Source organism: Coregonus clupeaformis, unplaced genomic scaffold, assembly GCF_020615455.1.
Source record: "Coregonus clupeaformis isolate EN_2021a unplaced genomic scaffold, ASM2061545v1 scaf0027, whole genome shotgun sequence".
NCBI classification, from domain to species: domain Eukaryota; kingdom Metazoa; phylum Chordata; class Actinopteri; order Salmoniformes; family Salmonidae; genus Coregonus; species Coregonus clupeaformis.
This window is the reverse complement of record NW_025533482.1, coordinates 359,806-503,984: the sequence shown is the minus strand read 5'-3', so window position 1 is coordinate 503,984 and position 144,179 is coordinate 359,806. Positions and strand designations below refer to the sequence as shown.

The window sequence follows — 144,179 nt, the reverse complement described above, 5'->3', positions numbered from 1 at the left end:
TTCCCTGCATTAAAGTCCCCAGCCACTAGGAGTGCCGCCTCTGGATGAGCGTTTTCCTGTTTGCTTATGGCCTTATACAGCTCATTGAGTGTGGTGTTAGTGCCAGCATCAGTTTGTGGTGTAAATAGACAGCTACGAAAAATATAGATGAAAACTCTCTTGGTAAATAGTGTGGTCTACAGCTTATCGTGAGATACTCTACCTCAAGCGAGCAAAACCAGCTGTTGTTTACAAATATACACAGACCGTCACCCCTTGTCTTACCAGAGAAGCTGTTCTATCTTGCTGATGCAGCGTATATCCCGCCAGCTGTATGTTATCCATGTCGTCATTCAGCCACGACTTGGTGAAACATAATATATTACAGTTTTTAATGTCCCGTTGGTAGGATATCCGTGATCTTAGTTTGTCTATTTTGTTATCCAATGATTGTACGTTGGCTAATAGGACTGATGGTAGTGGCACATTACGCACTCGCCGTCGGATCCTTACAAGGCACCCGACCTATGTCCCCAATATCTGTGTCTCTTTCTCATGCGAATGACGGGGATTTGGGCCTTGTTGGGTGTCTGAAGAAAATCTTCATCCAGTACGAGGTGTGTAATCGCTGTCCTGATATCCAGAAGCTCTTTTCTGTCATAAGACAGTGGCAGAAACATTATGTACAAAATAAATTAAATACCGTGAAAAAACACACACAATAGCACAATTGGTTAGGAGCCCGTAAACGGCAGCCATATCCTCTGCCGCCATTCTGTCATCATCGTCTGTACTGCAGCCAGAATATTTTTTTAAATATTTTATTTATTTAACCTTTACTTTATTTTCTTTACTTTATTTAACCAGGTAAGCCAGTTGAGAACAAGTTCTCATTTACAACTGCGACCTGGCCAAGTTAAAGCAAAGCAGTGCGATAAAAACAACAACACAGAGTTACATATGGGGTAAAACAAAACATAAAGTCAAAAATACAACAGAATATATATATACAGTGTGTGCAAATGTAGCAAGTTATGGAGGTAAGGCAATAAATAGGCCATAGTGCAAAATAATTACAATTAGTGTTAACATTGGAATGATAGATGTGCAAGAGATGATGTGCAAATATAGATACTGGGGTGCAAATGAGCAAAATAAATAACAATGTAAATAACAATATGGGGATGAGGTAGTTGGGTGGGCTAATTACAGATGGGCTGTACAGGTGCAGTGATCGGTAAGGTGCTCTGACAACTGATGCTTAAAGGTAGTGAGGGAGATAAGAGTCTCCAGCTTCAGAGATTTTTGCAGTTTGTTCCAGTCATTGGCAGCAGAGAACTGGAAAGAATGGCGGCCAAAGGAGGTGTTGGCTTTGGGGATGACCAGTGAGATATACCTGCTGGAGCACATACTACGGGTGGGTGTTGCTATGGTGACCAATGAGCTAAGATAAGGCGGGGATTTGCCTAGCAGTGATTTATAGATGGCCTGGAGCCAGTGGGTTTGGCGATGAATATGTAGTGAGGACCAGCCAACAAGAGTGTACAGGTCACAGTGGTGGGTAGTATATGGGGCTTTGGTGACAAAACGGATGGCACTGTGATAGACTACATCCAATTTGCTGAGTAGAGTGTTGGAGGCTATTTTGTAAATGACATCGCCGAAGTCAAGGATCGGTAGGATAGTCCGTTTTATGAGGGCATGTTTAGCAGCATGAGTAAAGGAGGCTTTGTTTGCGAAATAGGAAGCCGATTTTAGAAGTAACTTTGGATTGGAGATGCTTAATGTGAGTCTGGAAGGAGAGTTTACAGTCTAACCAGACACCTAGGTATTTGTAGTTGTCCACATACTCTAGGTCAGACCCGTCGAGAGTAGTGATTCTAGTCGGGTGGGCGGGTGCCAGCAGCGTTCGATTGAAGAGCATGCATTTAGTTTTACTAGTGTTTAAGAGCAGTTGGAGGCTACGGAAGGAGTGTTGTATGGCATTGAAGCTTGTTTGGAGGTTTGTTAACACAGTGTCCAATGAAGGGCCAGATGTATACAAAATGGTGTCGTCTGCATAGAGGTGGATCTGAGAATCACCGGCAGCAAGAGCGACATCATTGATATACACAGAGTCGGCCCAAGAATTGAACCCTGTGGCACCCCCATAGAGACTGCCATAGGTTCAGACAACAGGCCCTCTGATTTAACACATTGAACTCAGGTCGATGAAGACGGCTGCACAGTACTGTCTATTATCGTTCGCGGTTATAATATCGTTTAGAACCTTGAGCGTGGCTAAGGTGCACCCATGACCAGGTCAGAAACCGGATTGCATAGCGGAGAAGGTACGGTGTGATTCGAAATGGTTGGTGATCTGTTTGTTAACTTGGCTTTCAAAAACGTTCGAAAGGCAGGGCAGGATGGATATAGGTCTGTAACAGTTTGGATCTAGAGTGTCATCCCCTTTGAAGAGGGGGATGACCGCGGAAGCTTTCCAATCTCTGGGGATCTCAGACGTTACGAAAGAGAGGTTGAACAGGCTAGTAATAGGGGTTGCGACAATTTCGCCGGCTAATTTTAGAAAGAAAGGGTCCAGATTGTCTAGCCCAGATGATTTGTAGGGGTCCAGATTTTGCAGCTCTTTCAGAACATCAACTGTCTGAATTTGTGTGAAGGAGAAGCGGGGGGGCATGGGCAAGTTGCAGCGGACGGTGCAGAGCTGGTGGCCGGGGTAGTGGTAGCCAGGTGGAAAGCATGGCCAGCCTTGGCAAAATGCTTGTTGAAATTCTCGATTATTGTAGATTTGTTGATTTATTGTAGTAGTGGCTACTACTCGGAACTGTGTGTGGTAAGCTTTCTGGCACCCAGAGCTGCTGAGGCATTACCCAAGTGGGTGCCATACATTGTGAAGTAGAAGTCCAGTGCCTACACTACTCAGGCTGGTTTCCAGAGTAACCCTCTACAAGATCGTCACCAGACTTAATCTTCATCAACGATCTCCCTGACTACCTTCCACTGATCAAGCCATGAACTGTCCCTCTCCATCTTTGAAAGTTGAAAGATGCATGCACTCAAAGACAGGTCAGTGGTCAAGTCTTTCACTTCACATTTTCAAATGGCTTCCTCTTCTTTTTAACAGTTTTTGGCCATAGCTCTTCATTTTTAATACCTGCATGACTTGTTGATATTTAAAGGGATAGATAAACTTGTGGATACCATTTTTATGTGTCTGTGTCCAGTATGAAGGAAGTTAGAGCTAGTTTCGTGGGCCAATGCTAACTAGTGTTGACTGGAAGTCTATGGGTATCTGCTAGCATGCTAGCATACATTGCCAAAATCCTGAAGTATACCTTTAACACAATCTCTCACTGTGTATCTCCCTGTAGGTGTGCGTATGATCAGCCTGTCGTAGTCACATATATCACTGGCAAGGATAGCAGGACCTGGAGTTCGCCAAGGAGATGGCCGAAGATGAAGACAACAGTTTCCCAAGATCCTCTGAGAGGGGAGAGTGCTGTCGTTTCCCATGATCCTCTGAGAGGAGAGAGTGCAAAGATTCCTTGTTGTTTTTTTACCTTTCCCTCCCTCCTCCCTCCCTCTTGTAATAGTTGTTGGTTTGTTTCTCTGCAGGCACAAGGCCATTATAACATTATATATGTATGTTACAATTCTAACCTACAGTCAGAACACCTAAATTCAATCCTACCACTGGTCCTCATTGTCCCTGTTTTTAGACTTGGTCATATGTGTCACTGTAAACTTGTCCCCAATTGAAATCTCTCTACTTTTTAAGTCCTTGCTGGGAGAAGCATTTGGTGTATCTGTACTGACTGAGGCCGGCACAGAAATAAAACATATTTGTCAATTTCATTCCTCACTTGGTGAACATTCATTTGTACATTGAATGTCTGGCAAGCTAAGAGCCATTTGGCACAGAGCACCTTGTATTTGTAGCTTTTCCGTCAGGAATGATGTTGGCTCTTCTTGTGCAATGCAATGAAACATCTTGACAGCTGCTTTCTAAAATGCAGTTATCTGGAAACTCACATTTCAAAATACCTTTAGGAAATCAATGAATGTGTTTGCCCTCTTCAGAACTGTGTGTCATTGAGCTCAGCTAGTTTAAGTTTGTTCTACCCCATTGTTCAAAGCTCCTGTTCCTTCATCTGATTTCTTAACTTAGCCCCCTCTCTTCCTCCCGCCTCTCATCACATTAGGTGCAGCCCAATTATATCTATTTTCTCACGAAGTGTGCACTTGTTGACTTCGCTTCATGTATTTGAAAGGAAATGACTGGTATAATATAAACTAGTCATATAATGCAGTCATTTTCCAGTCATATAATATAGCAGTGATTTCCTGTCACATTCATGAAGCAAAGTGAACAAGTGCCCATGCCGACACCAATCCAATGCTTTTCAATATGTGGAGACTTGTGAAGGAGTCACACTTCATAAGAAGGGAGAGATTATTGGGATGCAACCCCAGACATACAGTTCAATGCCTATTTTAAGGTAATGATGGTTGTGGAAAGTCCGTTTAATTTGAACAGTAGCAATGGTCCTTGCATAGATTAAAATAGGCCTACTGACTGGTTATGATTATTTGTCAAATGTTTTATTGATTTAATTTGTTAAATTAAGATATAGCTTTTGATAATACTTATAAGTCTTTCTTTTGATAATACTCATGTCTTTGATAATACTTCAGAAAATTGATAGGTTCAAAGTGGACAATAAGATTTCAAGAGAAATATAAGATATAAGAGCGTCATGCTTGATAACTCAATTACTAAGGTGCAAATTGAATATTACATTGTCAAGGTGCTCGGCAAAATGGATAGATCATACTGTCAGGGATCAGTCATAATGATACATTCGATATTCAAGAGCTTAGCATTACTGGTAGGCACAACAACAACTGGGAAAGGCCTAAGCTACATTAGAAAATCATTGATATCATAAAACTAGCCTACAGCACTGTCATGTCAATAGTGGAAGTGATATAGGCTATTAATAAACGGCATGATAAATGATACATTAAGAAGCTCTGAATGAGGCCAGTTATTCCCTAAGAAAATGATTTGTGGTCAAGAGCACACCTTGCAATCGAGATGTGTGTGGACTTGATGTCATTCCGCAATGCCCATAGCCTGAAGTAGGGCACTGGGCACATACTGGTTGAATCAACGTCGTTGTCATTTCAATGAAATTATGTTGAACCAACATGGAATAGACGTTACATTGACGTCTGTGCCCAGTGGGAGGACTACTGTTCTTGGTGTGTACTAGGCTACTTAGTGCGGAAATAAAGATTTCACAAATGGGGATATTAATCTTTAATTGCATTAGATAAACCAACCTTATTTCCTTTGTATAGGCCTACTCTCAGTGAAACGTCAAACAGCTACAACTGGAGTTGTGAAATTAAGTACATTTATTTTTCCTGAGTAATGTAGCGTACATGAACGTCACTAAAATGTATTGAGGTTGTTTTCAGTCATAGCTCGCCATGATGTCAACATAGCTACATGTGCGAATTTTTTATATATCGCAGATAGCTATTTTCAAGCATCGCCTATTGTCCGCAGCGCGACCGTCCACTTCAGGCTACTGAATTTATTCAAAAACGAATGTGAAATGTTTCTGAATGATAGGCTACAATGAATTTCCCATATACACATTTAAAATAAAGAGTAAAATAATGATACTATCAATTATAGCCTATAGGCATAATAATCAAGTCAAGTCACCAGCTAGGCCTATTTAAAGTGTATTGCATAAGTCTCAACACACTTCACATATAAAAAAAGTATTGAACATACAGTTAAACATTAGGGAGTCCAGTAGGGCAGGGGTGACAGTGGAGGGATCGCAAGTCAGGACAGAGTGGATGGAAAGTGCAGAATGGATGGCAATTAGATAATTAATTAATAGCTTTGTTTCATGTATTTGTCTCATAATATGCAGCTGAAAGTGCTTCATAATAAGCAATAGGAAATAAAATAATATTGGGCCTAGTAATATAACAATAGCATTATAATAAATGTAAACCAGCAGAATAGAACAATTAGGCTTAAATGTAGTTTCTGTATTGATAGCCTAATAGGCTATTTGCCTTTTTTTTTTATCATGAGCGCAGCTTTAATCCAATTAATTTATATTGTGAAATGTACGTATTTGCTCTTGTTTAGGAGGTAGCCTAATCATCTCTTAGTCACTCACTATTGCAGGTGTAAATAACCCCTCAGTGGAAATTCCCATGAAACGTAATTTCATTCATATAAATACTTCACGTCTCCTTCAAATGGGAGATAAGAAAGAATCTTTAGCAAAATAGACTAACCATACAGAGGAATGAACACTCTCAAAAGTAAGTGATATTTTATATGATATTTTTAATTAGTGTATTTACTCTGCTTGATTAAACTTTTTTTTAAACTTGGAAACAATATTCTGTTTTGAAAAATATTGTCTGAAGAAAATGAGAACAGTTTCGACATATTTTGAGTGGAAGGCTCCGAAACATTTTTATTGTGCGTGGCTACTGCGTACCTCCAATAAACTATGGCACGTGCGCCTTTCTTGAATACGGTTCTGAGCAGCACTGACTGTGCCTCACAGTTGAACTTGTTAAGGATCTTTAGCATCGTACAGTCGTTCTGCAACAGTTTTTTCTTTCTCAAAGTTGTAGGTCTGCTCTGCTGTTTAGCTTTTCTGGCCCGGTCCGCACCTATTCCAGAGAAGTCAGTGGTCGCAATGAGTTTGGTCGAAAAAATACTAGGCAACATCCCTGTGGTTCACGGGTCTAGTGTCAACATCACGGTAAGTCTAAATACGCAGCTTTGTATGGTCTTTAATGCTCGATTTGGGTTGAAATGACCGTTGGATTATGTTAAACCATTTGTGCATAAAACAGGTCCTAGCAGGCGGCAGGGCACATTTAAACTGAGTAATGCAAAGCAGGCTTTCTAACAAAGAACAATACCTATCACCTATAGCTGCAGGTAAATGTGTAACACTTGTAACCCGCGGGATATGAACTCGAGTGTCCCACGGGAGCAACCAATGTTCTTAGACCATTAGACAAAGAGGAAATTCCCTTTTAGGCGAGAATGGGTAGCTGCATCCCAATATGACGATCGGAGTATGGGCTAGTGGGTGTCGAAAGGAATGGGTGTGTCGAAAGCGCTCTGCTATAGGTTAGACGGTTTTGATTGAGCTGTGTTTTTCCCCCTTCCGTTTCTTATGACGCAACTACTATTGAGCTACGGTACTGGAGTTTCTTCTGTTTTTAAGCCAGAGGATGAGTCTGAGTTGTATTTAAAATAATTGTACATTTTAATTTACAAATTTGACTATTTTTTTATTTTATTTTTATGATGGTTGTAATGTTACTTCATGCGTTGTATGCATGTGCTTACTCTGCCTGTCACCCTGATATTGGCTACTAGGTAGCTACTTCCCATGCTGTTGCAGGCCGGCTACTAGGTAGCTACTTCCCATGCTGTTGCAGGACAGTAGGCCTAGTGCTTGTCAAGTAGGAACGAAGGGCACTGTGTCCCGGTGTTGCCATTCATGCCCTCCCTATTGAGTAGCAGACTGTATGTAGGATATGTATCAAGGTGACATCTAGATGGTTATCAATATTAGTTATTTCTTGTGTAGGCTGCTATCCTACTTCAAATAAAATTGTGTGAGAGAAACGAATGCCACGTTAGCTACCGCTGGCGACACGACCTTGATACTCAGTAGGAAGCACTTCAAATCGGCAGGCAGCAGTGTTGCCAGGTCTAGATATTTTTTTTTTAGCACAATGACCTCTGAAAACACGCCCACAAGGCCTGAAAACTAGCCCTTTAACAAAAAAGTGCAACAGAGTTGCCACATTTATCCACGAAACCCTTTTCCCATAACGTTATTGAGCGAATTAAGAAGGAATATCAACTTCATTTTTAACAAAGTAGGCTAAGAAGCAAAATTCGGTTTTCCATCAAAAAAATAATTATTGGAAGTTGAAGAATGTTGCAAGAGAAAAGATAAATCGCACTTATTAAATTCTCCAGATCATTTTCCATCAATGGATCTCGATTTAAATTGTTTTGACAGCTATGATTAAACAATAAGGCCCTAGGAGGTGTGGTATATTGGCCATATACCACAAACCCCTGAGGAGCCTTATTGCTATTATAAACTGGTTAACAATGTAATTAGAATAGTAAAAATAATTGTTGTGCATTCCCATGGTACACAGTCTGATATACCATGGCTTTCAACCAATCAGCATTCAGGGCTCAAACCACAGAGTTTATAATGGTAAATAAATCCTGTTTGAGTGTGTGCATAACTATAGATACATCTGGCAGGTTTGAGTTGGAGTGATGAAAGTTGGACAGAGGATCTCAATCTCTGTGCAAGAAACACTTGGAAGAACTTCAAAAAAACGAATGTTAAGCTATTTTCTGGCAATTGTGCCTTCATTATGTGCCAGATGTTAAGACTACAAACCGTTATAAATGGTCTATTTGCGAGATTGACTTGTTATTTCAATAGGCTACTGACTAAAATCTGGGTTTATAATTGCAATTCAACTTTGCCATGGTCTGCGGAGCTAGATGCAGGTAGCCTATAGCCCCTGAAAGGACAACATCTCATTTCAGGGAAAAGTCCACAATGAAACTGACATTAAATGTGGAGAATGATACATTCGCGATAGAGCTGTGACCTGATCACAATTAATAACTTCCAATTTAATTAACTAACATGGCCATTAACAATTGCATAATAACACAAGGCTACAACAAAACACTGAGTTATAGGCTATTTATTAAATCTGTTTGCCAGCTCCAGATAGGCTACACAAATGGCACAAATTGATTTGCATGACTCCAGTGATATCGTCATTTCAACATATTTATTGTACTGTATCAAATGCTAGGCTACAGTAGCCTACAATAGCAAATAAATTAATAGCATACTTGATGGCCAACAGATGCAAATGCAGCGTATCATTTCCCACATTTAATGTCATTTTCATTGTGGACTTTTTCCCATAACAGAAGCACGCGAGGGAGTTCCATAACTTCCATTTCAAATTTCCACTCACTCACTCACGCAGCACTCCAGACCCTAGACCTGAGCATGAGTAAAACCCTTCGCTTGATACCGTTATCCATAAGAAAAGTCAACATTAGAATGCAGTTGACTTTAAACCACCTCGGAGCGAATTTATCTAAAGCGCTCTAGTGCACCTAAAGTCCTTTTCCAATGCTTTGTCGCCGTTATATCAGTTCTAGCGCGTTAATATGTTTTATGGAAAAAGGGTGTCTCCATAATTACAGATCTAAATAGCCTACCTACAACTGGTCAAAAGTTGTCACGATGTGCGCGAGTGCTGCTCTGGCTTGTTGACTCAGCTGCTTCTGCTGCAGCACTCTCTCAACCAGTGCCCTCAATGCACACACCACTCTGGCCCTCCCCACCATTCACTCACTCAGTACCAACCTGCTCACTGCCTGATAGTCAGCAACAGCAGGATATATATATATATATATATATATATATATATATATATATATATATACAAACTACCAGGCAAAAGTTTGGACACACCTACTCATTCAAGGGTTTTTCTTTATTTTTACTATATTTTGTACATTGTAGAATATTAGTGAAGACATCAAAACTATGAAATCTTCTCTGAGTCTTCCATTCCTGTGGCGGTCCTCATGAGAGCCAGTTTCATCATAGCGCTTGATGGTTTTTGCGACTGCACTTGAAGAAACTATCAAAGTTCTTGAAATGTTCCGTATTGACTGACTTTCATGTCTTAAAGTAATGATGGACTGTCGTTTCTCTTTGCTTATTTGAGCTGTTGTTGCCATAATATGGACATTCTTCTGTATACCCCCCTACCTTGTCACAACACAACTGATTGACTCAAACGTGTTAAGAAGGAAACAAATTCCACAAATTAACTTTTAAGAAAGCACACCTGTTAATTGAAATGCATTCCAGGTGACTACCTCATGAAGCTGGTTGAGAGAATGCCAAGAGTGTGCAAAGGTGTCATCAAGGCAAAGGGTGGCTATTTGAAGAATCTCAAATATAAAATAGATTTTGATTTGTTTAACACTTTTTTGGTTACTACATGATTCCATATGTGTTATTTCATAGTTTTGATGTCTTCACTATTATTCTACAATGTAAAAAATAGTAAAAATAAAGAAAACCCCTTGAATAAGTAGGTGTGTCCAAACTTTTGACTGGTACTGTATATCATGCATTACATATTGGCTCCAGCTCTATAACCACACCACTCCTGTTCTCCTAGGGCCTGACCCTTGACCCGTCCAGCCAGTCTAGGAACATGCAGTACCAGACCATGGTGACCTCCCTGGGCATCCCTGCAGCACCAGAACTCTGGACTGTCTGCAGACCCCTAAACCAAATCGACTTCACCCTGGTGAGTGTGTGCGTGTGTGTTTGCATGTGTTTGTGAAGGTGCAACAATGCTATGGTTCTCCTGAATGTTGCAGATAGAATAATAAAGCTGACATGAATAGTTCTGACACGATTCCTTATTGCGTTGTGTCCTAGCCTACTGGACATGGTCCAGGTTAGTTGTCTGACCTGCTGTGTGCTTCCCCCTACAGGAGGTGTGTCTGAGCAGTATGTCTGCGGGACTGCAGCTGTATCAGGATGTGCTGGGTGTGCTGAAGGAGCGTGTGACCACTGACGAGGTGACAGGACTCCTGGCTGACATCAGAGATCTGCTGGCCCAGGTCAACAAGGTGAGACTCACACACACACACACACACACACACACACACACACACACACACACACACACACACACACACACACACACACACACACACACACACACACACAGACACACAGACACACAAACTCACTGAGTAATAGAAGTAGACACATCTGCACAGGCATGCACACTGGCACAAGATCACACACAGATACGCACATATCAAAGAGGTCCTACACTCATAACATCACACTGTATGTGTGTGCTTTTGTGTTGTTCAGATGCAGGAGCCGGGCCAGATGAGCAGTGTAGCCATGTACGAGGCCTCAGGGCTGGCCTCACGCCTCCCAGGGGAGTACGAGGTTCAGGTTGCCACTCACTTTACCCTGCTGCAGCTCCGTGACTTCACACAGAATCTAAAACGCAGCCTGCGCAACGTCGAACACCTGACTTCCAGGCCAGGACAGAGGGGCTGAACGGCACCCCTTCAGGCCAGGACAAAGGGGCTGGGCTACACTCTACAGCAGCAGCAAAACCTGTGCAGACATGGATGGAGGACCGGAGGTGGGTCGTCCGTGCCAGAAGCCTATTGGACTTCTGAGGCAACTGTGTAGTGATGTAGCCTGGCTGAAACATATTTCATTTCTGTTCGAGTCTGCTTCAGTCTTTCTATCTAATCTGTCAATCAAGGTCAAACGGGACATTGGAAAAGATGAAGCAAGCGGAGCACTTTATTTATCTGAGATTGGGGATGGCATCAAAACCAATTGTGTAGTGTCCCTCTATCTGCCAACGTCTGGACCTCATCCTGTAACTGCAGGGAGCTGGTTCAAGCCTTGCTCTATCTGTTCCCCATCAATTGGTACAATAGCAACTGGTCAAGGACTGAGTGCCTGCTTTTCTTTATCTCTTTCTCCCCATGAGGGTTTTGTTCTTAGCTTGTCCTGTCACTCGACGCCACCTCTGATGGCTGTCTCAGAGTTTCCTTGAGATAAAGCAACACTGATAGCTGCCAGATAGTGGCAAGTCCCCGCCTGCACTTCCACTAACTCTGATGTGAGATAAACAATGGCCGCTGTTTGATTTGATTTGTCTGTTGACAGTCTCTGAGATACTTATTTATACTTATTTTTATTTTGTATATATATATTTATGAAGTACCGGGATATCATTTATTTGTGTATTTGAATTTAATTTGTTTGCGTATGCATGTATTTATTTATTTATTTATAATGTATTTATGTATTTATACTGTATGTGTTTTTTTATTGATTGATACGGTCACCCCTAGAGTAATCTCCTTGTGGGTGTCAAGAGATTTGTACTGTATGTGGTTTGGCAGAGAGGTATTTTTCTTATAGACTAGGAGCTCCGATCTCCTTCCCTTTGTTTTATTTATTATTATATATTTTTACAGGACAGTAGGAAGTCGGGAGACATGTATAGAACAAACAGTGAGGAAGGGCTTTAGACGAACGGCCGAGTTGCGATTTGATCCCTTCGCCTTGGAGGCATGTGTGGTCTGGGAATTGAGAGTTTTACAGCTCGACCAGACTCTGGCACGGAGGGTTATTAGTCAATACAGTCAGCCCTATAGTCATTTCCTGGTAGGTATCAAGAGATGTGTCATCCCCTGTTTAGGACGTTCCTATTCTAGTGTTTAGTAACACAAGACAAACGTCACACAAAGTTACCAGTATTCTTCCCTTTAGAAATCAGTGCCGACTCACTCAAACAATGAATTCCTTGAGGGAATTTGGGGTTCTTGTGACAACGTACTGTAGTTAGATAGGTCTAGTGTGGATCAAGTGTGTCCTTGTTTAAAATGGTGATGTCATCTTATTAACAGAAAGGTTTTGGTAGGAAACCATATGGGGAAAATAACTTTCTACAATTGTTGTACAATACTTGATCTGGTATTTGCCTTAAATCTGTTGATTTAAGGCAAATACCCCCCCAGCAATACCCCCCAGCATGTCAATAATAATAAACATTTAATGTGTAACAAGAAAAGTGTTACTTTTCTAATCTCTGTTTCATCAGAATGGGAGCTACCTGTATCCATACAGTGTATTCAGGAAGGATTGGTTCTGTAATAGATAAGGAGGATTTCCTGCAAACACACTTGTGGGAAGTATTCAGACTGTTAGAATGTGATGTTGGCTGACTAAGCTTTCCTATGAACTCCAGCTCTCATAAATATACACACAGTGTAAGCATCCAGGCTGTTCACTGTTTACATGCCTTTTTCATTTCCTGGGAAGAAGCAGGGAGCGCTCCCAAACATTCCAACCCATCCCAACTTCCTCCTCCAAATCTTTCAGAGCACATTTTAGAGCCTTTATTTGAGTCTCATTTTACATCTTCAATATAAACCTAGCACCAGCCCTAATCCTAACCCTAGCTCCAGCCCCAAAAGGGGCTGCAATACAGGACTGTCCCATAACTTCCCATTAGTTCAGTTCGTTTTGAATATTTAAAGTTAACTTCATGTTATAATGACCTAATCAAATCTAACTGTTGTGGCTAATGGTCATTTAAAAAGGTTTCTCTTTCTCTAAAAAATACTATAGCATAGTGCATCTTGCTGTTGGAGAGACGGTATTGAAGAAATTCTACCATCTGCTGGTGAGACAACTACAGTTCAAGCTACATTCACATTGTCTGACTATAAGGCTCCACAGAGAGTTGTCAAGACTGACCAGTCCATTACTGGGGGCGAGCTCCCAGCCCTACACAACATTTACACCAGGTGGTGTCTGAGGAAGGCCCAGAAGATTTCCAGAGACTACAGCCACGGACTGTTTTCTCCCTTACCATCTTGGCAGGCAGTCTCAGAGCATCAGAGCCAGGAACAACAGGCTCAGAGACAGTTTCTACCTCCAGGCCATAAGACTGTTGAACAGCTAACCCCTGGCTGTCCTTAAGGCTATTTGCACTGACTCTCTGCATTCACACTTCAAACACACAAACACAAATTCACTCACGCATGCACGCACACAAACCCACCCACACAGACACCCCTGCTGCCTCTATTATTATTATATACCTCTCTACCTCGCTCCTAACTAGTCACTATTCACTTTACTACTTGTATACAGTATAACAGTACACTGACATAGCAGGTAGCTTAGTGGGTAAGAGCGTTGTGCCAGTAACCGAAAGGTCGCTGGTTCTAATCCCCGAGCCGACTAGGTGAAAAATCTGTCGATGTGCCCTTAAGCAAGGCACTTAACCCTAATTGCTCCTGTAAGTCGCTCTGGATAAGAGCGTCTGGTAAAATGTAAATATCCACAGTATATTCTTTACAATATATTATTCTTGTTTTTCTTTCTTTTTAAAATACTTTATTCTCAATTATTTTACTATTCACATAGTATTTGTATTGTGATTGTTCTAGTTTTACTGCTCATTTACTATTTAGTGAAATGTTGAGGAATCTCGTTAGCAAGCATTTCATTGCACCGTTTATGCTGTATCCTGCGCATATGTCAAATACATCTTGATTTGATTTGATGTGAAATCAGATAGATTCAGAAAAGAACCGAAATACAATTAAATGAATGCAATGAAATGATTTAATGAGAAGTATACTAAAGTGAGTCTTTAGTCCTTTACAAGGTCCTGTTGGGGGACTGTTCGAATGTGTTCCGATGGCTGACAATATCCTCACAAAGAGGGAGCGTTTGGATGGTTTCTCCTGTGGTTGAGAGATACGTGTAGATGGAAGATCCTCCTCTATTGGAAACATGGCAGCTTGAAGAACGATGCGGGGGGCTAGGTGACAGGAGAGAGAGTGGACACGAACACGACTGTGTTCATCAAACATTTTCACTCCAACAATTTTTTATTTACGGTAAGGACTATCCATGTGGAGGCATAAAACATTGTTGGTGGATTCAAATTCATAATTCTAAATGTATAATTCTATCTACACAGTTAATAATAATTTATAGCAGAGGTGTCTTAATGTATGGATTTACGTATGCAATAGTCATCCTCGTGTGGAAACTTAGCCTGGTCCAGTGCTTCCTTTGAGACCTGTCTTTTCTTCTTGTTGATCTTTTTGGAGCACTAATTGTTACCATACAAAAAAAGACTATGTTAATTAACAAAATGGTTAGTCAATTTCTTTAACTCCTTGTACACTTCACATTGCTAGTCATTAGCAACTGAGATATAATATTGTTGTTGTTGGATTATCATATTGTGTGGCAAGAGAACAGCATATCCATGATCAACACTTAAATAATAGTGTTGCAATAGTGTTGTAATAAAAGTGTTTTAAAATGTAATAGGAACATTTTAACCAGAACCTCTATCTCTTGTCTACCTTTGAGTTGAAGCTGAACAGCCTCAATCTGAGGAAGATTGGCATCACTCTGTTTCTCAACCTCAGAGGGGAGAACAGATTATTCAGATGTTGCTTGCTTTCTAATGTTGTCCATGACTTGATGGACCATTGTGAACAGATTCCCAACATTGTCATAGAGCTGTGAAGAGCTGTTGGAGACTGCAGAGTTTTCGCAAGAGGCAGGGATGAGAAGAGGGAACAGTAATTTATTCACTGACACTTCAGCAAAGGCATACACAGGCTCAGAGGAAAATAGCTTCCCTGATTGTTTTTCCCTCATTGCGAAAGTCGATAGAACAATGTCTAACACACTTTTCCCCGCTGCCACTGGTTCCATAACAAACAGGTTTCTGTGTTTCAAAATCAGGTTTTGGAGTTCATCAACTATATGATGGGACAGAGTGAGGATCTTACCCTTGGAGATTACTTCCTGTAGTCCTGCTGGATTTACAACATCCAGGATTGTGTTAACTACATCAGTGATGGTCTGGGACTGTACCATCATTCACATCAATAATTGTACTTCGTACAGTCAGACAACTATAGACAGGTAACTCACTAGGAATGGGAATTGTGAGCGGAACCTTGAACTTTGTGAGAATGTTGTGCAACCTCCGGCCCGCGTTTACAGTGAACACTGAGGCTGTACTCTTACCGTTTCAGACAGTAGCCAATAGGCTATTGTGGCTATTTTATTTTTTATTTTACCTTTATTTAACTAGGCAAGTCAGTTAAGAACAAATTCTTATTTACAATGACGGCCTACACCGGACAAACCCGGACGACGCTGGGCCAATTGTGAGCCGCCCTATGGGACTCCCAATCACGTCCGGTTGTGATACAGCCTGGAATCGACCCAGGGGGTCTGTAGTGAGGCCTCAAGCACTGAGATGCAGTGCCTTAGACAGCTGCGCCACTCGGGAGCCCATCTATTTGAGCATAATGTAGGCCTCCCAGCAAAACCAATAGAGCAAATCCCATAACATTATCACATGGAAATAGCTTTTGACTTCTATGATTTTCAATGCAGGCCTACATTGCATGAGACTTTTAAAAACGTTTTTTACATTGTGAAGGGCTTGACATTAATTATTAATGATTTTTTACTTGGTCTATAACACCATGGGCCAAATAGGCAGTGGTGGAAAAAGTACCCAATTGTCATACTTGAGTAAAAGTAAAGATACCTTAGTAGAAAATGACTCAAGTAAAAGTGAAAGTCATCCAGTAAAATACTACTTGAGTAAAAGTCTAAAAGTATTTGGTTTTAAATATACTTAAGTATCAAAAGTAAATGTAATTGCAAAAATATACTTAAGTATCAAAAGTAAAAGTATAAATCATTTCAAATTCCTTATATAAAGCAAACCAGATGGCACCATTTTCTTGTTTTTCTAATTTACTGATAACCAGAGGCACACTCCAACACTCAGACATAATTTACAAATGAAGCAGATCAGAGGCAGTAAGAGATGACCAGGGATGTTCTCTTGATAAGTGTGTGAATTGGACCATTTTAAACATTCAAAATGTAACGAGTACTTTGGGTGTCAGGGAAAATGTATGGAGTAAAAAGTACATTATTTTATTTAGGAATGTAGTGAAGTAGAAGGAAAAGTTGTCAAAAATATAAATAGTAAAGTAAAGTACAGATACCCCAAAAAACGACTTAAGTAGTACTTAAAATTATTTTTACTTAAGTACTTTACACCACTGCAAATAGGTGATTGTAAATTGCATTGTATTGCGTTGTATTATGCAAGAAATCACTTTACAAAATAAAATAAATTATTATTACCATACAGAGAATTAGACAATGTAGACTACACCTCTGCCTTTAGGCTTATTTGCAAATTCAAACATGCCTCAAAATACAACACTGCCCCTTTAATTAAGACATAAGCTTTTTACCTGACTGGCTTTTCAAAGACAAACGTAGGATACACGTTTTGTGCTCTCGTAGGAAGCATTAACTTCCCATTGCTGACCTATACTCATCTATAACTGGGCTAATAACTCGCTAACTAGCAAAGAATATCAACAAATGTGCAGTCGCGCGGCTCTGATCTGAAAAGAGCATTCACTCGCGGGTGATTGTAAGACTGCTTGTGGGCTACCCCGGTCAATATAATTCTACTCCGTTGCGCTCTGGCTCAGCCTACAACAAAATCACAGACTCAATCTTGCAAAGTTAGATTTATTTTGGTTTGTGGCATTGAAAAAGGGCTGATATAATGTTGATTCGATCATAGAAAAAACGTTGATCTATATAGTGCAAACTAATGGGGCGAACTCTATTGCGTCTCTGTGCAGCATGGCATTTCATCTGCGTGGCAGTCCTGGACGAAGTCATGTGCGCAGCTTAGAGGGAACATTGCCTTGGAGTGTCATCATTCCAAATGAGTCCTCTGACCTGCATGGTTTTGAGGAAGACTTTGATAAGTTGGAGGTGGTCCTTGGTGAATGATACTCCAGCTAGTCACTTCACAGTGAGCCATCGCTACACTTTCCATCATAGTTCCCAAAATGTTATGTAGTTTTTCTCTTCACTTCTTCAGACCTGGACATTTCTTCCTGAAGATGACCAACATCTGACTGAGACTTTTTTGGCATCAGCCATGGTAGCACTGCTTTTGACATGACGAGAGAGAAAATACCCACCAATCTCTGCAGACGCTGGTAAATCATTTGTGCTACAGACCACATCTTCATCTCGGATACAACAACACCTTTTTCGGAGTCTGTGGATGAGGTCTCTGAATCTTTTGAACCCTGAAGAAGGACAGAGTCTGTAGGCCTTATAGTACCAGAGGACCCTGTGGTCTGGAACAGGCTTTTCACACCATCTACTACTGATTTCAAAAGCATCACAGGCTGTTGCGGTGGGGGTACTCTGTAAAACGCTGACCTCACTGGTACATGACTCTGTGTTGTGAGAACTCACTGTGGTTGAAAAACATTAACTGGACTTCTTGAGGACTCTTCCCACTCGTCGAGTGGCCTTCCTCTGAAATTCCTAATTCGAAAGCTCACAAATAACTTCATTTGAGGAAACACAAATTCTGTGAAGATGAGGACCTAGAAGCAGGTACATTCTTTACCCAGTTCATAATGCTGTCTACAAATTCTGATGACCTTTTACCATTGGAAGATGACCATTCTTTTAACTTCTGATGTAAGATCAGAATCCAGCTGATGACCTCTTTGGTGCTATTTTCAATGAACTGACTCATCACAGGGCCTGTAGGAGCCACCATTGGTCTGGAACTCCTGATGAGCTGCCTGCCTGGAGCATGGGCTCACTCTTACTGGAGCCAGTAGAGCTTTGGATCAAAGCAGGAGCAGCCCTGGTTTCACCTTGCTCTGAAGGCTCTTCTCCTTGACATGTGACTTGATCTGTGTCTTTAAGGGCCAAAAGCCGACTGTAAAAATGAAGCAGCTTGTCCTGTAATTGTTGCTTGAGTCTGAGGGTAACTGGTAAAGACTCTGCCTTGGTTTGCAGAATGATACATTTCATGTCAGTTACAAATGTCTCCACTATATTAGTGGCTTCGGATTCCACATTCAGAGAAGTGGTGAAAGACGGTTGATCTGCGTTGAGAGAGGAAAGTGATGTGGCTAATCTGCTGGCAGATGTACTGTAAGTAGCACATCAGTCACATCTTCAGTGGCTTGGGACTTAAAGTCCTCACTGGAGATCCTTTCGATAGTTCCAATTTTATTGTAGCGGTCTCACTTAGTTTTGCACTGGTGGCACTCCGCTTTGCAGGGGAGAGTTGAGAAGAGGATTCAGAAGAATCTCCATAACTGGATAACATAAATTCTGAGGGTGAGGGGGAACTTGAGATGGAAAAAGCATCCAGGTTTGATATTACACCTCCATGAACAGACAAGCTGCAAGGGACTCGTCAGTAGAGCTTGTTCCAATAGAGGTCGAGGACTGAGCTTTTGCCACTTTGGTATTGAAATTGGTCAGGATCTTACCAAGGACCTCCTTGGTACTGCTGTCAAGGTTGCATTGGCTTACTTGAGAGTCACTCCGACTTCTATGGAGGACCTCAATGTCCCCAGAGCTGTCCTCCTGAAGGGCTTCCTTTCCAACTGTGGCTGGCCCCAAGCAGAAAAACTCTGCAAGGTTGCTTCACATGTTGTTCCATATACCAAGGGTCGCAGAAAATATTTTTTGTTTCCTGGTACGATGTCCGCTCTGCGGGTTCTGTGCTTTCTGGCCAATCTATATCAGCCTGCTCCATGTTGCCATCAGCTTCAAAGGCCTCTACAATGTTCTCTGCATCCGTCACAAATGTGTCTATGATTTTAGAAGCCTCTGAATCAACATTCATAGAGGACACAGAGACAATGTCGTCTACCATGGTGGGCATCTTGGTCTGGCTAGCGGCTTTGCTGCAGGGCTCTGAGGTCTGAGAGGATGTTCTAAGACTTACATTTTTGTCAGATCTCAGGAGTACCTCGCAAACTCCCTCTTGGGCTTTTCTCTGTAAACTCTGACTGGATAGTTTCCTGATGCTTGGGATTAGGAGACCAGATGAAGATTTAAGGGCTTTGGTGCTCGTTGCGCTCTCCCGTGGACTCACATCGGATAACGACTCACAAGCAGAAAGAAAAAAGCTTGAAGTAGTGAAGTCATCCAGTTGGGAGATGACACTGTCCAGATACTGGATGGCACTGGGGACTGATGATGCTTCTCTACTCATGACAGGAGAGCATTCTTCCTCTTGGTCCTCAGATTTATAGGAAGTCAGGATCATACTGAGAACTTCCTTGGTGCAGGCGTCAATCTCTACATCCCCCACTGGGCTGACCTCTGACAACTGGACCTCACTCTGGCTAGGTTCTGGTAGATCATGGATGGATGTTGCAACCATTTCAGCGGATTGCAAATTATTCTGTGGCTGTTCAGGGATGACAGATTTGCTCACACCTTTGCCATGAGATAAGAGAGGCTGACTGAAAAAAACTAGACTTCAGACCAGGTTGAGGGACATTGAGTGGATTTGCATTGACCTCTGAAGTGCATTGAAAGGATTCTGCGAAAGACTATATCATCTACAAAATCCTGTATAATAACAGTGTCTGTAGAATGAACACGCTGCAGAGAGGTGAGGGCTGATGGGGAAGCCACAGAGTCATACATATTTGTTAGGCTAGTAGCAGCACTTGACAACTTAAAGGAATGAAGAGAGCTAGAGGGTGACAAACTGTTGACTTACCTCTGGAGAATCCCATTGACAGCCCTCAAAGCTTCTGTCTTGAACTCTGGACTTGAAAGTATTCTAATGTTTTGGCGCACCATAGAGTCAGGGCCTACATTATTGCTGGTCTCTTCTGCTGTAAATGTGTCTTCCAGATCCTTTGGTGATGACAAAATCTGGACTTTTTGTGCATGTTCTTGAAGCATGTCCACTGCCCCCTGTCCATTTCTAGATGTGTTGCTGCATCCTCCCATTGTGTCAACAATGACTGTCAGGACCTTACCTGTCATTGGTCCAAGGAAGGACTAAATGTCCTGATCAGATTCACATTGAGTGATCTTGCATTTTGCCACTTCCTTTCCAATCTTCTGCATCGTATCAGAGATCAGAAACATAATCTTCTCAGCAGCCTGCATGGCATACTGCTTGTCACTTATCAGTGAGGAAGATTTTCCTGAAGGTGAATTGGAGACTACTACTGAGAGGGAAGAGTTAAGTTGATGCACAGCCTTCCTGACGAGAGCTCTGGTCAATTCAGGTGAGCTACAGGAAGAGTCACTCAGTGGCAGCAGAGTTGTGTCTTCTGTGATCCCAAATATGTATTTTAGGGGCTCAGCGATGGGAGCCTCTCCTTCATGCACCCTTTTCAACGAGGCCTAGGAACTTTAAAGCAAACACAAACTTTGATAACTTGTGTCTTTTGGGGCATTGATCTCTGATTAATTAATTTTACAATTAATTATAATTTCCAATGGTGTTAATTTTGTGGTTACTATCTCATTTTCTGGATGTAATAATCATCAAAATGAGGACAGTTTTCTTTCTTTTGGAATTTGTCTATAGTGTGTATTTGTCTATGATTTAGGATAATTAAGGAAATTATCAGTACATTAAATTAAAATCCTATGTTTAGACCTTCATAATAAGTGATAAGAATACAGTTGAAGTCGGAAGTTTACATACACTTAGGTTGGAGTCATTAAAACCCGTTTTTCAACCACTCCACAAATTTCTATTGCTTTTTGGAGAAATGTCCTCTGGTCTGATGAAACAAAAATAGAACTGTTTGGCCATAATGACCATCGTTATGTTTGGAGGAAAAAGGGGGTGCTTGCAAGCCGAAGAACACCATCCCAACCGTGAAGCATGGGGGTGGCAGCATCATGCTGTGGGGGTGCATTGCTGCAGGAGGGACTGGTGCACTTCACAAAATAGATGGCATCATGAGGAAGGAAAATTATGTGGATATATTGAAGCAACATCTCAAGACATCAGTCAGGAAGTTAAAGCTTGGTCGCAAATGGTTCTTCCAAATGGACAATGACCCCATGCATACTTCCAAAGTTGTGGCAAAATGGCTTGAGGACAACAAAGTCAAGGTATTGGAGTGGCCATCACAAGGCCCTGACCTCAATCCAATAAAAAATGTGTGGGCAAAACTGAAAAAGCGTGTGCGAGCAAGGAGGCCTACAAACCTGACTCAGTTACACCAGCTCTGTCAGGAGGAATGTGCCAAAATTCATCCAACTTATTGTGGGAAGTTTGTGGAAGGCTATCCGAAACGTTTGACCCAAGTTAAACAATTTAAAGGCAATGCTACCAAATACTAATTGAGTTTATGTAAACTTCTGACCCACTGGGAATGTGATGAAAGAAATAAAAGCTGAAATAAATCACTCTCTACTATTATTCTGACATTTCACATTCTTAAAATAAAATTGTGATCCTAACTGACCCAAGACAGGGATTTTTTACTAGGATTAAATGTTAGGAATTGTGAAAAACTGAGTTTAAATGTATTTGGCTAAGGTGTATGGAAACTTCCGACTTCAACTGTATGTGATAGGCATACTCAAATCATACAGTAATCAATAGATAAAAGTATGGTTGTGAACTAACCTCCTAGAAGAGGAGTGGGAAGTGGGCTTGTGGGACATGTAGTAGTGTGCTACCCTTTCGCATCTCCCTGTTCAGGTGGTTGAAGTCCTACATCAAATTCACCCTCTTCTGCTCAAAGGAAACCTCCTGTTTTTAAAAGTTTCCGTCAAGCTAAATAATGTGCACAAGGGCTGGCAGGAGAATGTGTAATCAAATAAAACAAAACCATTTCCACTATCTTCTGGCAGTCTGCCAAACTGCATTCTGGTCATCTGTGTTCAACAAAAATATTGCATAATATGTTTTTAGAAGTTTTGATAAGTATTTTACAGGTTGAACCGAATAACGTTGATCTACTACTCAACTCACACACAGTATATACAGTACCAGTCAAAAGTTTGGATACACCTACTCATTCAAGGTTTTTCTTTATTTTTACTATTTTCTACATTGTAGAATAATAGTGAAGATATCAAAACTATGAAATAACACATATGGAATCATGTAGTAACCAAAAAAGTGTTAAACAAATCAAAATATATGTTATATTTGAGATTCTTCAAATAGCCACCCTTTGCCTTGATGACAGCTTTTCACACTCTTGGCATTCTCTCAACCAGCTTCACCTGGAATGCTTTTCCAACAGTCTTGAAGGAGTTCCCACATATGCTGAGCACTTGTTGGCTGCTTTTCCTTCACTCTGCCGTCCGACTCATCCCAAACCATCTCAATTGGGTTGATGTCGGGGGATTGTGGAGGCCAGGTCATCTGATGCAGCACTCCATTACTCTCCTTCTTGGTAAAATAGCCCTTACACAGCCTGGAGGTGTGTTGGGTCATTGTCCTGTTGAAAAACAAATGATAGTCCCACTAAGCCCAAACCAGATGGGATGGCGTATCGCTGCACAATGCTGTGGTAGCCATGCTGGTTAAGTGTGCCTTGAATTCTAAATAAATCACAGACAGTGTCACCAGCAAAGCACCCCCACACCATTACACCTCCTCCTCCATGCTTTACGGTGGGAACTACACATGCGGAGATCATCCGTTCACCCACACCGCGTCTCACAAAAACACGGCGGTTGGAACCAAAAATCTCAAATTTGGACTCCAGACCAAAGGACACATTTCCACCGGTCTAATGTCCATTGCTCGTGTTCCTTGGCCCAAGCAGGTCTCTTCTTCTTATTGGTGTCCTTTAGTAGTGGTTTCTTTGCAGCAATTCAACCATGATGGCCTGATTCCCCTCTGAACAGTTGATGTTGAGATGTGTCTGTGACTTGAACTCTGTGAAGCATTTATTTAGGCTGACATTTCTTAGGCTGGTAACTCTAATGAACTTATCCTCTGTAGCACAGGTAACTCTGGATCTTCGATTCCTGTTGTGGTCCTCATGAGAGCCAGTTTCATCATAGCGCTTGATGGTTTTGCGACTGCACTTGAAGAAACTTTCAAAGTTCTTGAACTTTTCAGTATTGACTGACCTTCATGTCTTAAAGTAATGATGGACTGTCGTTTCTCTTTGCTTATTTGTGCTGTCCTTGCCATAAAATTGACTTGGTCTTTTACCAAATAGGGCTATCTTCTGTATACCTTGTCACAACACAACTGATTGTCTCAGAACAGGGCAGTATGGCTGGCCCTTGGATGTACACAGAGAGCTAACATTAATCATATGCATGTCAATCTCTCCTGACTCAAAGTGGAGGAGAGATTGACTTCATCACTACTTGTATTTGTGAGAGATATTGACATGTTGAATGAACCGAGCTGTCTGTTTGAACTACTGGCACACAGCTCAGACACCCATGCATACCCCACAAGACATGAATGTATTGTAATGTTTTTTAAATGTATAACTGCCTTAATTTTTCTGGACCCCAGGAAGAGTAGCTGCTGCCTTGGCAGCAGCTAATGGGGATCCAAAATAAATACAAATAATATGCCCAATGCCGATTATAGCATTATAGCCTACTGATTGAGGCTATAGAGGCCTAAAAATCTTTAAAACATTTGAAGTATGTTCATAAACTGTTTGCACCACCACAATGAGAATATATAGCTAAGTATCATGTATGATTGTTTTTATCAGCGGTCTCAGTCACAAGATGATGCCGCAAATTAATCCTGCTCAGCATTGGGCTGAGGGAGCTCGTTCCTACACCCGATTGCTTTTTAGCTACATAACAGGAAATCGAGCAGAGCACTTATCCAAATAAAAACAATCCATAGGCTACAAGCCATCACCAATAACCATACCGCTATTGGAATATTTTAGGGCATAACATCATAACAACAACTTATTTCCAATGCAGTCAATCAGATTAATTTTTCATATAGGCAACTTTTGAAATCCCATGTATTTCAAGGACAAACCCGACCTTATTGTCATCCATAATTGATCACTTTAAGTTCTCGTCCACGTCTGTCTCAGCTACATGGAACAGTAATGATGACTTATGAAAAGTGACAGACTTTATAACGGTATTGCGTCATGCACCTAATGTTGTGCATGACCTCATACAAGTAGTTTCGTTCCTGAGGAGTGCGGGGGCTGGGAACAACATGGGGGGGCAAGGAGATAGGCATGATGCTGTGATTATAAGAGCAATAATTCAAGGATGTGTTGGCTATGTTCCTTGTGATACCTTTAGGCCAACTATTAGCCTAAAGCTCCTATAAGACTCAGGACAGCTTCCATTTCTAAAAGGATCCACTATGAGGAAATCATTTAAAAGTGAAATAGCCTCTGTTTTAGAACCTCTTGACTTTTGTGAACAAATTGAGTGCATGAAATTGAAACAGACACCAACATTAATATACCTTTAATTTATGAAAATGATACCCCTTTCAGTGATGTATTGCAGGTGCAACAGGTTATAACACAAAACAAGCCAACATGACCCTTGAGCTCTTGTTCAACACATCTGCATTTATTAACAAAGACAGTAACTTATGTGAGACGAACATTATGAATTTCTGGACTTTTTCTCTTACTCATTGTGTTTGCAAACCACAACGCAGGGCAAAAAAAAATACAAAAGGAATGTAACCAGTTTCCTTCCCCTCAGAGGAGGGCAATGCTATTACGCTGTACTAATGGGCCATGGTCAATAATGCAAGTGTCTCTAGTATGAAGCAGAGATCCAGAATGAGTTTCCAACAGCATTTATCTGGCATATTGAATCTCATGCACTCAAAGTAATCACAAAGTGTACAATGGAATGTGAAAAGATGAGAGAAGCCGTACGATTGTTCTGGTCTGGATCATAATATAGAGCTCCTATTTCATGGCCTCATTGGCGTGGTTTATGTGTACATGTGGTTCCCCTTTCCTATTCTGAAGAACAGATATGAACATGCATTTCCCAGCATATTCTAATACTGCCTCGAGGGGTACTATCAGAACTGAAATCATAAAGATGCTAAATGTTATGTCAAATTCAAGGATCCACTTCAGTAAACCACATCCCTTTTTCACCCAGCCATTTCATTGGTCAACTATCCCATTTCTGACATGTTTCCCATGCTTGTAACTTTACTGACAGCATAGCTAGCCATGGAATGTTATTGTGTGAACATATTTGATTTAGTCCACTTTGTAGTTAAATTATACTTGTCCAGTGTCTGCCTGCCATCTGAGAGGTGAGAGAAGGAGTCAATTTTATGATGAAGACTGTACAGGCAAGTTCCTTGGTTAGGTTCGTTTGAGAGTCATACATTAACAGACACAGTATCTATCTGAATGTGTTCTATGCACAGTTCTCTTTCTTTTGGTTAGTAGAGGTCAACCGTTTTGATTCACAACTGTAGGCAAGGTATTCACTATGAAGATGGATTTAAAAGGTAAATATATACTGCATATAGCCAAGAGGAAAGCGCAAAGTAGCAATAATACAATTGGGGACAGTGGATATAAATGTCTTGAGATGAGCGAGGTACTGCTTATCTCTAAAGTGGACATTGTGTTCCACACTGGCACACTCACTATGTAACGATCAGCATCCTGTACAAGCATACTGTATGGAGTTAATAGGTCAATAATGGTTCAATGTCATACAAGACAAACACACAAAAGTTATTTTTTGGAATGTTTCCTTTTGCTTAAAGGTCCAATGCAGCAATTTTATCTCAATATGAAATTATTTCTGGGTAACAATTAAGTACCTTACTGTGATTGTTTTCAATTAAGATCGTCAAAAATAAACAAAAATACTTTCTTAGCAAAGAGCAATTTCTCAAGCAACATATTTCTAGGACTGCCTGGGAGTGGTCTGAGAGGGGAGAGGAAAACTGAAAACTAGCTGTTAGGAATTCTCTTATTGGTCTATTAACTAATTAGGGCAGGCCAAAACTCCATCCCACCAAAACAGGCAGAAATTCCCAAAGAGCTCTTACACTAAAACGGCATTATCATCATTTTCACAATTTTACAGTATTATTCCAACCTCATAGTGTGGAAATATAATTTAACACAAGAAAATCATGTTTTGACTGCACTGGGCCTTTAAGTCCCTTTTAAGTTCTCTGTTCAATGCCACAGGATCAGAAAACGTGTCAGTTTATTCCAGATGGTACACAGGAATTAGCCACTACCTGATGACATAGTATTCCTTCTCTGAATCAAACTCACTGAAAGAGTGACACCTCCTGGTTTAGAGCAGTACTGCCACATAAGATATATAATGTAACATTGGGCCCATGAAAACTCTGTCAAATACATCTGTTTTCACAGTTAAAATAATACAAATTTGACATTAAAACACAGTTAAAATGATACAAGATTAAATTAATAATAGGGCAATTTTTAAGATGACAAAATCAATACATAGTGGGGGCAAATGAGTCTGACCTGTTTGTGCTACTAGGGGACAGAGAAGTGACGACAGGAAGTTCCAAATGCCTAGTCTTGGATAAGACACGCACGACTGAAAACGTAAAGCCCTGAAACAGGAGACTGTTGACAAACACGAGCAGCACAGAGGGAGCAAGGCAGCTGACTGGTATCATTGGAGATTCAAGCGAGAGCATCGCGTCGACAGACAAAGACCTTTTACTGCACCTCAGATGTCCACAGTGGCCTCCTCCTCCTCCTGTCTCCTTCATCTGCACTGACCTGAGATACACTGGACAGGTGACAGGAGGTCCTCTGGTAGGAATCAGATCAGACACACTGCTTTGCTTTTACCTTCCCTGTGTTTTTCAGATCAGATGAAATGAAGGAAGGAGACAAGGAGATAGGAAGCCACTTGAGACTATTCAGGCATGCTGGAGCATTTCCCCCCTGCCTCCGTCGATCTCTTTCATAAAGCTGCTACGTAACATCAACATTATCCCATGGCTCTAGTTACCCCAACATCACACAATGATTGACATCCAGTCCCCAAATCTGAAGGGATACACCGTCTGGGGGCTAGATTTAACCCCCTTTGCTAAATTAGCAGTGATTCCAGACGCAAATGTGAGACCGTGAGTAAGACCTTACTGGTTGGGGCAGGAAATCCCGGATTGTGAAATTCATATATAGTGAAGCACAGCGGGAAAAACCCGGATTCTGAAATTCATATAGAGTGAAGCACAAAGTCAAATAATACTGACACTGAGTTATCAGAACCCAAGGTGAGACATACGCAAGTAAAACCACGAGTAACAGATTGAACTGTTAAGCTTGCACATATTCACACCCTGTTTGCCATTTTGCTAATAGAAAAGGAAAATGCGCCACTTTGCGTGGCCTATATCCACTTGGAATTAGACCATCTTCTGTATACCCAGTGTTCTCAATGCTTACGGCGATTCCAATCAACCCCCTCCCACTCCCAACCCAGCCACATTGCTTAAGCTTTTTAAGCAATTTTAAATATATGTAAAGAATATATACAAAACAAGCATATCATCACTGTACAAATGAACTTGAACCCCACCTGAGTCTTTCCATCACACAAGGGGAGCAGTCGAGCAAAAAGGGGAAGCGGCCATTTTCTTTTGTTCAGTTAGTAGAAATCAAGAGAGATCATGCCATACAGCAGAAGCACTGTCTGTCACCAGTAGGCTAAACAAGTATTTGAGGAGTCTCTGTCATCATATCAGTTTCTTCTGTCCAGTTCTCTTTCCCATATCCAGTTGATTACTGAACCAGTAAGTCTAGTTTAGAAGCGTTAAGTCAGTAGGGGCTGTATTTCCTGGTTAGTTATTTTACCAGTGATAAGACAGAAAGAAGCGCATAGAAGACAAGCAACCTTCTTCACAGATTTATCAGTTGGGTAGTAAACTAGTTGAATGTGGTTCGATGCAACAAGTACCCAAGGTATTGAATAAGGAGCATATTGCGATTGTTGACGCGGCTCGAAGCAAATGACAGACATCAGTTGAAAATACACATTTTTTTCTTCTATTTGCAGGTGTCTTTTGAACCCCACCGCCCCCCTTCAAACTGCTGCCCCTAAAGTCTTTCTTTCTCCATTATTTTTTTATAACTTTTGTCGTTCTTACAATCCGTCAGGGAAAACGTGGATTGGAAAAAGGATGGCCCCAGTGTGAAGGCATTGTTCCTCCTTTCCCTCTCTCTGCCAGAGGTTTAGGAGGGATCAGATGTCTTCAGAGCATCCACCTTGGTCTCCAGGTCTGTGATCTGAGGAGAGGACAGAGAGAGGGGGCTTATATTACACACAAAATGTCAAGGCAGAATGATCATAACTCAGTAGCATCCTCTTGCTATGCGTCTTGATTAACCACAGCAAAATGTCTTACATAATTATTGAGAATGTCCTAAAATATTTCCTCATACAGTAGAACCTAAATATACAACACCTTATCCTGGAGGTTGTCTGCCTCTTCCTTATGAGTGGCCTCTGTCTCCTCTTGGGCTCTGCGCTGAGCCGTCTCCTTCTTCAGATACTCAATCTCCCTGAGACACACAGCGTGGTTAGGCTGAATCCTGCCCATCCATCCTCCTACAAATCCCAGAATCCCCCATTCCTCTACATTCCACAAACCCCAGAATCCCGATTCATCTTCCTCCTACAAACCCCATAATACTCCATTCCTCTTCCTCCTACAAACCCCAGAATCCTCCATTCCTCTTCCTCCTACAATCGCCAGAACCTCGCATTCCTCTCTTCCTCCAACTCCTGAATCCTCCATTCCTCTCTTCCTTCTACAAACCCCAGAAACCCCCATTCCCTTCGTCCTCCGTGCTGAGCAATTAGTGCTTTTTTGAGGTCGGTTCGGTTTCGGTTCGATTATACAAAACATTATCACGGTATTCGATTTAAAAAAAACCCACAAAAAAACCAGAAATAGTGAACATTCAATTGCCAAAACATTGAAAACATTCCATTGTCTCTGTCAGGTCCACATTGGGTAGACATCAATAGAAAAATTGGAAATTACTATGAAATAATACAATATTTCAGTTGTGTATATTACTTAGTTTTTATTTGATGACTTTATTATTTTTCAGTCAGTCATCATCTCATCTCTGCTCAGGCAATAGCAGCCAGCCAGCCAGACAACCATCCAACGTTATCTCTGTGCTCCCCATACTGTACTGTCTGACAAACCTAGTAGCTGTAGCTGCCTAGTAGCTGGCTAAGTATGCTGCAGAGCTGTCTGACAAAATCATTTTACTAGTTCCCTTTCAGTCAGTCAACTTCGGTACAATATACTATGGGGAGTCGCACTCTCGTGACTTCAGTTGAAGGATCTACAATCCCGCTTGACAAGGACAATGAAATCAGTGCCTCGCTGGAAGCCCTGCCTTCCATAGGTGATAAGCGTGAGGGAAATGAGGTACAACATACTATGGGGTGTTGTAGATCTTTCGGTTGAAGGATCTACATTCATGCCTGACGAGGCCAATGAACTTGTGGGCCATCGTCGTCTCTGCCGTTTTCTTATCCATCTTACTCATTGCACCAGCAAATTGAAGAATAACTAATTGTTTGTGATTAGAAAACTTATGAGAACAAACACAACCTTCAGTACACAATGTCCAGAGGATGAGCATGCTCTACCACTATGGGACAGTTTAGTTGGTGCAACGTAACAGTCTCGTTTTCCAATTGTTTGTTTTAGTAGCGTGAATAATTCCAATTCATACCGAGCTGAATAATTGAAGGAATGAATCCGAGCCTCACGCTTATCACCTGTGGAAGGCGGTGCTTCCAGCGAGACACGGATTTCATTGGCCTCATCAGGAATGACTCCCCATAGTATGTTGTACCTAATTTCCCTCCTTCAGGGAATAGCAGTTATAGTCATAATGCTACGTTCGTCCAAAGTAGGCAAGTCATACTTTCAAGACTGCTTATTACCAAATACTACAACTATCAAATCAGGTAGCGCTACCTCACGAACTGTCTCTATCCATCTTGTCGTTGTGTTGCGTACATTCCTCTCTCGTGTGGTCTGTGTGTATCCGTCTCTGTCCGAGCCGGAAAGAACATGCGCAATTGATTACAGTCATTGTAGTTAATTACCACGTTTCTGCAGTGAACTAATTTGCTTAATGAAAACTACAACTCCCTTCAGCCCAGCATCTCACATAGTTCTTAACTTAATTTCTCTCATGAATTATTTGATTTCTCTCTAGAGAAACGGCACGTTGAGCTAAAAAAATAAATAAAAAAAATATGGAATTTAAGTAATTGAACCGACGTAGGTTGTTTAATAACAAAACCCCCGCAATTTCGGTTAATCGCTCAACACTACCTCCTACAAACCCCAGAATCCTTTATTCTTCTCTTCCTCCTACAAACCCCAGAACCCCCATTCCTCTCCCTCCTACAAACCCCAGAATCCCCCTTATTTATCAGCCTTACTTCTGCTGGTATTCCTTGATGAGGCGCTTGGCCTTGCTGTACTTGCGCTCCAGGGTCTGGTACTGGGCCTGTGTCTCCTTCAGGTGTTCGTCCACCGCCTGACACAGACTCTGGGCCTCCATCCAGTAGCCCTCCAGCTTCTCCATGCGTTCCTTGTTCTCCCGAACGCTCTGTTCCAGCTGGGCACGCTCCATGCGCCAGCGCAGCTTGTCCTGCTCTGCATGCGCCAGCTAGATGAGGGGAGAAAGTGTCTAGTTTACTCCTGTATACTTCTAGTTTACTCCTGGACTGTGTGCTTTAGTCCAGGGTTAAGGTGGGTCTGTGAAACCAGTCCTATGTTTGTTGGTTAATTGATTTTGGAGCAGGTGTACCTTTCTCTTCAGCTGTTGAATCTCAGCCTGGGTGACGGCATGCTTTATCTGAAGCTATAGAGGGAGAGAGAGAGAGAGGTAAAAAAGTGGACACCATGGCTCATCTCATACGCTCGCTCAACAAGAAGTTGAATTGAATATAACTTTTTATCCATTTAGAGATAAACATTTGCCTTTGGCATCAAGCCTCCCTGCTCACCTCTTTGAACTTGTGGGCCAGTTTCTCAGGGTCCATCTCCATGGGGGAGAGCATGTCCTCATTCTCCGCCAGGTCAAACACCTCTATGGCGTTGGGGAACATGGGGCTCATCTCCTCCTCCTCGTCCGTGGCATACTCACCTGTCTGGAGGACATTCAGAAGATTCAGAGTATATTCACAATATATTCAGAGAGTGTATATAGACAACTTCCTGTCATGTTCCTGTCTTGTTGTGAACCAACAATGTCACACAGTAACCATACCTGCCTATGTAACTACCATGTGAAGTAAATACATGGTTTCACCAAAGGGGAACCAACGTTTTTTGGGGGTCCTCGCAGGATAGGCCTACATTTCTATTTCTCAATGTTTTCCCTCTACCCTAAAATGACCACTAGATGGTGAAGTTGAGCTTAGTGGAAAAAGCCATTGTGGAAAAAGCCATTGAGGAGTAGAATGCTAGTGGGCCAGAATTGACACCCTAGAATTGGGCAACCACCATTTTGTGTTTACCAGGGAAGCCTGTCAAAAGGCAAAGCTTGTCAGGGGACTCCGTGGCTGCATTGATGTGAATCTTTGTTGACAAATAGTCTACATACAAATGTGTCTATAATCAATTGTTCTGTTGATTGGTGAAATACATCCCACTATACTGTACTGTCTATATGGACCTGGTGAGGTCAATAACAAAACAAACACACAAACCTCTGTTCAATAAAAGGAAATTCCCCCTTCCTTCACACACAACACCTAACACCTCCCACCTCATACACACACAACACACAACACACAGACAGACACACACACAGCCATTCCAAATCTTCCTTTAACAACAGCCACCTGGGACAAGCCCCAACAAATCTCCCCGAACCTTGTCACACCAATGAGTCACTCTCTGAGGGAATGCCTCTCTGAGGGAGTGTGATGGAATACCAGACCTGGGTCATGGCATCTGGCCCGCACTTGTCTGTCTTTCACACCCAAGCCCAGACATCTATTGAACGTGATTGAATTTAACAAGGAGACGGATTCAATTATTCAAGCATTTCCTCTCCATGGAAGAGACTGAGAAAATTGCTGGACAGGGTTTAATTCCACAACGCTTTCCCGTACCGTCTCTGTCCTTATTCAGCCCCTTTCAATGATCTGAGATGACTGGGCATCTGGTGCACCTAGGTTCCGTCATATTGCTTACACCTATCCAGTCCTGTTAGATCAGTGAAGGGGAGGTGAACAGGGAGTGTTCTTTCTAGAATTATATAGTTGTATTATTCCATTGTGAAGGGAGCCTGATGAAACATCTGTTAGCGGTGGGGAGGAAGTGTCAAACGCTTCATTAGCGCCATCTTGTTTTGTCATATTATTGACTGATGGAATGAGTGAAGATGTTTTGGATGGGCTGATCTAATATTTTTCATGGTGTGTGTGCGTGTGTGTGCGTTTGACCAGGGCCCTATGGTATCTGGCCAGAAGTAGTGCACTCTAAAGGGAACTGGGTGCCATTTGGGACGCAGACATAGTGAGCCCCTCACCTCCTCGTCCTCCTCCATGTACTGGCTGTAGCGCTGCTCCATCATCTCTTTCTGCCAGCGCTCCTGCTCCAGGGTCTGCTGGATCAGCTGGGCCACCTCACTCTGCTCACCTGGCTTCTCTCGGCCAATCATGAACCTGCATGGGCAACAACAACCAATGGGGTGAGTGGAAAGGCATGTCTGTCAAGGAGTAGCCAATGGGAAACCTAGGGTAGGATTTAGTGGGTAGTAAGGTAAACCTAGGGTAGGATAGTTTAGGTCTAGTGGTTGCAACTTCAGAAGATACATCGTAAATAGATAACTCATCAGTTAGATTTGCCAAGAAAATAGCCCCCACAGTTTACAATCAAGTGCAAGCCAGGGCAGCAACTTTTGACGGGAAAATTAAAATGACAGCTTGCGCCTGGAAAGAACATGACACTCACTGTACATGGATGGATGAGTTGACATCACTAATGAAAATCAAGGAAAATTTGTAACGAGTAGAAAATGCGATAAGATTGCTCTGAGGGAGACAGACAATTCAGGGAATAAGTGTGGCACGCCATCAGGATAGAAGGTTATGGCTGTGTCTGAAATAGCACCCTATTCCCTATATAGTGCACAACTTTTGCCCAGAGCGCTATATAGGGAATAGAGTGTCATTTCAGACACAGCCTTTTTCTATGTATCACAGAGAATAACAATAAAATAAACAAATGTCAGTCCTGGGGACCAGAAGGCATGAGAGGACATGCATGTTGTTCAGGGATGTAGCTCAGTTGGTAGAGCATGGTGTTTGCAACGCCAGGGTTGTGGGTTCGATTCCCACGGGGGGCCAGTATGAAAAAATAAAAGAATAATGTATGCACTAACTGTAAGTCGCTCTGGATAAGAGCGTCTGCTAAATGACTAAAATGTTAAATGTAATGTTGTTTTTTTAGAATGTGTGACTGAAGCATCTACGGAGCCATTTCAGTCGTAGCAGAATTGTCTGACAGAGTTATCCTGTTGCAGATGGGACCCTTAAGACCGCGACACCAGTTCTGGCTGTCACATGTTGTCCAATGGAATGATCGAGCGGAAACACCTCAACTGGACGGTTGCCTGGAGATAATTTTTCACACCCAAGCATGTGTGCAAAGCAGCCAGATGCACATTGACACGTAAGACAAAACATGTTGCTATAGCCAATACCACGTTTGACTAAAAACGATTCTCTCAACAGAATATCATATTCCTTGATGATAGTGCACTAGACAATATGATGAAAACAATCATTTCTAAATCTATTATAACGTCATATTGTTGTACACCTATTATGGTTTACAGCAGAAAAAATGGCATTGATCACTACCTCTACATCATAAAAATCCCCATAGTGAGATTTGAACTAACAACCCTCTGGTCGCCAATCTGTATCCCTGCCTGAGACTAGACTACCACACATGCTCAATGAGACCCCAGAGAGCGGTAGCTACATAATTCAACACGACTGCCGGCACCACTGTGGCATTCAGTGTGAGCGGGGGTTCCGTGATGATGTTGTGAGTGTGTGAGGGTTAAGAACCCACTAGAGTGCCACTTTGTTGCCTGAGGAGAAATAACTCAGTGCCGGTCAAAAGGGCAGAAGAAATGGTGACTAGGAATCTAACCACTATGTGGAAAAGCCAAGCTGTGCACGGAAAAAGATGTCAAGCAAATATGACACCTAACCTCTCCACCATTTTCAAAACAAACCATGCCATCTATTTTCTGTGACTATGCTGAAGCTAAGGCGGCAGGTAGCTTAGTGGGTAAGAGCGTTGTGCCAGTAACCGAAAGGTCGCTGGTTCTAATCCCCGAGCCGACTAGGTAAAAAATCTGTCGATGTGCCCTTAAGCAAGGCACTTAACCCTAATTGCTCCTGTAAGTCGCTCTGGATAAGAGCGTCTGCTAAATGACTAAAATGTAAATGTATATTCACCAAAGAGACGGCGCTTCTAATTTTGGACCAATCAAAATATCACCACCTGTCAGTGCACCCAGTCTGCAGCCTGTGAGGGTGATAGACGGATGTGCTAATCAGTGAATATTCACAAGCTCAGAGACACGCTCCATCCAGCCTTCAGGACATGAGGCAAAGTCGAAAACAACCAGGCCTTGTCTGGAACTGTCTGTACGTGTGAATCTGCAAGTATCCCCCTGCCACCATCTGTACAAACCCATCCGACCTTGGATGAGGTCAAACACCAGCATTCTCCACATACATTTCTTGGATTTTGATTAAACAGGGGGGGGGACGACGACTTAACAATAGGTGGCAAATTCACTTTGAACAAAGGTGCTTCCACAAGGGGAGACAAGAGTCCGAGATCTCCTTTGGTTACAGTCCGTAGTGTTAGACAGCAACCTGAGCTTGGTCCGAAAATCAGGCTGGACCAGGCTATTTTATAAATAGCGTTGCCGCTCCTTCACGGACACCGGGCTCTCCGCTATCTCACTGGGATCCAGGCTCATGTATTAATCAGCCTCTCCAATCTCTGGGTGGCTGTGATGTGAAAACAGGGAGATATCTCTGCTCGAAGGCAGTTAATAATGCAGGAGAGAGGGATGAGAGCGGAGGGATGAGGGGATGAAGGGATTAGAGGTGGTGAATGGGGAGAGAGGGATTCCAATTGTGATCCGGTCTGAAGAGAGGTAGAGTTAAGGTACTTGTGTTTGGTTCCCTATCACCAGTCTTCGTACAGTTCTGTATCTAGACCCCCTTCCCTCCAATCCCATGCTTAGTTTCTCATAACAGATTTTGTCAGGGTACTGTTGAACCATATTTGACCAGAGTGCAGTGAATACACAATAGATATTGTACCAATAGCTTGATGTTGAAACTAAGTGTTTATTGACAGCTATTGAGTAAGGGTTCTTACTTGACAGTGCCGGTGGTGTTCCTGAGGACGGAGGCAGCAAAGGCCTGGGTCACGCCCACCAGACTGGTCCCGTCCACCTCCACGATCAGGTCATTCACCTGGATCCTGCAGGGGAGGGAGGAAGAGAGTGATAGTGAACGAGGGGAAAGAGGACAAGGAGCAAGGGAAAAAACACCATTTTGGGATACACTGCTGAAACACAGTTTGTTCAGAACCTTTCATCTCGGTGTGCAGCTCCTCCATCAGTGACCGTCTTGACGAAGATGCCCAGTTTCTCCAGACCCATGTCTGCCCCGGCACCCATGCCGATGATGCTGATCCCCAGACCGTCCCCATCTGTGGAGAGGAGGGGATAGGAGATAGGATATGGGGAAATTGTATTTGATAACCTCATAAATATGAGCATGGCTTACAACAAAAAAACTTCCAAAAGGACTAATTTAAGGTAAAAAGGAGTTGGAGCACTCAACAAAAAAAAGGCAGAGATGTATTTTTGTCACTTTAACCCATTGTACAGTATCCATTGTTGTGTCTCAATGGGCCACTAGGCTGCAATGGTCAGGTCACTCTGAGGAAGACGTCAGCTTGACATCGAAACGTCAATCACCTGTTCGCATCCTGTACAATTAATTAAAGTGACAAAAATAAATCAAATCGCTGACTTTTTTTGTTGAGTCCTCCAACTCCTTTCTACCTCGAATTAGTCCTTTTGGAAGTTTTTCTTGTTAAGCCATTCTCATGATTCTTGTCATGGTTGTTGAGCACCCCTCCTTTCCTTTGTTTGCTGAAGCGAAGGCCCACCTGAACTCGTTTTTTCAACCACTCCACACATTTTTGTTTACAAACTATAGTTTTGGCAAATCGGTTAGGACATCTACTTTGTGCATGACACAAGTAATTTTTCCAACAATTGTTTACAGACAGATTATTTCACTTATAATTCACTGTATCACAATTTCACAATACACTAAATTGACTGTGCCTTTAAACAGCTTGGAAAATTCCAGAAAATGATGTCATGGCTTTAGAAGCTTCTGATAGGCTAATTGACATCATTTAAGTCAATTGGAGGTGTACCACCTGTGGATGTGTTTCAAGGCCTACCTTCAAACTCAGTGCCTCTTTGTTTGACATTATGGGAAAATCAAAAGAAATCAGCCAAGACCTCAGAAAAAAAATTGTAGACCTACACAAGTCTGGTTCATCCTTGGGAGCAATTTCCAAATGCCTGAAGGTACCACGTTCATCTGTACAAACAATAGTACGCAAGTATAAACACCATGGGACCACGCAGCCATCATACCGCTCAGGAAGGAGACGCGTTGTGTCTCCTAGAGATGAACGTACTTTGGTGCGAAAAGTGCAAATCAATCCCAGAACAACAGCAAAGGACCTTGTGAAGATGCTGGAGGAAACAGGTACAAAAGTATCTATATCCACAGTAAAACGAGTCCTATATCGACATAACCTGAAAGGCCGCTCAGCAAGGAAGAAGCCACTGCTCCAAAACCGCCATAAAAAAGCCAGACTACGGTTTGCAACTGCACATGGGGACAAAGATCGTACTTGTTGGAGAAATGTCCTCTGGTCTGATGAAACAAAAATAGAACTGTTTGGCCATAATGACCATCGTTATGTTTGGAGGAAAAAGGGGGTGCTTGCAAGCCGAAGAACACCATCCCTACCGTGAAGCACGGGGGTGGCAGCATAATTGCTGTGGGGGTGCTTTGCTGCAGGAGGGACTGGTGCACATCACAAAATAGATGGCATCATGAGGAAGGAAAATTATGTGGATATATCTCAAGACATCAGTCAGGAAGTTAAAGCTTGGTCGCAAATGGTTCTTCCAAATGGACAATGACCCCAAGCATACTTCCAAAGTTGTGGCAAAATGACTTGAGGACAACAAAGTCAAGGTATTGGAGTGGCCATCACAAGGCCCTGACCTCAATCCTATAGAACATTTGTGGGCAGAACTGAAAAAGCGTGTGCGAGCAAGGAGGCCTACAAACCTGACTCAGTTACACCAGCTCTGTCAGGAGGAATGGGCCACATTTCACCCAACTTATTGTGGGAAGCTTGTGGAAGGCTACCCGAAATTAACAATTTAAAGGCAATGCTACCAAATACTAATTGAGTGTATGTAAACTTCTGACCCACTGGGAATGTGATGAAAGAAATAAAAGCTGAAATAAATCATTCTCTCTACTATTATTCAGACATTTCACATTCTTAAAATAAAGTGGTGATCCTAACTGATCTAAGACAGGACATTTTTACTAGGCTTAAATGTCAGGAATTGTGAAAAACTGAGTTTAAATGTATTTGGCTAAGGTGTATGTAAACTTCCGACTTCAACTGTATGTTACCTTCCAAATATAAGGAAATAAATGGAATAAAATGGGGAATCTTGGCTTAAAGATACAGTAGCTAGCTAAAGCTACTACGCCACTTTGTATACGCAGGCATTATCCATATTAGAACCCAATTAGCCACTGCTAATCTAGTGTAATATAAATCCAATAAGGAGATAACAGGCGACTCTGGATTCATTAGTGACCACTAAGCACTTAGTGACCACTAAGGTGTTCGCTCATCATGTAAATATATGTGGCTAGCAGATTTGTGAGGAAAAGGGTAAAGGTTACTTAAAGACTTCAACTATCTAGTTGAAGCAATTTAATTAAAGATTTAATGGGAACTACAGGCTTCACTGAAAATGTTTAGCTACTAGTTGTAACTTTAATAGTTACAGTTAAATGTTTACAGTTAATTCTCTCTCTATTTATGTATTGGTTTATGCTATTGAACTCCAAAGCGACAGTCATGTTTGCATACATTTTACGTATGGTTGGCCCCAGCGGGAATCGAACCCACGGCCCTTGGTGTTGCAAGCGCCATGCTCTACCGACTGAGCCATGCAGGACTAACAATATACTGTGAGGTTCTGTAGGGTTCTGTAATGCTCTAGAAGATTCCACCAGGTTTTTACCTTTCTCCAATTCCACAGGGAAGAGGTCCAGTCTCTCCACCCTCTTCTCCAGCTCGTACTCAGCCGATGCCGCCATGGGGTCAACGTCATCATTACGCCGGTCGTAGTCCTCGTTGGAGTACGTGGTGAACACCTGCCAAGAGAAGACAAAAAAGGTCATAGGTCAGTTTGACACTCACCAACAAACAAGGTTTACACCACCACAGGTTTCCCATAGTGAAGACCTGTCCTCTAGAACAGTAGCTCCCAAACTGTGAGGCGCACCCCGAGGGGAACTCAGTCCGGCTTTAAACTTACTCTTGAAAGTTGTTATAGTAGAACGCACAAGGTGCAATTTTGGGTAGTGCATCATCAGTTAGTCATTGCATACCTTAGATAACTATTTATAACTTGTCAGAAATGTCCAGATCAACTAGCCCATGTCTGCTAATGTTTTTTTAGCCCATAGATATTGTTGTAATTTTTTTGTCACTCAAATATCACATGAATACACATTCGACATGGCAAAATGTATAGAATTGCAAGAAAATTACCTTTAAAACTGCAACATTTCCTTTGCATCCCATGACAAAACGTGTAGAATTGCAGAAAATAAGCTTAAACCTGCAAAATTCTCTCCACCAACAAGAGGGGTGTGAACAGCTTGTGTCATGAACAGTGCTTGTGCCCATAGAAATATGGGCACAGGGTAGGCGCAGGATGTTCCCCGCCCAGTGAAAAAGTTTGGGAACCCCTGCTCTAGAAAATGATCTAAGGTCAGTTTAGCATTTTCACCACTAATGGTTAAGGATAAGACTACGGGAAGAGTAAGCTGATCCTAGATCTGTGCCTACAGGCGTACAGACCTCTACCCGGAGCTAAAAGGAGAGCTAGGCAGGCAAGGCGCTAACAGGGCGGTAGGAGACGTCTCCAATAACCAGACAGACAGACAGGGGTGGTGTTATATACTGCCACTGATACAAACACACAAGCTCATGGCTTCTCGCTGAGCTTTTGGATTATCAACCGACCTATAAAGTCTATCTAGTTTAATGTGTGTGAGTGCGAGGGAGAGGAGAGCGAGAGCATGTGAGTGTGTGTATTTAAGGCCTCTTTCCTCCCTCTGCAGCCAGCCAAATTCACTCTGGCAGCGAGGACATACTTATGGGTGGTGTTGGTGTTGGAGTGCCCTGCTACACTGGCAGCTTGTGGGTGTAGAGAGCAGTGGAGAGGGTGCTCCAGTGAGCGGCTAGGCTAGGTGGGGTGTACTACTCAGGTTATTTTTTTTAGTGCTACTTAGGTGATTTATATTTAACAGGGGGATGTATTTTTCATAACCTCCCATCCTGCATTAGTGCATTAGAGAGGTGTCCGGGCAGGTCTGGAGAGTTAGGGGCATTTTTGGGGATGTGTTCCGTTTTCAGAGGGATGAGGTTTAATATTTGAAATGGGGTCGTGCACGTGCACACACACACACACACACACACACACACACACACACACACACACACACACACAACGGTCATGGAGTTTCACATGTATTATTCATATCATAAATTGGGAGGAATCCTTTATCCAGTTATTTGATCTGATCCAGGGTTGCCATGCCAACATTATTAATATGCATTTGTTATTTCCATAGTAAAAAAACAAAACACCAACGAATTAGATTACCAACAACAACAACAGCTCTAACAGAGTTATCCACAAGCGTGCCAAGAGGGTTAAGTATAAATAAGGTGGATATCCTCTTGCTGAGGTTAAAGGATAAACACAACCCTCAACCTTTAGGATTTTGTACTGCTAGAATTCTAAGCCATAGTGGCCTAGTCCAGTTCTATGTTATCTAGGCCCAGTGAGCAAAATGTGTTGTACTCATAGGAGGGGAGTAAAGAAGGTAGATGTGAGAAATAATTAAAAGTAGGCAACAAGGGAATTGAGTTCATCAGCTGGTCAGGGGAGAATTTAATGAGCCGTGTGTTATTTTACGGGAAATTGAGGTTTACTGTGTGAGAGGCAGAAGGAGAAGAGGCAAAAATAAGATGTGATAAACAAGGATTTGGTATTCAGCATTGTTTCAAGTCCTCAAATCTCCTCTTCAAGTGTCTGTCATCCATAAGCTCTTACTAAAAGAAGCCGAGACCTGACACTTCAATTTTCAAGTTTATTTGTCACATGCACAAGTACAGTGAAATGCTGAAATGCTTAACTTAATAACTTGCAAGCCCTACCCAATAAAGCAGGATTCAATATCAAAATAGTTCAACTATAAAAAAAAAACAAGATGACAGATACACCTAAATAAAGTGTAGGAGTGTGATGAGTCTTCTTGTCAAGTGAAAGACGTCACCTTAACAGCCGCTCTATCAGGGCTGCTAGAAGTTGTGCCACTTCCCTCTGCTCCAAAAAGGCAGAAGCTTCATATTTACTACTGAGAAAGCCAGATCACTACCCCTAGTAAATACCAATACTTGTTAGCTTTCTTTTAAACCAGAGACAGAGTACTTATCACAAAGCCACACTGAACCAAGACCAACCGTCATCAACATGATTTTAACTGATGAGGGCCTCATTTACATATAATTTGCATAACTCCTCCCGAATGGAATATAAGCCTACAAACTATGCCTCTGATTTTACAGATCATTTCAGCTGGTGAAAACCCAGCACCGCCATCCAGATGTTTAAAATACAGAAACATTTAGTCCTGAGACAGGTCTGGATAAGTTACTTTACACTACACCATAACTAGCATAAGAAAAGGAAAAGCCATTTCAAAGCACATAAACCAGAGGTGTGTTATCGCATAATATCATATGATTGGCCCTATGTAGCAGCCAGCAAAGAGGATTATTTTCTCCAGCTATTAGATCTCTGCATGTCTGGCAGACATATCAGTGTGGATGTCGGATCATCACCTCAAGCTGAACCTCGGCAAGACGGAGCTGCTCTTCCTCCCGGGGAAGGACTGCCCGCTCCATGATCTCGCCATCACGGTTGACAAATCCATTGTGTCCTCCTCCCAGACTGCAAAGAACCTTGGCGTGACCCTGGACAACACTCGTTCTCCGCTAACATCAAAGCGGTGACCCGCTTTCATGCTCTACAACATTCGCAGAGTACGACCCTACCTTACAGAGAAAGCTGCACAGGTCCTAATCCAGGCACTTGTCATCTCTCGTCTGGATTACTGCAACTCGCTGTTGGCTGGGCTCCCTGCCTGTGCCATTAAACCCCTACAACTTATCCAGAACGCTGTAGCCCGTCTGGTGTTCAACCTTCCCAAGTTCTCTCATGTCACCCCGCTCCTCCGCACACTCCACTGGCTTCCAGTTGAGGCTCGCATCTACTACAAGACCATGGTGCTTGCCTACGGAGCTGTGAGGGGAACGGCACCTCCTTACCTTCAGGCTCTGATCAGACCCTACACCCAAACGAGGGCACTACGTTCATCCACCTCTGGCCTGCTAGCCCCCCTACCTCTACGGAAGCACAGTTCCTGCTCAGCCCAGTCAAAGCTATTCGCTGCTCTGGCACCCCAATGGTGGAACAAGCTCCCCCACGAAGTCAGGACAGCGGAGTCACTGACCACCTTCCGGAGACACTTAAAACCCTACCTCTTTCAGGAATACCTGGAATAGTATAACAGTAATCCTTCTACCCCCCACTCCCCCACAAAAAAAAAGGGGGGGGGGTTGTCCCACTGGCTATCCTAAGTTGAATGCACCAATTTGTAAGTCGCTCTGGATAAGAGCGTCTGCTAAATGACTTAAATGTTAAATAACTACAACCAGACAGTCTATGGATGCGTCCCAAATAGCAACATTAAGGCAGCCCTCCGCACCTCTCTGATTCAGAGCGGTTGGGTTAAAATGCAGAAGACACATTTCAGTTGAATGCATTCAGTTGTGCAACTGACTAGGTATCCCCCTTTCTCTTTCAGAAAGTATTCATACCGCTTGACTTATTTCACATTTTGTTGTGTTACAGCCTGAATTCAAAATGGATTCATTTGATATTTTTTCTCACCCATCTACACACAATACCCCATAATGACAAAGTGAAAACAAGTATTTAGAAATGTTTGCTAATTTATTTAAAATGAAATACAGAAATATCTCATTTACATAAGTATTCACACCCGAGTCAATGTTAGAATCACCTTTGGCAGCGATTACAGCTGTGAGTATTTCTGGGTAAGTCTAAGAGATTTGCACACCTGGATTGTAAAATATTTGTACATTATTCTTTTTTAAATTGTTCAAGCTCTGTCAAGTTGGTTGTTGATCATTGCTAGACAGCCATTTTCAAGTCTTGCCATAGATTTAAGCCGATTTAAGTCAAAACTGGAACTAGGCCACCAAAAATTCTATGTCGTCTTGATAAGCAACTCCAGTGTATATTTGGCCTTGTGTTTTAGGTTATTGTCCTGCTGAAAGGTGAATGTCTCCCAGTGTCTGTTTGAAAGCAGACTGAACCAGGTTTTCCTCTAAGATTTCCTGCTTAGCTTTATGCGCTATTCCATTTATTTTTATCCGAAAAAAAGACCTAGTCCTTGCTGATTACAAGCATACCCATGATGCAGCCACCACCATGCTTGAAAATATGAAGAGTGGTACTCAGTGATGTATTGTGTTGGATTTTCCCCAAACATAACGCTTTGTATTCAGGACATAAAGTTCATTTCTTTGCCACATTTTTTGCAGTTTTACTTTAGTGCCTTGTTGCAAACAGGGTGCATGTTTTGGAATATTTGAATTCTGTACAGGCTTCCTTCTTTTCACTCTAACATTTAGGTTAGCATTGCGAAGTAACTACAATGTTGTCGATCAATCCTCCATTTTCTCCTATCACAGCCTTTAAACTAACTGTTTTAAAGTCACCATTGGCCTCATGGTAAAATCACTCAGCGGTTTCCTTCCTCTCCAGCAACTGAGTTAGGAAGGATGCCTGTAGTATATTTGTAGTGAATGGGTGTATCGTTACACCATCCAAAGTGTAATTAATAACTTCATCATGCTCAAAAGGATATTCAATGTCTGTTTATTTTATTTTTTTACCAATCTACCTAGAAGGTGCCCTTCTTTGCAAGGCATTGGAAAACCTCCCTGGTCTTTGTGGTTGAATCTGTGTTTGAAATGCACTGCTCGACTGAGGGACCTTACAGACAATTGCATGTGTGAGGTATAGAGATGAGGCAGTCATTCTAAAATCATGTTTAACACTATTATTGCACACAGAGTCCATGCAACGTATGTGACATGTTAAGCACATTTTTACTCCTGAACTTACAGTATTTAGGCTTGCCATATCAAAAGGGTTGAATACTTAAAGCGAGATGGAGATAGAATGATTGGTTCTGTGAGAGAAAATATAAATAAAACCATAAAAATCCTTAAATATCCAATAGGCCCTTTCTTTCACAACCTTGTTTTTGACCCCTCCCCCCTCCACACACATCCCATAATTCTCTGTCTCTCCGCTTACGAGCGTCAATATTTTATCAAATGCATTGTAATCTCGACTCAATGCTTTTCAAGAATCTCTCGCTTGCGCTCTCTCGCAACAGCTTCCCTACTCTGTGTGAATACCATCACTATGGTCACGTGGTGCCGTCACCATAGCAACCGGCAGCTTGGCAAATGTTAGTTTGACACCAGTTTCTCTCTCTTATCTCTCTCTCCCCAGGCTGCAGTCAGAGGGCAGTTATTTTTTTCAGTCTCAGCATCTCTCTGTCTAGACTTCAGGGAATTCATTTTACACATGCACACACACACACACTTTTTAAAACGTGCACGGCACACACATTGAAAAAAACAGTTTTCAGTGTCTCCACTATCATGGCGTATTGCTCAAATAAATTGTGAAAATCTATAATTATTTGACATTTGAAAACATAATCTACAATAACTTTGACAATATGGTCTAATTAGCGGAAGCTTCCATATCAGGCAAAACAAAAAAGATACTGCCCTCCCTTCACTCGATATGAACAAGCTGACCAGCTCAATGATATCTCTATACTATCTCTCTATCTTCTTATAGAAAGTCAATTATAAATGTGCTGTCCTAAAACTATAATGGACAAAAGCTAAGTAATGGCTTTACTAAGCTGCCCTTCCGGAGCTGTAATGGACCTTATGATTGTAACATGAGAATGAGGACAGACAGAGAGTGGTCTGTACTGTAGCTCAGTTAATAGAGCATAACGCTTGCAACGCTAGTATAGTGGGTTCAATTCCCGGGACCACTCGTAGGTAAAATGTATGCACGCATGACTGTAAGTCGCTTTGGATAGAAGCGTCTGCTAAATGGCATATATTACAGATAAAAAATATAAACGCAACATGTAAAGTGTTGATCCCATGTTTCATGAGTTGAAATAAAAGATCCCAGACATTTTCCATATGCACAAAAAGCTTATTTCTCTCAAATGTTGTGCACAAATGTGTTTACTTCCCTGTTAGTGAGCATATCAAGAAGCTGATTAAACAGCATTATCATTACACAGGTGACAAATAAAGGCCACTAAAATGTGCAGTTCTGTCACACAACACAATGCCACAGATGTCTCAAGTTTTTACGGGGCGTGCAATTGGCATGCTGACTGCAGGAATGTCCACCAGAGCTGTTGCCAAATAATTTAATGTTAATTTCTCTACCATAAGACACCTCCAACTTCATTTTAGAGAATTTGGCAGTACGTCCAACCAGCCTCACAACCGCAGACCACATGTAACCACGCTAGCCCAGGACCTCCACTTCCAGCTTCTTCACCTGCGGGATCATCTGAGACCAGCCACCCGGACAGCTGATGAAACTGAGTAGTATTTCTGTCAGTAATAAAACCTTTTTATGGGGAAAAACTCATTCTGATTGGCTGGGCCTGGCTCCCCAGTGGGTGGGCCTGCCTTCCCAGTGGGTGGGCCTATGCCCTCTGAGGCCCACCCATGGCTGCACCCCTGCCCAGTCATGTGAAATCCATAGATTAGGGCCTAATGAATTTATTTAAATTGACTGATTTCCTTATATACAGATGAAGTCGGAAGTTTACATACACTTAGGTCGGAGTCAATAAAACTTGTTTTTCAACCACTCCACAAATTTCTTGTTAACAAACTATAGTTTTGGCAAGTCGGTTAGGACATCTACTTTGTGCATGACACAAGTCATTTTTCCAACAATTGTTTACAGACAGATTATTTCACTTATAATTCACTGTATCACAATTCCAGTTTGTCAGAAGTTTACATACACTAAGTTGACTGTGCCTTTAAACAGCTTGGAAAATTCCAGAAAATGATGTCATGGCTTTAGAAGCTTCTGATAGGCTAATTGACATCATTTAAGTCAATTGGAGGTGTACCACCTGTGGATGTATTTCGGCCTACCTTCAAACTCAGTGCCGCTTTGCTTGACATCATGGGAAAATCAAAAGAAATCAGCCAAGACCTCAGAAAAAAAATTGTAGACCTACACAAGTCTGGTTCATCCTTGGGAGCAATTTCCAAACGCCTGAAGGTACCACGTTCATCTGTACAAACAATAGTACGCAAGTATAAACACCATGGGACCACGCAGCCGTCAAACCACTCAGGAAGGAACCGCGTTGTGTCTCCTAGAGATGATCGTACTTTGGTGCGACAAGTGCAAATCAATCCCAGAACAACAGCAAAGGACCTTGTGAAGATGCTGGAGGAAACAGGTACAAAAGTATCTATATCCACAGTAAAACGAGTCCTATATCGACATAAAACTGAAAGGCCGCTCAGTAAAGAAGAAGCCACTGCTCCAAAACCGCCATAAAAAAGCCAGACTATGGTTTGGAACTGCACATGGGGACAAAGATTGTACTTTTTGGAGAAATGTCCTCTGGTCTGATGAAACAAAAATAGAACTGTTTGGCCATAATGACCATCGTTATGTTTGGAAGAAAAAGGGGGTGACTTGCAAGCCAAAGAACACCATCCCAACCGTGAAGCACGGGGGTGGCAGCATCATGCTGTGGGGGTGCTTTGGCATCATGAGGAAGGGAAATTATGTTGATATATTGAAGCAACATCTCAAGACATCAGTCAGGAAGTTAAAGCTTGGTCGCAAATGGGTCTTCCAAATGGACAATGACCCAAAGCATACTTCCAAAGTTGTGGCAAAATGGCTTAAGGACAACAAAGTCAAGGTATTGGAGTGGCCATCACAAAGCTCTGACCTCAATCCTATAGAAAATGTGTGGGCAGATCTGAAAAAGCGTGTGCGAGCAAGGAGGCCTACAAACCTGACTCAGTTACACCAGCTCTGTCAGGAGGAATGGAATAAATCATTCTCTCTACTATTATTTTGACATTCCACATTCTTAAAATAAAGTGGTGATCCTAACTGACCTAAGACAGGGAAGTTTTACTAGGATTAAATGTCAGGAATTGTGAAAAACTGAATTTAAATGTATTTGGCTAAGGTGTATGTAAACTTCCGACTTCAACTGTAGATGTGCAGTTAGCCTGTGTGCCTGACTAGCTCTGCATTCACCAATGCTATATTGTAGCCTTGCCAAAGACACACAATAACACGTAGCAAAACCAGGCTAGCACGCAGGCTATGTTATAGCACACAAATGTGAATAAATAATTTTGATAGCACGGTCCAGTATGAGACAAGTCTGAATTTTGGGCCCTGCTCTGGCCTGATGTGACCAGCTTGGAAAGTTCTCAGACACATGGGCCGTGTCCGAATACCCGTACTTGTGTTCTAAATAGTAGGCATTTTGGGTATGCAAAAATAAAACGTTTTATAGTGTGACATTTCGAAAATGTTGTATGCTTTAAATGACAATCAACGTAATTGTGCATTAGATTACACATTCTCAGTAGGAGGAGCCTATTATGTTGATATGTTTTGCTTACTGCATTCGTTCTTACTAAACAGTGTGTTCTAAATAGTATGTAGTAGGAGTAGCACAACGTATGTAGCTTTAGTAAGTAGTAGGGAAGACAGATTTCTTACACTGCCATGGATTAACCCAATTCACAGAGAGAGAGAGAGAGAGAGAGAGAGAGAGAGAGAGAGAGAGAGAGAGAGAGAGAGAGAGAGAGAGAGAGAGACAGAGAGAGAGAAAATGAGGGAGGAAGGAAGGAGAGGAGTAGGATAGAGGATAAAACAGATGTTCTGGTTGTGTTCAGCTTGTGGGAGCTGTTCTTAACCACTTATACAGGATCAGCTATCATTCCATCAATCTCCCTAATGGTTGAGATGAAGAATGAGGGTAAATCTGAACCTAGAACTGTGGTTAAGGGCAACCCCTACCTTCAGTGGGTCACTTAGGGGAGAGTGAGGTGGGTAGAAAGTGTTTGCGTCCCAAATGGTCATTTGGACCCAGATCAAAAGTATAGGGTATAGGGAATAGGGTGCAATTTGGGACGCAAACAGAGACAGTATGGAATGTGGCTGGGCTGACCACTGTGTTTACCCATCTCCCTGTTCCTGCCTTTCAGCCATTCCACAGGATTTAGCTGGCATGTGGCTGGCACTACGCTAGCAGGAGCATAGCATGTTGCTAATGCTAATGCTAACAGAATAGCAATTACAACCATAGCATAGCCTGTACCTTCTCTCTCTGCTCTGCCCAGCTGTGTGTGTACTGCAGTGGGGTGGAGGGGGTGTGGTGGCTGTCTGGCGTGGGAGTGGTGGAGGGAGGCAGAGACATGAGGCAACATTTAAAGGCGAACACAACAGACGAAGGTACGTAAAAGCTCTGGCACAGTCAGCAGTTTAGACTTCAGTGAGGCGGGGCAGACTGTGTGCCTAGGTCGTATTTCACTAGCTGTTTTTCCCCTTTAAAAAAAAAAGAAGCATATGGTTTCATTCGCCTTAAGAGCGGGCCGATGTATGACACTGCTGGCCTGGTTACCATGGAGACTACACACACACACACATCTCAGCCAGGCCCGTGGACACAGGGAATGTGTATTTTCAGCATCCCTCACGGAGGAACGCCTTATAAATGCAATCAGCTTGGGCATTTACATTTACGTCATTTAGCAGACGCTCTTATCCAGAGCGACTTACAAATTGGTGCATTCACCTTATAGCCAGTGGGATAACCACTTTACAATATGTTATTATTATTTTTTCTTTCTTTCTTTCTTTGGGGTGGGGTAAGGGGGGGTAGAAGGATTACTTTATCCTATCCCAGGTGTTCCTTAAAGAGGTGGGGTTTCAAATGTCTCCGGAAGGTGGTGAGTGAGCTTGTTCCACCATTGGGGTGCCAGAGCAGCGAACAGTTTTGACTGGGCTGAGCGGGAACTGTGCTTCAGCAGAGGTAGGGGAGCCAGCAGGCCAGAGGTGGATGAACGCAATGCCCTCGTTGGGCAATAGGGCTCATGCATGTGATTAAAGAACGAGGCAACCCGCAGCGATTGTGATACTCACCAGAATGACTGAGAGAAAGAGAAACACAGCAGAGGGGGAAAGATGGTATAGAGAGAGGGGAATGTGGAGAGAAAAGAGAAGTCAACCACTACTCCACAAGAACTGCCACAGAGCTCCACACCCCCTTTTTCCAAGACTAGGTCAATTTCCCATCTCCTACAGAAGTCTGTTTATTTGGAACAGTCTCCCGGAACACCTCAAGCACTGCAACAGGTTCAACTCCTTCAAATTCTAAATGAAAAAATATCTGGACATTCCAATAACTTCTCTGCCTTTCATTTTTCATTATGCACTGTACTTTAATTATTATTTGTTCTTTACCCCCTAATTCATCATGTTTTCATCTTCTATGTGTAAATCTCCAATCCTTTGTTCATCCCTCTTAAAAATCAGATTTTTTTTTGTTGTATGGTTTTGTTTTATAAAATTTGAAAGGGGAGGTGCCTACAAGCGTCTCTGAGTGTGTGTGTGTGTGTGTGTGTGTGCGGAGCAGAATGAAGCAGAGGGTATCATCACACACACAGCAGGCCTTAACAGTAGGGGACGTACTCCACCTCTGCTCTGTACTGTCCCCTCAGTGAGAGGCAGGTCACTGTGACAATACTGTACACACACACAGAATGCAGCAGGGAGGGAAGGGGATGTCACAAGTCACAGACACCATTATCCTATCAGGAACATGAATATGTCCACATGTATAGTGTCTTAATTACACTACAGCAGGGGTGTCAAACTAATTCCATGGAGGATGTAGTGTCTGCTGGTTTTAGGTTTTTCCTTTCAACTATGACCTAGACAACCAGGTGAGATTAATTAGTGACCTTAATTCATCAATCAAGTAGAAGGGAGGAGCGAAAACCCGCAGACACTCGGCCCTCCGTAGAATGAGTTTGACACATGTGCACTACAGTATAGGGCTTAAAGGTGACATCATCATACATAACGGGGAGACTTCCTGCATACAGACAACACCATTCAAATCTGCCAAAATCTTCCGATTTGCAGCCTCCCTTACTGAGTGTACATTTATTTAGAGTATCTAACTGGTTGCTAAACTAAATCAAATAGTTCCTTTTGGAAACAGTTGAAAACAATTAATTATTCAGATTTTACAAAATACGTTGCTCAAGGGAAAACAGCAGGTGTACGCCTTTAATTCAATGCCCGAATCACACATTATAACACCAACTTTGTCCCAGCCACTATTTTACATTGCTGCCTTAGGCCTAAAAGTATGTTAGCATAGTGTGCAAACGGCTACCACAGCAGGGGCAGGAGGATGCAGAGGAGGAGGAGGGTGTTTGCCTAGCTAAATAATCCACTTGGTGACCTGATAATGAACCTGAGGAGACATGCTGGTTTTAACAGTGGAGGGGAGGGGGTCCACGCTGCTGGGGTTTAGAGAGGGAGGGAGGCGGGGGGAGAGAGACTATTTTGATGAAGATGTTTTCCTGTCTAGATGTGCAGATTTAGAGAAAGAGGGGATATAAAGAGAGAGAGAGAGCTAGGTGATTTTGAGGGTTGGTTGATTTCCACGTAGACTTGATGTGATGATGATTTGGGGATGCTGACATCTCCATCTCCTCAGTCTAACAGTGGGCAGGCGCGCACACACACACACACACACACCCCCCATTAGCCTCAATCTGTCTGTATGTCTCTAGGGGGTTCATGTGTCACTACCCCAGCAGGTAAGGGTAAAAAATCCTTGTCGCTAAGGAGTTGCTATGGCGTCACTATGGCGTCTGCCACAACGTGGCGCAAGTGCTGTATCATAGGGCTATATTCAGCAGAATACGCTCAAGACTGACTCTGGAACAGTTTCAGACACTACTTGGGAGAGACAGGAAGCACAACATGATGACAGGAAGTGGTAGATACAGATCGGGCTTGTGTTCCACCTCCCTTGTGATAGGTCTGTGTGTGTCTGCGTGTCGGTGTGTGTGTTTCCACTGTCAGACTTGGGGGATTATGGTGTCTTCTCTTCCTGTGTGTGTGTGTGTGTGTGTGTGTCTGTGTGTGTGTGTGTGTGTGTGTGTGTGAGAGAGAGACTGTGTCTTTGCATTCCAAACGTTTTAAAGCTGTATCTTCAATAGAGCTTTTGGGTGTTTTCCTGAACTATAAGCCACAAATAAATATGACTCAACCCAAAGAAATCAGCCGCAACCCACCATTTAGGAAACACTGATCTAAAGCATTGTACATTCTAGCCTATATAGTAGGCCTAGGCCTAGAGATAGATAAACACAGTGCACTAGTCAATTAAACCATTCATAAGATGCATATGCACCAGTTGGCATTTGAAACGACCATTCACAGTTGAAATACAATAATGCTCCATATGCCTTTATGTGAAATACTCGGGTTGTACAGCATATATATTATGGCATCTTACCATAGCCAGAGGGAGGGACTGGGCAGTCTATTGTGTAAGGATGATGTGCCAGTATTGGCATGGAGACTAAATCAAACCATTCATTAGATGCATTCTCAAAGATGGCTTCAAAAACTATTAGATTAGATAAACATACTGTATACAGAGATCTCCTGAAACTAGAAACACAATTCTAAACACTGTAGGATACTTTATAGCCTACAGTATGTCACTGCATATCAGTCTGATCTATGTACATTATCTACAGTAAACATAGCAACTAGCTATATAGCTAGCCATCAATGAGGTAGCCGTGCTAGCTACAGTTATGTGCCATCCTTGGCTATCAATATCATTGACACTAGCACAGACAATTCATTAGCTCCATTACCATCAGATGGCATTGTAAAGTATTAGATTAGCAGTAGGAAATCTAGTCTTAGTAGAACACTGCAGGCACTACAGCAGTTTCCTATGTGAGAGTGGGGATATATGTCAGACGATATGTATGTCATAGTATGTTAAAGCCTGGCAGGATAGCAGCTAGGAGCTATTAAATCATGTGTTATTAATAGTACACCAAACCCTCAGCTAGGTAAATCATTCATTAGATCAATTTCCATCATACAGCATCTCAAACTGTTAGATTAACAGGAAGAGTATGAAATACTATATTAAATCAGATCTATTATATTACGTTATAAATATATAATAGCAGTAGGTTTTGTTTAATGACAGACCGAGCTCTGGTGTCCTGATATCCCACATTCCCTTTCTCCACGCTCAGCACCGCTCTGTCCACTTCCCCAGCCCCAGGCTAACATATGAAGGGAAGAAGGGAGGGATAGACGTTCCTCTTTCTGTGAATGGAGGAGGGAGGAGAGGAGGGGAGCAGACTAGCTGCAGGGCTTCTGGCTGTCATTGTCATCAACACAAGGAGCTAGCCAGGGCAGGGTACCAGGGTTGAGACTAGATCAGGTTTGAGACGAAATCAGACAAGGGGCAAGATTCAAACCAAACAAACAACGTAGCTCGGGTACGGCACAAACATTATTTGCATTCATATAAATAACGTGTTTAGTTATTTACTGTATTTGATATTGGCTGACTTGAATATCGATTCATACCAGACAAATGCATGACACATAGTAGCTAAACCGCAGCAGCTAAGGACTGCGTCTGAGCCCATCGGGCCGAAGCGATTTCAATTTCCTGTTCAATTAACCTTCCTTGGTTTTACATTACACACAGGTAATTTGTCACAGAGTGCTTAGCCCCCAAAAAATGTGTCGCCCCAAGCCTGGAGGCCACAAACGACAACAGATCTACCAATGTCCAGAACCCCATTTGGGGTTAAAAGATCAAAGCTTAAATACATTTTATTGATCCCATGAAGTATGTCTTCTTTTAGTGGTCACCAATCAATAAACCAATCACATTTGATTAGGGTGTACACCCCAGCTGTAGCCAACTCAGTGGCCTTGTGTTCTGAGTGTACGCCCTGAGATTGGAAGGTTGGGAGTTCGATCCCCGGCCGAGTCATACCAAAGACTGTAAAAATGGGACCCAATGAGTCTCTGCTTTGCATTCAGCATTAAGGAGATGTGAGGGAAGACAGGGGTGGGGGGTGCGGAGGGAGAGAGAGGAGGAGAACAATAGAGGGAGTGAAGTTCTCCTCCCTGCTAATCAACAATGGAGTGAGAGAGACAGAGAGAGAGAGAGATGGCAAGAGGAATGCAGCATTCCCTCGGTTCTAATAACCCACTACCTCTCCCAAGAAGGAGTGGGAGGGAGAAAATGAAGAAGTATAGAGTACTCTCCATCTCTGCTAAAAGCCCTGTACATAATGAGAAACACAGAGCAAGCAGTAGGAGAGAGAGGGAGAGAACTAGGTAGTGGATAGTGGGAAAGAGAGAAATACAGTGAGAGCGCGTATCTGGCTGTAAACGGTGAGGTACTTGAGGTGTTTATTCCTGGTCCGTCCACCATGATGAAAGGGGACGGTAGTGCAGGTCAGAGCGACCCACCATCGATTTTACAAATAATTACCAAGTCAACGTGCAGAGTTGAACATTCTCCATTTAGAGTTTAAAAAACAAAAGGAATTAAGTGTTTTACTGGCAGGCCGGTTATCAATCTTTCTAATGGTGTGAGCCTTGCTAACCCCTTTAAGTTAACCACATTCTATCTTGATGGCATCTTTTGAAAGCCTTGCCCACCAAGAACCCAACATAGCAGAAGCCACAATAGTCAAACGCCTCCCCCAAAATTGCCCCCACTCCTTCTGCACAAGACTGTATATGAATGTCTCCTCTCTTCTCTCCATCTTCCCTCCTTTCTGTGAGAAAAACAACCTGGGAAGAAAAAAAACATCAGTCTTTGCGTTGGATAGGTTCTGAATGCTGCAGTGTCCCCTCCCTGCTCCCTCCTCCTCCATCATCCCCCCTCTTTCTCTCCTCCCTTCTTCGTTCTCGCCATGCTGACCCAGTGAGCAGTACTGACGTCAAACTCCACCCCCCGTTGGGACAGCCTCCGCCACTGGAGCAGCTGGACCAATCACAGAACAGCACCGCTACTGCTGCCACAGAGCACCCTGGCTGTCAGAGACCGTCCAATCAGCTTAGAGAGAAGGGAGGAGGGCTTACACACACATATACACACACACACATACATACATACACATATATATATACTGTGATGTCACGAGAGGCTGTGTCCTGGAGGGACGTTACATCCCCCTGAGATGGCTGCAAACCCAGACAGCTATGGCTCCATCTGCTGGTATGGTCGGGAACTCCAACCCTCTATGGCCAATCTTCCCACGCAGCTGAAACCAATCAGGAGGTGATGAGCTGAAGGTTTGTTGAAGGGAAGAGACACGGTCTCCAAGCTGGGCTCTCTGGAGGACAAGAGTGCTGCACGTCCACTTCCATGAGGAATATAAGGATTTGGAGATACTTACCTTTGGGAAATACTCACCTTTGGATATATGCACCTGTGGAAATACGTGTGGGACATTTGGAAGGACGTTTTGCTGGGTTGGCCACTAGCTGCAACGTGGAATACAGTAAGACTGGGGAAACGTTATTTGAGCGAGGGAGAGTTATGATTTTGGATGTGGAAGAGACATCCCTGAACTGTTAACCCTTAAAGAGCCACCAGAGAACAGAATTTTGTTATACTTTCGTTAGTTTCCCAAGACCTTTAATAAAATCCTTGTTTTGGTTGAACCTGGTCTCCTTGCACTACTTGAGCAATCCCGCTGAAAGCTGTGTAGCCTCTCGTGACATCACAGATGGTGGAGAATACAGGCACGCTCAAGCGTTAATAGTGCATGTCAGAGGAGGATACCGAAGGTTTGATCACCCAGTTTTCCAAGTTGGCCGTAGGCTCCCGCCGACTGAAATGGAGGACATATTGAAAGCCCTTGTTGCTGGCCAGCAAGCCCAGATGCAAGCAAACGTGGCTCTCTTGGAGGAGCAAAAGAAAGCCAACCTTCTGAAGGCAGAGGAATTGCAGTTGCAGAGACAGAGGGTTGTCCAAAATACCCGCCCAATAAAGGCAAGTGACTTTATATCTAAGATGGGAGCTACCGATGACATTGAGGCATACCTGCATGCATTTGAGGCCACGGCCACTAGGGAAGCCTGGCCCAAGCAACAGTGGGTTGGTCTGTTAGCCCCCTTTCTAACCGGGAATCGCTGAATGCTGTCCGGGACCTGGGCCCTGACCAGGTTACTGACTATGATGCCCTGAAGTCTGAGATCCTCAGCAGATATGGACTCACAAAGTTTGGTATGGCCCAGCGCTTTCACAGCTGGACCTTCCAACCAGACCAACCTCCTCGGGCGCAGATGCATGAACTTGTCCGAATCGCAAGGAAATGGCTGGATCCGCAGAGGAATACAGCAGCGGCGGTGATGGAGGCCGTTGTGGTGGATCGTTACCTACGCGCCCCTGCCTTATGAGGCAAAACGGTTCATCAGTCAACAGGCCTTGACCACGGCTGATCTGACCGTGGAAGCTGTGGAAAAGTACCAGGCCACAGCGGAGATGCTGAATGCTTCCCGAAAAGACCCCAGGAGTGCGGCCCCACCACAAATGGGAAGAACCCGTCCAAAGGACCCCAAGGTCTCGAACCCAGCCACGTCAGGACTTATCCCGGCTCCAGGGGGAGCCAGAAACCAGGCGGGTCCAAGAAGAGTACACCAGGAGGGGGAAACTCGACAGTGTTACCGGTGTGGGGGAGATGGGACATATCTCCTGGCAGTGTGGGAAACCAGCCGATGAACCTATGCCCACTGCGGAGTCCTCCAGCTCAGCACCCACACACCGTTTTGCCTCGCTCTTGGGAGTCGTAGATGGCGGCCCAGATCGACCCCCCCACCTGCCCGGTAACTGTGAATCACCATGATGTGGAGGCCTTACTGGATTCTGGTAGCCGGGCCACCCTGGTGCGTAAGGATTTGGTGGGCCCAACGTGTCTGACCCCGGGGAAAGTCCTCCCAGTTTCCTGTGTCCATGGGGACACCAGAGAATACCCCATTACTGAACTTACAATGACCAGCACACGGGGAACCATACACACGACGGCGGGGGTGGTTGATTCCCTCCCGTCCCTGTCCTAATTGGACGAGACTGCCCAGCCTTTTACCCACTCTGGAGAGAGTCTCAGGAGAGGATAACCCGAGTACCTCGGAAACGGAGAGGCAAGACTCATCCTGGGAAGGCTCCCGGTGCAATCCTCCGAGTTACTCACTCCCGCCCCGGGCTCTGATAGGGATGGCAGGTGCCCAGACCGACACAGAGACGGAGCTACAGAATCTGGACAAAGAACTGTCTGGTCTGAAGGGGACCGCTGAGAGGTATCGTTTGTTAAAGCAACAGTTAGACATGAAGACAGAAGAGTTAGATATCCTCCAGGCTAAACTCCAACAGAGCTCCTTCCATAAGCAACAGGAGGAGCTGGAGAGGCTGCGCAGGACCATCGAGGAGTGTGAGGAGACCCTGCGCAGTAGTAAGGAGGTCCAGAAGAAGGCAGAGGAGAAGTACAAGGTGTTGGAGAACAAGATGAAGAATGCGGAGGCAGAGAGAGAGAAGGAACTGAAAGCTGCTCAACAGAAGCTAAACTCTGCTAAAACCAAGGCTGATGCGTTCAGTAAGAAACTCAAGGAGAGACAACAGGAGGCTGAGTCCCTGGTCCTAGAGGTGGAGGAGTTGAAGAGAGAGCAGGCTGGCAAGCACCACGGCAATGCGGACGCCCTCTCCCGGCGTGATGCCTTCTTCGCTGCCTTTACCCCGACGAGGACGTCGGTCCCGAGGGAGGGGGGATGTGTGATGTCACGAGAGGCTGTGTCCTGGAGGGACGTTACATCCCCTGAGATGGCTGCAAACCCAGACAGCTATGGCTCCATCTGCTGGTATGGTCGGGAACTCCAACCCTCTATGGCCAATCTTCCCACGCAGCTGAAACCAATCAGGAGGTGATGAGCTGAAGGTTTGTTGAAGGGAAGAGACACGGTCTCCAAGCTGGGCTCTCTGGAGGACAAGAGTGCTGCACGTCCACTTCCATGAGGAATATAAGGATTTGGAGATACTTACCTTTGGGAAATACTCACCTTTGGATATATGCACCTGTGGAAATACGTGTGGGACATTTGGAAGGGACGTTTTGCTGGGTTGGCCACTAGCTGCAACGTGGAATACAGTAAGACTGGGGAAAACGTTATTTGAGCGAGGGAGAGTTATGATTTTGGATGTGGAAGAGACATCCCTGAACTGTTAACCTTAAAGAGCCACCAGAGAACAGAATTTTGTTATACTTTCGTTAGTTTCCCAAGACCTTTAATAAAATCCTTGTTTTGGTTGAACCTGGTCTCCTTGCACTACTTGAGCAATCCCGCTGAAAGCTGTGTAGCCTCTCGTGACATCACAATACATATACATACAGTGGGGAGAACAAGTATTTGATACACTGCCGATTTTGCAGGTTTTCCTACTTACAAAGCATGTAGAGGTCTGTCATTTTTATCATAGGTACACTTCAACTGTGAGAGACGGAATCTAAAACAAAAATCCAGAAAATTACATTGTATGAGGTTTCGGGGCTGTCGCTGGGCAATACGGTCTTTCAGCTCCCTCCAAAGATTTTCTATTGGGTTCATGTCTGGAGACTGGCTAGGCCACTCCAGGACCTTGAGATGCTTCTTACGGAGCCACTCCTTAGTTGCCCTGGCTGTGTGTTTCGGGTCGTTGTCATGCTGGAAGACCCAGCCACGACCCATCTTCAATGCTCTTACTGAGGGAAGGAGGTTGTTGGCCAAGATCTCGCGATACATGGCCCCATCCATCCTCCCCTCAATACGGTGCAGTCGTCCTGTCCCCTTTGCAGAAAAGCATCCCCAAAGAATGATGTTTCCACCTCCATGCTACACGGTTGGGATGGTGTTCTTGGGGTTGTACTCATCCTTCTTCTTCCTCCAAACACGGCGAGTGGAGTTTAGACCAAAAAGCTCTATTTTTGTCTCATCAGACCACATGACCTTCTCCCATTCCTCCTCTGGATCATCCAGATGGTCATTGGCAAACTTCAGACGGGCCTGGACATGCGCTGGCTTGAGCAGGGGGACCTTGCATGCGCTGCAGGATTTTAATCCATGACGGCGTAGTGTGTTACTAATGGTTTTCTTTGAGACTGTGGTCCCAGCTCTCTTCAGGTCATTGACCAGGTCCTGCCGTGTAGTTCTGGGCTGATCCCTCAACTTCCTCATGATCATTGATGCCCCACGAGGTGAGATCTTGCATGGAGCCCCAGACCGAGGGTGATTGACCGTCATCTTGAACTTCTTCCATTTTCTAATAATTGCGCCAACAGTTGTTGCCTTCTCACCAAGCTGCTTGCCTATTGTCCTGTAGCCCATCCCAACCTTGTGCAGGTCTACAATTTTATCCCTGATGTCCTTACACAGCTCTCTGGTCTTGGCCATTGTGGAGAGGTTGGAGTCTGTTTGATTGAGTGTGTGGACAGGTGTCTTTTATACAGGTAACGAGTTCAAACAGGTGCAGTTAATACAGGTAATGAGTGGAGAACAGGAGGGCTTCTTAAAGAAAAACTAACAGGTCTGTGAGAGCCGGAATTCTTACTGGTTGGTAGGTGATCAAATACTTATGTCATGCAATAAAACGCAAATTAATTACTTAAAAATCATACAATGTGATTTTCTGGATTTTTGTTTTAGATTCCGTCTCTCACAGTTGAAGTGTACCTATGATAAAAATTACAGACCTCTACATGCTTTGTAAGTAGGAAAACCTGCAAAATCGGCAGTGTATCAAATACTTGTTCTCCCCACTGTATATCTATATCTATATCTATATCTATATCTATATATATATATATATATATATATATATCTATATCTATATCTATATATATATACACACACACACACACTAATCTACACACACACACACACACACACACCCATATATATAACTACACGCACACACTTGCATAAAGATACGAACACTCTCTCATTCATACTGGCCAGTCGGCCACTGATACACATTAAGAATGCACAAATGGTCTCCCCCCTTTTCTCTCTCATAAATACACACAGCACACACACACACACTTATGCTGACAGGGCTGCGTGTGTGAATCCCTCGCTAACAGGGCAGCCATTGAGCTATGTCTGTCTGATGAAGAAGCAGGGGCACGTCTCTCTCTCTCTCGCTCTTTTAGAGGTCATGTCCTTCTCAGCCAGCAGCCATTTAGAGATGAACACCCATAAATACCCCTGCTGCTGGTGTACTGTACTGTACATCTACAGTGAAGGAAAAAAGTATTTGATCCCCTGCTGATTTTGTACGTTTGCCCACTGACAAAGAAATTATCAGTCTATAATTTTTATGGTAGGTTTATTTGAACAGTGAGAGACAGAATAACTACAAAAAAAATCCAGAAAAACGCATGTCAAAAATTTTATAAATTGATTTGCATTTTAATGAGGGAAATAAGTATTTGACCCCCTCTCAATCAGAAAGATTTCTGGCTCCCAGGTGTCTTTTATACAGGTAACGAGCTGAGATTAGGAGCACACTCTTAAAGGGAGTGCTCCTAATCTCAGTTTGTTACCTGTATAAAAAACACCTGTCCACAGAAGCAATCAATCAATCAGATTCCAAACTCTCCACCATGGCCAAGGCCAAAGAGCTCTCCAAGGATGTCAGGGACAAGATTGTAGACCTACACAAGGCTGGAATGGGCTACAAGACCATCGCCAAGCAGCTTGGTGAGAAGGTGACAACAGTTGGTGCGATTATTTGCAAATGGAAGAAACACAAAAGAACTGTCAATCTCCCTCAGCCTGGGGCTCCATGCAAGATCTCACCTTGTGGAGTTGCAATGATCATGAGAACGGTGAGGAATCAGCCCAGAAGTACACGGGAGGATCTTGTCAATGATCTCAAGGCAGCTGGGACCATAGTCACCAAGAAAACAATTGGTAACACACTACGCCGTGAAGGACTGAAATCATGCAGCGCCCGCAAGGTCCCCCTGCTCAAGAAAGCACATATACAGGCCTGTCTGAAGTTTGCCAATGAACATCTGAATGATTCAGAGGAGAACTGGGTGAAAGTGTTGTGGTCAGATGAGACCAAAATCGAGCTCTTTGGCATCAACTCAACTCGTCGTGTTTGGAGGAGGAGGAATGCTGCCTATGACCCCAAGAACACCATCCCCACCGTCAAACATGGAGGTGGAAACATTATGCTTTGGGGGTGTTTTTCTGCTAAGGGGACAGGACAACTTCACCGCATCAAAGGGACGATGGACGGGGCCATGTACCGTCAAATCTTGGGTGAGATCCTCCTTCCCTCAGCCAGGGCATTGAAAATGGGTCATGGATGGGTATTCCAGCATGACAATGACCCAAAACACACGGCCAAGGCAACAAAGGAGTGGCTCAAGAATAAGCACATTAAGGTCCTGGAGTGGCCTAGTCAGTCTCCAGACCTTAATCCCATAGAAAATCTGTGGAGGGAGCTGAAGATTTGAGTTGCCAAACGTCAGCCTCGAAACCTTAATGACTTGGAGAAGATCTGCAAAGAGAAGTGGGACAAAATCCCTCCTGAGATGTGTGCAAACCTGGTGGCCAACTACAAGAAACGTCTGACCTCTGTGATTGCCAACAAGGGTTTTGCCACCAAGTACTAAATCATGTTTTGCAGAGGGGTCAAATACTTATTTCCCTCATTAAAATGCAAATCAATTTATAAAAAATTTGACATGCGTTTTTCTGGATTTTTTGTTGTTGTTATTCTGTCTCTCACTGTTCAAATAAACCTACCATTAAAATTATAGACTGATCATGTCTTTGTCAGTGGGCAAACGTACAAAATCAGCAGGGGATCAAATACTTTTTTCCCCTCACTGTATCTATCAGCAGTATGATCCACTGTGGCCCGCTGGTAGGGGACTATTACTGCACATTATGTCACAGGGAAATACTAGCTGTAGAACTGTCCACACATTGGGTTACTACAATGTACAGTACCAGTCAAAAGTTTGGACACACCTACTCATTCAAGGGTTTTTCTTTATTTTGACTATTTTCTACATTGTAGGATAATAGTGAAGACATCAAAACTATGAAATAACACATATGGAATCATGTAGTAACCAAAAAAGTGCTAAACAAATGCCAAGAGTGTGCAAAGCTGTCATCAAGGCAAAGGGTGGCTATTTGAAGAATCTCAAATATAAAATATATTTTGATTTGTTTAGCACTTTTTTGGTTACCACATTATTCCATATGTGTTATTTCATAGTTTTGATGTCTTCACTATTATTCTACAATGTAAAACATAGTAAAAAATTAAGAAAAACCCTTGAATGAGTAGGTGTGTCCAAACTTTTGACTGGTAGTGTATGTGTGTGTTTCCATACAGTATACATTTCCATCTCAGCCTTAGCAGCTGTAAAATCCTGATTATGCCCGCTGCCCTTTTGATCCTCACAGGTCCTTTATTTCTCTCTGGCCGCTGGACCGAGGCGGATCATGGGCGTGTTACACTGACCATAATGGCTGCCGTTTGGCCACACAAAACAGTCTCAGTGGCGTGGAGGGAATAGGGTCACGGTCAAAGGCATGCCGCACACCCTGCCACGCCCTCAGGGCACTGTCTCAGCCTCTCTGTCCCAATGACAGACTGGCTACTACTTCCGAGGTCACGGCTGCTAGTAGCTACTACTGTTGTGTTAACTGTAAACTCTGCATAGTTTCAATTATGTTAGTGAGATAATTGCCATTCCGCTACTAGCAAAAATACAGCTACATTAACTGAACTAAACTACTAAATACCAGAGAGAGAGAGAGACCCACCTCAAAGCTTCTACCAGTTACAACAAATAAACCCATCATGATATCTCTCCCAAAACCACTGCACCCCTCCCTCCTTCCCAATCCTTCCTTCCTCTCGCCCTCCTTCCCCTCCACAACCTCCCAGCTGGTGGCTAAATGTGTAGCTCCAGGAATCCCATTCATAAAACAGTTAACCTAGCGCACGTAGACACGCTTAGTGGCAAAATGGTCCCTCCTGTAGCATGTGGATCGGGAACAAAATTACCAACACCACCAGGCACACACAGCGGAGGGACAATAACTAAAAAATACACATACATAATGCAGGAGCAGTGAGCGGGCTTTCTGGGCATGATGAGTTTGACACCCAGAGGCAGTGTGGCAGCGATTACAATGAGACTATTTCTTTCAATGGCTGCATTGAATGGAAACGCAGTGAGATGGATGCAGGGGGGGTGGAGAAAAGAAAGAGAGAGATCAAGTGAAGACAAGTGAGAGGAGGACAGAGTAAAAAAGAGGGAGAGAGGGGGAGAGAGGGGTGACAGAAAGCGAGAGGGGAGACAGTGGCACTAACTGACTGAGCGAGCTAGGGAGGTTGACATAGAGACAGCAGACAGAGAAAGAAAGAGAGAGATGGAATGAGGGGAAGAAAAGAGTGGCACAGTGGGAGAGTGGCAGAGAGGGCAGGGAGAGAGTGGCAGAGAGGGCAGGGAGAGAGTGGCAGAGAGGGCAGGGAGAGAGTGGCAGAGAGGGCAGGGAGAGAGTGGCAGAGAGAGAGTGGCAGAGAGGGCAGGGAGAGGCACAGATCTCATGAGTAAACGAGGGAAGGAGAGAGAGAGTGAAAGAGAACAGAGATGGCAGTGTGCTTTCTCTCTCTCTCTCTCTCTCTCTCTCTCTAACCATTCCACAGGCTTCTAGCCAGTGGATGACTATCAAAGGGATAGAAAGCGAGAGGAGCGAAAGACAGAAAAGCTCTCTCTCGTTTTCTATCTTCCCTCCTCGGACTCTTTCCACTTCAGCCCGACCCCTTGTGCCCCTCTTCACAACCAACCCCCTGTGTTTCCAGCCAAAGACAGACGCCATTTTCTCCCACGCGGAGGAGGAGTAGGAGAGGAAAATAGCCTTTGTGTCAGCAGCATTAGCACTTCTTCTCCGAGACCAAACAACCCTCTGGGACCATCCTGCAACAAAACAAGAACAATAACAAGACAACCAGAAGAACCGCAGAAGTCTATTCAAAGTCTGCCTGTTATGTGAAGAGATGCTCCTCATCTAAATAATGAGCATAATAGAGGTAAAAACAAAAACAACAGCGGCAAAGCTCGGCTGTCATCAGAGAAGAGGTACTTAGTGGAAATGATGAATGTGAAAGGTAGAAAAACAGGACACACCCACACACACATGATTAAAGCTCGTCTTAAAAAGGGCCTCTTCGTTGTCTCCCCTCCTCTCCTCCTTTTCTTTCACCTCCTCTGGGTCTTTTAGCCACGACGTGTGAGAGCAAAAACAGCCCTGGAGGCGACTGAGCCAGAGTGACATTCCTCGCTGACGACAGCCATTTTGGGGCCAAACAGTCACAATGTCGTCCAGAAAAGCCATTCTCCAGGTCTTAAAGTGTTGCATAGAAACTAAATGCCGGAGAAATAGGTCTCAGTCTACCAATGCTACTGGGGATCATTGCTATGGAACAGACTTTACATGTCACAATGGAGTGTGCGTGGCGCGCGCGCACACACACACACACACACACACACACACACACACACACACACACACACACTACTTATCTGCTACTGGATAAAAAAAAGACAGACAGTGATGTCAAAAGAATGACATGAAAGTCAGCTATGCCCACTAACACAATTAACTTTTAGGGTAACACATTTGTAGTATTTGGCATTTGTAGAACAGGCTAGGCATTAAAACCGCCACACAAATCAGGAAGTAAGAACAAAGCACCAAACATGATCTCAGATCAGATCTACATTGTCTGAAGAAGAGACAGTGTCGAGTGACAACAGGGCACTGAGGACGACAGTATCACTTTCCATACAAACCTCCTCTATAGAATTTTAAAATAGACCAGACAGACAAATAGATCTAGAATTACCAGAAAATACCATAATTCTCTCTCTAAGGTGAGTCAATGAGCTATTTCTACATGGAAACAATTACCATACTTTGGTTGCGGTAATACCTAAGCTATTACTTATACATCTATGTTTTGCGCTGCCTGTTGCAAAAGCCGAAACACCTTGGTTTCAGTGCACTTCCTCCTCCTCCCGGGGCCTCTTGTACCACAGTAAAACTTAGCTGTGTGTCAAAGGCACAATATGAACACAGCTCTCTCTCTTCAGCTCTAACTGCTGTTTCCTGCCTGCCCTCGGCTCTTGTAAACAAGTTCATATTGCTAAGTCTTTAGTGACCTCGGCCCTCACAAGTCATGTGATTAGACCTTGAAGTCAACAGGTTCCTGTTGGATTGGCTTTTGAAATGGCAGTTGTGTTGTCACAATCTGTAACATGGTGATAATGGTAACAAATTGTTAAAGTAAATGCCCAGTGAAAATCTCACTTTTAAAAGTTCATAACAAACACAGCACTTTACTGTTTATTGACAGTTTCTACACTATTTTCCACACTGGCCCATAGGGCTCTGGCCAAAAGTATTGCACTATATAGGGAATAGGGTGCCATTTAGGACATCGACATTGTCACAATTTGTGCTATGATTCCAATGGATGTCATGTCTAGCTAGCTGACTTCCAGAGAACATTTTTGTTTTAATAGTGTTCCTTGTTTCTGAGAAACTGGAAGGAAACTGCAGAACCATAAAAGCAACAGAGCTGCCAGACCAGTGGGATGCAGGATGGATGGGAGGACGCAATATGTTTTTATAGACATGATTACTTATGCAGGAGCATTTTCATCATGTCTTAGCTACATTTAGTGTACATAGGCCTTTTAGAGATTATGGCCTATGAAACTAGACATGCAGAAATACACTCACAATATAGGCCTAGCATTGTGACTGTATTTATCCAAGTGTGACACAACCCTCTTAATTCAGCCTCCCAACACTTAGATTTCCACATTTTGGGGGCATACAGTATGTAACGCGTGTGTGATGGTTGAAGCGATTCATTCTAGTTGATGACCCTTACAATGAAGGATGGCTGTCAAGTCAGGATTATACCAGGCAGTCCGTGCTCACTGCTTAGTGATCACCTTGTAGATGAACACTGAATATGATGACTGTTGATATCACCAAATGTCAAACCTATTGTTGAACGTCGGATTTCTGAATGTCTAAAATTGGAGATTTTACAATGGCTCATAGACCAAACAAACAACTCTCCTTAAGTCTTGTTTTCATACCACCAGGTGTTGGGAACACTTAAGTAAAGTTGAAATAAAAAAAATTAAAACAAATATTACTGTTCACTTTAAACTTCAAACACACCAAATGTTTGAGGCTTCAATAGAAGCCCCAGCAGCGACAAATACAATCATGGTTTGACTGTAATATACTAAGCCTCTTTTCACTAAGGGCATGCCGAATAGGCAAAAATACTACAAAAAGTGGGGTGCAACAGGGACGGAATATATTCTAGGTTAGAAATGAAAGACCTTGCCTCAAAAAAGACCAGGTTGAGACAGACATCTAAAAGTAAAGAAAAGTCAACGTTTTCTCCTATTAAAGGGATGCAATATAGGCCTAGCATTGCCGGGTTGCATAAGTAATAAAGCAAGCATGTACTGATCAACAGCAGTACCAGCTAACGCGAGGCTACAGTGTAACAGAAAGAGCAGAGAAGTTGTAGTGACCGGCGAGGAGACAGCTTGAGGACAAGCGGAGAAAATAATAACCGCTTTATAAAAATGTAGGCTGTGGGAGTTCCAGGCCGCCACACCACAACAACAAAGCCTCCCCATCAGAGTCGGTCTATGGAAGGGAGCTGAAGTGGTCTGAGAGACGCTGGAAAGGGGAACGGGGGGGGGTGTGTGTCGGGTGGGAGGTGCATGGGCAGGTGTGTCTGTGTGTGTATTTCAAAGGGGGGCTCAGTGTGAAAAGGAGGATTTTTTTTTATTTTTTTTATTTCACTTTTATTTAACCAGGTAAGCCAGTTGAGAACGAGTTCTCATTTACAACTGCGACCTGGCCAAGATAAAGCAAAGCAGTGCGATAAAAACAACAACACAGAATTACATATGGGGTAAACAAAACAAAGTAAAAAATACAACAGAAATATATATACAGTGTGTGCAAATGTAGCAAGTTATGGAGGTAAGGCAAAAAATAGGCCATAGTGCAAAATAATTACAATTTAGTATTAACACTGGAATGATAGATATGCAAGAGATGATGTGCAAATAGAGATACTGGGGTGCAAATGAGCAAAATAAATAACAATATGGGGATGAGGTAGTTGGGTGGGCTAATTTCAGATGGGCTGTGTATAGGTGCAGTGATCGGTAGGGGCGGCAGGTAGCTTAGTGGGTAAGAGCATTGTGCCAGTAACCGAAAGGTCGCTGGTTCTAATCCCCGAGCCGACTAGGTGAAAAATCTGTTGATGTGCCCTTGAGCAAGGCACTTAACCCTAATTGCTCCTGTAAGTCGCTCTGGATAAGAGCGTCTGCTAAATGACTAAAAAATAAAAATTATTATTATTTTTTTTTTTTTAATAAAATAAAGTAAGGTGCTCTAACAACTGATGCTTAAAGTTAGTGATGGAGATAAGAGTCTCCAGCTTCAGAGATTTTTGCAGTTCGTTCCAGTCATTGGCAGCAGAGAACTGGAAGGAATGGCGGCCAAAGGAGGTGTTGGCTTTGGGGATGACCAGTGAGATATACCTGCTGGAGCGCATACTACAGGTGGGTGTTGCTATGGTGACCAATAAGCTAAGATAAGGCGGGGATTTGCCTAGCAGTGATTTATAGATGACCTGAAGCCAGTGGGTTTGGCGACAAATATGTAGTGAGGACCAGCCAACAAGAGCGTACAGGTCACAGTGGTGGGTAGTATATGGGGCTTTGGTGACAAAACAGATGGCACTGTGATAGACTACATCCAATTTGCTGAGTAGAGTGTTTGAGGCTATTTTGTAAATGACATCGCCAAAGTCAAGGATCGGTAGGATAGTCAGTTTTACGAGGGCATGTTTGGCAGCATGAGTGAAGGAGACTTTGTTGTGAAATAGGAAGTCGATTATAGATTTAACTTTGGATTGGAGATGCTTAATGTGAGTCTGGAAGGAGAGTTTACAGTCTAACCAGACACCTAGGTATTTGTAGTTGTCCACATACTCTAGGTCAGACCCACCGAGAGTAGTGATTCTAGTTGGGTGGGCAGGTGCCAGCAGCGTTCGATTGAAGAGCATGCATTTAGTTTTACTAGTGTTTAAGAGCAGTTGGAGGCTACGGAAGGAGTGCTGTATGGCATTGAAACTCGTTTGGAGGTTTGTTGCGACAATTTCGGTGGCTAATTTTAGAAAGAAAGGGTCCAGATTGTCTAGCCCAGATGATTTGTAGGGGTGCAGATTTTGCAGCTCTTTCAGAACATCAGCTGTCTGAATTTGTGTGAAGGAGAAGCGGGGCGGGGGGGGTTATGGGGTGCGTTGGGTACAGATAATTAAAGGGGCAGATTTCCGGGCGTTGTAGAATAGATTCATGGCATTATGTACAGACATGGATATGGAAGGATATGAGTACAGTGGAGGTAAACCTAAGCGTTGGGTAACAATGAAAGAGATAGCATCACTGGAGGCACCGATTGAGCCGGTCTCCGCGTGTATGGAGGGTTGGAACAAAGGAGCTATTTGAGGCAGTTTGAGTGGGACTTGGGGCTCTACAGTGAAATTGTATAATAAGAACTAACTGGAACAGCAATAGGCAAGGCATATTGACATGGGAGAGAGGCATAAAGCAATCACAGGTGTTATTCGAGAGAGCTAAGACAACAACTGGTAATGGCGATTTAAGTTTGGGCTGAGGCTAAACAGATAAACAGGACAGGGTATCGTGTAAAAGGATTAGTCCAGCAGGCATCAGCTGTGCAGCTGAGTGATCATAAGGTCCAGTGAACAGCAATATGTGAGTCCGAGAGCAGTTCGAATTGGTGCTACAGCACAGGTGAGCAGGAAGCACGGCTGTTGAATTGCGTGTGCTAGCGGGCTGGGGCTAGCAGATGGATCTTCGTGGTCATCGCAACGGGAAGCCTGTTGAAACCACAGACGATTACGTCAGCAGACCAGTCGTGATGGATCGGCGGGGCTCCGTGTCGACACTAGGAGGTCCCGTCCGGTTGACAGAGAGGTAGATAGCTGGGAGATGGGCCTGACTCGAGGCTAGCTCAAGGCTGATTAGCCAACAACCACATCCATTCGGTTGCAGCTAGCTAGTTGCGATGATCCGGTGTTAAAGGTCCAGTGATTCAGTGATTCTGGCAGAAAATCCGGTATGTTCCGGGTCGATAACGCGCTGTGCAGACAGTGCAGACTGGCCAATAATAGTCCAGGCTAGAGCTGGCTGGTAGGTAGGTAGTGCAGGCCACGGACAATGGTGAAAAACCGCTAATTTGGCTAGTAGCAAGTAGCTAGTTAGCTGGCTACTCCTGCCCGGTAGACAGAGAGGTAGATAGCCGGGATATGGGCCTGGCTAGAGGCTAGCTCAAGGCTAACTTGTGCTTGCTTCGGGGACAGTGGTGATTAGCCAACAGCAACATCCATTTGGTTGCGGCTAGCTAGTTGCGATCCGGTGTTAAGGTCCAGTGATTCAGTTATTCCGGCAGAAAATCCGATGTTCTGGGTGAAAACCGCTAACGGTGGCTAATAGCAAGTAGCTAGTTAGCTAGTTTCAACTGGAGATTCTAGATAAAAGGTAAGTAAATAATAGAATCCGTTCCATATTGTAAGTAAGCATTTCACTGTAATGTCTGCACCTGTTGTATTCGGCGCATGTGACCAATAAAATTTGATTTGATTTGATTTGATTTGATATTGAGTGAGGCGGGTTGCAGTAGAAGGATGAAGATTGTCTGATAGGGAAATATATACGAAAAAGACAAAAAACTGGCTATTTACACGGACACACTACAGAGTACATGACCGCACTGCTACGCCATCTTGGACACACAATGATACTTCTATAGTTTAAACGGACAGGGCCAGCCAAAGCTGGAGACTGGAGAGCCAGCATGATAACAGAGAGAGAGATAGACACTGAAAGAGGGACATGTGTCAGGGGTTCAGATAAAGTGTTCAAATGTCAGAGAGAAGGATGGGTGTAAAAGAGAGAGGGAAAAATTGATTGGCTATGTGCATGAGAGAGTGAGAATGCACTGTGCACTTCATTAGACTCTGCAGTCTGGGAGAGACCTTCTGAATCAACCCCCCTCTCTTTCTCTCCTTCTCCCTCGTTCCATCCATCCCACCAAACTCATCCTGGCACATGTCACCACCATTAATTGCACTCTATGCTCTCTGATCTCTCCACTGCCCACCCTCCCTCTCCCCCTTCTCCACTCCTCCCCGGCACCGACTTTTTCTCCTCGCCTTTTTACCCTTTTCCTGGCGGGCGCGGTTCACACTTCCACGTGCCCTCGTAGGCGTCTCTCCCAAACACCAGGAAAACATGTCGGAGAGAAAACACAATAACACTAACAGCATACTCTAGCCTAGCTTCTTTGTGTGTCTGAGAAAGTCATTAGCTAAGCGTGTATCCAAAGGCCTAAAAGCCTCCCTGTGCTGTCCACAAAAAAAGCCCTCACAATGCAATACGGCAGGTGCAGCGATTATACTGGGTTCTTATGATCCCATTTCAATTCAGTCAATTCATGGTGTGGATAGAAATTCCAAATTCCCCTAGAAAATAAAAGGCACATTTCTTTTTGTGACTTTGAATTGACTCAATTGACACAGACACACACACAGACAGAGAGAGAGACAAAGCGTTAAAGAAAGTGAGAAAGCAGTCTGTCAGAGCAAGGTAAGGAGCTAGAAAGAGAGGACAAAAAAGAGAGCAATATAAAGAGAGCATTAGAGGAAGGAAGAATGAATGAAAGCAGCAGGATTGAGGCATGGCTCAGAAGTTTCTGGAGCATGTTGAGACAGAGACCAGGGAGTGAGTCATAACTAGAGAGGTGGTTGCCGGTTGTTCCCCTGCTGTGACCTTCCTTGGACAGCCTCTATAAGAACTAGGCTAAAGCAAATCCAACCGCTTTAGAAATGGTGGATTGAAAGGTTCAGTACTGGCAACCCTGCTTGTTGCTTTGAGAAGAAAAGGTGAGCCATAAGCAAGTCATGCTTTAGATGGCGTTGGTGTTGATATCTTGGTAAAGAGGCAGATGAAACATGGGGGTATTGTGCAGGAATGCATTGAATGTGTTGTGTCAAGAAAGCCTAGCAGACAGACAGGTAAATATGGTGTCAGAGAGAAGGTGTGTGTGTGTGTGTGTGTGTATGTGCGTGTGTACAGGGGAGAGGAAGAAAAAGCCATGGATGCGCCACAGACAGGAAATTCCTAATATAAATGTGTGAGTAGGAAAGAGAGATAGAGAAGCATAAAGGAGGGAAATAGAGAAAAGGAGGGAAAGAGAAAAGCAAAGTTTAAGGTTGCCACTGTTTAGAGACTGACATGGGAAAGCCATTCTCCAGGAGAGACAGAGAGAGAGATATGACATTTTAAATGTCTTTATTCTTTTGGAACTTCTGAGTGTAATGTTTACTGTTAATTTTTATTGTTTATTTCACTTTTGTTTACTATCTACTTCACTTGGTATGGCAATGTTAACGTGTTTCCCTTAAATTGAATTGAGAGAGAGAGAGAGAGAGAACAAGAAAATTATTAACATTCAGTATAAAATGTCCTTTAAGTAGATTCATTTGCTTTTAGCTCATAATGGTCATGGCCTTTGGTAGAGATCTGATCCTGAAACAGAAAGTAAGAACGGCAGCTGCCATTGGAGTTGCCTGGGCAACAATCACATCAACAACCGTTAGAAGGTCAAAGCCTGCCCTGAGGCTGATTGCTTGATTTACTGTGTTCACATTATCATCAAACTACAATGGAAACCCATGCTGGTGTAATGCTATGAACCCAGACTTTATGGGTCAAAATTAGGTTACTTAAACAGTTGCATTGAAGCAGAGGGGAGACAGAAGAGACACATGCAAACCATGGTTTTACTGTAACCAACATGCAAATACAGTATGAAAACAATGACTAGTGTTGATCAGGTCACCACATGGCTAGGTTGTTTATTTAAAGACAGCCATAACACAAAGTTTAGTTACTGATCATCTACATTTGCATCAAAGTGCACTATCTTGTTGATCTTGGTTCATAGTGCATTTCTGAATCTCAGATTCCAACATGGCCACCCTTCCCTGTATACACTAGTGAGTATTGCTGTTATCGGATAGAGTCATAGCAGTAATCCTTTTATGACGGTTACTATGTGGCTAGCTTCACGTCGTACCATGGCGTGGTAAGGGTGGGGTTAAAGTTGAATGGGTTACACAAGGGATAGTCATTAGCCAACATACATAGCCTTATAGAAAATCTCTGCAGTGAGCTACGGTGCATTCGGAAAGTATTCAGACCACTTGACTTATTTCCACATTTTGCCATGAGGTCGAAGGAATTGTCCATAGAGCTCTGAGACAGGATTGTGTAGAGGCACAGATCAGGGGAAGGGTACCAAAACATGTCTGCAGCATTGAAGGTCCCCAAGAACACAGTGGCCTCCATCATTCTTAAATGGAAGAAGTTTGGAACCACAAAGACTCTTCCTAGAGATGGCCGCCTGGCCAAACTGAGCAATCGGGGGAGAAGGGCCTTGGTCAGGGAGGGGACCAAGAACCCGATGGTCACTCTAGAGTTCCTCTGTGGAGATCGGAGAACCTTCCAGAAGGACAACCATCTCTGCAGCACTCCACCAATCAGGATTTATGGTGGCCAGACGGAAGCCACTCCTCAGTAAAAGGTACATGAAATCCCGCTTGGAGTTTGCCAAAAGGCACCTAAAGACTCTCAGACCATGAGAAACAAGATTCTCTGGTCAGATGAAACCAAGATTGAACTCTTTGGCCTGAATGCCAAGCGTCACATCTGGAGGAAACCTGGCACCATCCCTATGGTGAAGCATGGTGGTGGCAGCATCATACTGTGGGGATGTTTTTCAGCGGCAGGGACTGGGAGACTAGTCAGGATCGAGGGAAAGATGAATGGAGCAAAGTACAGAGAGATCCTTGATGAAAACCTGCTCCAGAGCACTCAGGACCTCAGACTGGGGTGAAGGTTCACCTTCCAACAGGACAACGACCCTAAGCACACAGCCAAGACAACGCAGGAGTGGCTTCGGGACAAGTCTCTAAATGTCCTTAAGTGGCCCAGCCAGAGCCCGGACTTGAACCCGATCGAACATCTCTGGAGAGACCTGAACATAGCTGTGCAGCGACGCTCCCCATCCAACCTGACAGAGCTTGAGAGGATCTGCAGAGAACAATGGGAGAAACTCCCCAAATACAGGTGTGCCAAGCTTGTAGCGGCATACCCAAGAAGACTTAAGACTGTAATCGCTGCCAAAGGTGCTTCAACAAAGTACTGAGTAAAGGGTCTGAATACTTCTGTAAATGTGATATTTCTGTTTTGTATATTTAATAAATGTCAAAAAATCTGTTTTTGCTTTGTCATTATGGGGTATTGTGTGTAGATTGATGTGGGGGGGGGGGGGAACAATTTAATCCATTTTAGAATAAGGCTGTAACGTAACAAAATGTGGAAAAAGTCAAGGGGTCTGAATTCTTTCCGAATGCACTGTATGTGCTTTTATGGGTCACTTGGAGTGAATGTAGGCCAATCACATTGTCATACTTTCTCGACCAATTACATTTAACTCAAATGCGAGAAAGTTGCTAGATATTGAGGTTTGATGAAGGCTATTTTAAGGAGAAAATATAGGGAAAAACTTTACAGGGAAGAACTATTTTCGCTACAATGACAGCCAAGAGGCGCTGGGTAGTCTATTAATCATTACTACACACTCGTTTCATTGTAACCTTATGATGACAGGGATGTAAAGGGTTACCAGCACAATTCAGAGCCTGCAATGCACAACATGGCACTCCAGCCTCTTAATCGATGTGGCACGAACAATCCATTCTCACCATCCTCCATCTCTAAATGTCAGACTCCACTAACTGGGAGAAAAGTTATCACTATGGAAGTTACTCACATGAAGATAAAACAAGTAATGGGTTATGGCAGACACTGCTTAAGACACTGACTATACCTGGGGCTGTAAAATAAACACAGCCTCGGATTGAATGTCCACAGTCATATGGTTAAATGCTGTTCCCATCTCACCCTGAGGGCAAGGCACTCAGACACACACACATTAGGGCTAGGCGATACATCGAATTAATTGGAATGTATGTTTTTGTGCGATATTCCTAATGCCTGTATCACAAGAATCAAAGTTTTGTTATTGTTCGTTTTTATGAGCGTTTATGTCCACTTGTTCTCATGTTGTATTTTTGGTCTCGTCTCTGTCGCTCCTCTGTGCTGTGTTCATTTTCCCATTCACACCAGAGCTCTGTATATAATGACGAGATGCACGTCTCCGCCCTAACAATGGGAGTCGTTGTCCCAAAGGAGGGAAGACAGGCAACAAGTTTAGGTCCAAAACAAGCCCATAGAAAAAGCATTGGGCTTATTTTGGACAGATTTTAACGAGAGTGAAACCCCTTGCTGCGCCTCTTCCTCTATGGTTTAAACACACACCAAGCCCCTCCCCCTGCCTCTCATGCCAACAAAGTTGAGGGATCACATCTTCCTCCCTGACAAGCGGTTTCAACTCGCTTTCTGCATTTGGTTTGGTCCAACAGAATCGGTCATATGGACACCAAAACACATTGAGACATTATTTGAATGTAATAGTGGAGAAGTTAACTTCTCTAACGATACCCTTTTTATATCTCAACTCCTCAAATTGTGCGCAGAGCAGACACTACTAAAATGGTAGTATCAATGACCATTGATTCTGGAAAATGAACGCTCAGTTGGTCACACACGGCACCGCTAGCAGCATTTTAGACTGTTATACTAGCTGTCTATTCTGTGTTTCATAAAATGTTCAATAAGCATAAAACACAATTATATACCGAATTGGCAACTCGTTCTCATTCTGAGAAATAAGGTAGGCCACTTGATTTCAACATCTGAACAAAGTGGACAGGCTAACATGCTTTTGAAACTGTTGGAGACAGACAGAACGGTGTGCTCATAACAACTGTTCAACCTTGTTAGCTAGCAAATAGATCCAAGTTAGCTTAACTTAAAATATAAAGATTATTTGGCTAATCACTAGCGCGTGGGTTTTAGAGATTGATGAGACCTGTGTTAATTTTCTATAGCCTAATGCCTGCTATGAGAAGTTAGTCATTATTTGTGAATGTGCATTATGCATGGTTCTAGTTAAATTTGTAACTAAAAATAGCATTTTCATAGACGGACCTGAAAGCCAAAAAAATTTAAATATATATACATATCTGGTTAAACTATTTAGATAAAATAATTACATTATTAGTGGGTCCTATGGTTGTGGAAGGCTTATATTTAGCCTAGGTATAACTTCACGAGCCCTGAATTCATTAAATTATTGCTGACTGTTTGAAATGCAGTGTATTTTACCTTAATTGTACAACAACACTTATTTAGAGAAAACATTTGTTTAAAAATCTCTCTCTCTCTAGATATATATACACGTACACACACACACACACACACACACACACACAGTACCAGTGAAAAGTTTGGACACACCAACTCATTCAAGGGTTTTTCTTTATTTTAACTATTTTCTACATTGTACACTTTTTTGGTTACTACATGATTCCATATGTGTTCTTTCATAGTTTTGATGTCTTCACTATTATTGTACAATGTAGAAAATAGTAAAAATAAAGAAAAACCCTTGAATTAGTAGGTGTGTCCAAACTTTGACTGGTACTGTATGTATGTATGTAGAGTTGAAGTCGAAAGTTTAAATACACTTAGGTTGGAGTCATTAAAACTTGTTTTTCAACCACTCCACAAATTTCTTGTTAACAAACTATAGTTTTGGCAAGTCGGTTAGGACATCTACTTTGTGCATGACACAAGTCATTTTTCCAACAATTGTTTACAGACAGATTATTTCAGTTATAATTCACTGTATCACAATTCCAGTGGGTCAGAAGTTTACATACACTAAGTTGACTGTGCCTTTAAACAGCTTGGAAAATCCCATAAAATGATGTAATGGCTTTAGAAGCTTCTGATAGGCTAATTGACATCATTTGAGTCAATTGGAGGTGTACCTGTGGATGTATTTCAAGGCCTACCTTAATTTACATTTTAGTCATTTAGCAGACGCTCTTATCCATACTGGCCCCCCGTGGGAAACGAACCCACAACCCTGGCGTTGCAAGCGCCATGCTCTACTAAGTGAGCTACAGGGGATAGGCTAATTGACATCATTTAAGTCATTTGGAGGTGTACCTGTGGATGTATTTCAAGGCCTACCTTCAAACTCAGTGCCTCTTTGCTTGACATCATGGGAAAATCAAAAGAAATCAGCCAAGACCTCAGAATAAAAATTGTAGACCTCCACAAGTCTGGTTCATCCTTGGGAGCAATTTCCAAACGCCTGAAGGTACCACGTTCATCTGTACAAACAATAGTACGCAAGTATAAACACCATGGGACCACGCAGCCGTCATACCGCTCAGGAGGGAGACGCATTCTGTCTCCTAGAGATGATCGTACTTTGGTGCAAAAAGTGCAAATCAATCCCAGAACAACAGCAAAGGACCTTGTGAAGATGCTGGAGGAAACAGGTACAAAAATATCTATATCCACAGTAAAACGAGTCCTATATCGACATAACCTGAAAGGCCACTCAGCAAGGAAGAAGCCACTGCTCCAAAACCGCCATAAAAAAGCCAGACTACGGTTTGCAACTGCACATGGGGACAAAGATCGTACTTTTTGGAGAAATTGAGAAATGTCCTCTGGTCTGATGAAACAAAAATAGAACTGTTTGGCCATAATGACCATCGTTATGTTTGGAGGAAAAAAGGGGGCGCTTGCAAGCCGAAGAACACCATCCCAACCGTGAAGCATGGGGGTGGCAGCATCATGCTGTGGGGGTGCATTGCTGCAGGAGGGACTGGTGCACTTCACAAAATAGATGGCATTATGAGGAAGGAAAATTATGTGGATATATTGAAGCAACATCTCAAGACATCAGTCAGGAAGTGAAAGCTTGGTCGCAAATGGGTCTTCCAAATGGACAATGACCCCAAGCATACTTCCAAAGTTGTGGCAAAATGGCTTAAGGACAACAAAGTCAAGGTATTGGAGTGGCCATCACAAAGCCCTGACCTCAATCCTATAGAAAATGTGTGGGCAGAACTGAAAAAGTTTGTGCGAGCAAGGAGGCCTACAAACCTGACTCAGTTACACCAGCTCTGTCAGGAAGAATGGGCCAAAATTCACCCAAATTATTGTGGGAAGATTGTGGAAGGCTACCCGAAACATTTGACCTAAGTTAAACAATTTAAAGGCAATGCTACCAAATACTAATTGAGTGTATGTAAACTTCTGACCCACTGGGAATGTGATGAAAGAAATAAAAGCTGGTTTTCCAGTAGGCAGAAACAGTAGACTAACACCGGTGTCTAATTACATTGGCTTTTACGGGTAATGTTGATGTCATGCTATATCCTCATTTGTTCCAAAGCTTCCACTGACTTTCCCCCCCCCTGACTCTGTAATGGGGGATTGCAACAGCAGGCAATTCCAAAGGCATCGGAGTGATGGCATGAGGTTCGGAGATAATTTGGATCATTAGGAGCTATCGTTCACACAGGCAGAACACTGTTAGCAGACTGGAGAGAGACTCCCAAGGTTAGGTTAATGAACCAGAACAAATACAATAGCATCGGTTTAAATTGAGTAATATTGTCTAGAAGTGGCGTAGCAAGAGGAAAAGACAAACCAGCCTGGATAGTGGAGAATAATGTTGTGGTGTTTGTGAGCAAACCAACTGGAAGAAATGGAACATGCTCTCTGTCTGATTCCTGTTCTTGGAGGTCCTACAAAGAACTCGGAAGCAGTCTTCAAGGATTCTGCTAACGAGTCCTGCCCTTTGGATGCAAACCGCCGTCAGCAATAGAGCAAACATGTCAGACGGCGGCACAAAATGTCTGTTGTGGCAAAATCTGGGGAAACGATAATAGGTAATGTGAGGTTGTTTTCAAAACCGAAAACACCACACACTGTGGGAACAAAGACTTAAAGTTATGCTGTAATTCTGAGGTGTATTGGGTGTGAACTGGCACAATGAGGCTCCCAGCATAGCCTATTTCCGGTTGAGAATTTGGGCGAAAGAAAGAAATGGAGAGACAGGTTTTTAAATAATCCTTCTCTCCAGGGAGAGGGGAATGGCAGACTGAGGCGAGGGAGGGAAAGAGAGGGAGGTCTGCTGTGCTGCTCAGGCATGCCATTGGTATTGTTCTCCTTTCTCTCTAATATTATGCACCCAGTTTCTCCAAACTCACGGACACAAAATGCACACAGCTCACCATTCTACCTCCATCACACAGTCCACCCATAGACATAGATTTAGACCACCTGTGCCAAACACAAGGCCTGTGACACGTTTCTAACTGGCCCGCCTAATGATTTAGGTTGTCAATTCATTTTGGCCCGTTTCCATTAGGCCTGTGTTGCACTGCACTTCAAGTCACAGCAAGCACTGCCAACGTGCTGCACGCAAAACGACAGTGTATTACCACACACACCCTTCCTCCCAGACCCACACACATAACAGCCAGACTGTATCATATCATCACTAACGGCACTGACCGAATCTTCTACCAGACCGAAATGTTTAAAGGTGTTGTAGGCTAAATGTCCATGGCAAGTTTCGGTTCCAACAAGTCATTGCTGTAGCCTACAGAAAATGTAATCTTGGTTTTCAAAAAGTTATAAGATAAAAGGATTCACACGTGGGTATAAATTACTACTAAAGGACAATCGTTCTAAAATGTTGCAGTCTGGCTTCAGTTTTTAAAGCTTGACAATGAATAACCCCCCCAAAACAACATGCAAAGGAGAAACATGTTGGACTATTACTGCAACATTTGAGCAGTAGATTAGGCTGGCTACTCAGCTACAAGACATTTTGAGTGCAACATACAGCAGTGCTGCATTCAACTGCACCGGTAATCCATGCAGTCCCAAAAAAATTAAAAACATGTTTTAAGTTTAAATATTACAACAACCTAGCTGAGTTTTTGTTATTTGGAGTTATTAAATACTTTGATTAGGGTCGCAGCATATTATGCACATCTGCAAGCATAGCAGCAAATGATGGACAAATATTATTTATCTCTAAATTTGTTTTAATATGTAAAATTCTACAGTGAGGGAAAAAAGTATTTGATCCCCTGCTGATTTTGTACGTTTGCCCACTGACAAAGAAATGATCAGTCTATAATTTTAATGGTAGGTTTATTTGAATAGTGAGAGACAGAATAACAACAACAAAATCCAGAAAAACGCATGTCAAAAATGTTATACATTCATTTGCATTTTAATGAGGGAAATAAGTATTTGACCCCCTCTCAATCAGAAAGATTTCTGGCTCCCAGGTGTCTTTTATACAGGTAACGAGCTGAGATTAGGAGCACACTCTTAAAGGGAGTGCTCCTAATCTCAGTTTGTTACCTGTATAAAAGACACCTGTCCACAGAAGCAATCAATCAATCACATTCCAAACTCTCCACCATGGCCAAGACCAAAGAGCACTCCAAGGATGTCAGGGACACCGTTTAAGTTTGAAAGTTGAAAAGTTTGTGTGTCTGAAACGCTATGTGATACAGTACAGTTTACACAGCACAGTATATGTTCTGTAGCTACTATTGCACTAAATGGTAACACTTGAATACGTTATGCAAATATGCAACTTGTTTGTTGAAATGTTAATAAATGGGAGCTTCCTCAAGCAGCCATCTCTTTCCCGACAATCCCCTCTGTGCACGAACCCTTACATATGGTAATTAAACATTAAAACACCTGCGGCTTATAGTCCAGTGCGGCTTATATATGTACACATCATTCAATTTAGCTGCTGCGGCTTATACTCCGGTGCGCCTTATAGTGCGGAAAATACGGTAGACATTATAAAGGTCCATATGTTTTAAAATAAAACAATGGCCAGTTTTGGTCAGAGTTGTATCCACGTTTTTTTGTCAAAACAAACATAATAGGTTATGTCTGGCCCGCAAATGTGTTGTGTTTTTTCAATATGGCCTTTGCGCTGATTGAGTTTGACACCCCTGATGTAGCCTAGGCTATGCTGTGGATTTGGAATTCTGAATAGCCTTCTATATGTCACGAACACAGAACTTCAGTACATTGGTCCTGTCTGGTGACTGGTCTTATAGGATACTAAACTAGCTCAACCCAAACAACGAGTCATGAGAGTGTCACCCCTTTTGACATTCTTATACATTATCAAATCAAATGTTATTGGTCACATACACATATTTAGCAGACGTTATTGCGGGTGTAGCGAAATGCTTGTGTTTCTAGCTCTAACAGTGCAGTAGTATCTAACAATTCACCACAATACACACAAATCTAAAAGTAAAAGAATGCAATTAAGAAACATAAATATTAGATCGAGCAATGTTGGAGTGGCATTGACTAAAATACAGTAGAATAGAATACAGTATATACATATGAGATGAGTAAAGCAGTATGTAAACATTATTAAAGTGACTAGTGTTACATTATTAAAGTGGCCAATGATTCCAAGTCTATGGATATAGGGCAGTAGCCTCTAAGGTGCAGGGTTGCGTAACCGGGTGGAAGCCGGCTAGTGATGGCAAAACAGTGTCATTATCAGGTGGTGACGGAGGGGACAGGAGCTGGAGACGTTAAGACTTCCTGTCTATTGACATTATAGACCCCCTCCCCCCTCCTAAGCCTTAGGCAACATTGTAACCAAGGCTGCCTCTTTAAGACTATAAAAAGCACTGTCATGGAATGCAGAAAATGACTGATAACGATCGAAACGTGAACAGAAAGGCTGCTGTCTGCAGAGCACAGCCTCTGTATTGGAAAGATAAGGGCCTCTGCATAAGGGGGAGAGAAAGAGAAGAAAATATCCAAGGTACAGCGGTGTTACGCTGCCGTCTATGGTACAGTACGTCTACCTAATCTAAGTGGCCTCTAGACCTGCCCCCCTGCAGCGCCATGCTAGCATCCTGACACAGGGAGAAGTCTTTAAATAACCCCGCCCGGCAGTACAGGAGGCTCTAAGAATCAAGCAGTGGATTATGGGAACGTTCAGAGCAGTAGACCTCTATTTATAACCACTAGGGCGTTCCGCTAATCTGTTTCACTACTTAGAATGTGGCACTCTACAAGGCCTGGGTAAGACAATGGACTATATAGCGCTTATAGCCCGATGCTATGGATAGATGTTGATGAGAAGGTCTTTCGTTCAAATAAGTAATTTCCTTTGGAATGCCTAAGCTAGATCTACCAACCAAGGTGACTTAAATGATGCATAAAAAACAGTATTGTTTACTGAAACAATCATGGTAGCTGGTGGTTAGTTGGACACATACAATGCATTCGGAAAGTATTCAGACCCCTTGACTTTTTCCACATTTTGTTGCGTTACAGCCTTATTCTAAAATGGATTAAATTCCTCATCAATCTACACACAATACCCCATAATGACAAAGCAATAAAAACATTTGTTGTTGACATTTTTGCAAATTTAAAATTTAAAACTGAAATATCACATTTACAGAAGTATTCAGACCCTTTACTCAGTACTTTGTTGAAGCACCTTTGGCAGTGATTACAGCCTCAAGTCCTTTTGGGTATGACGCTGCAAGCTTGGCACACCTGTATTTGGGGAGTTTCTCCCATTGTTCTCTGCAGATCCTCTCAAGCTCTGTCAGGTTGGATGGGGAGCTTCGCTGCACAGCTATTTTCAGGTCTCTCCAGAGATGTTCCATCGGGTTCAAGTCCGGGCTCTGGCTGGCCCACTTAAGGACATTCAGAGACTTTTCCCGAAGCCACTCCTGCTTTGTCTTGGCTGTGTGCTTAGGGTCGTTGTCCTGTTGGAAGGTGAACCTTCGCCCCAGTCTGAGGTCCTGAGTGCTCTGGAGCAGGATTTCATTAAGGATCTCTGTATTTTGCGCCGTTCATCTTTCCCTCGATCCTGACTAGTCTCCCAGTCACTGCCGCTGAAAAACATCCCCACAGCACGATGCTGCCATGACCATGCTTCACCGTAGGGATGGTGCCAGGTTTCCTCCACTCGTGACGCTTGGCATTCAGGCCAAATAGTTCAGTCTTGGTTTCATCAGACCAGTCTTATTTCTCATGGTCTGAGAGTCCTTTAGGTGCCTTTGGCAAACTCCAAGTGGACTGTCATGTGCCTTTTACTGAGGAATGGCTTCCATCTGGCCACTCTACCATAAAGGCCTGATTGGTGGAGTGCTGCAGAGATGGTTGTCCTTCTGGAAGGTTCTCCCATCTCCACCTCCCTGACCAAGGCCCTTCTCCCCCGATTGCTCAGTTTGGCCCGGGCGGCCAGCTCTAGGAAGAGTCTTGGTGGTTCCAAAATTATTCCATTTAAGAATGGAGGCCACTGTGTTCTTGGGGACCGTCAATGCTCCAGAATTCTTTGCGTACCCTTCCCCAGATCTGTGCCTTGACACAATCCTGTCTCGGAGCTCTACGGACAATTCCTTCGACCTCATGACTTGGTTTTTGCTCTGTGGGACCTTATATAGACAGGTGTGTGCTTTCCAAATCATGTCCAATCAATTGAATTTACCACAGGTGGACTCCAATCAAGTTGTAGAAACATCTTAAGGATGATCAATGGAAACAGGGTGCACCTGAACTCAATTTCGAGTCTCATAGCAAAGGGTCTGAATACTTATGTAAATAAGGTATGTTTTTTTATTTTCAATACATTTGCAAAACATTCTAAAAACCTGTTTTCGCTTTGTCATTATGGGATATTTGTCACGGTTTCGGCCGAGGCTGCTCCTCCTCCTGGTTCGGGCAGGCTTCGGCGGTCGTCGTCCCCGGAGTACTAGCTGCCACCGATCTATGTTTCATGTTCGTTTGGTTTGGTCTTAATGTTGTACACCTGTGTCTAGTTAGTCCTCGTTAGTGTTCTATTTAGTTCTCGTTGTGTGTGTCTGTGTTTGTGTGTGATTGCGCCTCTGTTACGTGTTGGAGCTACATTTTTCCCTCCAGTGTTTGGAGTGGTTTCTTTGCACATGTTTTGTGCGCAGTTTATTTTGTCGCCTGTGTGCGCCTGGTATTCGCCTTCAGGCTTATTGTGCTTTTGTTTGTGTGAATTTTGCACTAAAGCCTTTGAACTGAGCCTCTGCGTCCTGCGCCTGATTCCTACACCACACCCTCCTTCAGCACCTTATGACAGAATCACACACCACAATGGAATCAGCAGGATCGGCAGAGACGCCTGTGTCGCTCGAGGAGCATATCCGTGGACAAGATGGCCAGATTCGACAACTGGAGACCGCTCTACAGGAGGTAATCTACACCTTGCACCGATGGGAGGCCAGCCGGGTACCCACACCTCCACCTATCCTGCCCACCCCATCGGTCGGTCCACCAGTCCTAGGTTCGGGACCCAGGGGGATTCGGCTCTCGCTCCCGAGGGCGTATGACGGAACAGCTGCCGGGTGTCAGGGGTTCCTCCTGCAGGTGGAGCTCTACCTGGCCACTGTACACCCGGTGCCCTCGGGATACGAGAGCGTTTCCGCCCTCATCTCCTGTCTCACGGGCAAGGCGTTGGAGTGGGCTAACGCCGAGTGGAGGAGAATGGACGCCAACACCGTGACCTACGCAGAGTTCTCCCGCCGCTTCAAGGCCGTGTTCGACCATCCACCTGAGGGCAAAGCGGCGGGGAGCGTCTAGTCCAGTTGAGACAGGGGAGGAGGAGCGCGCAGGCGTTCGCTCTAGAGTACCGGACTCTAGCGGCTGATGCAGGGTGGAATGAGCGGGCTCTCATCGACCATTTTCGATGTAACCTACGAGAGGACGTTCAACGTGAGTTGGCCTGCAGGGATACCCATCTTACATTCGACCAGTTGGTCGATATGTCCATCCGTCTGGACACCCTGCTGGCCACCCGTGGACGTCCCGAGGGAGTCCGTCCATTCCGCCCTCCGGCGCCTCCGAGCCGAGCCCTATGGAGCTCGGGGTGCCGGCGCTAGAGAACGGAGTAGGAGGAGCCCGAGGGGGCCTGTCTCCTGCACCAAGTGCGGTCGTGGAGGGCACACTGCGGCCAGGTGCTGGGGAGGGTTCTCCGGGGGAGAAGACAACAGGCCACGCACTGGGGGGGCCTCCCAGGTGAGTAGACGTCCCACTTACCCAGAGCTTTCTGTTGCGCACTTTTGTATACCTGTGTGTTTTCCACAGGTTGCACCTCATTCCCAGCATAAGGCGCTCGTAGATTCAGGCGCAGCTGGGAATTTTGTTGATCGGAAGTTTTGTTTTGAGTTAGGGATCCCTCTCCTACCTGTTCACAAACCTTTTCCCGTTCATGCCTTAGATAGCCGTCCGTTGGGGTCGGGGGTTGATCAGGGAGATCACAGCGCCACTTCGGATGTGTGCGCAGGGGGTCATGAGGAGACTATACAGCTGTATCTGATCGACTCTCCTGCGTACCCAGTGGTGCTGGGGATTCCCTGGTTAAGCACCCACAACCCTGCTATTTCGTGGCAACAGAGGGCTCTCGATGGGTGGTCTGCTCAGTGCGAGGGGCGATGTCTGGGTGTTTCCGTGGGGGCGACTTCGGTGGAGAGTCCAAACCAAGTGCCCGCACTGCACATTCCGCCTGAATATGGGGATTTAGCTCTCGTGTTTAGCAAAACTAGGGCGACGCAGTTGCCTCCTCATAGACAGGGGGATTGTGCGATTGATCTCCAGGCAGGAGCAGCGCTCCCACGGAGCCATGTGTATCCTTTGTCTCAAGAGGAGAGAAAAGCTATGGAGACTTACATAGCCGAATCTTTGAGACAGGGATACATTCGGCCCTCCACTTCTCCCGCCTCCTCAAGTTTCTTTTTTGTGAAAAAGAAGGATGGAGGGTTGCGCCCGTGCATTGATTACCGTGGTCTCAATCAGATTACTGTGAAATACAGTTATCCACTCCCTCTGATTGCGACCATGACGGAGTCATTGCATGGAGCGCGGTTTTTCACAAAACTGGATCTCAGGAGCGCGTATAACTTGGTGCGCATTAGGGAGGGTGACGAATGGAAGACAGCGTTTAGTACCACGTCAGGTCATTTCGAATATCTCGTCATGCCATATGGGTTGATGAATGCTCCATCAGTCTTCCAATCCTTCGTAGATGAGATTTTCCGGGATATGCAGGGACAAGGGGTGGTCGTGTACATTGATGACATTCTGGTGTACTCGTCTACCCGAGCCGAGCATATAACCCTGGTGCGTCGTGTATTGAGGAGGCTGTTGGAGCACGACCTATATGTCAAGACAGAGAAATGTCTGTTTTTCCAGGAGTCGGTCTCCTTTTTGGGTTATCGGTTGTCCGCGTCAGGGGTGAGAATGGAGGTGGATCGTGTGTCCGCTGTGCGTAATTGGCAAACCCCAACTACTGTAAAAGAGGTGCAGCAGTTTTTGGGCTTTGCGAATTACTACCGGAGGTTTATCCGGGGTTTTGGACAGGTGGCAGCTCCCATCACATCCCTTCTGAAGGGGGGTCCGGTGCGACTGCAGTGGTCAGCCGATGCGGACAGGGCCTTTAGGAGACTGAAGGACCTGTTTACGTCGGCTCCGGTGCTGGCGCATCCGGATCCCGCATTACCCTTTCAGGTTGAGGTAGACGCGTCTGAGGCTGGTATAGGGGCCGTTCTCTCTCAACGGTCCGGCACGCCACCTAAACTCCGCCCCTGTGCTTTTTACTCTAAGAAGCTCAGCCCGGCGGAGCGTAACTATGACGTTGGGGACAGGGAGCTGTTAGCTGTAGTTCAAGCCCTTAAGGTGTGGAGGCATTGGCTTGAGGGGGCTCAACACCCTTTCCTCATTTTGACTGACCATCGGAACCTGGAGTACATCCGGGCAGCGAGGAGACTGAACCCTCGCCAGGCTCGATGGAGTATGTTTCTCACCAGGTTCGTATTTAAAATCACGTACATCCCTGGGTCCCAGAATGGTAAGGCAGATGCGCTGTCCCGGCGGTATGACACGGAGGAGAGGTCCGTTGAGCCCACTCCCATACTACCGGAGTCGTTCCTTGTGGCACCGGTGGTGTGGGAGGTCGATTCCGAAATCGAGCGAGCGTTGCGTACCGACCCCAGCCCTCCACAGTGTCCTGAGGGTCGGAAGTACGTCCCGCTCGAGATTCGGGATCGACTCATTTACTGGGCTCACACGTCACCCTCCTCTGGACATCCGGGTATCGGCCGGACAGTGCATTGCCTTAGCACTAAATACTGGTGGCCCACTTTGGCTAGGGATGTGAGGGTTTATGTCTCCTCCTGCTCGGTGTGCTTCCAGTGTAAGGCGCCCCGACATCTGCCCAGGGGTAAGTTACAGCCCCTACCCGTTCCACAACGACCATGGTCCCACCTCTCGGTGGATTTTGTAACAGACCTTCCCCTCTCTCAGGGGAATACCACCATCCTGGTCGTTGTGGACCGTTTCTCTAAGGCCTGTCGTCGTCTCCCTATGTCGGGTCTTCCTACTGCCCTACAGACTGCTGAGGCCCTATTTACCCACGTCTTCCGGCATTACGGGGTCCCCGAGGATATAGTGTCTGATCGAGGCCCCCAGTTTACCTCCCGGGTGTGGAGAGCGTTTATGGAGCGTTTGGGGGTCTCGGTTAGCCTTACCTCGGGGTACCAACCGGAGAGTAACGGGCAGGTAGAACGTGTCAACCAGGATGTGGGTAGGTTTCTGAGGTCTTATTGCCAGGACCGGCCTGAGGAGTGGGCGCGTTACATTCCCTGGGCTGAGATGGCCCATAATTCTCTCCGCCACTCCTCTACCAACCTAACCCCTTTCCAATGTGTATTAGGTTACCAGCCGGTTCTGGCACCGTGGCAGCAGAGCCAGATCGAGGCCCCTGCGGTGGATGATTGGATGAGGCGCTCGGAAGAGACGTGGAACGCTGCCCACGTCCACCTGCAGCGGGCCGTCCGTCGTCACAAGGCGAGCGCCGATCTCCACTGCAGTGAGGGGCCGGTGTACGCACCCGGAGATCGAGTCTGGCTCTCTACCAGAAACCTACCCCTCCGCCTGCCCTGCCGGAAGCTGGGTCGGCGGTTTGTGGGGCCCTTTAAAGTCCTGAGAAGATTGAACGAGGTGTGTTATAAGTTACATCTACCTGTTGAATATAAGAATATTAACCCCTCGTTCCATGTGTCTCTTCTCAGGCCGGTGGTAGCTGGTCCACTCCAGGACAATGAGATAGGAGAGACTCCTCCGGCCCCATTGGACATCGAGGGGGCTCCGGCGTACACCGTTCGGTCCATCTTGGACTCCAGACGCCGGATGGGGGGTCTCCAGTATCTCGTGGAGTGGGAGGGGTACGGCCCGGAGGAGCGGTGCTGGGTGCCGCGGAGGGACATCCTAGACCCATCTCTCCTGTCGGAGTTCCACCGGGACCATCCCGCGCGCCCTGTTCCGCGTCCTCCTGGTCGTCCCCAAGGCCGGGGTCGGCGCACGGCTGGAGCCGCGCGTCAAGGGGGGGGTACTGTCACGGTTTCGGCCGAGGCTGCTCCTCCTCCTGGTTCGGGCAGGCTTCGGCGGTCGTCGTCCCCGGAGTACTAGCTGCCACCGATCTATGTTTCATGTTCGTTTGGTTTGGTCTTAATGTTGTACACCTGTGTCTAGTTAGTCCTCGTTAGTGTTCTATTTAGTTCTCGTTGTGTGTGTGTCTGTGTTTGTGTGTGATTGCGCCTCTGTTACGTGTTGGAGCTACATTTTTCCCTCCAGTATTTGGAGTGGTTTCTTTGCACATGTTTTGTGCGCAGTTTATTTTGTCGCCTGTGTGCGCCTGGTATTCGCCTTCAGGCTTATTGTGCTTTTGTTTGTGTGAATTTTGCACTAAAGCCTTTGAACTGAGCCTCTGCGTCCTGCGCCTGATTCCTACACCACACCCTCCTTCAGCACCTTATGACAATATTTTGTGTAGATTGATGAGGAAAAAAACATATTTAATCAATTTTAGAATAAGGCTGTAACGTGACAAAATGTGGAAATAGTCAAGGGATCTGAATACTTTCCGAATGCAGTGTATAATCTACCAGATGCATTGAAGGATGCCAGCTTCTAATACTACGGATGGCAGCCAGTTGTTATTCAATGTGAGGAAGGTGAGACATTGACCTCTTACAAGACATTGTCTGCAGGTTCAGATCCCAGGTTAGAGACACAAGCACACCTGGCTCTGGTGATATGGGACTCATCAAGGGGCGCTACCCCAGCAGTGAGCCAGGTGTCCACACACTGAAACTTGATCTCCCTCTCGAAATTGAGCTATATCCTGCTCTGAGACATGCCCTCACCCAGCCCTCCTTCCCTCTCTACTGCTTCCTCCCTTTGAGAGGATAAGAGGGGCCGCCCAAGTCTGTCTGGGATCAGGAAACACCTAATAACAGGGTCACTCTCGCTCACAATCACACACAAGGATGGACAGATACAAACTCTCGCCTCACAAACAAATACTCAACCACACTTCAGTGACATAAAGTAATGAGTTCATACATTTTCATACTGGTCCCCCGTGGTAATAGAACCCACAACCCTGGTGTTGCAAGTGCCATGCTCTACCAACTGAGCCACACGGGACCAACACACAGTTGGGACCAACTCATAGAGCAGCCAGTTTATCAGTTTACCAGACTACTCACTGATCTGAGATAAGACTGGCAGATTGGGGAAATGAGGCTGAGACATTTTTTTTATTTTACGCTTATTTTACCAGGTAAGTTGACTCAGAACCCATTCTCATTTACAGCAATGACCTGGGGAATAGTTACAGGGGAGAGGAGGGGGGATGAATGAGCCAATTGGAAGCTGGGGATGACACCTCCCGAGTGGCGCAGTGGTCTAAGGCGCCGCATCGCAGCGCTAACTGTGCCACTAGAGATCCTGGTTCGAATCCAGGCTCTGTCGCAGCCGGCCGCGACCGGGAGACCCATGAGGCGTCGCACAATTGGCCCAGCGTCGTCCAGGTTAGGGGAGGGAATGGCCGGCAGGGGATGTAGCTCAGTTGATAGAGCATGGCGTTTGCAACGCCAGGGTTGTGGGTTCGATTCCCACGGGGGGGCCAGTATAAAAAATTAAATAAAATAAAAATTATTCACTAACTGTAAGTCGCTCTGGATAAGAGCGTCTGCTAAATGACTAAAAATGTAAAAATGTTTTACAAATATGGTGGCCATGATGGTATGAGGGCCAGATTGGGAATTTAGCCAAGACACCAGGGTTAACACCCCTACTCTTACGATAAGTGCCATGGGATCTTTAGGTGACCACAGAGAGTCAGGACACCCGTTTAACGTCCCATCCGAAAGACGGCACCCTACACAGGGCAATATCCCCTATCACTGCCCTGGGGCATTTGTGATATTTCTTTAGACCAAAGGAAAGAGTGCCTCCTACTGGCCGTCCAACACCACTTCCAGCAGCATCTGGTCTCCCATCCAGGGACTGACCAGGACCAACCTTGTTTAGCTTCAGAGGCAAGCCAGCAGTGGGATGCAAGGTGGTATGACAGAAGGAATGTACTGGCAGCCAGACAGACAGACGGGACAGACAGACAGACAGACAGACAGACAGACAGACAGACAGAGAGACACAAAGAGAGCGAGTGCAGGGGCTAGCTTGCTCTAAATGCAGAGGGACTTGGTGTTTATTCTCAGCTAAAAATGTGTCTGATAAGAGTGACAGCATGCCTGCTCAGAGGAAGAGATGGAGCAATATATTACGTTTTCATGTCATATTACGGTGCTTTCAGTGTCATTGAGGTATGAATGCCATTTCAGTCTAAAAAAATCGAACGAATCAACCACTGAGAAGAAAAAGCGAAGGCAGGCTTGAACAGTTTAATGGCTTTGAGAGGAACAAAGGAAACACTACTGTTTCCCTTGGAGATTTCAGGGACAGAAAATCCCATTTCAGTCATTGGAGCACAACAGCAGAGCTGAACTGGTTTTACATGTCCTTCTCTGGAAACCCTAAAGCACTTAGCCTTTGGTCTGCTAGATCACCAGCTGACAGTAGCTACCCCTTTTACACAAGGCTCCTGTCCTTAAACCGTCAACTCTTATCCATGTGTCTTCATATGACGAGTGAAAAGTACCTTTCACAGAGGCCCTAAGGTAGCAATCCTTGTATTACCTGAACTGAACAAAATATGATTCAGAAAAGCAGGTCACAGACATGGAACATGTAAGTTAGTGTAAAAAGTGAAGGCAGACTCAAGACACAAGTGTCATAACTTATAATCCTTTCAAATACCCCCCAAAAATACTTTATGACCCTCACCTCAACTTCTTAACACTGTATAGCACAAACATGGATTCTTCCAATACAGACTACTACCCTATGGATTGCACAATGCTGCACATAGAATTAGAAGCCTATCAGGGCTCGCTCTCTCTTTAGACTAGAGGTCCTCCTACACCAGGCATTCATCCACCAGATTAAAATCATCTTGACCTTACTTGAAGTAATTGCAGCACATCCCTTTCCCTGTTGTACAGTTATTATTATGAAAAGCTGGTGAATTACAGCAGGCCTCCATGTCCCAGTCCAAGACCAAATGCGCCCTGTATAATACAATATAAATATACATTATAACTAATATACATTATAACTAATATACATTATAACTAATATATATATATATATATATATATATATATATATATATATATATACACACACACACACACAACACACCTACTCATTCAAGGGTTTTTCTTTATTTTTAATATTTTCTACATTGTAGAATAATAGTGAAGACATCAAAACTATGAAATAATGCATATGGAATCATGTAGTAACCAAAAAAGTGTTAAACAAATCAAAATATATGTTATATTTGAGATTCTTCAAATAGCCACCCTTTGCCTTGATGACAGCTATGCACAGTCTTGGCATTCTCTCAACCAGCTTCACCTGGAATGCTTTTCCAACAGTCTTGAAGGAGTTCCCACATATGCTGAGCACTTGGTGGCTGCTTTTCCTTTACTCTGTGGTCCAACTCATCACAAACCATCTCAATTTGGTTGAGGTCGGGGGATTGTGGAGGCCAGGTCATGTGATGCAGCACTCCATCACTCTCCTTCTTGGTAAAATAGCCATTACACAGCCTGGAGGTGTGTTGGGTCATTGTCCTGTTGAAAAACAAATGATAGTCCCACTTAGCCCAAACCAGATGGGATGGTGTATCGCTGCAGAATGCTGTGGTAGCCATGCTGGTTAAATAAATCACAGACAGTGTCAACAGCAAAGCCTCCCCACACCATAACACCTTCTCCTCCATGATTTACGGTGGGAAATACACATGCGGAGATCATCCATTCACCCACACCGCGTCTCACAAAGACACGGCGGTTGGAACCTAAAATCTCAAATTTGGACTCCAGACCAAAAGGACACATTTCCACGGGTCTAATGTCCATTGCTCGTGTTTCTTGGCCCAAGCAGGTCTCTTGTTATTATTGGTGTCCTTTAGTAGTGGTTTCTTTGCAGCAATTCAACCATGAAGGCCTGATTCACACAGTCCCCTCTGAACAGTTGATGTTGAGATATGCCTGTTACTTGAACTCTGTGAAGCATTTATTTGGGCTGCAATTTCTGAGGCTGGTAACTCTAATGAACTTATCCTCTGCAGCAGAGGTAACTCTGGGTCTTCCATTCCTGTTGCGGTACTCATGAGAGCCAGTTTCATTATAGCGCTCAATGGTTTTTGCGACTGCACTTGAAGAAACTTTCAAAGTTATTGAAATGTTCCGTATTGACTGACCTTCATGTCTTAAAGTAATGATGGACTGTTGTTTCTCTTTGCTTATTTGAGCTGTTCTTGCCATAATATGGACTTGGTCTTTTACCAAATAGGGATATATTCTGTATACCCCTCCTTCCTTGTCACAACACAACTGATTGGCTCAAACGCATTAAGAAGGAAAGAAATTCCACAAATTAACTTTTAAGAAGGCACACCCGTTAATAGAAATGCATTCCAGGTGACTACCTCATGAAGCTGGTTGAGAGAATGCCAAGAGTGTGCAAAGCTGTCATCAAGGCAAAGGGTGGTTACTTTGAAGAATCTCAAATATATTTTGATTTGTTTAACACTTTTTTTGGTTACTACATGATTCCTTATGTGTTATTTCATAGTTTTGATGTCTTGTCTTCACTATTATTCTACAATGTAGAAAATTGTAAAAATAAAGAAAAACCCTTGAATGAGTAGGTGTGTTCAAACTTTTGACTGGTAATGTATATGTGTGTGTGTGTGTAATATATATATATTATTACATATTAAAATACAAAAACACAGTCATGGTAAGCACAAATAAAACATCACAAATCACCCAGAAAAACAGTTACATTCCTCCACAAATAAGTTCCCAATCAATACTTTAAATTGCCCGAACGGCACCAGAACATCAAGATGAAATGTATTTTTATGTATTTTATACTTCAACAGAAAAGTTAGATAAGAAGGAAGTTCAGGAATTAGGGCCTTGTAAACAAAAAGGGAGTAATGTAGAGATCTACAGGTCTTTAGTGAAGTCCAGCCAACCTTTTGATACAGTGATAAATAGCTAAACTGTTGCCTGTAACAAAATGAAGGGCACTATGGTAGATGGCATCCAACGGTTTCAGAATAGTAGCAGCTGCACTTTGATAAATAATATCACCATAATCAAGAACAGATAAAAAGGTTGACTGAATAATCTGCTTCCTACTGCATAGAGAATGGCACAATCTGTTTCTGTAGAAAAATACAACTTCAAATCTTAGCTTCTTAACCAGCTCATCTACAGTGAGGGAAAAAAGTATTTGATCCCCTGCTGATTTTGTACGTTTGCCCACTGACAAAGAAATGATCAGTCTATAATTTTAATGGTAGGTTTATTTGAACAGTGAGAGACAGAATAACAACAAAAAAATCCAGAAAAACGCATGTCAAAAATGTTATAAATTGATTTGCATTTTAATGAGGGAAATAAGTATTTGACCCCTCAAGGAAGCCTTGAAATTGGGAGATAATTATTAAGATCACTACTATCCCTGCCCTTATGGAGTGGCAGCACAAGAGCTGATTTCCATAGTTTTGGAATATTTCCTCTACATAACATATAGTTACAGTGATACGGTGGCTGCCCGGTTGGTTAGCATGCTGTGCATGGTGGGGAGATGAAATCCACACTACTTGCTGGTGGCATTTAATGGCAAGTCACCAAGGTACAGGAGAGAAAGGCCACTGGCATATTCATCTGACATTTCATAACGATAATATACAGTAGCATAGAGCTAATATCTACCTACCTACATCATTTCACATTTTATGTAAACTATGTATTTGTGGTTCAGACTGAAGCCCCTGAGAACACCTGGCCTATACCTGGCTGGAAATGGCATATCATTAGAGCAGCAGTCAGCATTAGGATTTTAAAAAACAGTTTTCTACGCCCAGCTTTTTTGGAGGTCCCTTGTTACATCATACAGATCTTAGAGGAATTAAGCTATGGAAGGGGGGTACCTATATTGGATTTCACCACAATAATTATTGCTGATGCAAGCTGAAACGATCAGCCTGTCTTGTGTCAAGGCAGGAGGAACAAGTCTATCTTGCTGTCAGGACTACTGAGTAGGTCCTTAGTGTCAAGCAAATGAATGAATGCTGACCAAGCCAAAAAGAGATTTCACAAGTTGTCAGTCACTTAGTCATACATAGAGCAGCTCACACAGTATGCTGAATGTGTTCTGCAGTAAACGCGCTGTATTGGACACCGCTGCTGTGCTGAAACAGCTCGACCAATAAGTTGGCCTGATATCCGGAAGTCAAAACCCAAACTACAACGTCTAGCTATTAGCTTCTATCTCTGAAGCACTCCGTAGAAGGGTTGGGAAGTATCCAGATTTTCATACCATTTCTGTACCATACCGGGGTATACGGTTATACCTGCAGTGCGCACATCTTTCCAGATGTAAATAAATAAATAAATAAATAAAAGACAGTATGCTAACAAATGCTAACAAAACTGCCGAATTCACATAGCGGACGCTAGCTAAATGCTAACAAGCACAAGCGAACATTAAACTAAACCAGCCGCACCAATGTGTCGGAGGAAACACCATACACCTCGCGACCGCGTCAGCGTGCACGGTGCCCGGCCCGCCACAGGAGTCGCTAGTGCGCGATGGGACAAACCTTTCCCTAACCTGGACGACGCTGGGCCAAATTGTGCGTCTCCCCATGGGTCTCCCGGTCGCGGCCGGCTGCGACAGAGCCTGGACTCGAACCAGGATCTCTAGTCCACTCGAGAGGCCCAGACAGCAGGGATCTTGATCCAGGAGGGGATTGATTGTCTCTGCTGTAACCAAGAAGCTTGATCTTGCAAGCTAGCTACTTAGCTAGAAAGTTAGCATACCAAATGCATAGCTGGAGCCCTGAGCTAGAGAGAATGTATTTGGCACATCTTAGATAGTTAAACTTATAAGATATTTACCTGGCAAACATTAGTAGAGAATTTGAAGTGTAACTTGATCACCTCTCTTGCGCCTCTCTTAAATAGTTAATTAAATAGTTCAATCAATCAATCAATCAATTTTATTTTATATAGCCCTTCTTACATCAGCTAATATCTCGAAGTGCTGTACAGAAACCCAGCCTAAAACCCCAAACAGCTAGTAATGCAGGTGTAGAAGCACGGTGGCTAGGAAAAACTCCCTAGAAAGGCGAAAACCTAGGAAGAAACCTAGAGAGGAACCAGGCTATGAGGGGTGGCCAGTCCTCTTCTGGCTGTGCCGGGTGAAGATTATAACAGAACCATGCCAAGATGTTCAAAAATGTTCATAAGTGACAAGCATGGTCAAATAATAATCAGGAATAAATCTCAGTTGGCTTTTCATAGCTGATCATTAAGAGTTGAAAACAGCAGGTCTGGGACAGGTAGGGGTTCCATAACCGCAGGCAGAACAGTTGAAACTGGAATAGCAGCAAGGCCAGGCGGACTGGGGACAGCAAGGAGTCACCACGGCCGGTAGTCCCGACGTATGGTCCTAGGGCTCAGGTCTCTCAGTTGGCTTTTCATAGTTAACCAAATAGCTACCTGAACTATCTGCATTAACCCTTTTTGCACTAACTTTTTTTGACTCATCACATACGCTGCTGCTACTGTTTACTATCTGTCAATTTATTCCTAGTTATATGTACATATCTACCTCAATTACCCAGTACCCCTGCACATTGACTCGGTACTGGTACCCCTTGTATATAGCCACGTTATTATTACTCAATGTTACATGTTTAACTTTTCTATTATTTCTCTATTTTCTTTCTCTCTGCTTTGTTGGAAAGGGCCCCTAAGTAAGCATTTCACTGTTAGTCCACACCTGTTGTTTACGAAGCATGTGACTAATACAATTTGATTTGAAGGAAGTATGTGGATGCTGATCTTTGCACAGGCTTTCACAAGATGTTTTCACCAATACAGGAAATGCAAAGTCATTCAAATGTGTCAGTGTAGAGACGTAGGCCAATGTAAACTGTGGGGAAATATGTGGCTGCGTCAACCAACTACTATTAAAACACTTATGACTTCTACACAGATGAATCAGAGAGCTTTGTCTTCTGATTACTACTGTAAAACTATTAATAAAACTACCCCTAAGTACTATGCCTACAGGTAGAAATAATGGTCTACCACTATAGACAGCTTCGGATCTCCACTTCAGACCAGTATTGATGTCTCTTCCCTTATCATCTCTTGATAAACTGTTCCTCATTTCTGCCCACCTGAACCAGAGACTCACCTTTATTGGTCCAGTGCTAAAGCAGATCTTCCTGTTCTCTGGCAGTGTTTCCTCCTCGGCAGGCAGTCCCGGGATCTCAGAGCAGCTCGACTCTGGCTCGTAGGGCTCATCTTCCTCCTCCTCATCCTCATCCAGCTGGCTGCCGCCGGAGTCCTCTCCGATTCCGCTGTACGCGCTGATGTCCACCAGGTCGCCCTCAGAGTAATCCTCCTTTCGAGACTCCTCCTCCAGGCCATCCTCAAACTGTCCCTCACACTGGGGCCCCTCGCCTGGCTCCTCCCTGTGGCCCCTCTCTCCCTCCTGCCTCCCTGCCATGTCGCTGGGGCACCCAGGGTCCTCTCCATTTTCCAGTGAGGCGTGGATCTCGGCCTGCACCAGCCGGCTCCCTGCCTCGGGTGCGGGGGAGTCCTCCTGGTCCCCGGGTATGGGTTCCCTGCCAGGCTCGCCTCCGGTACTTAAGCCCCTGTCTACCTTCCCTCTCTCCCTCTCAGGCTTGGTTTCGGTAGAAGCAGAAGAGGTCCTGTCCCCTGTTCGTGGACTTCCTGAGGAGCCGTCGTCGTTTTGGGGAGCTGCTCTGTTCCTGGGGCTTCTGGGGGAACCCTCCTGGTCCAAGTGTTGGCTGCTCCCATCCTCCTGACTGCCTGGTGGCAAGACTTGCACCTTCCTGTCGATGATTTTGGAGTTGAGGCATTCTGCTGTTTTCGCCGGAGTGGGGCTTTCTTCTCGGGAGGGCTGCGGGGACGTGGAGGAGGGCCGGTGCAGGTTGTTCCTCAGGTCGGCCTTCTCGAAGACGGCGCTAAGCTGGCTTACGGTGGGCGACACTGCCTCACCGGCTCCCCCTACCGTATCCAGGCAGTCCAGAGACTCAGTGCTGCCGTTGAAGCGCACTACCACGTCCAGCCGGCTGTCCTGGACCGCGGACGAAACCGGACGCTCCTTCTTGAGCAGGATGCGGTTGGTGGCGGACTGCTTCTCCTGCAGCTGACGCTGCTCGAAGATCTTCCTCGTCTCCTGCAGCTTGGAGTATCCTGCTGAGGCCCCTCGGGACCCGCCGACTTCGCCGCCCTTGGGGTCGAAGCGGTTGACGCGCTCAGAGACTGTGGCGCCCAGCTTGAGCAGGGCGCTGTGGTTCACGTCCTCGTTGAGGCTGCTGGCCCTGGGCAGGGACAGCCGCACCGCCTGGTCATTGGTCTTGGATGGGTCATCCTCGTCGCCCGGCGACTGCATCTGCATGAACATGTTCTTGATGCGGTGGACATTGGAGCCGTACTGGCGGCGGCCCCTGCCGGTAGGCCGTGGCGGCTTGCCGTCCTTGGCAGCATCGTCCCCATTGGCAGCGTTGTTCAGGGCGTCATGGGCCTGCTTCAGAGCCTGGATGCCCGCCTCATAGGCGTTTCTGTGGGGGGATGGGCTCCGGAGGGTGGAGCTGGCACTGCCCGCCGATGGGGGTTCAGTCTTCATCATGGTTAATCAAACGGAGCCACTGAGACTTGGCAGTAACAGCATAGCTCCTCCGTCTTGTCTTCCTCCCCCTGGATGAGAAAAACAAACAAAACCACTCAATTTCACCTGAGGGAGTCTGCCTGCACATGGGGTAGACAGACACAAATGCAAGAACAGCATTGAGCGATAGTGGGGAAGAGAGAGTGGGTTTGTGAAAACGAAAGGGAGAGATAGAGAGAGGAAGAGAAGGATGGATAGAGAAGCCTTGAAAATGAGCATGTTAGATGCATGATAAAGAAATCCAAGAGAAAGAAAAAATAGAAAGCTACACACGTGGGTGTGAGTGGAAGTTTACTCTGACGTAAATACGGAACAGCCTGGGGCGCTGCAAATCCCGTATCTATTCACCTACACTTAGGAAGGAGAACTGTAGTGAAGGATATGAGATAAATATATGACATGACTAGTCTAGGGTTTACAACAATAACACCCTGATTGCAAATTGGAGAGGCCTGGCAGAAATCCTACTTGTGCTGTATCCGTTAGTCATTATATCATTTTGATCGTTAGGATTTTTCTCAGCTGACTTAAGATTTCTGGTCTCACCACCGACAGCAAAAGCTGCTGCTAAGTAGAAAGACACCACAGGGTCTTAAAGCTAAATTAATAACAATAATCCTCATTCATGCAATCAGAGCCACGAGTCTGGGTGAAAGAGGAATAGAAATCCAACGTCTTTATGCTCACTCAAATACACCATATGACCAACAGTATGTGGACACCTGCTCGTCGAACATCTCATTCCAAAATCATGGGCATTATTGTGGAGTTGGTCCCCCCTTTGCTGCTATAACAGCCTCCACTCTTCTGGGAAGGCTTTCCACTAGATGTTAGAACATTGCTACGGGCATTTGCTTCCATTCAGCCACAAGAGCATTAGTGTGGTTGGGCACTGATGTTGGGCGATTAGGCTTGTCTCGCAGTCTGCGTTCCAATTCATCCCAAAGCTGTTCAATGGGGTTGAGGTCAGGGCTGTGTGCAGGCCAGTCAAGTTCTTCCACAGCGATCTCGACAAACCATTTCTGTACGGACCTCGCTTTGTGCATGGAGGCATTGTCATGCTGAAACCGGAAAGGGCCTTCCCCAAACTGTTGCCATAAAGTTGGAAGCACAGAATCGCTTAGAATGTCATTGCATGCTGTAGAGCTAAGATTTCCCAGCCCAAACCATTATTCCTCCTCCACCAAACTTTAAAGTTGGCACTATGCATTGGGCAGGTAGCGTTCTCCTGGCATCCGCCAAACCCAGATTCGTTCCAGATGGTGAAGCGTGATTCATTTCTCCAGAGAACGCATTTTGACGACCTTTACACCACTCCAGCCGACGCTTGGTATTGCGCATGGTGATCTTAGGCTTGTGTGCAGCTGCTCGGCCATGGAAACCCATTTCATGAAGCTCCCGACGAACAGTTATTGTGCTGACGTTGCTTTCCAGAGGCAGTTAGGAACTCGGTATTGAGTGTTGCAACCAAGAACATTTTTACACGCTATGTGGTTTAACACTCGGCGGTCCTGTTCTGTGAGCTTGTATGGCCTACCACTTCATGGCTGAGCTGTTGTTGCTCCTAGATGTTTCCACTTCACAATAACAGCACCTACAGTTGACCGGGGCAGATCTAGCAGGGCAGACTGACTTGTTGTAAAGGTGGCATCCTATGACGGTGCCATGTTGAAAGTCACTGAGCTCTTCAGTAAGGCCATTTTACTGCCACTGTTTGTCTATGGAGATTGCATGGTTGTGCGCTCGATTTTATACACCTGTCAGCAACGGGTGTGGCTTAAATAGCCAAATCCACTAATTTGAAAGGGTGTCCACATTCTTTTGTATATATAGTGTAACTCAGACCATGTCATAGACTAAATATGCCTAATTGTTGTTGCAAATCATGTAAAACATATCAGGCTGGACCATGATTATGCAAATAACAGCCACAATGCCTTTATTCTTCAATCAGCAGCAATGCATTTATCCAGTTTCCTGTTATTGTATATTACCAGAGTGACCCCTTATCCCATTAATTTTCTAATTGTATTTACAAAGAGAGCACAGTATCCTGCTACCACTACACATAGGCCTATGTTATGTAGACTGCTGTAGCCTACATGTCATGTATGATGTCAGTTTGATTTAAATATGCCTATGATGAGAATCTATCCAACATTAGGCCTAATTGAAATCGGACAGAGAATCCGGATATCCTTATTTGATCAGTGCCATTTCCATGAATTGAATAACCTATTGCAACAGCCTATGCATTCAGCCTATATGCATTGCTGGCACAAAGGACATCCTCTACAAAACACGAACAAAATCTACCCGTAGGTCTTAAAGCAAAGAGCATGCTATTTTGTCAGTGATTCAATTCATCTTCTCGGCGTATAGACCATTCCGTCATTGACACAACATTTTCATTTTCTTAGCTACAGTCTCAGGAAACGACACGTTCTATATAGGTAGTCTGTAAAATGTAGCCAACTTTGACTGATGTGCAACCGAGCATATAAAATAAACACATCATGGACTGTCATGTTATGATAGGTTTTTGTTGTGACGAATAGCCTACCTGGCAGACAGACAGACAGTTAGGATTACGGAGCGCTGTAACGTTAGTTCCCTATAAACGCTAGCGCTGCTCAACAAACTATGTCTATACAGGACATTTATTGTGGAATACACTTTCATTAAACATCCCCGAAAATAGCCTGTGTGCGTCTTTCAAAAATCCGAGTTGTCAAAAACATTAGGACCCTGCGGAAATTGAGGGCCTCAAACACCTCGCTTGCCTGATCGCTGTACATCGCTTCCTGCATCTTCTGCAGTCAGAATAACAGTTATCTTTCTCTATAAGACGAGCAAGATAAAAGCAAAAAAAAAGGAAATGTCGTTGCATCTTTACTAGGTTTGGTTACCGTACCTTGTTCAGTGTTTTACAGAGGTTGGTTCAAGTTACGATCCGTCTATTATAGAATCCATTGTGTCCACGTTCTGTTTTCGCTTCTGATTCCCTTGCGAGTGTAGTGAACTGATGCTCTCTCGCTCGCTCGCTCCCCTCCAACCTCCCCCTCCCCTCTATTCCCCCTCCCCTCTCCTCCCCCCTCCCCTCTCCTCCCCCCCTCTCCTCCCCCCCCTCTCCTCCCCCTCCCCTCTCCTCTCCGCTCCTCCCCCTCCCCCTCCCCTCTCCTCTCCCTTCAACCAACAGCATATGGCGTCACAGGCAACGTTAACCCTTGATGTCTAGCAAAATAAAATAGACTTGAAGATCCCCCCTAATTTAAATGGCAAGAGACATGCCACTCGTAGGTCTATAGGCTACAATAAATTCGGGACAATAATCGAACAGTTAGGCCTATGGATTATTTATTAGCCCACTGAACCGGCTGCTTAATCGGTTTATAGCCGATTAAACTCAACTCCACGATTTACGATGGCGCGGCGACTAGTGTGCGCGGACTGGAGCTCCCACGTCACATAAAATGAAGTTTTTATAAAAAATTTAAAAAATACTGATTTCAGCATCCAAATAATAGCCCGCAATTACAAATGACATTGTTATGTGTAATTGGCAATTGGGTTTATAGCCCCTTATATCCCAAGACCATTAGGCCTACTGGTGACCGAAATGCCAAAAGCTACAGTTTCAATAAATTCAATCAAAGTATAGCCCAATGAAATGTTACACACATCATAAAAGGTATAATGATGAACAGTAAAACAATATATATATATCGAAGGGGGAGTGGTTGTTACATTGTTAGGCTGTTCCTTGGAATGAAACAAAAATGTGAGTGTCGGCAGCGACCTCGTGAGGTAAATCTGTGAACACACAAGAATAACAATGGTTAGTGCTCACTATTCAAAAGCAATCACCACATCTTCCAAAAACACCATAAACTGTTTTGACGAGATGGTATGCTAGACCTGTATGTATGTGTGTACAGTGCACAGCAGTGTAACGACAGCCAGTGGCACCTCCAAATGGCACCACTTTCCTTTTGGCACTTCATCATAGGATTATCCGCCCCCAATTAGTTTTTGTCAGAGCGTTTATGCGATGGTGATAAGTGTGACGAGTTTCTGTTAATTGGTTTGTAGTAAAATTGCAACAATCCTTTGAAGAATGTCCCACTTCCATGCAAGCACCATTTGCCACGGGCAGCTGCTTTTTAAATGCAGGGTTAAATTGGTTTTCTCTTGAGCCTAATACCGTTATTCCTAGATTACAACCAAAATCTCTTTATCTTTTATGGGTTTAGGGGGTTTATGAAGGCCTAATCTAGATGAGATCCTTGTCGAGGTTATTGGATAGGCTACAGGCGTTATAGTGCCTTTTCATTACATTAAACATATGTTGTCTAAAAGTCTTTCCATTTCCTTTATTGATGTATACAGAACAAAAATATAAACGCAACATGCAACAATTTTAATCAGTCAATTGAAATAATGTCATTATGCCCTAATCTATGGATTTCTCATGACTGGGAAGGGGCGCAGCCATGGGTGGGCCCACAGACAGAAATACTCCTCAGTTTCATCAGCTGTCTGGGTGGCTGGTCTCAGACGATCCCGCAGGTGAAGAAGCCGCATATGGAGGTCCTGGGCTGGCTTGGTTTCACGGGGTCTGCGGTTGTGAGGCCTATTGGACGTACTGCCAAATTATCTAAAACGACGTTGGAGGCGGCTTATGGTAGAGAAATGAACATTCAATTATCTGGCAACAGCTCTGGTGGACATTCCTACACTCAGCATGCCAATTGCATGCTCCCTCAAAACTTGAGACAACTGTGGCATTGTGTTGTGTGACAAAACTGCACATTTTAGAGTGGCCTTTTATTGTCACCAGCACAAGGTGCACCTGTGTAATGATCATGCTGTTTAATCAGCTTCTTGATATACCACACCTGTCAAGTGGATGGATTATCTTGGCAAATGAGAAATGCTCACTAACAGGGATGTAAACAAATTTACATGTGAGAAATAAGCTTTTTGTGCATATGGAACATTTCTGCTATCTTTTATTTCAGCTCATGAAACATGGGACCAACACTTTACATGTTGCGTTGATATTTTTGTTTAGTGTATTTTACAAACAAATTACCTCTTGACATAAATATGCCTTATAGTAGCCTATACCACTAACCACATCAGGGAGCATGACGTTGTTATTTACCAATGCACTGACCAGAGAATACACTTTATAGAACTATTGCAGTATACAGTATTGAATAATTCTACTCAGATTATGAGTGTGATATTATTCAACCCATTAGAAAAAAAGGGTTCCAAAAGGGTTCTCTGGCTGTCCCCATAGGAGAACCCTTTTTGGTTCCAGGTAGAACCGTTTTTGGTTCCAGGTAGAACTCTTTTGGGTTCCATGTAGAATCCTCTGGGGAAACCCTTTTAGGTTTTAGAAAGCGTATTTTCTTCTAAGAGTGTATGCTATTACTAGGCTAATTGCACATATGGACTTGATAGCTGAATATACATAGTAGAAATGTATATTAATTAAGGTCTCTCTTGAAAAATAGATAAATAAATGAAAAATAGGGAATAAACCAAGCCATCTCTTAAAATGCAGGCCTATCCCACTGAACATGACAATAACATGCAGGATTAGAGGGAAACTGGTATTCTATGAGGGATGTCATTGTTTTATGGTTCATAAATTGATAGAGTCATCATTTTGCAATTGGAGACACTTTGCCACCATTCTCTGGGCACCGGAGGATATATATTTTTTATGAGATTAAAATATAGGCATATTTTTATAGGCTCTTACCCATGTGATTTGCTCAATCACCCTCTATAGAAAGAATACCATAGGCTATATACTGTATTTTTCAGTTAAGACTTTAGTTATAAAGGCATTGCAATACTGTATTTTTTTGTAATCCTTTTGTGTTGTTATTTAAAGAATAAACACTGTCTTCATGTTCAGCCATTATAATTTTACTTTGAGAAGGCCTGCCCTCTTATACCTGTTGCCCATGCCTTTCTTTCTGTTCGGTTAAGGTTAGGTGATTCTTCCTGTCAGTGTCACCACAACGGTCCTTGGGCATGTAAAACACTCCAATAACAGACCTGATGGGCACAGAGACCTCAAGAGGAGAACATGGTGAGAATACCATGTTCTAAAATAACTCTGTGAAAAAAATTTATGTTCCAGTTTATAATGAGATTCCATCTGTTTAATCTACACAGAGAGAGATAATCTTCCTCCAGCACCAGGTTCTAATGTGCAGTGGCAGAATTATCATATTTTGGGTTTAACCATGGGTCAATACAGCAGAGTAAAGTCTCAAATGGCACCCTATTCCCTACATAGCACACTACTTTTGAACAGGGCCCATAGGGCTCTGGCAAAAGAAGTGCACTATTTAGGGAATAGTGTGCCATTTGGGATGCAACCCAGCTCTCTAAACCAATGACTCAACACTGCAGACTTACTGCAGTGAGAAGAGGCGGGATGGAAAGAGATGTTACCTTGACTGAACCCTATATATCCCTATATATAAAAAAATGCACTATATACCATGAACATATTTAAGATGACTTGTATCATTCCTACCTATTGATAATCGGACTAATGGCAACAGTAAAAATGGCAGTGGTAGTATTATTATCTTCAGCCTACTCAAATGTAATTATTTATTTTTACTAACCATATGCAGCCAGCAGATGGCAGAGCAACAAACCAGCCATCCCTACTCTTCTCTAGGCTTGGATAACAAAAGAGAGGTGGGTTCCTAAAATCACACAGTGTGAGTCTGTGAGAAGATGCACAGATGTATTACTAATATGAATAGGCTTAAATCATTTTTATGTATCATCATCGGAAGATCATCATCCACATTGTATAATACAATGAATATTACCTGCAAAGCAACTTGTATTATCAAACATATTCTGTGTATGTGGCCCCATGCAGGATTCAAACCCACAACTCTGGTGGTGTTGCAAGCAGCATGCTGCAACCAAGTGCCACCAGAACCACATTATGTAGGGTCCAGACCACTGTACCTGCCGCAGGTTGGCTCACAGCAGGCACCCGTTCTCAGGGAGATTCATTGCAGCTGAGGACTTGAATCTCTCTACTTGAGTGCGGCCCTCACACACACACACACACACAGCTGTGGAGGAGTCTCCATGGCAACACCTCCCCTGCCTGTGGTCATGTGACTGCACACACACACACACACACACACACACACACACACACACACACACACACACACTGCAGTAATGACCCAGATTTGTGCTGCCTGTTGTCTCTCTCTCTCTCTGTCTGGAGACTCACTGTTGTGAACGAATGGAGCCTCCCCAGGCAACATGTGATGCATGTGAAAGACAGCCAAAGTGACTCAATAGCGACTGCGGGTGGTGGTGGTGCACATGTTGTCAGGCATCAAGCCAAAATACTGTTTATTCTCATGGCTGTGATCCACAAGCAGCGATGCTTTGCCTAGGCTCCTCATGTGGTTGCTAGCAAGCCGACAGCATGCCCGGTAGTGCTACGTATCAACAGCCTATCCAGTAGAGGCTGGAAGTTATAGTGAGCTTTGATTGGTCAATTGCGCCATGATATTGCAGAGTCTTTTGCATGAAGTACAGCTTTCCCAACTCAAGTCCCGCCCTGTTCACGCTCCCACGCCATATTCGCATCGCCCAACGGTCCCTCATCCACTTTGCTTCTCATCGCTTTTCTGCCATTCAAAATGAATGGCCTCTGTTGTTTCATCATCCTACATCGTCCCCAGTGGACATGGGCCATCAGAAAAGCAACTGACCAAACAGTTACTGGCAATACTTTGCTCAGGTCAAAAGAGCTATAAGGACCTATAATGGTGCGATACAATCTAATATATTCTAATATCTAATAATAATAACATCTAAATACAGAGGCAAGACTAAAGGTCTCGATTCTATCTCATTATCTTTGTTTTCAATTGCATCAGGGGATACGTCTACTGTTAATAGAGCGCTACTAGGCCTAGCCTTTATGACCTTAACCACTGGTTCCACAAGGTGGCAGTATTTACTCTATTGACATAAAAAATACCTGCACTCTCCTGACAGCACAAAAACAATATGCTTACCATGAATCAAACAGTGGGTCACTAACAAAAATGGAAACAACAGAGCAAATGCAAATGAATGCAATGCTAATAGTTGGTCTACTTAATATTTATAGCCAATATATCTGGGCCTGGTGAATGACATGTAATGAGAGCAACACAACTTTCTAAAACAAGCATGTTTTGCAATAAAGCAAGACAGTAATAAACTCATTAGTTCAAATGACTGGAATTTTACATACAAATTGTGGCTTTAACTATCTGTTTGTGTGTGTGTGTGTGTGTGTGTGTGTTTGGTTTTATTATCCTTGTGGGGACCAGAAATCCTGACAATAATTTTAAAACAAGGAAAATTGGGACAAGTGAGGACATTTCGCCAGTCCCCCCATGGAAAAGGCTATTTTAGGCTTAGGGGTTAGGTTTACTGTTACAATTAGGGTTAGGGGTTAGGTTTAGGGTTAGGTGTTAGAGTTAGGGTTAGGGTTAGGTTTAGGGGTTTGGGGTTACAGTTTGGGGTTAAGAAAAATTGGATTTTGAATGGGAATTAATTGTTTTGTCCCCACAAGGATAGTAAAACAAACATGTGTGTCGGTGTTGCTATGGCGTGCACGTGCTTGGTACCTGCATGTTGTCACACTTTTCTTGACATTAAACAAAGTCCACATTGCGACAGAGTATAGACTATAGAGAATATCATCAATATAAGAGAAAAATAGCTTACTTGTTTTTCATTTAACAATGATTATAACATTGTTATGAATATGCTTTCAGAGCGAAATTACAAGTGCATTCATTTATGGAATGAATTATCAAATTTCACAATATTCCTTCATGATTCTTCATCCCCTCTCTTTCAAAATCCCAATTTACTCCTACCCCAGTCCACCACCCCATCTTCAAAACTGCACACAAGCAGGAAAACCAAAACAACAGACTAGTCTACCTGAACTAAAATAATTTTGTAGCCTAGATTATTTAGCCAAAAAGTCATTATTTGTGCTTAATATTGAGGTTGCATATCCGAGAAATGTGAGGCCAAAAGTAGGAATTTACAGACTAATTCAAACCCCCATTGCCCTCTCCGGAATTTGGGGGTAGCCGCCTACTATGCTGCTGCCTGCTGACACAACAAGGTGGACAATCGGGCCCTTTGTGAAGCCAACTCTGGGCTAACTGGTAGAGTAGAGCCCACCTGAATAGCGTGCCACTGAAAGGCAGAGATGGTTAAACTACGGTGCTGGGTCTCCACAACTGAATACCTATCAGAGAGAATGTCTTACGGATGGTTATCCTTTTGTATTTATTTTTCTATTTCGGATTAACTATGCTTGAAACAAATTGGATTTCAATTGTGTTGTGGTTTTTTCTTTTGCCGATGGATGCGTAAACATCAATACGTAAACTGTGGGCACGATAGATTTTGTTGCATATCGAGGTGTCGCGCACCGCTGCTGTCTCCAAGGGCGCGCCAATGTGGATAGTTATCACTGGGGGATATACTTGACAGAATTGAATGGAATATCTATTTCAATCAACCCTGTCGAAAGGAGATGAACAGCGTGGGAACTAAAGTCAAATGTCTTGGATATGCATCTTCAAACTGGATTTTGCCCTGAGCGGTTTTAAATCAGAAAAAGGCTTAAACCATTTAGCCTATGTTGTAAAGGTAGAGTATTGAAGTATCCAGCTTCTGTGCTGTGTTTGTACTATTGAACGGTCTTTAACACTAACAATGGCCACCATGTGTTTTTACTTTAGCCTACTAATTGTTGACTTGGACATGGCTCCAATTTAAATGTTACCTGATTCTGAGAAGCATATAATTTTCAGGCAAACATTTCGGAGATGTTCTTTAATCTTCCTTTCAGTCAAAACAACTGTAACAGGTGCAAGCTGTGCCTCATTCAAGTCCATTGGTCAGTCAGGGAATAGTCAAGATCATGTCTGACAAACATAAGGTAGACCACTTAACATGCTTTATTTCAGCATCCAAAATAATTAAAAACATCTCAAATTTTTATACATATACAAAATAGGTACAGATCCTCTTGTTTTAATCCCCCAACGGTGTGTCTGCTTCTCTCATAATTTGATGATATTTCCATTTTTTCTGTGTTCAATCTTTTCCAAAACCCTTTGCATAAAATAAGAAAACAAAACAAAACAAAAAAAAACAATGGGGGGAGAGAGAGGGGTACTGCTAGAAGCAATTGGACAACAAAAGGGGGGATTTCAAAACGAAACAAACAACAACCAAAAAGTGTCAAAAGATGTAAAAAACAGACAACAAATCCACCTGCTTATTCTACACTAGACAGGACCGTGTGCATCCTAACTACAGTATACCTCTTGCTAAGCATCTGTTGCAGAGGTCTTAGCCAACACTTGAAACACATCTGTTATGACTGACATCAAGATAATCTGCTAATTTAGCACCTAAGGTCCTGCAAGCAAGAATGACAACACAATAGCACAATTTCAAATCACCCTCCACTGACAGGACCTCATGAAGAATAGCACCTTTTGCAGCTGTTACTTTCAACTATACTTCTGCCGTGTAAAATCTATCCTGGGGTTCACTAACACTGGGTAACGTGGATTTCCTTTTTGAGGTAGCCATAAGATTAAAAAAGAAGTTGAACCCATGCCTCTAATGCTGCTTTCGTGTGACTTCAGAAGGAACAACTGCTTCTCTAGGTGGGTACAACAACAAGACACTTCACTGTCATTTTTAAGATTTATTTGACATCACCTGAAAGTGGGACAAAGCATTTGATTTTCTTTTTCATTGTCCTTCCTCAGTGGTAAAAAAAGTCACCTGTATCTGGGATGTTTTTTCTGTCAAACTCCAGGGGGGATTTTACACTTTACAAGTATATATTATTTTCTTTTTGCCAGTGAAACCATTGAGTCTTCTAAAGTATCCTCGGTGTTGATGGTGGTTGTAATAGTGGTCCCAAAAAAGCTTGATGACACACAACCACGGTCTTCAGAAGTGCAGTTTTAAGCAAGTGGACCATTTGAACGGCCAAATGAAACTCTAGTTTTTTTTTAAATGCATAGAAAAGGGTTGAGAGGGGGGATTGCTAGAAAAAAACATATACACACACAAACAATTTCAAGTCCAGATTTCTTTTTTACAAGAAGCAGACTGGGCCAACTTCAATGCCAAATTCCTGATTGGGTGCACCAACGTCCATAGGAGCGATGTCAATAATAGGCAGACGGGATGTTTTCGTTGTCTTGTAGTCGATGACTGTCTTGCCCCATGCACCAGTGTGCGACTGTGGTGAGAGAGAAGATGAAAAAGGCCCAATCAAAATCCATAGTTTCCATTTCCTAATCAATTGAAATCATTCTCTTCCTTCCCCCTTTACCCTTTCAAAAGATGGCTCCTGGAAAAAGCACTTTATACCAAGTTATGAGGAATAACATCACAGATACTATCATAAAGCCCCTCAAATGAAACCCTCATCTGCTTCCAACTAGTGACCCTTGTCCTATACCAACACCACAATCCCAAAAGCCCTTTCCAATTCCACCTTGACAAGACTACTGCTGCTCATACCCACAGTCTAACACCAACTACCTCTTCAAGAGGAGCGAATTCTCTCGAACCATTCCTGAGAGGAAGGATTCTTTCTAGAACAGTTCCTGAGCGGACACAGACTAAGATACAGCAGAGAGTAGGTAACAGGAGGAAGGAGGACTCACCGTGCAGCCATCCTCGGTGACGCTGTATGTGAAGCGGCTGTTGCCCTCGGCTCTGATCTCGATCTCGTTGGAGCCCTGGAGCAGCAGAGACTTCTTGAGGTTGCCGGACTGCTGGTCCATGTAGGCGATGCTGTTCTTGCAGTGGTATGTGATGTTCTGGCTGGCCTCTGTGGCCATAAGGCGCAGGAAGGTCAGCTGGATGTTAACATCCTGAGCGTTGGAGCCCTCACTGCCATACTCAAACTGTAGGGGAGAGGAGAAAGAAATGGAGTTAGCATGGTTTGGAGTTAGCATCAAGGACATCTAAGAGAATGGTGCGATTATGGTCCTCTTTTCCCAACAGTTTGACGCTCCGAGGTTCTCACCTGGAAGCCATCGGTCATTGCCTCGCCGAACCAGATGTGCTTCTTCTCCTTGATGTTCTTGCTGGTGTACCAGCTCTTCTTGGGGATATTGGACTCGGTGGGGTAGACGCAGGTCTCGCCGGTCTCCATGTTGCAGTAAACCTTGATGGCATCCTGGGTGCAGCCCTGGTCAGGGTCGATCCAGTACTCGCCTGCATGGAGAAGAGAGTGGATCGCGTTAAGAGCATCCAATGTGATTGTTGCTGTTTTGAGACTACACAGACAGCAAGACTCACAAGAAACTAAAATAGCTTGTGTATACTGAAGATGTCTTTACACACTATGCTAAAGCTTTTCAGAACCAATACAGCTCCATACTTTCCTCAAAGCCAAGCAATTTTTCTTGACTAATGATGAGCAAGCAACCGTAGTCTAGAATGGGGCTATGACTCTTAGACTCACCGCTCTTCCAGTCGGGGTGGCACATCTTCAGGTCTCTGCAGGTGCGGGCGGGGTTCTTCTTGGTGCCCTCGGGAGAGCGGATGTTCTCAATCTGCTGGCTCAGGCTCTTGAGGGTGGTGTCTACCTCCAGGTCGCGGTCGCGCATCACGTTGGCGTCGTCGGCGCGGAAGTGACGGTAGGGATCGGGGGCCTTCTCCTGAGCGGGCTGAGCAATGAAGCCCATGTCGAATCCACCACCGGGAGGTCCGGGGGGGCCAGGGGGGCCGGGAGGGCCAGGGGGTCCCTATATGTGGAGGAAGCAAAGGTCAACCAAGATAGGATGTGAAGAAGAATAAGAGGAGTACAAGGAGCAAAATATACAGATTTTGAAGTGGTTGAAGTGACTTACAGAGGGTCCCATCTCTCCAGAGCGACCACGGGGTCCGGGAGGTCCGATGGGGCCGGGCAGACCGCTCATACCATCCTTACCGGCGGCACCAGCAGATCCAGAAGGTCCCTAGTGTAGGGAGAGCCATAGCTTAATACGAAAGTGTAGACTATCCACATCATATTGTCATCAGAGAAGTGCTCCACAGTCATAATGTTGCTGTGCTGATAGTTGTGTAACAGTTGTCATAATGTGGGTCATACTCACTCTAGGTCCAGCGGGGCCAGAGGCTCCAGCAGGTCCTGACTCTCCAGATGGTCCCTATGGGCAGAAACAACAGATTAAGGTGCCTGTTATATCAAACACCAATATTACAGGGAGAAGGTTGAAATATATCTTCCTTGTGCCTTTGCAGGCATGTACGAATCTAGCTATTTATGGTGTACTGCATGTGGATAAAGGGTAGCAACCCATTTCCCTTGTTTATGCTGGTCACTTGTGTTATTATTGTTAATTTGTAATCAGTTGGGGTACTCACAGAGGGGCCAGGGGGTCCCTGCATGCCTGTGAATCCTCTGTGTCCCTTCATGCCTCTCTCTCCAGCCTCGCCAGCCTCTCCCTTGTCTCCACGAGCTCCAGCGGGTCCCTGGGTAGGAAAGCGACAGGCGTGTTCAGTATACCCTTTCCTCAGACTCAGAGTGGAAGAGCAGATATTGTATTCATAGTGATGGTTTTATGAATCTGTGATGGAGTATATACGTACAGATGGGCCACGGGGACCAGCAGGGCCAGCAATACCAGCGGGGCCAGCAGGACCCTGAAGAAGAGAGAAAGGGAAAGAAAGAGATATATATATATATTTTTAGTCGGCTCGGGGATTAGAACCAGCGACCTTTCGCTTACTGGCACAACGCTCTTAACCACTAAGCTACCTGGCTGAATTGATATGACAATCAATTCAATTGATAATCCCAACTCGAAGGCATGTCATAAAGGCTATGTAGCTCAACTATTAGGAGCTCCAGTATATGCTATATTCTAACAGGACTACAAACAAAGACCTCAACCCCTTCTATAGCCTTAACTAGTTACTGTGCGATGGGCGGCCATTTTGAGGCTACAACAGTTGTCAACATACAGTACGGTCTCTAAACATTATCATGTCTGAATTGCCCCCAGTTATGTATTCCTCGTCAGTCTAAGGGAGCAATGGCGGAGGATCTGGACACTTACAGACTCTCCACGGTCACCAGACTTTCCAGCGGGGCCGACGGGTCCAGGGGCGCCTGGGGGTCCGGGGGCACCGGGAGCACCAGCAACACCAGACTCACCACGTTCTCCCTACAGGCAGGACAGAGAGGAACAGAGACGGGTCAAGAGAAGATCAAACTCCTGGACATGATCCCAATACATTACACTATTGGATGCTCTTTCAGCCATGCAAGTAGTCGTGTAATGGTGCCCAGTGTAGTTTGTCTACAGTATACCAACAGGCTGGTTCCCAAAGTGAGGGGGTGAATCTGTCTTGAGGACAGTGTATGAGTATAGCTCTCACCTTGGGTCCAGCAGCACCATCGCGACCAGCAGATCCCTCGTTACCAGGAGTTCCCTCACGACCAGGCTCGCCAGGTGCTCCAGCCAGTCCAGGGGGTCCCATGGGTCCAGGGGGTCCACGCTCACCAGAGGGGCCAGCAGGTCCCTGCTTGCCAGGCTCTCCCTAAAGCAGGAAACAAAGATCAGGGTTAGACCTCAACCATAACACTAGAAGTAGAGCAATGGTGTATGAACTGTATGAATAAGCTACTGCAAGAGCGTTGCAGTTGGCTGCCATCTTGGCAGAGCTAGCACAGAGGGCCTTTAGCATCGTTGTGACAGGCCTGTAGACTATCTAATCACTGCCTTACTGAAAACTAGGGATATCCACCGTGAACTGTGTCTCCTCTGCAAAAGCCTAACGCATTTAACATGAAGTTCTAGAACTAGCACTCTGCAGTACTGACCAGTTGTCCGGCGAGGCCGGGGAAACCGCGCTCGCCTCTCTGTCCGGGCAGACCAACAATACCACGCTGTCCAGCAATACCCTGAGGTCCGGGAGTTCCAGAGGGTCCCTGTAGGAGAGAAGGAGAGAAAGAGAGAATAGGTCAGATCTAAACTCCATCAGCGTGTATTACAGGTGCACTCCAAAAGGAGTATTAGTATTGATCTGACTTGTCAGCGTAGGGGTCAGAGTGTTACTTTGTTAGGGTGACAGTGACAGCCAAAAAAGGGGTACTTACATTGGGACCATCTCCACCAGGCTGTCCCTTCTCTCCCTGGGGACCAGGGGGTCCAGCAGCACCAAGCTCACCAGGGCGACCGGCGGGGCCAGTCTCACCACGGTTACCCTTCTGTCCTTCCTTTCCACCGGGGCCTGGGGGTCCGGGGGGTCCGTTGTTGCCCTGAAAGAAAGAGGAGAGGATGGTTGAGTATGAGATGAGGCTGAAGTTGACCGAATACACCTGTATCAATGGCTGTTATCGATGACAGTATTGTGATCATCTAAATGTTAAGCTAATGCCTAGCTAGATGCTTGTATGGGCATCAGGCAATGCAGTTATGTCTTGGGTTGGTTGCACAATAATATGTTGTATCGATAGTTGTGCTGTTGTGTTGTGGGATTGCTGTTTTAAGCTATTATTGAGCTGTTTGCTTGCTTAGTGTCCGCCTATGGTTAAAGTGGAACCTATGGCCAGAGCCAGGGTATTGACTGCTATACTGATGGATGACGAGCATGGTTCAGTGTGAATGGAATGGTGGTAGAGAAAGAAGTACTTACAGATGGGCCGGGAGGTCCAACTCTGCCAGCAGCACCGGGGAAACCAGTGGCACCCTAAAGAGAGAAAGAGAGGCACTGGTCAACCTAGTGTATCAGATTGGGAAGCATGATACTACTTTACAAATGCTATCGTTTACGGTCAGACAGATTAGAGATGATGGAGGATAAGACACAAAGCTACTTACAGGGGGACCAGCAGCACCACGGGCGCCCTTAGGTCCGGTGTTTCCAGCAGGACCCTGTGTGGACACATCAGTGCTTCAGTCAGTAAACAAGAGCAATACAAACATTTGTAATACTGCGGTCTTACAGGGGAGACCAATATAACAACACTCCAGCTGAAGTCGCTGATAGTACCATTGTAGGGCTATGATGGTGTCATTCATTTGTGTAATAACTTTAATGCATATCAATAAAGAACTACAGTGAGGGAAAAAAGTAAATCCAGAAAAACGCATGTCAAAAATGTTATAAATTGATTTGCATTTTAATGAGGGAAATAAGTATTTGACCCCTCTGCAAAACATGACTTAGTACTTGGTGGCAAAACCCTTGTTGGCAATCACAGAGGTCAGACGTTTCTTGTAGTTGGCCACCAGGTTTGCACACATCTCAGGAGGGATTCTGTCCCACTCCTCTTTGCAGATCTTCTCCAAGTCATTAAGGTTTCAAGGCTGACGTTTGGCAACTCGAACCTTCAGCTCCCTCCACAGATTTTCTATGGGATTAAGGTCTGGAGACTGGCTAGGCCACTCCAGGACCTTAATGTGCTTCTTCTTGAGCCACTCCATTGTTGCCTTGGCCGTGTGTTTTGGGTCATTCTCATGCTGGAATACCCATCCACGACCCATTTTCAATCCCCTGGCTGAGGGAAGGAGGTTCTCACCCAAGATTTGACGGTACATGGCCCCGTCCATCGTCCCTTTGATGCGGTGAAGTTGTCCTGTCTCCTTAGCAGAAACCCCCCCCCAAAGCATAATGTTTCCACCTCCATGTTTGACGGTGGGGATGGTGTTCTTGGGGTCATAGGCAGCATTCCTCCTCCTCCAAACACGGCGAGTTGAGTTGATGCCAAAGAGCTCCATTTTGGTCTCATCTGACCACAACACTTTCACCCAGTTCTCCTCTGAATGTTCATTGGCAAACTTCAGACGGGCATGTATATGTGCTTTCTTGAGCAGGGGGACCTTGCGGGCGCTGCAGGATTTCAGTCCTTCACAGCGTAATGTGTCACCAATTGTTTTCTTGGTGACTATGGTCCCAGCTGCCTTGAGATCATTGACAAGATCCTCCCGTGTAGTTCTGGGCTGATTCCACACCGTTCTCATGATCATTGCAACTCCACGAGGTGAGATCTTGCATGGGGCCCAGGCCGAGGGATATTGACAGTTATTTTGTGTTTCTTCCATTTGCGAATAATCGCACCTACTGTTGTCACCTTCTCACAAAGCTGCTTGGCGATTGTCTTGTAGCCCATTCCAGCCTTGTGTAGGTCTACAATCTTGTCCCTGACATCCTTGGAGAGCTCTTTGGTCTTGGCCATGGTGGAGAGTTTGGAATCTGATTGATTGATTGCGTCCGTGGACAGGTGTCTTTTATACAGGTAACAAGCTGAGATTAGGAGCACTCCCTTTAAGAGTGTGCTCCTAATCTCAGTTTGTTACCTGTATAAAAAGACACCTGGGAGCTATAAATCTTTCTGATTGAGAGGGGGTCAAATACTTATTTCCCTCATTAAAATGTTTGCGTTTTTTCAGGATTTTTGGTTGTTATTCTGTATCTCACTGTTCAAATATACCTACCATTAAAATTATAGACTGATCATTTATTTGTCAGTGGGCAAACGTACAAAATCAGCAGGGGATCAAATACTTTTTTCCCTCACTGTATATGACAATATAATAATATGATATATGCCATTTAGCAGACGCTATTATCCAAAGCGACTTACAGTCATGCATTCATACATTTTACATACGGGTGGTCCCGGGAATCGAACCCACTATCCTGGCATTGCAACTGCCATGTTCTACCAATTAAACTACAGATGATCATTTAAGATGGGTCAGGGTGGGTACCCAGTGGTCAGTCCCACGTGTTATACCTGAGGTCCAGGGGCTCCAGTAGGTCCAGCAGGTCCTTGGCCACCACCGTCACCCTTGGCACCGTTATCTCCAGCCTCTCCCTTAGCACCAGGCTGACCATCAGCACCCTGAAGGAGAAGAGAGAAGAAGAAGTGATTGAGTGAATGTAGAGTAGATTGGTGTGTAGGTTCATCTAGACTGGATGCTATGGTAAGATAAGCCTGTCTCATTTAATGTCAATGAAATCAATTTAGAATCGTCATAGTGCCCAAGATGTTACAAGTCATCATCTTGATTGACAACTGATGTCTGTTTGAATTGAGAAGTGATTTCTGTGTGAATTGAGAAGTGATTTCTGTGTGAATTGAGAAGTGATTTCTGTGTAAATTGAGAAGTGATTTCTGTGTGAAATGAGGACAGGTAAAGAGGTGTGTGTACTTACAGGAGGCCCAGCGAATCCAGCGGGTCCGGGGGCACCAGACTCACCACGCTCACCCTGGGAGAGGAGAGAGGAGAAGGTTAGGGTTAGTCAGGTCAGGACTGTGTTACAGGTCAGGGACTAGCATCATATGAGTGTGGGTCAGTTCTTTCTTCTATATGCATTCATTTCTACTTAAGTTTCATTCTTTATTGCTCTCTTTGGTGCTCAGTAGGTTCCGGAACCATTTGAGCTTTGCTTCATGCATTGTGGCAATGTGGTCTCTATTTGAAGCTTCAAGACTAACTCCCATAGAGAGATGCCTGTGGTATGGATGCATGGGGAACTATGTTTTTAGGTCTTTGTGTCATGTCTGTGGAGAGGTGGTAACAGGGTGGGACTGAGGTACTCACAGGGGCACCACGGGCACCAGTAGGTCCAACAGCTCCAGGAGCGCCAGTCTCTCCCTTGTCACCAGGAGCGCCAGCAGGGCCGTTGGGTCCGATGGGGCCAGTCATACCACGGATGCCATCCTTACCACTGGAACCATCAGCACCCTTGACTCCTTGGTCACCCTGTCAACACAAGAATAGCTGAATTAGTATTGTAAGTTGTGGGTTATACAGATACAGAGACGGATGAGTGCTTTTATGGACACAGTCAAGTCCACTGTAATGCAAGTGGACGTTTGGATGGATGGAGGGTATGCCACTGAATGCCACAGAAGTATGAAGTCAAGGCCCACTGATGAACATGAATTTAGGAATGGAGGATGATAAGTGAAGGGTGGCACCGGTACTCACTCTGTCTCCCTTCAGGCCTGGCAGACCACCAGCACCACGCTCTCCTGGCATTCCCTGTAGGCCAGGGGGTCCCTGGCCACCGGGGGCACCTGCGGCACCAGCCTCTCCCTTAGCACCATCGTTACCAGCAGAGCCAGGAGAGCCACGGGCACCAGCGGGTCCAGATGGGCCGGAGGCACCACGCTCACCGGGGAAACCTCTGTCACCCTGGGGTACGGAGCGGAGAGAGGAGAGGGGAGAGGGCATCAGCTTTGGTTCCAGAGCATCACATCACATGTATATAAGATGAAGGATGTTATCGATGTCAATGCTAATGTCTTTAGCCTGGGTCGGCTGGGTGCTAGTCTGTTGCTGCTTTAGCTGTTAGCCGTTGTCTTGTTTGGCAACAGTGTAGCTGTAGCAGTCTATCACCCAGGAAGTGATGTCATTATTGTTCTGGGATACTCACTCTGGCTCCAGCAAGACCAGGAGCACCACCTTCACCGGGCAGACCCTAGACAGGAGAGAGAGGAGAAGATATTAGAGATTACGATTAGAGATTTGAGATCTGCATTTGTAATGCTCAATGTTCAGCTGTGTCAAGTCACAAATCTTGACAGGAAGTCAAGTGTCATGTAGTGATGAGGACCAAGGACAAGAAATGAGGCAGTGAGTGACAACACCAAAGGTGCTGTACTCCTGTAGTGTTCTTACCTGCTCTCCGGGCTTGCCAGTCTCGCCAATAGCACCTTGGGGTCCTGGAAGTCCCTGTTATACAAAGAGACAAGAAAGAGACAGGTGAGCCAATGGCCAGAGGACCTGAAGTAGGAGGAGGTCTGCGATTGGTCAGATACTGATTATTTCCCATAGCTCAGGGATGTACCTGGAATCCAGGGGGGCCAGCGGCTCCCTGCTCACCTCGCTCTCCAGAAGGTCCCTATGAGGAGGAGAAGATGGAGGAGAAAATCAGTGTGACCGGCATAATGGTGGGTGGATGGGGGTTACCCCCATATAATGTAAGCAAAAACAAACTGAGTGGAAACATTTGGTTTGGTTTTGCAGTCCTAGGAGATTCCATGCTGGCTTGGATTAGTGATAGTGTGTTTGCTTGTGTGCAAGTGTGACGCAGTGCAGGTAATGCTGAAGAATGTTGTCCTTAAAGCTTTGGGGAGAATGGGAGTGAAGCATTGTGGGATGCTGGAAGTGTACTTACGGCAACACCGGGGGCACCAGGAGCACCAACATCACCATCTTTGCCGGGAGCGCCAACAGCGCCAACGGGTCCCATGACTCCTCTCTCACCAGGCTTGCCACCCTCACCCTACAGGAGAAGACAAATACCCATTAGCTCATTTCCCATCAAAGAGCAATACTGTATACTGAAACATAGGTTTTAGGCTATGGACAACTATGTCATACATTGCAGTGAAGGCTGCTGAGTCTCATAGTAATGGCTGGAATGGAGTCAACGGAATGGTATCAACCACATCAACCATATGTTTGATACCATTCCATTGACTCCATTCCAGCCATTATTATGAGCCGTCCTCCCCTCAGCAGACTCCACTGATACATTGTGCTAACTCTCAATTTCATAATTAATTTCTCGAATCAGCCCATCAATTATTGTGCCCCAATAAGAGCAGCGAGAGACAGAAGGGTTACTCACAGCGCCTCCCTTAGGTCCGGGGAATCCCATGACTCCGGGCTGGCCTCTGGCTCCAACGGGGCCGGGGGGTCCAGGGCGACCATCTTGACCACCGGCACCCTGTCACAGGAGAGGGTAGAGAGAGAGAGTCAGTGACCACAGTGATATTGGGTGAAGTAGTCATAGGACTACTTTGTTGAATTGGTGTTGTGAGGGTCAGGTGAATCTGTAGCTGAAGAAACTTACAGAGGGGCCAGTCTTGCCATCGGGACCAGGGCTGCCAGGGCTACCAGTCATACCCTAGAGATGGGGGGCAAAGGTGAGAGGGCAAAGGTCAGGCACATAACAACCGTAACATAAGCACATAACATAGGCAGCATACACATCTTGATATGCCATATTAACATGAATATATGGGTTTCATTCTTATAGTATCTATTAGTTGTTGAATAATTATCCAGTGATCTGAGACCGGCCACCTGTCTAACTCACCTTGGATCCAGGCATACCAGGCTCACCGTTGCGACCAGGCTCACCAGTGTTACCCTTAGGTCCAGCAACTCCGGCGCCACCACGCTCACCAGGGCCACCCTATGATGGAGGGAGAGAGAGAGAGCGATGGAGAGAGAGAGGGGTGGAGAGATGAGTTTGCTGCACTTAGCTAGTAACCATAGCATGTAGCAACGTTTGGAGGTGCACTGTAGTATATACATTTGAACAAGTGGGTGGGTGTTGCAGGTGTGTATGTGTGTCTGTGTGTGTGTTCCAGGTATGTGTGTGTTTCAGGTGTGTGTGTGTGTGTAGTCACCTTGGGGCCAGCAGCTCCATCAGCACCAGGGAAACCACGGCTACCAGGGGCACCCTGTAGGGGGCGACAAACACAACACAGGTCAATACCACAACACTGTCTGTCACTCAGTCAGTACCACAACATTACTGCTACCTCAGTACCATAACACAACCATTCAGTAACATTACATTACTGCTCAGCGCTCACAGCTCTCTGGTGGCCAAATGAGGTGAAACATCAGGGAGAGGGCTACAGTTACATTTAGCTGACTGGGAACCAGAGAGGTTATTAGCTAGCTATTGGTTCCAATGAGCTTAGCATTCACAAGTCATAATGTGATTATTTATGTGTTGGAATAGTGACATAGATATCATCGTTGTGTGGGTGTGTGCCAATACTAGCTGTACTGTGAGGAAGTAAACAATGTATAAAAAGAGAAATGTCCAAGTTCTCGTATAGCACTCTCCTACTGACCCAGTTCCTATAGTTGATTTAAAGCATTATATTGGATGGTTCAAACACCATCATTTTGATGGGTATGGGGCAGTAATGCAAGGCTGGTTATTTGGAATAGTAGGACAGTGGAGCAGAGTATCGTGGATTTGGAGGACTACAACACAGTTTAGTGAGGCAGGGGGGAGGGTATTCTAAAAGTAGGAGACAGGAGGACATATGGGATAGGAGGACAGTGAAACTGAGATATTGGTCAACAGATTATAACACAGGGCTAGTTCCTTTATTATAGCATACATTCCTCCTCTCTCTCTCCTAAGAGTAAGAGGAAGGAGGACAGTGAAACTGGCTGTCCTAAGAGTAAGGGAATGGGACATGTAAAGGACAGGAGAACATTATGATGAAGAGTGGACAGTGTGTGACTATCTGGGGTACTTACGCGCTCGCCGGGGGCTCCACGGGCACCAGCAGCACCGGGCTCACCACGGGCTCCTCTCTTGCCCTCCTCACCAGCAGGGCCGGGGGGTCCCTGGACTCCAGCGGGGCCCTGGGTAATGGAGAAACAAGATGAAGGTCAGAGAAATGGAGGGTGGCAAGGCATTGTGCTGAGATGTGGATCAGTACAGTGGTAGAGTTCAGACACATATGGACTGCTGACTGAGTATGTGAGTATATGATACAGTGTATGTGGTATGGATGACTTGGTGGATCGTATTTGTCCAAAGACTAAGTCAAAAGGTGTACTTACAGACTCTCCCTTAGCACCAGCCTCTCCCTTGGCTCCAGTAGCACCAACCTCACCCTAGGGTGAAGAAATAACAAACATCATTTTCAGATCCCACACTCAATGGTCTGTGCATTCTGACCAAGTTATTGCAACAACATAAGTTTCAAGATAACATAGATAATTGTATTTCTTTACTATATTTAGTGATGGAAGTCAGAGGGAGCTGGACTTACAGTGTTACCCTTGGGTCCGGGAGCTCCACCAGCACCCTGGGGTCCGGGGGGTCCACGGGGTCCGGGGAAACCAGGAGCGCCAGCAATACCAGCAGAACCCTAGAGGAGGCAGCAGAGTGACAACAATCATTATACTTCCTGGATTCATTATCACTGAGAGACAAGTCAGTAACAACAATATTGGTTATTTCCAAAGTTGAACTCTAACAAATACCAAGACAAACCAATGACAACTAAAATCGCTAGTTCACTGAGGAGTGGGGTGAGGTGTAAACTTACAGGGGCTCCCTTGGTACCGGGGTTTCCATCAGCACCATTGTTTCCCTACAAGAGATACAAACCAAGGGGTTAGAGGGGAAAGTCTCTCACAAGGATAGCAAATTTAACTTCAAGTCACCAACACAGTCCAGAGGTGTATTTCACTAGAGGTTTCTGAGGGTGAGACTCACAGCAGGGCCAGCAGCGCCAGCGGGTCCGGGGTTACCAGCCTCTCCACGGGCTCCCTGGGGTCCCTCGCCGCCACGAGCTCCCTGGGCACCAACCTCTCCCTGTTGGGGTGAAGATAGACATGGTCAGGGCAAGAACAGAAAGAACATGGAACTAGTATTGTACTAGTCCTACCCTAAGTACTACCCTACACAAGTACTACCCTTTAGTTGTACTGTACTAGCACTACACTACCCCATCCGTCCATTCCCTAAGTACTACCCTACACAAGTACTACTCTAGTAGTACTATTGCTACCAAGTTAAGTACTACTGTACTAGTACTGTACTACCCTACTCCCTAGTACTTCCATATGGTAGTACTGTACTAATACTGTACTATGCTGCCATTCAAAAAATTAATATCCACATCATGACCCCAAATAAATCAATGTGACCTCTGACCCCACAAGGTCACATGGCATGGCACAATCACAATAGTGAAGCTGGATAGACTTTCAACTGGCAGCCAACTACACACGGTTTCATGCATGGTGCAAATGGATACCACTATCTTGGAAACACAGCAGTGTGTACACTACTATTACCATTGTTGTTTTGTTGTTTTCTTTTGTGCTAGAATGGATGTACTGTATGTTTTTATCTCATCTACCTCTCCAAATACTGCCCCCTGGGAAAGAGCTAGAGGGTGAGGGTAGAGGGTGGAGGATAGAATTTAAGAAAGTAGAAGGTATACAGGTGTGTGAACACGGATAGGTGCAAGTCGACATCTTACCTTGGCTCCGGGGCCACCGGGGAAACCAGGGGCACCAGCGGGGCCAGTGGGGCCCTAGAATACAAGAAAACAAGAGAGAGGTTTGAGTTACAGTCTAAATGATGAATACTGAATAAGTGTGCTTGTGTACCAATATGTTTCTGTTGATGGTTGTGTACTGTGTGAATAGACAGCTGGCGTTAGTACTTACAGGAGGACCAGCAGCACCCGCAGCACCATCGTTACCACGAGCACCCTGCAGGAGAGAAAGATGCAGAGAGAGAGGCACAACAAGGTCAGAATCAACTAGCTACCACCCTTCAGGGTCCAATTCCAATATGGCTGAACTGTAAACATAAATTGTAAACAAACAAAATGGCTGACCCTTCAATGTCAGAATCCAACATGACACTGTAAAACTAAATAACTGACACACTGAATTGTTAGAACAGCTAAAATATGGCTTCCTACTGAGGCCAGTATACAAGGCTCATGTTCAACAATATTCAGGTAAATCAGATTGTGAGGCATTTTGTAGATTGAGAGTAAGAATGGTTAGGTTTCCAACAAGCTAGTCCTGGACTGATCAGTAAACATCTGAAATATACAAAACGCTTGGGAAATGTGATGTCCCTTGAGCTACAAGAATAGGGTCTCTGTCAACAGGACTATGTTGTAATGGTGCTATTGCACCTCTTGTTTATGGTCACAGGCAGTGGTGTAAAGTACTTAAGTAAAAATATTTGAAAGGAATACTATTACGGTGTATTTTTACCCCTTTTTCTCCAATTGGTAGTTACAGTCTTGTCACATCGCTGCAACTCGTGTACGGACTCGGGAGAGGCGAAGGTCGAGAGCCGTGTGTCCTCCGAAACACGACCCCGCCAAGCCGCACTGCTTCATTATACAATGCTTGCTTAACCCGGAAGCCAGCCGCACCAATGTGTCGGAAGAAACACCGTACACCTGGCGACCGTGTCAGCGTGCATGCGCCCGGCCCGCCACAGGAGTCACTAGAGTGCAATGGGACAAGGACATCCCGGCCGGCCAAACCCTCCCCTAACCCGAACGACGATGGGCCCATTGTGCGCCGCCTCATGGGTCTCCCGGTCGCGGCCGGTTGTGACAAAGCCTGGGATCGAACCAGGATCTGTAGTGATGCAGCTAGCCTTAGACCGCTGCGCCACTCGGGAGGCCCAGGTATCTTGACTTTTACTCAAGGATGACAATTGGATACTTTTTCCACCACTGGTTACAGGGAGTGGTTTTGGGGTTGACTTACAGCAGCTCCGTTGGGACCAGCACGGCCTCTCTCACCAGGCAGACCACGGGGTCCCTAAAAGAGAGGGAGAGATATTGGCACGGTAAGTAATCATGGCTGCCATTCACATTGCTACTGTATTGCAGAATGCTAAAAATGACTGTGATCTTCTCTCTACACTCATATTCTTGTGTAGGTCTGCTGACAAAATGGAAGGTGGGACTCACCATGGCTCCAGGGGCTCCGTTCTCACCAGATGCACCACCCTCTCCCTGAGGAAGGACAAACAGACACACAGACAGACAGGTCAGTGAATGGGGGACGAGAGAGGGGAAAGGGGGGATGTGTGTGATTTCAACATCAGTAGGAGAGATGGAGGAGAGGGGGTCTCACCTTGGGTCCAGCAGGGCCAGACTCTCCCTTAGCTCCATCAAGACCGCTGAATCCCTAGAGAAGGAAGTAGAGAGGGATAGAGAGGAGAGAGAGAGAGAGGGAGAGGGTGAGGACAAGGTTAGAGGAGAGGAAAACAGGGCGGATTGTATTGCTGCTATTTGGGAAGTATAGGCTGATGTTGCCACCAGACACTGGTCCAAGATCAGTTTCGCGAGCATCCCCTTCATGGTTAAGGTTAGGCATGGGGACATTTAGCTGATCCTGGATCTGTTCTGGAGAGCAACTTCTACCAGGACAGTTTGGGGGTGCGGTGACTCACTCGGTGTCCCTTGATGCCGGGAAGGCCGGGGGTTCCGGGGAATCCACGAGCTCCCTGGAGAGAGAGAAAGAAAGAGAGAGAGAAAAAGAGAGTGAGACATGTTATCAGTGCAGTTGATGTCTTAACATCCCTTGAAGTATTTGAGATGTCTCATGGTGTCTGACTATTAGGTGCTATTGCTCTTGACACTATTGTTCTAGAGTGAGTGTATGGATGGAGTATGGGGTGACATAAGGTGACATTAGAATGACATTGCGACTTACCTGTGGGCCGGATGCTCCACGCTCACCGGCGCGACCAGGCTTGCCAGACTCACCCTGGATGGGAGGGTAGGAAGGAAGGAGAGAGGGGTGGAGAGGAGGAGACAAGGTGAGGAATAAATTATAATCCAAATCCTTCCCCTTTATGAATATCTTACCCAGAAATTGTCCTGGGACATAGATGGTAAATGGTCGATTTTAATGATGGATATCTTGGTGACTTACATCATCTCCGTTCTTGCCAGGGGGACCAGCAGGACCACGGGGGCCCATGGGACCCTGTAAGAGATAACCCACTAGGTGAGAAGGGTGTGTGTGTGTGTGTGTGTGTGTGTGTGTGTGTGTGTTTGTGCGTGTGAGAGAGATAGATAGTGATGGAAATAATCTAGGATAATTTGTCATTAATCTAGAAATCATAATGAATAGGTAGGTAAGTCAAAATACTATTGGAAGATGGTGATGGGTGTGTGTGTCTGTGTTGTGTGTATGTGGGGGGGGTGACCCTGTGACTTAGTTGGCTCCATTCCAAGCATCAGGCTAGGGCAAGACCTATGCAGCAGGTAATGGGTGGTTTAGTAGTCTGGAGGTTGTTTGGAAGATGTTTTTTAAGTGAAGCTATTGTATGCTGAGCTATTTTTCTGCTTTTGGCATTGTATTGCCCTGCAGAATATGGCGTAGAATTTAGCTCAAATTGTGTGTTTATGAGGGATTCAGATACTGAGGTGATATTGAGATGATGGTGTATCATTTTCTGGAAGATTCCGGAACGAGATACTCACAGAAGCACCAGCCTCACCAGGCTCACCAGGGGGGCCAGTGAAACCCTGAGGTCCCTATAGGGGGAGACAAAGAGACAATGTCAGACTATGATGTTCATCCATCCAAAAAACAACATTGTTTAGTTCTGTTGACAATGGGCTATGAGCTTATGGGACAATGAGTCCTGTGGGTCAAACATTCCCATGGTCATTATAGTTATCGAAGACTGAAACTGAATATTAAAAAAAGGAACAAAAAAGCAATAAAAATAGTCAACTAAAAGTAAAGCCAATGACAGACACTATGAGCTAACTAAAACTGAAATAAAATGACAAGAACTAAACAGACACTAAATAGAAATGGTCAGGAACCGATCAAATTAAACTAAGTTTACATATAGCCATATATGCTTAAAAAAACACACCTACAATGAAACAACTCGAGAGCGACTTCAACTCCCATCATGCAATTCACCTAGGATCATAAACTGACCTCATTTTGACCTTGGACCCCAGGTCTCTTCCCCTACAAGACAAATGTCACTTAAACAGCTAGAACACAAAGGGAAGGGATACTTACACTTGAGCCAGGAGGTCCAGGGGGACCACGGGGACCCATGGGGCCCTGTCAATCAAAAGGAAAAGAAAGAATCAGTCAGTTATCGACCAATCACATCAGTCTTCCCATTAGAATATATATTTGAGAAGGAGCCAACTGACCAAAGGATCAACCAAAGGTTGGGTGGGCGAGGGTTAAAGTCCTTCCAATGTATACATTCTAATGCCCGACCGTCACATCATGAAGAGTGATATTAGAATACTGGTATCAGTAATTTTTCAAGGCATCTACACAGTGGTAACAGGGGGTTTGATGCTATTATTGAAGTGATAAAGTAGGAAGAGTCAAAGGTTATGCAGATATCGCAAACATAGAATGTGTGGTGTTAGTCATTTTACTCATATTGTTACTTAATGTGGATATGGAAGTACATAAGACATGAAAATATCATATTTGTTTTATGGGATAGTACTTGCTGTGACCTATGGAGTACCAATGAGGTCAATTTGTAGGACTTCTGCTGAGCAAAAGTCTCTCATGGCCATAGTTTCTGGTAGTGTCTATACATAAAACAGATTCCACAAGTGAGTGATACTACTGGGCCAACAGGCTCTGTGTAGTTGTATGTCCATACCATGGGGCCGGGCATGGACATGCCACCACCGCTCTTCTCATCAAAACCACCAGACATCTGAGGGGAGAAGTTCTGTAGGGGAGACACAAGGGAGAGATGTGTTACAGTCAGTCAGTATTGGGAATCATGAGAACAGTGCTGTGATCTCGACATACAGGATATGGATGGGCCTAACACGGCTAGAGAATGCAAGGCACTAGGCCTGTCCATATCAATGACAGATCTGTTCATATCCATGACATATCTACAGGATGACTACCTCTCTGGCGTTCCCTAGCTGTGTTAGGCATTATCTCCCTGTCCACTCCTGGCTGGGCGCTGTCCACCTGACCTGGTGCTGAAATACAGACTGCACTGCACTCTAACCAGGATAGCTTAGCATTACACCTCCAGTGCTCTTGCCTCTACTCTTTTTGGAGGTGTATCATTTTGATTTGGAGATTTCCATTCTGAATAGACTAGCACAATAGTTCCTGTTGTATTTACTGCGCTAACACTCTATTTGGAGCCTGTCCAGACTATATGGAGATCAGTGATTTGTGACATCATAAGAGGGTGTTGCTGTGTTCTCCACCCAGCTGTCAGAGTTAGCCACTTTCTCCCATTTCTTTAAAACAGAAGCTGCCCCTAATCTCTGATCTAGGATCAGTTTCCTCTGTCTAACGCATAACCTTTTAACCTTTCGACCTGGGTCAAAGCTGACTCCGGGTCAGTGCTAAGTAGGCTAAACGTCCATCTTGGCCTGAGATACTTACTCCGCCGAGGCCAGGGGGTCCAGGGGGTCCTGGTGGTCCAGGAAGGCCGGGCTGGCCGGGAATACCATCGTTGCCGGGGAAACCAGGAGCTCCCTGCAGGAGAGACAAGAGAGAGAGAAGCTGGTTAGTGATGAACTATCACAGAGACATAGTAGTAGTCACTGAATATAGGAAAGGGCTTCATTATTATCTATGGGGGATAAGGCGACAGTGAAGAGTGACAAGGGAAAAGCTAACATAGGCCTAGGGTTTGGGGAGAACTCAAGGCATATAGGCCCCTAGTATATTAGGAGCATATTGATGGGTCATATCTGTAATAACTTCAGATTACTTGTACATTAGGCCATCTATCCATCTGTCCTTCCATACATCCATCTATCTATCTGTTCATCCAACTGTATACGTATCTACCAGTCTGTCAGTCTGTCCATCCATCCATCCATCCATCTGATCGGAAATAAAATGCCACGGATAGTCTCAGTTATAAGACAATCCCAAGTGACTTAAGTCATAAAGATTGTAACACTACACTATACCCACTTCAAGTATTTGGTTAGGGCCAACCAGTCACTGTCCCAGATATTGTGATTGTGAGAACCACATTATTCTTCTAATTAATTTGAAATGGAGTAGAATTCTTCAAGTTAAGAAATTGAATTTCTATTCCAATAAATGCACAATATATCTGCATATGCTGGCCCAATACAAATCCACACATATCTCAAAATACTAGTCAGCAAATGGGTATCTAGACAGGTTGGGCTTTGGCTGAAGTATAACATCTATACCAATTGAAAAATATGAATTGAGATTTAAATAATGAAGATAGTGGTCGACTATTTAGCCATTTACATCCACTAGTAAACTCCAAAGACTCTGGGTGTATGTCTATCCATTGCCTTTGATAATAATCTAACCTCATGTCAGACATTACTAACATAAAAGCAGAATCTACTAATAGCTAATATCTTATAGGCCAAAACTCTGCTATGAGTATTATGAGCTAATACAACAGTTATTATGAGTGATATGTGCAAGATGCTAGGCATGTCCTTTAAAACTGAGACAAGAGGCACACAAGTACAAAAAGACACCAGAACATAAGGGCCAAATCCTAACTTGGAATATAGGTGCAAACCTTTAACGTCCACACACCTCTGTCAATGGAGGATTAGTGAAAAACTGTGACTTGAAGTTTTGCATGTATCTCATGTTTGTTAGGTTTTGGCCCCCAGAAAGTGAATACAAAGCATGACAGGAATAAGGAAGTGAAACGTACTGGCTCTCCCTTGGCTCCACGATCACCCTGGGGTCCCTATTGGAGGGGGAAATAGTAGCATTAGGTCATGGTTGTAAATGAGGATGTGGTTCGTATTGTCCTATGGCCTTACTAGATGTGCAGTGTAAGATAAAATACATTTGTTTCAATTATGTGTTTATAATGAATCAACAATCAAAAATACATGTAAAGTACACTTTAAATGTTAACAATAATACAAAATATAATTATATTAACCTTATCTAATAGTTAATAACAATAAGGATCATAATATCATATTTACCTCAACCTTTGGCTCCTGGAAGCCTATGGTAGCAACAGAAAAACAACAATTAGATTAAAATGTGAACTATCTGAAATAGTCTGAACATTAAACAAATGAAATATTTGTAGTGTGCATTTAAATTGTACATTAGGCCTATGCTATTAGATTTAGAACTAATAGGGGCCTACAATGTCTGAACTAGGCCTAAGGAAAATGTACACAAATGCCCAAATTTGAGACTAGGTCAAAGTTGAAAGGAAGGCCAAAGGTAGTTAGGAGGTGGCAGTGCTACCAGACTGGACATGCGCATAATATGTGCCTGAAGCATTGAATAGTATCCCATCCCATTTCGGAGGAAAATGGGGAAAAAATGACTGGTGTGATTGGAATAAAGGTAAATCCAAGTTTATTCCTCGTTGGCCATCCATAAAATGCTGTCCAACCCCTTAAAAGTAAAAGCCGAACAGTCCCTCTGAGGCCTCGAAAAACTTTTCAAAACTGATTCTGGGAGCGCCTGCGCCTGTAAAGTAAACTCCGTGAGCGCATGAGCGTTGCATCGGGAGGAAATCGTCGTACCGTCGTCGGGGCAGATGGGGCAGCATTCGTCGTGGGGGATCACTGGATTGGGGCAGTCGGATGTGTCCTCGCAGATAACTTCGTCGCACATGACGGTGCCGCTATCGCACACGCAGATCTGGCATGGCTCGGGTTTCCAGACATCTCTGTCGTTGTAGAATTGACCGTCCAACGTACAGCTGCCGGCGGTGCCTGAGAAAGATGCAGATAGGAAATAGTTTAGAACGCTTGCCTTCAATGTTGACCTAGAAAGGCACGGATGCCCATGTGATGACGCATTGACCAGGTGATGCATACGAAAATGTATGCACTCACCAAGTCGCTCTGGATAAATCAGCGTTTCCCAACTCCAGTCCTCGAGTATGCCCACAGTACACATTTTTGTTGTAGCCCCAGACAAGCTCAACTGATTCAACTTGTCAACAAATCATTAAGCACTCAACGAGTTGAATCAGGTGAGTTTGTCCGGGGCAACAACAGAAATGTGTGCTGTTGGAGGTACACAACAGTTGGAGGTACACAACAGTTGGAGGTACACAAGGACTGGAGTTAAGAAACACTATGCTAAATGACAAATGTATTTGTAATGCATAAAGCCTCGATTGGAATGAACAACAGGACAGAAGGCCTGGAAAATTACTAAAGTAAGGCCTATTTCCTACATTTATGTTGACAAATATCTTTGAAATGTAAAATAGTAAGCCCTGAGGGGTATACTACAAAATAGGATCAATGAGTTACCCAGATAACTTGCCTAAATATTCTGAAATAACACATTTTTTGTAAAGATAAACTTGAAATGGGCATGGTCTAATTGACTCAAGAACCAAAAACCCATATTTAAGTTACATTTTCTTAATGAACCAGAAAATCAATAGGTATTTCTGATTATTTTATTAAAGTTAGCTGGCTAACTCATTGATTCTGCTTTGTAGTATACTCATCAGGCTTGACTACCTCAGAAAATTCGTCTTGAGTTTGTTTATTTATTGTTGGATATACAACCAGACTAATGGATATCCAACCAGACATTGCATTTCCAAAGTAGGCCCAGCTAGAGCTAGAACTAGTTCTAAATAGCCTATATTTTATTGTATTGATGGCTAATTTGTGGTCTTTGTTTAGCCGAGAGCCGGACTACCTGTGTCCAAACCAACAATGTTGGTCTACATGAGTTACAACGATTTGACTGTACATTTTACATTTTAGTCATTTAGCAGACGCTCTTATCCAGAGCGACTTACAGGAGCAATTATGGTTAAGTGCCTTGCTCAAGGGCACATCGACAGATGTTTCACCTAGTCGGCTCGGGGATACTGTAGAGGGCGAAACAGTCTAAAAATGTCCCACAATTCCCTGACTGAGTCAGTGGAAAGGGTCCACGTCGTCTATGCTGTCCTCCAAACGCTGCTGAAATAATTGTAAACTGTCGGCTTGGCAAGCACCAGCGTTTCCCTCAGTGGAAAGTTTCCGATGTCTGAATGTGTTATCAATTATCATAAAAAAATGAAAGGGGAGGGTAGGGGGCTCATCGAAAGCATTTAAATGTTGGTGGAGTTGCATGTCAAAACCACATGGTGGCGCTACAGGGCCGTAGAGCGAATTTGCACGTGTCTGCCCCAGATGCAACTAGAAACCCTATACTCAACCAGTCTAGACAATTTGACATCATACATCAAATAACTTAAAACGGCATATCTTTGTCTATAAGTAATGCATTTAGGTTCTTATCCTTTATCTCTATTAGAATACACTTTTTGTAAGTAGCTACCTAGGCCAAATAACTGAGCTTGAAACTATTCTAGGGAATTTGCGCATGATGATGCTTTGTCCTCTCCTTCAACATTTAGGTCACTGTATTCTTTCTACAAAAGTTTTTATTTGAAAAGATGTAGCCTACCTGTGATGAATGACTATATGCTAGGCTATATGCCATTTAGAAAAACTGTAGGTTCAAGATGACCCTGTTCCTTTTCCACTTGGCTGACATTTAGCCTCAGGCTTTATTGTTCAATAACTAACTGAATACCTTTATCCTTTATTTACAGACTGTTGAGCCATATAGGCCTATTCAATTCCACTCAATCCAATGGGCAGAGAGTTGGCATGCCTTGTAGCCTTCCCCTCTATCCCTTACATGCATTCTAATATTTCCAGCTGTTAAAATGTACCCCCAGGGCATCAAATAACGAGTGGAAGGGAAAGCCTTGGAACCTGTACCAACTCGTTCCAAAGGCACGCGCAAGCAAGCGTGAGAAGGCCCACAAGCAATGATGCCCATACACTATGCTCAAGCTGCAAGGGGTAGGCTATCCTTATCTTGGCCAGGTCGCAGTTGTAAATGAGAACTTGTTCTCAACTGGTTTACCTGGTTAAATAAAGGTGGAAAAAAAAAAAATGAATCCCACAAAAAACAGGTAACCAGTCAACAATCAATAAACATTTACCACAGATAAAGAATAGAAATGTATCCTAATATGCATATGTATCTGAATGGCTCAGTCGTCACCAAACATTTTTCCTATGAAAACCACTTTTCTCCTTCAACCCACTGTCTTTCTATATCAATTTCGTCAAGACAATAGATACCAGAGGCAAGGATAGACTAAAAAGTGACACTTACGATCGTCCTCGCCTTGTCCTCTTGCCAAAAGCACTGTTGCGCTGAGCAACAGCGCTAACCGAATATCCACAAAGCTGAACATGTCTAAATATTAGACATGTAGACTCTTTGAGGCGAGGGGGAAGTAATTTTTTCCGTTAGACTCCAATCATACAAGTAGGGTCCGGTCCTCTGTATTTCCAATCCAGACCCCGCAGAAAACTCCCTACTGCCTACAGAAACTTTTTGCCCTGCCTTTTATATTCCAAACTTTTGGGGAGGTGCTGGCCACACCAGAAAGCTCCAGCATGCTCATGTTCATGAAAAAAAAATCCCTCCTTCCATCATTGCAAAGGGGGTGTCATAGGCAATTTTTTCACCTCTAGAAAAGGTGGAGGTTTAGTAAAAACCATCCCCTATCATGGCTTAGACAGACGACAGGACATGACATCTCCAAAAGTCGATTGGCGAGGAGGGCCTGGATAGCTAGCTCACTGTCTGTAGATTCTTCAGGGGTGCAATTAAATAGAAACGAGTTGTGCACAGGAAAGGGACTTCAATTAAGTTGCTTATCTCGCTTGTGTGTTTCCAGGCAGATGTTATTTTATTGTCAATATTGAATGCTTTGCAGTTGTTGCACAGTCTTACTTTTATGAGTAAAAGGTGCCACATCAACTTGGGCACTAAATTCGGCATGCACTGTTCCCTCAGGAGCTGCGGTTTCGTTGCCATTTATTGTTCTGTGGGGATGGATTGGCTGTTGCGTAGCAGGCTTATACATCTCTGTGTCTAGGCCTAGGATATTTCTGATCGAAATGTATCTATCGGAAACGTTTGCCTACATTTTTGTTTAAGGTGAAATTGCTCATCGATTGAATTCATATGTGGGGCACTATCGAATATATTCCTAAGATTATTTTCGTTTTTGTAGTAAATGTGTTTTAAAGTTCTATGACCGATCATATTTGGAGAGGTGTGCAGGCTTTCGATAACACATTGATATTCGATAACCTATTGCATGTAGCCCATCATCATATCGATAAGGATCTTGATTTGCTGAAAGGATGGTTGCTAGGCCTTACTGAGCTACAACTTAGGGGAGGAGTGTGTATAGTGTCGTTATGTGGCACAGTGGAACCTCACAGTTTAGGCTATAGTATTATTTTGGCTGCAATTTTAAGTTTTTATTTCACATTTGTTCATAGTTAATGGGATATGAGCTCCGCTTCGGAAGGTACGTGGACTGAGAGGTCGGAAAATGGAATGCCTGTGGATTGCCAGCGCTTCTTTAATCTTGGCATCAACCCCACTACAGGTCGCTTGAGGAGAATACCGTCAATTAACTCCCGGTTATAGCCTGTTTGAAGAAGATATAGCGGATTCTCTCTGTGGATGGAAACCGTTCATTCTTCTACTAATGCTGGTCATGTGTACGCTGCAGAACGTCTGTGCACAGCCATAAACAGGCAAAAAAGTTATAATGACAGAAACAGATGTGGAATTTCAGGGGAGTTTCTACAACGGAAGAATTCGTTTCCAAACGAAAAATAATGTATTTATTTAGGACGTTTTGTCTCTCTGAAGTTTGTTGTTAGTCGTGCTATAACGAATCAAAAAGCATCCTAACTCCCCAGATGAAGGTGTCATACAACATCCACATGCACATATAGCAAATTAATACAATGAGATATCAATGAATAAAGTGTAATTGTAGGTCGCCAAAGCACTGCTCCGTAACGCCCATACTGTAATTATTATGCACAGACACCTCTCCATAGACTCGCCTGCGTCTTTCTTATAAAAAATACATTTTTGGCATCAGTACAGTATTTTCTCTTCACTGCAGACACGTTGCAGCTTTGAGCAGAACTACCCAATCCCATCACTGCTCTTTCCCTTCACTTCCGAACCTCTCTCACATGCCTTCACATTATCCAAGAAATGCATCTGTCTTTTTTTACGACGATGACGATGGAATGCTTTCTCTGAGATAGAAAGCGCCACCTCATCATTTCGACTTTTGAATCAGGTGTATTTGGGACTAAATTACAGGTGCATTGTACCATTATAAAAACAGAACGGGGCATGGTTGGCGTCTCATTTGTTTCTCATAATGATGGAAATTCTGTGAGAAAGGGCTATGCAGGGAAGCTTGCTTTGCGTGAATGCACCCTCCATTTGGATAGGTGGCATTTAGGATGGACTGCTGTACAGTCCAATTGCAGTCTACAGGACAAATGGCGAGCCGCCCGGGATTTGTGTCAATGAGATAGATGGCCGTTACGACCAAGTCTTCCATCCTAAAGATAATTTCACTCAGATCAACTGCATGTTGGATAGGCTATATGTCTACAATGATCAATGAAATTCACCGTAGTTGTGTGATTTTTTTACGTGCGTAAAATACCCTACATTTTGTAAATGTAAGCCTTCTTGCTTTATTTTTGATGATGCAATTTCAGTGTCACTTAAAATATAAACGTAATTAGATGGAAGACTGTATATTTATGTTGAACGTTAAACAATAGACTGAACTGCAATTACGCATTGGTTACTGCAATTACGTATTGGGCACTTTTTTTCTTGATTTGCTTGTATAGGCCTAGACTACTATAAGTGTTTATTTTTTGACAGACCACATAGTCGTGTAAAAGTCATGTCCGACATAAATTGAGGTTATGCTTCCATACTTGGCGGCGTTACTCTTTGTTTAATCTTCCCCCAAACTCTCCAAATCGAATCGCCCCTAAAATTGAAACGTGAACGTGCAGTAAGAATGTCAAGTGAAACCGCAAAAGACAGTGTTTTCTGCTCTCACCACCTGAAATTACTGGAACTCTTCAAGCTGTGTCAGCGCCGTGGACACGTTATAACGCCCTGTAAATTGTGGTTATGGCTAGCGGATGGCCACCAATGTCTCCAGGGGACAATACCATTTTTTTGTTGCCTACATTGAAAAAATACATAAACATGGTCACGCTGAAGGATTAGCTAATGAAGGAGTTGTGACAGGGCTACTATTGACAAGCAAAAGTGTCAGAGATCTCAAATTAAAAAGTCAAACTACAAGCCTGTAATTCAAGGCCCTGTTCTTGGCTTAGTTCACAGTGTATCATAGCATGATGTGGGTAGAGAGAGAGAAAAGCTAGTCCAACAAATGTTTAGAATTCCTTTGCCAGATGAAGACTTGTGTTTACTCAGGAAATAAATGTCTATCGGGTCAGAAGTGGGGCAACATTACCATATGCTCGTAACGATATATGAATGTGTAAAAGCAGTGTGATGGATATCTCCGCTGCTAAAGCTGGTGGCTGCAGCAGCCATATTGCTTTCAACTCAGGAAGGAACGGATAAAGAAAACGAGGAAGGAAAGACATTTAGGCCTATGAGTGTTTGGACATGGACTGTTGATGGTGGAAAGACAGCATGAAGAGAGATAGGAGGCTGCAACGAAAAGGGCTGCAATTTTGATCACTCAGTCAGAGGGCCAGAGCGAGACAGAGAGAATGCAGAGGCCTCAATGATCTCGCCATCATCCAGAACCAGCATTAAAAAAGGATCTTCATCTCTTGGCCAACCAAAACACCTCACGTGGCTTATTAAGAGCTGCACATCTTCACTTAGATATGCAATGTCAGTAATTGAATTGAGATGCCATTGACCCCAACCCTGCATGATAATGTCAGAAACCACAGAGAAGAAGGTTAGGTAAAAATTGCATGTTAATAGGGTACAGTAATTGAGTAAAGGGAAGTTTACACATGCATGCCAGTTTATATATGGGCAATTCCACGGTGCAGATGCAAAGTTTGGTAACAGAATGACAGTTTGTGTTGTTCGTGCCGTCATTCTGTTACCGAAGTGTGCATCTGCACTGTTCTTCAAATAAATGTGTTTTTGTAAAAAATGTCTGTGGAAATTGATAATTGTCTGTGTGCATAGAGTTGGTTTGTTTAACTTTGCAATAACTACGTAAACGCAGCCCATGACGAGCCTTGAGCCCTGAACCATGAGGGACAGCCATATACCCTCAAATTATTCCATCTTGGAGCGTTGTGTAATTCGTCTAATCAACAACTACTGGCACTGCTTGTTGAAGGAAAACAAAAGACTGAGACAAGGAGACTGGTTGATGGGCGGGTGTCAGTCTTGAGCAAACAGGTGTTGGGACCCTCCTTTCTCTTTCAAGAGACTGAGGGGATGCCTCTGAAAACACCAGCTTCACTCAGGTTGGTGTTTCACCACAGCTGTTCCCTCTTGGAAAGGGTCCCATCCTCTTTGTGGTTACCGGCAATGTCATAAAACAGAAAATGAGTAGGAATCTCTGCAAACCTGGAAAGAAGGAGAGGAATGCAAGATGGACCCAATGGCACTGCAGGACCTCACTTATCATCAGTAAATCATGGATGGAAAAGCGTATGCTGCTCATTCATAAAAAATACATGGTTCTATTCTGTCTATAGTAATAATGGCTTTATTTTGCAGAAACTTGTTATCTTAATCACTTTCTGTTCTAGACTAGAGAAATGTTCATTTGGAAAGTACATCTAGACTTATTCTGTGTGAGCATAGTTCAAATGCGACATCATATGGACATCTATGGACACACTGGATGCAGTAGGTAGGTCCTCAAACAGCTTCCAGTCACACACAAATGTACAAACAAAACTAATCTCTCTAAAAATGACTTGAGAAAAATAGAAATTACTTACTTAAAGTTCTCGGAATGAGCCAATTAAAGGCCTCAAACTGTGACTCGATTGGCTCGTAGAAAACCATTGGCTCATTTTGAGAGGAAGTTGTCGCTTACCGTAATATTTGGGTCCTCTCGTTTCATTCCAAGTCAATTAAATTGTAACGCTCAACATGATTTCTTACAGTTAAGGCCAAGCCACCATGTCTGGAACAAAAGACGAACTGACTTAATCTGAGACAGAAAAATATTTAGTTATGGGTTTTTAACTATCTGGACTACAAATAGGAAGACATTTGAGGTTCCATCATACCAATACTGCATACCACTACTGTCTATTCATCTAAGGGTGAAGATAAGTAACATATTATGAACTCGATGAAGCCTGGACATACAACATGTGAGACTTCAGATCTGTCTCATCATGTTACTATGCTGTAACTCTTGACAATACCATTATTAAATTGACTTTGTTGCATGCTCCAACCAATTGTATGCAAATGAGATGGATTCTTAGTGTCAGATTGGGTCAAACGGAGACCTATCATCCTATACCCCACCACACCCTTTTATTACACTGTGACCAGGTGAGGCCTTATGATGAATTCGTTACCATTTCAGTAGGCATGGTAGGTGAAAAATGCAACCCAACACCACTTACTATGACTCATCGCCTCATACTGTATAATCTCTGTTATGCTATTATTTGTAGTTGAATACTGTATTTTTATCATCTGCACTGCAGTGAAACTGTATTCTATTATTAACAAAGAATACAATGCAAACAGGAATTAAGGAATTACTACAGATGTAGGATCTTAATTTGATCACTCTTTTGCTGCTGAGAATTAAAAAGGCTTCTGAAGTTTGTCATTTACACTTTGTCATTTCAGACTTGATTTGCCCTTACGAAAAATGTATCAACCCCTACAAACATTTCCATTAAATTCATTATAATCCACATAATAATTAACATTTCCTGTTGCAAACTGGCTCAAATTAAGATCCTACATCTGTACTTCAAACATCTTTATTATATTGATGCATAAAGCTGGATATTTCAGCAGAGGAGTCAATTGGATGTACTATATGTGAGTGTTGATTGATGTGCTGGTTGAAGCCAGACATAGCAGAGAAACCTTGTGTTGTTGAGCATGGCCCTGCCAGCAGACCGACCGGGAGCTTTCCTGGAATGGAAACACAGGATCAGGGAGGAATTGAATTTTGGGAGGAACTGAAGTTCGGAAGAAAGGAGGAGATACTGTAGAAGCAGTTTAACTTTCCTGTCTATATATGATTGTTGGCTTTGTTGCTTTTCATTTAATTGGCTTCATTACTCTCAAGGGGCCTGTGGAATTCAAAGGGTTGAACTGCATTTCCCATTAGTATTTGGCATTTTTAACACATGTTAATTCTTTAGTGAGCTTATGTAAAGTACAGTGATGGCCACAAGTGGTCAAATACCTTCACCTTCCGCCAAAATGGCTGAAAGTAGGTCACTGGTAGCTTAGTGGTTAAGAGCGTTGTGCCAGTAACCGAAAGGTTGCTGGTTCTAATCCCTAAGCTGACTAGGTGAAAAATCTGTCTGTGCCCTTGAGCAAGGCACTTAACCCTAATTGCTCCTGTAAGTCGCTCTGGATAAGAGCGTCTGCTAAATGACTAAAATGTAAATGTAACTGTGCAAAATGCCATATACAGTGGGGAGAACAAGTATTTGATACACTGCCGATTTTGCAGGTTTTCCTACTTACAAAGCATGTAGAGGTCTGTAATGTTTATCATAGGTACACTTCAACTGTGAGAGACGGAATCTAAAACAAAAATCCAGAAAATTACATTGTATGATTTTTAAGTAATTAATTGGCATTTTATTGCATGACATATGTATTTGGTACATCAGAAAAGCAGAACTTAATATTTGGTACAGAAACCTTTGTTTGCAATTACAGAGATCATACGTTTCCTGTAGGTCTTGACCAGGTTTGCACACACTGCTGCAGGGATTTTGGCCCACTCCTCCATACAGACCTTCTCCAGATCCTTCAGGTTTCGGGGCTGTCGCTGGGCAATACGGACTTTCAGCTCCCTCCAAAGATTTTCTATTGGGTTCAGGTCTGGAGACTGGCTAGGCCACTCCAGGACCTTGAGATGCTTCTTACGGAGCCACTCCTTAGTTGCCCTGGCTGTGTGTTTCGGGTCGTTGTCATGCTGGAAGACCCAGCCACGACCCATCTTCAATGCTTTTACTGAGGGAAGGAGGTTGTTGGCCAAGATCTCGCAATACATGGCCCCATCCATCCTCCCCTCAATACGGTGCAGTCGTCCTGTCCCCTTTGCAGAAAAGCATTCCCAAAGAATTATGTTTCCACCTCCATTCTTCACGGTTGGGATGGTGTTCTTGGGGTTGTACTCCTTCTTCTTGTAATCCTTCTTCTTCCTCCAAACGCGGCGAGTGGAGTTTAGACCAAAAAGCTCTATTTTTGTCTCATCAGACCATATGACCTTCTCCCATTCCTCCTCTGGATCATCCAGATGGTCATTGGCAAACTTCAGACGGGCCTGGACATGCGCTGGCTTGATCAGGGGGACCTTGCGTGCACTGCAGGATTTCATTCCATGACGGCGTAGTGTGTTACTAATGGTTTTCTTTGAGACTGTGGTCCCAGCTCTCTTCAGGTCATTGACCAGGTCCTGCCGTGTAGTTCTGGGCTGATCCCTCACCTTCCTCATGATCATTGATGCCCCACGAGGTGAGATCTTGCATGGAGCCCCAGACCGAGGGGGATTGACCGTCATCTTGAACTTCTTCCATTTTCTAATAATTGCACCAACAGTTGTTGCCTTCTCACCAAGCTGCTTGCCTATTGTCCTGTAGCCCATCCTAGCCTTCTGCAGGTCTACAATTTTATCCCTGATGTCCTTACACAGCTCTCTGGTCTTGGCCATTGTGGAGAGGTTGGAGTCTGTTTGATTGAGTGTGTGGACAGGTGTCTTTTATACAGGTAACGAGTTCAAACAGGTGCAGTTAATACAGGTAATGAGTGGAGAACAGGAGGGCTTCTTAAAGAAAAACTAACAGGTCTGTGAGAGCCGGAATTCTTACTGGTTGGTAGGTGATCAAATACTTATGTCATGCAATAAAATGCAAATGAATTACTTAAAAATCATACAATGTGATTTTCTGGATTTTTTTTATTTTTAGATTCCGTCTCTCACAGTTGAAGTGTACCTATGATAAAAATTACAGACCTCTACATGCTTTGTAAGTAGGAAAACCTGCAAAATCGGCAGTGTATCAAATACTTGTTCTCCCCACTGTATACTAAATGGATTACTAATTGAATGTATTACTGCAGTACCACAAAGTCACACACCAGTTAGTCACCTACTCTCACCCATCCCCATTTGTGAGGGACTCCGCTATCCTGAGAGCACTGCTGGTGCCTTGCATTGGCCAAAGGGCAACCAGCGTCTGAAATAGAAACAGTAATTTACTGGGCCGGCTAGCCTGACAGGACTCTATGTAATCTACTGTTCTGTGGTCAGTGTCTTGTACAGTTCAAACTGGTGGTTAAGAAGGGTGGAGTCCCACTGTCAGGTTGGCTCAGACTCTTAGAGAGATGGAAAGAGGGAGAGGATGAACTGTTGCTGTGTACATTTCTTCTGCAGACTGCAGCGCAGAAAGGTTACTACTCCTCTCGCAGTTGACACAAGACAATAGCCACCGATAGAGATAGCCGATGTCAGGCTCTTGAGTTAAGTTGGACACAAGATAGTGGAAAAGTTGTGAGACTGGATGTAATTGAGTGTTGAGTGCCAGAGAAGCACATAAGATTAGCATTAGTCTTAATCGGGGAAAAGTACAATTATTGTTTTTACCACAAAAAGAAACAAAGGGTAATGGGATATTTGATTTACTCGCATTATTAAAACCCTTTACTGCAGTGGGCTAATCAGGTGTTTCTTGAAGTGTTTCTTGGTAGTCTTTTTGAAATTATGTTTATTAATTAAATGAAATAATGAAAAATATTAACATTCCACCCATGAGGCCACTAGGTCATTTCACTGCAGGAAATGGTTTTAAAGGACAGATTATTCAATTTGGGGCATCTAAGGACAAAGCATAAGAGCAGGGTTTGTTATGCCAAGCTACTAGTAACATTTAGGGGTTTAGTTTGCCAACTGCCATATGTACACACACACACCATACCATTCTATGGCTTGCCATTTACCACAAAGTTGAAGACAAATCTTTGTTCAGACCTAGGAGGTCGACTCCTTAATATTGCGCAGACTGATTCTTGGTTAGCACAAGGTTTTAGAGCCAAATTGTTCTTAAAAATGAATATAATTTTTTAAGTACATGTAAATACAATATAAAGATGGTCAAGTGCACAGTAGAAAGATGATCAAGTGCCTCTTCTATATTATAGTACTTCATCTTACTTTCATCTTACTGATGAAAGATTTGACTGAGTAAGTGTGTAAGCAAGCACATTTCAATGAAGCAATAAAGGCTACAGGTGTATCAATAATATTAGCATGGCTAGGGCTAGATTTTAGGCACAAGGCTTTATCTTTACTTATCAGTAGTTGACTTCACTGTATAAGCATACAGCAGCTACATGCTACCATAACACACACCAATGTAGCTTGATGTTCTTTTCGGTCTACCTTGCACCTCAGAGCAGCTTGAGGTAAAGACAATAATTTTATGGTTATTATTTATTATGTACCATTTTCCTCTAGGGAGACCAAAGACTTGCAGAACAGAGTAAGCCAGCACAGCAAGTGATGAAAAGGTGACTGTTGCTCCATAAGAGGCCTTTAATGAATACACTGATGCAGCTTTTCCCTCAGCACCCACAACCCTAAAGGTGCCTCTCTTTAAAGCCTGTTGTTTTTATGAACGGAAGCCTGCCGTTTGAAGTTTTGCAGGAGCCATATGTTTGCCAAAAGCAGCGAGTGGATGTCAGTGGGGAGGAGGGTGGTGAAAAAACGCGTTACTGGGGGGCTAATAATCATATATTTAAACACACAACATGAAGTTTATGAACATCTGCAAGACAGGAACCAGGGCACCAGTAAATTGGGCATTTTGTGTCTGTTGGAGGAGTGCGGTTACCTAAGGGTTTCTTCTTTGCTTCTGTGCAGAGGGGTTCAAGCTCCACGTCAATGGCTAGTTGGAAGTTTCTGCTAACTGTCTAATGTTGAAATAATAAACATACCTGTACAGTAATGTGAACCCAATGAGGAAAATTTGCTCATCTCTCAGAAGATGGGAAGTAATCACATGAAAGGTGTCATCAGAATAGTGGCGGCCTCTGATTGGCTGAATATCCGGGGCGCGGGGTGGTTGGAGTTATCAACAAAGCAGCAAGACAGAAATATAATACCAAGTGTTCGAACTACCGGTAGTTTCTTTGAGAAGATATATAAAGTGATTTGTGCATTTCTACAACAGCATAAATACACCTATTTCACTTTTGCATGTCAAAAACCGAATGAACACTGCTGCACAAAATGCCATAAAAAAAAAGATTAGATTATACTATTTAGAACAAGCAGCCAGCTCGCAACAAGCATTTCGATGCAATAAGTGAAAACACATTATCCCTAACTGGGGGTAGCTAGCTAACATAATGTTACAAAGCATGATGCGCTAGCCAGTTAACTTTCATTCTGAAATAATTTCATATTTCCGAGTTAATCAGATATTCTTTTAGAAAGACTTAAAATTGACATGGTAGTTAACTAGCTAGCAAGCCACCAGCTAGCTGCTTATCAAAGGTAGCTAATTTGACAAAAAAATTTGACCAAACTATTTCTCAATGTTTCTCAAAATTATTGTAGCTGGCTAATTAATTTGATCATGCTTTGTGATACACCCGGTTTTATGCTGTTTTAGTACACACAACATGTCGACCTGTCACCCACAGTACAACCTGATGAGCAATAAAATTGGCCAGCCACGTCACGCTTTTTTATCCTACTAGATCTGCAATGAGAAAGTTAATGTATCCCTCTGTCCTTCAACTCTTGTCGGATGTAGATGTCCGGTGTATCAGGTTCCAGGCTGTTATGATTATTTATTTAAGTTAATTACAATTTGCTTTTTGGTTTAGCGCCATCTGTACCTGATAGAGCAGATCTATTCTCAAATGCGAAAGTCAGCCGTCTGGCTCGAGATACTTATTGGGAGGGAGACTAGAGCAGAACCAGATGTTCTGACTGAACTCACATTTGAGCACCCCAGGACGATCCATTTTCTTTGTACTGTTAGAATTTATGCTATGAAATCCTGCCATTTCATTGGGGCAGTTCCCCTCATAGCAAATAGCTGGATAAACAATCCAAGCAAAGTTTGCATGGCTTATGCGCCTGTGGAGCTGCTGCTAATGGCAGTCACTGAGGGGCAGAATAGTAAGCAACTGAACAGCTTCTTTTGAGCAACATATTTTTGAAACAGGAAAATGTACACATTTACCACACTTTTATGAGCATTTCAAACAATCTCTGGATATTATATATATATATATATATATATATATATATATATACACAGTGGGGAGAACAAGTATTTGATACACTGCCGATTTTGCAGGTTTTCCTACTTACAAAGCATGTAGAGGTCTGTAATTTTTATCATAGGTACACTTCAACTGTGAGAGACGGAATCTAAAACAAAAATCCAGAAAATCACATTGTATGATTTTTAAGTAAATAATTTGCATTTTATTGCATGACATAAGTATTTGATCACCTACCAACCAGTAAGAATTCTGGCTTTCACAGACCTGTTAGTTTTTCTTTAAGAAGCCCTCCTGTTCTCCACTCATTACCTGTATTAACTGCACCTGTTTGAACTCATTACCTGTATAAAAGACACCTGTCCACACACTCAATCAAACAGACTCCAACCTCTCCACAATGGCCAAGACCAGAGAGCTGTGTAAGGACATCAGGGATAAAATTGTAGACCTGCACAAGGCTGGGATGGGCTACAGGACATTTACATTACATTTACATTTACGTCATTTAGCAGACGCTCTTATCCAGAGCGACTTACAGTTAGTGCATACATTATTCTTTTTTATTTTCATACTGGCCCCCCGTGGGAATCGAACCCACAACCCTGGCGTTGCAAACGCCATGCTCTACCAACTGAGCTAAATCCCTGCCGGCCATTCCCTCCCCTACCCTGGACGACGCTGGGCCAATTGTGCGCCGCCCCATTGGTCTCCCGGTTGCGGCCGGCTACAGCAGAGCCTGGATTCGAACCAGGATCTCTAGTGGCACAGCTAGCACTGCGATGCAGTGCCTTAGACCACTGCGCCACTCGGGAGGTTAATAGGCAAGCAGCTTGGTGAGAAGGCAACAACTGTTGGCGCAATTATTAGAAAATGGAAGAAGTTCAAGATGACGGTCAATCACCTTCGGTCTGGGGCTCCATTCAAGTTCTCACCTCGTGGGGCATCAATGATCATGAGGAAGGTGAGGGATCAGCCCAGAACTACACGGCAGGACCTGGTCAATGACCTGAAGAGAGCTGGGACCACAGTCTCAAAGAAAACCATTAGTAACACACTACGCCGTCATGGATTAAAATCCTGCAGCGCACGCAAGGTCCCCCTGCTCAAGCCAGCGCATGTCCAGGCCCGTCTGAAGTTTGCCAATGACCAACTGGATGATCCAGAGGAGGAATGGGAGAAGGTCATGTGGTCTGATGAGACAAAAATAGAGCTTTTTGGTCTAAACTCTACTCGCCGTGTTTGGAGGAAGAAGGATGAGTACAACCCCAAGAACACCATCCCAACCGTGAAGCATGGAGGTGGAAACATCATTCTTTGGGGATGCTTTTCTGCAAAGGGGACAGGACGACTGCACCGTATTGAGGGGAGGATGGATGGGGCCATGTATCGCGAGATCTTGGCCAACAACCTCCTTCCCTCAGTAAGAGCATTGAAGATGGGTCGTGGCTGGGTCTTCCAGCATGACAACGACCCGAAACACACAGCCAGGGCAACTAAGGAGTGGCTCCGTAAGAAGCATCTCAAGGTCCTGGAGTGGCCTAGCCAGTCTCCAGACCTGAACCCAATAGAAAATCTTTGGAGGGAGCTGAAAGTCCGTATTGCCCAGCGACAGCCCCGAAACCTGAAGGATCTGGAGAAGGTCTGTATGGAGGAGTGGGCCAAAATCCCTGCTGCAGTGTGTGCAAACCTGGTCAAGACCTACAGGAAACGTATGATCTCTGTAATTGCAAACAAAGGTTTCTGTACCAAATGTTAAGTTTTGCTTTTCTGATGTATCAAATACTTATGTCATGCAATAAAATGCATATTAATTACTTAAAAATCATATAATGTGATTTTCTGGATTTTTGTTTTAGATTCCGTCTCTCACAGTTGAAGTGTACCTATGATAAAAATGACAGACCTCTAAATGCTTTGTAAGTAGGAAAACCTGCAAAATTGGCAGTGTATCAAGTACTTGTTCTCCCCACTGTATATATATATACACTACCGTTCAAAAGTTTTGGGTCACTTAGAAATGTCCTAGTTTTCGAAAGAAAAGCAATTTGTTTGTACATTAAAATAACATAAAATTGACCAGAAATACAGTGTAGACATTGTTAATGTTGTAAATGGCTATTGTAGCTGGAAACGGCAGATTTTTTATGGAATATCTACATAGGCGTACAGAGGCCCATTATCAAAACACCAGTCTCAACGTCAACAGTGAAGTGGCGACTCCGGGGGATGCTGACCTTCTAGGCAGAGTTGCAAAGGAAAAGTCAAGTGTCTGTGTTCTTTTGCCCCCCTTAATCTTTTATTTTTATTGGCCAGTCTGAGATATGGCTTTTTCTTTGCAACACTGCCTAGAAGGTCAGCATCCCAGGGTCGCCTCTTCACTGTTGACGTTGAGACTGGTGTTTTGCGGGTACTATTTAATGA

General features: G+C 44.0%; 3 protein-coding genes across 3 annotated transcripts; 1 reads left to right on the top strand and 2 right to left on the bottom strand.

The window, feature by feature from the left end:
* The first annotated feature begins 6,320 nt into the window (after positions 1–6,320).
* Positions 6,321–11,833, top strand: LOC121570557. The gene is made up of 5 exons (XM_041882032.1): positions 6,321–6,336; positions 6,652–6,788; positions 10,297–10,428; positions 10,619–10,756; positions 11,010–11,833. The coding sequence occupies exons 1-5, from the start codon at positions 6,321–6,323 to the stop codon at positions 11,202–11,204; spliced, it is 618 nt and encodes a 205-aa protein (XP_041737966.1). The 3' UTR covers positions 11,205–11,833.
* Positions 11,834–28,592: 16,759 nt separating this feature from the next.
* On the bottom strand, positions 28,593–99,801 carry LOC121569687 (neurabin-2-like). Its single transcript, XM_041880833.2, has 11 exons — positions 99,677–99,801; positions 95,260–96,791; positions 38,975–39,107; positions 36,198–36,318; positions 35,983–36,087; positions 33,098–33,233; positions 31,566–31,709; positions 31,367–31,420; positions 30,996–31,225; positions 28,984–29,080; positions 28,593–28,804 (listed from the first exon to the last, which is right to left on the bottom strand). Exons 2-11 carry the CDS (start codon positions 96,721–96,723, stop codon positions 28,751–28,753), a joined length of 2,538 nt encoding a protein of 845 aa, XP_041736767.2. The 5' UTR covers positions 96,724–96,791; positions 99,677–99,801; the 3' UTR covers positions 28,593–28,750.
* Positions 99,802–106,788: 6,987 nt separating this feature from the next.
* Positions 106,789–130,767, bottom strand: LOC121569686 (collagen alpha-1(I) chain-like). The gene is made up of 47 exons (XM_041880832.1): positions 130,554–130,767; positions 127,931–128,122; positions 127,373–127,395; positions 127,090–127,125; positions 125,811–125,903; positions 125,056–125,127; positions 124,443–124,487; positions 123,884–123,937; positions 123,330–123,383; positions 123,108–123,161; positions 122,845–122,898; positions 122,526–122,579; positions 122,360–122,404; positions 122,154–122,207; positions 121,083–121,127; positions 120,893–120,946; positions 120,121–120,219; positions 119,951–119,995; positions 119,672–119,770; positions 119,460–119,513; positions 119,151–119,258; positions 118,277–118,330; positions 117,961–118,059; positions 117,715–117,768; positions 117,490–117,588; positions 117,034–117,141; positions 116,704–116,757; positions 116,535–116,588; positions 116,290–116,334; positions 115,842–116,048; positions 115,452–115,613; positions 115,063–115,116; positions 114,641–114,748; positions 112,722–112,775; positions 112,537–112,590; positions 111,998–112,159; positions 111,722–111,829; positions 111,277–111,438; positions 110,955–111,062; positions 110,485–110,538; positions 110,260–110,367; positions 109,989–110,042; positions 109,743–109,850; positions 109,355–109,637; positions 108,914–109,104; positions 108,549–108,791; positions 106,789–108,118 (listed from the first exon to the last, which is right to left on the bottom strand). Exons 1-47 carry the CDS (start codon positions 130,633–130,635, stop codon positions 107,972–107,974), a joined length of 4,350 nt encoding a protein of 1,449 aa, XP_041736766.1. The 5' UTR covers positions 130,636–130,767; the 3' UTR covers positions 106,789–107,971.
* Positions 130,768–144,179: the final 13,412 nt, after the last annotated feature.

Bases quoted from the DNA above. Each gene is read 5' to 3' on its own strand.
- LOC121570557 (XM_041882032.1), top strand. The intron at 10,429-10,618 runs GTGAGTGTGTGC...TTCCCCCTACAG, and splicing joins ACCAAATCGACTTCACCCTG to GAGGTGTGTCTGAGCAGTAT. The intron at 10,757-11,009 runs GTGAGACTCACA...TGTGTTGTTCAG, and splicing joins TGCTGGCCCAGGTCAACAAG to ATGCAGGAGCCGGGCCAGAT.
- LOC121569686 (XM_041880832.1), bottom strand. From the start codon at position 130,635: ATGTTCAGCTTTGTGGATATTCGGTTAGCGCTGTTGCTCAGCGCAACA. The intron at 123,938-124,442 runs GTAAGTATCCCT...CTCCCCCTATAG, and splicing joins CTGGACCTCCTGGCTCAAGT to GGACCTCAGGGTTTCACTGG. The intron at 115,117-115,451 runs GTGAGTACCTCA...CTCCTCTCCCAG, and splicing joins CTGGTGCCCGTGGTGCCCCT to GGTGAGCGTGGTGAGTCTGG.
- LOC121569687 (XM_041880833.2), bottom strand. From the start codon at position 96,723: ATGATGAAGACTGAACCCCCATCGGCGGGCAGTGCCAGCTCCACCCTC. The intron at 36,088-36,197 runs GTTCTGAACAAA...CCTCCCCTGCAG, and splicing joins GCTGCACACCGAGATGAAAG to GATCCAGGTGAATGACCTGA. The intron at 33,234-35,982 runs GTAAGAACCCTT...TTGCCCATGCAG, and splicing joins AACACCACCGGCACTGTCAA to GTTCATGATTGGCCGAGAGA.